This window comes from Prionailurus bengalensis, chromosome C1 (genome assembly GCF_016509475.1).
Source record: "Prionailurus bengalensis isolate Pbe53 chromosome C1, Fcat_Pben_1.1_paternal_pri, whole genome shotgun sequence".
Taxonomy (NCBI): domain Eukaryota; kingdom Metazoa; phylum Chordata; class Mammalia; order Carnivora; family Felidae; genus Prionailurus; species Prionailurus bengalensis.
In genome coordinates this window covers 128029141-128173319 of record NC_057345.1, presented here as the reverse complement: position 1 = coordinate 128173319, position 144179 = coordinate 128029141, and the positions used below count along the sequence as shown (strand labels likewise).

General features: G+C 38.0%; 1 protein-coding gene across 3 annotated transcripts; it reads left to right on the top strand.

The window, feature by feature from the left end:
* Nucleotides 1-78586: 78586 nt before the first annotated feature.
* Nucleotides 78587-143137, top strand: DARS1 (aspartyl-tRNA synthetase 1). 3 transcript variants are annotated; one of them, XM_043573324.1, is made up of 17 exons: nt 78780-78887; nt 79107-79321; nt 81227-81284; nt 84282-84374; nt 94928-95030; nt 121381-121483; nt 124471-124551; nt 125528-125587; nt 127081-127192; nt 128052-128186; nt 130930-131077; nt 134378-134524; nt 136267-136309; nt 137625-137705; nt 139042-139153; nt 139355-139426; nt 142469-143137. In XM_043573324.1, the coding sequence occupies exons 2-17, from the start codon at nt 79265-79267 to the stop codon at nt 142558-142560; spliced, it is 1497 nt and encodes a 498-aa protein (XP_043429259.1). In that variant the 5' UTR covers nt 78780-78887; nt 79107-79264; the 3' UTR covers nt 142561-143137. The 3 variants fall into 3 exon arrangements, with proteins under 3 accessions (XP_043429258.1, XP_043429257.1, XP_043429259.1); XM_043573323.1 differs by lacking the exon at nt 79107-79321 and having other exon boundaries at nt 78587-78887; XM_043573322.1 differs by lacking the exon at nt 79107-79321 and having other exon boundaries at nt 78656-78958.
* The last annotated feature ends 1042 nt before the right edge of the window (nt 143138-144179 follow it).

Below are 144179 nucleotides of genomic sequence, written 5' to 3'. Positions count from 1 at the left end.
GGCTTAGGAAAGGATGTGTTTCAAGCAGGGTGCCACTGGGAAGGTTGTCCCCCTAAAAGAACTGCTGTTTAGAGTCTCTCTATTCTTCATTTTTACTCCCCTAGGCACCATGATTGGTGCTTCAGGGATACAAAGACTAGTAGGGATCCTGCCTGCACTCAATGAATGTATAATCTGGTTGGGAGGCACAGATTTGTACACCAGCACCTATGTACAATAGCTAAACCCACCTGACTGTGAGAACTCTCACAGTGGAAACTGCAGGTTACTAGATAGGGGTGCATGATTCAGATCAGATACCAGAGGGGATCAGAAATTTGAGAGATCGGAAAGGGTTGGACATCAGGAGAAGCATCTACTGGAGCAATAGGACTTAAACACAGATATTAGGCATGCAAATAATTTTCCTGAGCTTTCCACCATGTGCACTGGAATACACCAACGAGCTCAATTTCCCTTAGCACTGAAGCCCTGCTCCAAGCCTTTGAACTGACACACCCTGTCAAAATATGTGGAAATTGGGTACCCTAGGTCCAGACCTCCCATGGAGAATCTGAAGGAAAGAGAGAAGTACTCACATGTTGGTTGCCACCACCTCCCTCCCTCCCAGGCAACTAGGAGCCTTTGCCCATATTTCTCAGTTCATTTCCTTTTCAAGATGTTTTTACCCTCTATGTTTGTTTTAATCAGAACTTATCCACATTTGAGGGTGCAGGGACATCAATGAAGAAATAGAGTCTCACCCTCCCAGGATGGCCTCCTTCTAGTTCCTGGGTGACTGGGATGTGCACATCATCTCTATTCTGGATGGCTATGTTTGGGACAGGAATTAGCTTATTTTGCCTATTTAAATTAATAAGCTGAAAGAGCTCTGATTTCTTTCATGGCCATCGTGTGGTTGAATGGTAGATCTATGCCTTTGCCTGATGCAGAGGCTCATGGGAAACACTATGGATTCTTGCTGAACTCTGATGGAAAGACACGTGCCACAAACCATTCAAATTTTAGATTGTACCTGTCACTCACAATACCTTTCTGTTGCCTCAGAGTGGTAAGAAACTCACCTAACATCTGTCCTTTCAAAGATCCTAAACAAGGCTTGTTCATTTTGTAACCTTAAAGAGGTGGCAGAAACTGCATTATAGCAAGCAATGAAAATATTGGTACAAAGTGCCCTGGGGTAAGCATTAGAGATTACTGAAAATAACTTTAGGAATATCATAGGGAATAAAATAGCTAAGAAAAGTATTTAACATTGGTGTAGTTTGAGCTTAAAGGGCCAACTGCAGGAATATTTAAAATTGGCAACCTTGAAGACAAAGAGCAACAGAAAAGACAAAAATAAACTTAAACAAATTTAGACTATAGACTAATGTATAGACTATAGACAATTTTAGACTATAGGGACTTATTTCCTGACTAACATCAAGAACTGATTGTCCTCTGCCACAAGTGGACAAATAGCGCCCACTTTGCTTAGCACCACCTTTTCTAATTGGTGTCCTCAGGCTGACATCTATTTTTTTTTAATTTTTTTTCAATGTTTATTCATTTTTGAGAGACAGAGTATGAGCGGAGAAGGGGCAGAGAGAGGGAGACACAGAATCTGAAGCAGGCTCCAGGCTCTGAGCTGTCAGCACAGAGCCCCACGCAGGGCTCAAACTCATGAACTGCGAGATCATGACCTGAGCCGAGGTCAGATGCTCAACGGACTGAGCCACCCAGGCACCCCTCAGGCTGACATCTATTAATGACTGGAGCTGCTTACAAGTTTTTAGTAAAGAACAAGGAAGAATTTTGCTTTGGCAACCCAAGGAGAGACTTTCACACTAGGTCAGGCTATGTCAGAGTGGAAGGAAAAGGGGGGTTTCTTAGAGAAGGAGAAATCTCTGGTTGAAAGAAGACAGACACCACCAGCCTTGAAGCTCAGGGCTTGGCCACAAATGCTGCTTGCTCAGGCAGAGCTAGGAGGCAGAATTGGAACAGAAGAGCTTTTTGGATGAGATGGGAGTTCAGCCAGTGGGGCTTCTGCAGGAGGCTCTGGCCTGGAAGTAGACCAAGGACACGGTCTGAATGGAGAAAATCATTTCAGAGCTAGAGAGAAGGGCTTACTGCTCCAGAGTGTTTGTCATGCATACATTCACTTAGCAACTCAACTTTGTGGTGTTATTTAACATTTATAGTCAGTTATTTAACATTTATAGTCAGTATCTCCCCACCTATATGATCATATTCTTGAGGGCAAGTTTTTTATGTTAAGCACTTAATCACCAGGGCAACCTATGAGATAAGTGCTATTACTGGCTCTATTTTGCATAGGAGGAAAGTGAGGTGGAGAGAGAGATGAGTAAGCAACTAATCCAGATGACACAGAGAGTGGATCCATACATTTTTATTGAATAAAAGAGTAAATCAATGAGAAGCAATGTGTACATTTTCTAAATATCCTTTCAACTTTCTTTCTCAAGCACGTTTAAGATGCCATTTGGAATTCATATTGGAAGTATGGAAGCAAACTATTTGAAGGACGCAACTCAAAGCGAGTGCATTAAGATAGCAAAACAGTCAAAGGGTAATCTTTAATTAGTTTATTTGACTGTAAAATGCAAACCAGTGAAGCTTGTTGTCTAAAGCAGGAGGTAAGAGACAATGCAGAGTCAAGGACAACAATTGCAGCAGTTATTTCTCTCTCTGGAAATCACAATTGTTTTTGTATCTGCCAACCAACTGGAACTCCTCAAATGATTTATTGAAAGCCCACAAAGTCCTGGCAGAGCATACAAGAGCCTGCAGAAGACATGGGCTGTCTTTTTCAGGGCCTTACATTTGAAAAAGGGTTTACCATGAGAATTCAAGGGAAAACTGACCTGGCAAGAGTGACAGGACAAGCAGTAGAGCATGCTTTCACACACCCTACCAGTTTCACCAGGGAGCACAGTCCCTTGCCACTCTGTACAACAAGGAGGAAACAGGGACACCAAAAAGTCTTTATGCACTGAAAGGTTACTATTGCTTTTAACAATATTTATAATTAAGGGTGCATCAGTGTTGACATGGTCACTCAGTCAACAAGCATTTGGGAGAACCCACTATGCACTGGGCTCAATGCTAGTTATAGGCTTGCCATCATAGAGAGTTGCCCCTAGGGTCCAGGCAACTCAAGAGACCTCTTTCCTCTTCAGAAACCAACAAGCTCAAGTTGCATGTTGACTCAAGTAAGCATCAGTTAGAGGGCAGGCAGAGCTAACAAGTCATCTGACCAGTTCTTATCCAATCAGCAGGTTGCCTTCTTGCTTACCTTCTATCACCAAGGCAACAGGGGTAAGCCTGGAACTATCTGCCAAAGCCCTTCCCACCTCCCCTCCCCCCCCCCAACCAGCCCCTCTGGCCCTTGGGTGACATATCCCTCATATCACCCCTTGACTGCCTTGCTTCCCCCACAACTCTACCCACAGCTGTCCATGGTGTTGACGCTCACACTGATCAAGGCTGCCTTTGAAGTTTCATTTTTAGTAGGTTTCTTATGTCTGCTGCATCACTGGGGAGTGGGTGCAGACATCTTACCTTAAGAATGAAGACCTGCAAAAAAGTTGCTATGAAGTGGGCTGGCTGTGGTGAAAGGAAAAATGGGGTTAGTATTTACCGAAACTGGTCAGGCTGAAGTGGAAATCCCCACAGAGAAAGATGCAAAACACTCTACTGTTTCTAGTAGGGATGGAGAGATTTGTGGAACCAAAGTGGGAGTGGGGGCGGGAATGGGGCACAAAGTCAGTCATATGGCAAGAGAAGATGGGCAGGGGGCTATTTCTTTATAGATGAAAGATGAAAGTCTTCAAACATGCAGAATGGTAGAGAAAATAATCTAAATAGTGCCCAGATTAAACAAATGTTAACATTATGCCTTTTTGGTTCAACGGCTTTGTTTTAAGAAGTAAGATGTTGTTTCTAATAACATCTAATTGAAACACAGATCTAATTGAAGCCTCCTTTGTAATCCTTCTGATTGTATCTTCCCTCCCTCCCCAAAATGCAGATAATTTTCAAAGAGAATGAGAGCTACTGAGTCATCATATTGGGATTGTTTTTTTACATCATTTCATTGATATTTGCTTCATATTAAATATAAGAAAGCTTGGTTAAACAACTACCAGTTTGTTAAAAATGTGTGTAAAACAAAGCAAATTCTATTTCTTATATACCTCACTGTGCTCAAATAAATCAGACCTGGTTCACATGACATTTCTTAAGAAAGCTCCTTATTGTATAGCCTGAAAGAAATGGAGACTTAGCATATCTGCTCCTAAATATCCCCCATTAAGCCCTGGGAAAGAGTCTGTCCCTCTGGGCCCCATTTCTGAAATTCACCTCTTCCAACATACATTTTTCACGTGTAGCCTATATCATTTCTGTAGCTAGCTAGCACATCTTCCTAAGAACATTTCTCCATGTGTGTAATATAAATCAACAGGGAATGGTCTCAGCACTTTATATATATTAACTCAGTTAATCTTCACAACAACTCAATGAGTTAGATACAGGTATTATCCCCATCTCACAGATGAGAAAACTTATATGCAAAATGTACTGGTCTCTGTATACTTCTGTGAAGGAATAATGTAGCTGCCATGAACTCTTGAGTGCAGAGGGTAAATCAGAGCTACTCAGCAGCAGCCAGACACACACCACAAACAGATACAGTGAGAGTGGGAAAGATGGTGCCCCTTCAGCCACAGAGTAGCCCATATCCAATTTTATGTTATTGAACTATGTAATTCCCAGGTCTTTAATAGCCTAAGGCTCCAATCCATCGAGTCATTTGTGCCAATGCCTATGTATTATAGCTACTCCCTTGACTTTTTTCAAATACAGAATTTTCATTTCTTCATAAAAAACTCACTAGAAGATGAATGTCTCATTGGACCCAAGTCGCCCATTTTGCACATAGGAATATGTTAGCCATCCATCTTCTTGAGCCTAAGGAAGGTCTGGGACTCCAGAGAGGGTAAATCAGAGGGACTCCGCAGCAGCAAGACAGACACCACAGACAAACAAATGCAATGGGAGTGGGAAAGATGGTTCCCCTTCAGCCACAGAGGCTTTCTACCCTCTTTCTTTCACTATACCTCTGACCATTCTTCCTTTTCCCCCTTCCTGGCCAAATACAACATCTTCAAGGCCCAGAGTAATCCTATATCTCCAGTGAAGCCCTCCTAGACAACTACAGCCCACACTGTTTCCTCATCATGTTGGCCTTTAATATGGTGTAATTGCTTTATCTCTCTCTCTACCTACCTATCTATCTATCTATCTGTCTCTGACTGCCCAATGAACTTCCAAATGGCATAAATAGTACCGTATATGTATGTATATTTAATGGCAACCACTACAAAACTCATTGGGGTGCTATTTCTTGTTTTAAGGACATGGGGAGAGTGTGGAGGAGACTGGATGGAGACAGGGAGGTTATCATCATAGGGATTCTACCCAGTCCCTAGGAGATAGATGGTATTGCTTGGACATTGTACAACTACACAGACATCTTCCAAGGGGCACCTGAGTGGCTCAGTTAGTTAAGCATCCGGCTTTGGCTCAGGTCATGATCTCACAGTCTGTGGGTTCGAGCCCCACATCGCATGAGACTATATGCTCAGAGCCTGGAGCCTGCTTCAGATTCTGTGTCTCCCTGTCTCTCTGCCCTTCTCCTGCTCGCACTCTGTCTCTCTGTCTGTCTCTCTCTCAAAAATAAATAAACATTTAAAAAAAATTTTTTAAAAAGAAGGAAATCCTCCAGCCATAGAAGGGGCAATATTCTCTCCTTCTACTGCAAGCAAAAAATAATATGGACATCTAAGGGATCTTCAAATGTCTTACCTTGGTTTCTAGGAGGCACAACTGGATTATTAGACTGTATCTTATAAGAGGAATTAAATACAACATAAATGTAGCAGAGTGAGGAGGTTAAGAACATGGACTCTACAACCAGATTGCTTTGGATCAAATCCTAGCTCTACTATTTACTAACTTGAGTGAGCTACTTCACCTCTCTATGCCCCTGTTTCTTAATCTGGAAAACCACCGTAATAATAATAGCACCTATCCCATAAGGCTTTATGAGTTTTATATGTGCTGATAGTCATAAAGCACTTAGAACAGTGCCTTGTACAAAGCGGCATTATACACGTTTGCTGCCACTTTTCATGTCTCTACTCTCTTCTAACATTTTATTTTCTACTAAAATAAAGCTTCCATTCAGACTGTTTATCTTATTATAGCTTTACATACCATGGATTGGGCCTAACAGATCTCCTCACTATATATAAAAATTTTTTGCAAAAGCAATCAGAAGAAATGCCTTTCAGCCTGGCATAATGGAAGAAGTGTAGCAGACCCAAGTTCAAGCACCAGTGCTACTCCATGGCATTTCTGAATCTTAATATATTTATGTGTATAGTAAATTTAATAATACTTTCCTCATATTGTTATAAAAATTAGAAATAATGCTGGATATAATAATCAGCTGGCAAACAGTAGGCACAAAATTAATGATAGCAACTTTCATCATTGTCAGTATCATGAATTGGATTTCCCTCATGTTTCATAGAGTAATTTTACATACTGTTAAAACTTGTTTTTAAAAGATAGTTATATTCTTGAGGCTTATAAATTTTGTACAAAAGTTCACAGCTTCTATTATGAAAGCTAACACATATGAAAGCTCTGTAATTCTAATACTTCCTACCAGTTAAAAGAGATGCTAGAGGAAACTAAAAAATAAATTTTAACCACTTTTTTGAGGCATTATTGACATATAAAAAGTTGTATATACTTAATGTATACAACTTGATGAGTTGAGGAATAAGTATACACATGTGAAACCATCACCACAATCTATGCCATAAACATAATCATTACCTCCCAACATTTCCTCCTATCCCCTCCAGAAATAATATTTGCAAACTGTTTGTATATTTTTTAAGTTTACTTATTTATTTTGAGAGAGACAGAGAGATTATGAGTTGGGGAGGGGCAGAAAGAGTGGGAGAGACAGAATCCCAAGCAGGCTCTGCACTGTCAGCACAGAGTCTGATGGTGGGCTTGAACTTACAAACTGTGTGATCATGGCCTGAGCCAAAATCAAGAGTCATACGCTTAACCAACTGAGCCACCTAGGCACCTCACAACCTGTTTATATTTTTAACAAATCCCTAGGTTTCATTACACTATGCATTGAAATGTGTATTTAAAGGTACTTTCAAAAAAGAAAGGCTTGGGGTGCTAGGTGGCTCAGTTGGTTAAGCATCCAACTTTAGCTCAGGTCATGATCTCACAGTTTGTGCATTGGTCTCTGTGCTGACAGCTCGGAGCCTGGAGCCTGCTTCAGATTCTGTGTCTCCCTCTCTCTCTCTGTCCCTCCCCTGCTTGAGCTCTGTCTCCCTCTGTCTCTGAAAAATAAATAAATGTTAAAAAATTTTTTTAAAAAAAGAAAGGCTTGGCTTCAGTAGTACTGAAAAAAATGGTATCATACTATAGGCAGTGGCAGGCATCACTATTTTAAAAGGGAAACCAAGTGCCAAAAGAACATTGTGAGAGCTCGTTCCAGATGTAAGTTGCCTATAGAAAATGTTGTGGTGAAAAAGTAATTACTCAAACTCCTTTTGAAATTGCAAGGGATTTGTCCCTTTGAAATCATTTTCAGAATTTAAGAAGAACGTTTTAGAAGAAAAGTAATGAGGGGCGCCTGGGTGGCTCAGTCAGTTGAGCGTCCGACTTCGCTCAGGTCACGATCTCACGGTCCGTGAGTTCGAGCCCCGCGTCGGGCCCTGGGCTGATGGCTCAGAGCCTGGAGCCTGCTTCGGATTCTGTGTCTCCCTCTCTCTCTGGCCCTCCCCCCATTCATGCTCTGTCTCTCTCTGTCTCAAAAATAAATAAATGTTAAAAAGAAGAAAAGTAATGACTAGCCTTACCCTTATTCAGAAGGCTGAGTAGAACCATGGCACATTAGAGCTATGGGAAATTATCCCAAAGGTAATTTCAGGGTACTTGCTCCACTCTCCAGATTAGGAACTCAAGCCCAGAGAGGTGATAAAAGTAGCTCAGGATTAGTTGTTCATCACCTTTCCCACGACCAGTCATCTCCCTGGGCCAGAGTTTTTACATTTGCACTAACCTCACAAACTATGCATTTCTTGACTGTAAACTTAGATAAATGTGAGAACTGATATACATGCACCTAAAGGGAGAGAATTTACACCTCTGTGTGTATGTGAGGTTAGTAAGAAAAAAATAAAAGGGTGGCATGATTGGGGAATATTCTCTTAATATAATTTTGTTTTATCAATGACTTTGACTATTTCATCCACTTAAAAAATTGTTATCTAAAAATTATCTAGTCAAAACCACATTTTTTGATGAGGCCTAAAAGGCTTTGACCACTCTCACCAGAAGGCACACACTGAGTATTCGCCTTAGGTCAGGTGGGTTACAGGAAGAACACCCAGAGCAGCGTTTTTAGTCAAACTGATCTACATGGTTATAATGTATGTTTATGGAAAGCCCCATTATTCACAGCGACTCAAATAGAGCAAAACCTTCACAGATGCTGGGGTACAAATTCTGTCCTCAAGCAGACCTACACCATCCGCCTTTACACAATTGGGCGCTCTGCCTCCCCGAGGAAACTAACCAAAACCCCACATGGGCAGTTCAAAAATGGCTTTGAACAGGTGCTTCCACAGTTGCTTTTCAATTCCATTTTCTTGGACTTTGTAAAGGGCTACCAGATACAACAATTAGAGACAGAATGCAAATACAAAACCAGATTGTTTTCCCCACCGTCCTGGTGTGACTTCACTGGCTATTCCATCCTATATAAGGAAGCCACCTTTCTCCTTGGATTATTTGGGGAGGGGAGTTGTTGAAGTTAAAATCCTTTCATAGGATGGAGAAAGTGACTTGCTAAAATTCTTGTTATATTCCTGCTCACAGAGCATCCTGAGTCTTCTGGGAATAGGCAAGGGAAATGGAGATCATCTCTCCCAGGCATTCCAGCTTCCTTGGTGTATTTTCCTCATGATTATTTTCTAAGTATGTAATGTGAGTTATTCTGAAATCTTAATTCCCTACTCTTTTTCGTCCTATTAATTAACTTTATTGTTATTTCAGTGCTCATTAGCACTTATACTAGACAACATAAGAAAGGAAATGAAACTCATCTGTAATGAGACAATACCAAGAAAACATTTGCTTCAGTCAGTACTGGAAGAAAAAGAAACATAGAATTAAGTGACTTTAGAGATCATCACTTTGTAGTGAGTAAAATGTCTCCAGATGTGACATGGGCTACAAGGAAGAAAGAAACCTGACTTTGTTTAAGAGTCAAGATATATGATTATATAATAAGTCTATGGATAAACAGTTCAAAGGTTGTTGCAGTGGCTCAGCAGTGTGGCCAAGGGCCTAGCCTCTTTCCGTCTCTAGGCACCCCCATCTTCAGACTATTGGTTTTTCATCCTCATACCTGTTTACAAATGGAAGAAAGATGGCTGTCACAATTCCAGTTATCTCTTCCCCACACAACCACTTTCAAGGAAGGAAGCAGAAGGCAAAGAAGAGGTATTCTTCCCATGTCTCTGACACTTTATCTAGGAAAATAACTCTTCTCACAAACCCTCCAGCAGACTACCCCTTTGGTTACATGAGCCAGGCCTAGCTTCCAGGGAGGCTGCCCAAAGTCCTGTTTCATTTTTCAGGCTCTAGTCTATCCTGAGAAGTAGGCAGAAAAGGAGGGTTGAACTAGAGGGCTAGCCAACGAATAGCACCTGCCACAAGCAAGAACTGTCTTAGTTGTCAAATAAGACAACTGAGGCCAAGAGAACTTAGGAAGCTTACATTTAACATTTGTTGGGCACCCAGTATATACTGGACCCACATACTAGCTGGTGAAAAAGCCAAAGCTAAAAGCCGGGGTCAGCTTGACCTGCAACACTATGCATGTGTATCAGATTGCCCTGTAGTCTGGTCAGTAACAGAAGAGAGCATGGTGCACACTGGGGAGAGAAGCAAACAAGCTTTCTGTTAGAAATTACCAAAAAAAAAAAAAAAAAAAAAACAAAAAAAAACCTATTATTTGATTCTTCTTAAATAATATAGACAAAAACACTTTTCTACTAGATATTAGCATTGGTAAATAAGATGCATCAGGGAAGAAATTTTGAAACTGGCTACTGGTAATATATGGGGATCTATGATCCCTGAATATCAATCACCACTGTCAAAAGTGATGCATCCTTGAGATTTGAGGTGGGGGGGGGGGGGTTGGATATAAATTTCTTCTGTATAGGGTAGCCATAAGGAATTGAGAATCTACCATCTAAAAGACTAAAAAATAAAAATATAAAAACACTCCACTATTTTAAACCTTTTTTTTATCATCCCCGATTTCATGAATGAAGAAGCTGAAGCTAAACAAGTTTCAATGACTTGTATTAAGTCTCAAGGAGACTCAGTGTCATAGTGCAGATCAGTGATCAATAAAATTTTTGTATGATATTAGGCAGCAGAGCTTAAGGCATACATCTAAGTAGAGTATATAATTTATTTTTCTGAAGCGTGTCAGCTCTGTCTAATACCCCAGACAGCTCAAGCAAAGGCAGGGACATTAACTTGAATCACCTTTGAAATTCATCCCAAAGTTGAGACTATTTCCCAAATGACCTAGATAACTGTAGCTCTGGTCCTATCCACTATGGTCCTACAGATAACTTTGCATGGAGACTTCTTTTTTTTTTTTAACTTTTTTTTTCCCAACGTTTATTTATTTTTGGGACAGAGAGAGACAGAGCATGAACAGGGGAGGGGCAGAGAGAGAGGGAGACACAGAATTGGAAACAGGCTCCAGGCTCTGAGCCATCAGCCCAGAGCCCGACACGGGGCTCGAACTCACGGACCGTGAGATCGTGACCTGGCTGAAGTCGGACGCTTAACCGACTGCGCCACCCAGGCGCCCCTGCATGGAGACTTCTAATGACAACTGTAAATAGTTTAATTGGTAGCTGACATATGGAAATGAGAATTTCAAAATTATATTCTGGTCTGAATAGAAACAACTCCAAATTACCAACACAAGCTTTGCCCTAAATAAATGGTCACAATAAGCCTATCCATCAAGGGCACTGACACAGGTCCCATGGACAATGAGTGTCCTTACATATTCCAAGGAAGGGGTGGGGATAGTGTCATCAGGCTGCAGGGTTGGGAACTAAAGAGGACCAAGTCCAGGCCAGACCAGACTGGCACAGTGATATATGTATGGGTGGGTCTCTACCTCTGCTCAGACCTCAGGCAGTTCCCAAGATATCTTGGGACTACAAGCAACTATAGTAGCAAAGGCATTGAAGAATGAATGGCCTTCTATTCTATGGAAAGACAGGGCTTGAAAGGAAGGGGGATTTCACTGTTTTCACCCTGTTCCCTAAGACATTGTTCTGGTTTTAACTAACCTCACTCCTTTGGAGAAAGACGGAGACCTCTTTGTTATATGCAGGGGAAACCCACATTAGATTTAGCATGAAGGCCCATTTTTAGTAATTATGTCACCGTGTAATTCTGTGCATATGAACAAGCCTCAGAAAAATATGAATTTGTAACTATGTTCTTAACCTATTGTATACAAAATCTTTTGTTCCCAATTCAGATTATGTGTTCTAAAGAGATACGGAATGCTAGAGACAGAGGAGCTCTAGAGATTATCTACTTAGACCCTTTAGACTCTTAGTTCCTTTGACAGAACAGAAAAAGACATCCTGAAAGTTCTAATAAAGGAACCAAGCCACAAATGCAATCCAGAGCTCCTAACTCCCAGTACAAACTTCTTTGATTCTCTTATGGAAGAAATAAAGCTCTGCCTTCTCTTCTGTGGTTCTATTTCCAGTTACCTATCATGGGAGACATCTCCCTTCCTGGAATCCAGAATAGATCCTACTGTGAAGAAACAGTTTTAAATTTTGTGTTAATGTTTATTTATTTTTGAGAGAGAGACAGACAGACAGAGTTTGAGCAGGGGAGGAGCAGAGAGAGACAGACAGACAGACAGACAGAATCCAAAGCAGGTTTCAGGCTCTGAACTGTCAGCACAGAGCCCAACACAAGGCTCAAACCTACAAACCGTGAGATCATGACCTGAGCTGAAGTCAAACGTTTAACTGACTGAGCCACCCAGGCACCCCATAAAGAAACAGTTTTAAAATAGCAATTGGTAAAGGTGAAATCATACTATACTTTAGGTATGTTACAGTATTTTGTGGGCTTACTAGGAAACCTAATTATTACTATTTCTATGGAAAAAAATGTATTTAGCATTCTAAATAGTCTACTTGCTCATGCAATTTTGGAATAAAGACAGCTTATAAATAGCCTAAGATTGTGAACCCTATAGTCCAGTTCTTGGAAAGTCTTGCATCATCTCTATGGATTTATGGGCAGATTTTTCTCCCTGATAAAAAAAATTATCATAAAGGTTCAAGGAGAAAAGACTTTTTCACCCACTTCTCTCCCTGTCTGCTGAAGACACTGTCTTGTGATGCTTAGAACTGCAGCAACCACAGACACAAGGCAATGCAGAGGGGTAAATACTCCTGGATCTTTCACAACATCATCAAGCCACTAAAGCAATACTGGAACTAGAATTCATGTCATATAAATAATAAATGCCCTTTGGTTAAGACACTACCAGTTGAGATTTCTGTTCCTTGGAGCTGAAAGCATTTCTAACACGCACTCACTCAGGTTAGCACAAGAAAGGGGTTTATTACAAGGATTCACATGGCTAATGGGGACATCGAATCTCATAACACTTTAGTAACAGGGTCAGACCTCACAGAGAATGAACTGAACAGCAGTTCTAAATCAAAGGCAAGCATCTTCACTTGACATTTTAGAAATCTTCACTCAGGTGCTTGACTCTGTATCTTTTCTCTGCCTCATATCTTCTGTTTGCATACAAATACAGCTCACTTAGGGCATCTCAAGTCTCTCTTAATTTAATGATCTTTTAGCTACAGCTCCCCCTAGAAATTCTCAATATATCTCTGCTGAAATCCTTCAGGGAGAAAATACAATTGACCAAGCACAATTTTTCTGCCAGGCCACACCACAAGTCACTGGCCAGTTTACAGATTATCTTTGGCACAAGTATCCTACCTTGGTCCAATCAACTATGATCTGAGCAACAAGGTTACATGATATAAAACTGAGCCATAGAGAGCTTCCCTTTCAACAAGATTTCTGGGACAGTGGGTTGGTCAGGCACAGGGACACATAGGGTCTAGCACAGCAGCACTTGGGAGCAGAAAGGTGGAGATACCAATGCCCTGTGCTCTTATCCTTTATCTCTGTCCCTCTCCAGCCAAATTAGTCTGGTTCTAAGACTTTTTATCTGTTTGTTATTACTGTTTGTTATTCCTGTCTCATACAAATAAAAGACAAGTTGTCACCAAGTAAACATTGGTTGCTGCTACTGGAAAAGAAAAAAGGAAGAAGCAAAGGAAGGAAGGAAGGAAGGAAGGAAGGAAGGAAGGAAGGAAGAGAGAGAGAGAGAGAGAGAGAGGAGGAGGAGGGAAGAAGGGAGGGAGGAAGGAGAGTGGGAGGGAAGGAAGAATGGATGGAGGGAGAGAGGAAGGAAGGAAGAAAGAACAGGGCAAGGTCAAGAGGCTATTGTCTTTGACAGGCACAGACAGGTGTTGATGAGGCACAGACAGGTGTTGATGACAAAGACTTGGCACATTAGCAAGAGAGGGAGACAGAAAGCAAAGCCATGGAGGAGTGAGGTCCAAACCACCTCCCAACTTAGCCCAGAACCAATAGGAAACAGAGGCGGTTTCATGCAAGACAGAGGTTTTAATGGGTGACATAAACTAGACTAATCCAACAGGCTCCTGTGGTACAATCCTGCCCCAATAGAAAGCATTCCATGGACTCAGCCATACTATGGGTCCTACCATTCTTCCCACAGGCGTATCATCTCCTTTCCCTGATATCAACATTTATAATACATTTTTACTGCACATTTCATCAAACAGGTCTAAATTAATTCCATTCCAAAAAGGGAAAAAATACCCAACTTACCCCTGGGAATAAGACAGGCAAGGGTGGGAGGGGAACACCAGCCCAATGTATCTAAAAGCACAAAGTGAAACTACGAAAATGGGATTTTACTCCATGACTACCAGAGGTTTCTTGCAAGCATTTGCTTTGCAGAAAACCTTGGCTTTCATTCCTGTCTTGATTTTTTTAAGCTGGTCTTTGAACACTACTCAGTAGGTAGTTGGCCCTTTTGATGTTTGGCACTGGTATAAAAAGGATGAGTTATTTAATTTTCTGCAAAGGCAACCAAGCCTGTTCGGTATGTAAAGAGGCAAGCCGTTCAGGCATATGTGACTGTGCAGGAGTGAAAGCTTTTCTTCTTTGAAGGTTCAGAGTTAACATGTCAACTGATTCCAAGGAATTGTGCATCAGACCCTGAAATGTAGAAACTAAGCTAGGCAGCTTGGAGTGCTGGGGTAAAGCAATTATCAGTAAAATTAAGAGGAACTGAAGGACTGACTGCTCATCATGGAAAAACACTTTTTTTCTTTTTTGTCTCCAATTATCTAAGTTGGCTGTCTTCTTACCAAATAGAAGGTTGGCAATCCAAAGGAAAATCAAAAAGGAGCTTAAGTTGGCTATGCGCACAAAAGCAAGACAAATTAGAAATCTTGGCTTGATTATACAGACAGGTTAGAATACAGGGGGGAACCAGTGGGAAAGTTTCGTTTAGCCTGAATGGTCCAGATTGGTCACTTGTATGGAACTGAGTTGATAAGTTGTGATAGAAGTTTCTAATTTGTGTATAAACAAGGCCCAAGGGGGAGTGAACAACACTCAACAAATTTATCAAATGCCTATATGAGCAAGGCTGCATGCAAAGTGCCAGGAACACAGAAACAAAAAACATAAACATCTAACCAAACTATTCCATGAAATGAATCTAAAAATTATAAACTGATTATAAACTGAAAATAAATTAAAATAGATGTCCATAGAGTTTCTGGGTTTGGAAGATGATTAAGCACTTTGAGTTTCATGAACTTCGTAAAGCCCTAGCCTGCTTGAATCCAATCCAACCTCCTTAGCACAGAACTGAAGACCTTCTACAATTTGGCCTCAAATATTTTTCTGTTCTTATGCCCTACCAAACCTCTCCAACCTCATACCATATACTTTAGGGTCAACTCAACAGTTTTTCAAATGTACTGTAACTCCATGGTTTCAGTCAAGCTATCCCCTCAGCCTGGAATATCTTCCCTTCTTGTCCCCATTCTCCCTGCCACCACTCCTGCTGTACCACATATGACTGCTGAAGCCCATTTTTTTTACCCTGATTAAATGCTAAAACCTCCATAAAAAACAGCATTGATTCCACTTGGTCCAATTGCCGTGCATTCTTCTGGGCTCCTATTACATTTTGTTTATGCCTCTTATTTGGTGGACACTGTTTATACCTGGCATTATATTCATAAATCTATCTACAGCTCCTACTAGATGGTTGTTTTTCTGAAGGAAATCATGACCTTCTTCATTTCTATAGTCCTGCTAGATTTACATGGAGTAGGTATTCAACACATGTTCATTAATGCACAGGACTGAGTTGAAGGATAAACAAGATACATGAACATGTTCTCCTTAAATAAGCATAGCCAAGATGGAAAGTCTGAATAGTCTATAAAAATTTATTTATTCTTTTTTTAGTATCTTTTGTTGCTTTCTATATCAGCACATTGCTTTTTCCATGGGCTTCCCCTACAGACTTCTGTAATTCTTGATATTTCTCCTTTTTTAAATTTATTTTTGTTCTGAGTTATTCTTCCTCTGTGTCTCTATCTCTACCAGGAAGTCAGGCCACTTCAGGACCTATATACACTTGTGGGCCAGTATACACTAACAGAATTTTCTTATCAGAACATGCCCCTGCCCAGACATGTCAAGGAAATGTATATTTTGAAAGAGAATTCACAAGACCATCAGAGTAGATTTCTTCATTGCAGAGCATTTATGCCAGCTATACGAGAGGCATGTGAACAGACAAACCCCAAATAAGGAGCTTTCCATTTGAAACCAAAACTAATTAGATCCCTGCATTAATTTTGGCTAATTTCCCCAAAGAGTAAAAAGAGGAAAGTAAGGTCTAGGGAGAGGATTGTTTTATGTCAAAAACTACAAAAATTCAAGATAGAAGAAAGAGCAAGAAAAAAGGGCAACAGGGAAGGTGTCCCTTACATAAATCAAGTTGCTTCTAGCTTCATGGACTTTAGAGGCTTCAAGGAGAAAGATGGTCAACATTATTAATGACAGCTCAGAGACAGGATCATTCACTTAACCAATTGTTTGGTCAATATTTGTTGAGTAATCTACTATGTGGCAGGACTGTTCACAGGACGGAGCAGGACAGTCATGCTCTCTGCCTTCGAGGAGCGTCCAGTCTAGTGAGGAGGCCAGATCTTAAATAAACAATTGCACAATTAATAGTGAGAAGTGTTACTATGAAAAAGTATACAGTGCTAGGAGATTGTATCATGGCCACACATAACCTAATCGGTGGGGTCAAGGAAGGCTTCTCTATGCAAATGACATTTAAAGGCCCAGAAAGACAAGTGGATATTTGCCATGTAAAAAAGTAAAGAGACTTCATTTCAGGTGGAGAGATGTGAACATAGACACAATCAGGTCTGGAAGTCAAAATAGGACAGTAGACTTGAGGGACAAGAAAAATTGGGTGTGGATTTATGAATAGGTGGGGCCCCATCTCTGACTGCCCTCACTAGCCAGGCTTCCCTATGATGTGTTCTTATAGCACCCTGTCTCCAGAGTTCACGGTTATGTGTGTACACAGGACAGATTAATATCAATCTCTATTACCAAATGTAAGATCCACGAGGGTGGGAATAATTTTATGTATTCACTATTAAAAGCCCAGTGTCCACCACAGAACTTGGAACATCGTATGCACTTAATAAATACTTGCGAAATGAGTGAATGACCAAGAGTATAAATGATTGGTATAGGAGTAAAAACATGCCAAGGTGTTGGGTTTCAGTTCTGGTTCTAGCATTAACTTTCTATTGATCATGGATATTTCATTTAACCTCTTCGGGCCCCACTTTTCTCCATGATCCAAATTAAAATCAAAACCTCGAAACTCTTTTCCGATTCAAAATTCAAATATGTCCTATTCTCAAAGGTTTTGGTCTTTGTGCCTTTTCTAGTTTTCATGGTTTCCACTGAGTAGTGTATGTTTTTCCTATTGCTTATTATTTGCCTGCTCATGAAGCCCAGAACTCCAGTGCTGCCATTTAAAGTTAGAATTTACAAGCTTGTCAGATCCTGGTCAATGGAGGCAAATCTTGAAGATCTGGCCTTTCCTCTACCCAAAATTATGTGGATTATCAAAAGACAAACATCAAAGCTGATTACTTTACCAAGAGGTTCCCAGCCAAGCAGCCCTTTGATTTGCTTTTACTACTTACACACTAAGATAAAGCTGGTTAAAAAACAAAATTCAAAAAGCTCTTTTTTTTTAATGTTTTTATTTATTTTTGAAGGAGAGAGAGAGACAGAGCATGAGCAGGGGAGGAGCAGAGAGAAAGGGAGACACAGAATCCAAAGCAGGCTCCAGGCTCCGAGCTGTCAGCACAGAGCCCGATGCGGGGCTTGAATTCACAAACCTGAGATCATGACCTGAGTCGAAGTTGGACGCTCAACCGACTAAGCCACCCAGGAGCCCCCAAAAAGCTCTTTTCATTACATTTTTGGCTCTTCGAGTAAAACAGATTATCCAAAACTAATTAACCATCAGAGGGGTACAATCAATTCCACAGCCTGCACTGAAACACATACACACAGGATGGATTTCCAGCAAGGAACATTTTTTTTCCTGAAACACCTTAAAATTAACATAATTTTTATTTCAGTAGTTTATTAACAAGGGGCCTTTAAAATGCCCGTCTTAACAATGAATGTGTATAACATATTATTTATTTTTGTATCTGAAAAATATCCCAAGTAATAACCTAAAATATTCCTAGTAAGAAGAGTTAAAATAATTAATGTTTTCATTCTACCTATCACAACAAAAGAAGAAAATACATTAAGTGCCTAGTTTTTTGTACTAACCCAGTTCGTAATAATATCAAAAGTATAAATTTATAATATTTTAAATGCCCAATCAATCTACCATTCTTTGGGCTTATAAAGCTTTCTCAGCATCTAACAAAATTATTTTGAAAGTTGGTTTGGAGTCCTCTGAAAATGTGTTCCTTTTTCTCTGAGCGCTTGCACCAGTGAAACTCAAGACATAAATCTACAACAGTTTGCACGAAGAACATCTAACATACAACTGGGTACCTGAAGGAGTACAAGCATATTCTGGAGAGTCTGTCCAGAAAGCAGAGGGGAATATATCAGATCTGATCTTCAAACCTGCTTCTTAATTATTCTGCTTTAAGTACTTGCTCCTTATGCTAGTAAAGCCCATCTTATTTAACTCAGGGTGGTCATATTATGAATATAGAAAGTAATGGCTACTCTTGCCTTTTGCAAAGGCCAAAGACAAGCCTTGGGTGCATATTCTAATAATACAATATAAAATACAGTAAACGTGCTCAGGTGGGACTTTATCAAATCTGTGAGAAGTGATAACAAGCTAAAACTTAATAACAATGTACCAAAAAGGATGATGTCTTACAAAAAAAAAAAAAAGTGGCATCCATCCTAGCAGAATTCATCTGTTTAGTCCACAGGCAGATTTGTGAAAGCGTGAGCAATTCTCTTCTCACCAAGAAAACTGGCTTTGCTGTCCAATTGTTTTCTCATAGAAAAGGACTGTTTTTTTATCAAGATAGTTTATAGATATATTGATATTTCACATGTAACATATCTCTCTTTTGAACATTAATTACAGATATGCCTTTTTAAATTTTTCGTTGAGATCTAATTCACACACCGTACAATTCACTCCTTTAAAGCGTAAAATTCAATTGCTTTATAAGCATATTCAGGGTCATGCACGCCTATAAATGTAATCACATGATACGTGGCCTTTTGTGACCAGCTTCTTTTATATGTTTTTAAGGATCATTCACATTGCAGTAGGTATTAGTACTTCATTTCTTTTAATTGAATAATAACAATCCATTGTATGGATATACCACATTTTATATTTCCACTCATCAGTTGGTGGCATTTGGGTTGTTCTCACTTTGGGGATATTATGAATAATGCTGCTACAAACACCTGTGGTTCTTGTGAGGACCTATGTTCAATTTCTCTTGGATCTGTCTATAGCTAGAAGTGGAATTACTAGATTATATGGTAACTGTGTGTTTAAACCATTTGAGAAACTACCAGATTAATCACCAAAATAACTATGCCATTTTACATTCCCACCAGAAGTGCATAAAGGTTCCAACTTCTCTACATCTTTGTCAATACATGTTTTATCTGTCTTTTTGATTATAGCCATCCTAGTGAGTATGAAGGGGTATCTCATGGTCATTTTGATATGCATTTCTTTAATGACTAATTATGTTGAACATTTTTTCATGTGCTTACTGACCATTTGTATCTCCTATTTCAAGAAATCTCTACCTAGATCCTTTGCACATTTATTATTGCATTACCTTTTTATTATTGAGTTGTAACAGACATATATATTTTTAAAAGAACCTTAAATATGTAAAAACACAAACTAACAATTCAATAAATACATATGGATTACTTGCTATGTACAGTTTAGGGCAGGGCCCTAAGTGTGCAGAACGTAAGGGAAAGATGCATCAAGATGCTTACAATTACTAATGGAGTGAGAAACACCCACTAGTAGAAGAAAATCTTATCAGATTAGAAAATCAGAAAGGGGTTTATGGAAAAGTTAGGTGTTTGTAGTAAGTCTTTTAAAGCAGGGAGAGTTTTGGAAGACAGAGAGATAGAGAAGAATTTCAGGCAAACAGAACAGCACAAGAGAGGTCAGAGGGGCACTGATATTCAAGGCCTGATAGGGGAACAGCACATAGTTGTTGGACTAGAGAGTGGAATAAGTAAAATGGTGGATGATGAGGCTGGGAGAGGTTAGATGGGAATATATCTTGGAGACTTAAATAACAGGTTGAGGGGTCTGTGTTCAAATCCCTAAATAAGTGGTTCTCAACCAGAAGCAATGTTGGCTCCCAAGGGATTTTTGGCAATGTCTGGAGATGTTTTTGGTTGTTATAACTAGTGGCACTATTAGTGGGTAGAGGCCAGAGGTACTTACAAATGATAATAAGCACATTTAAAAAAATGTTCAACATAATCTGTCATTAGGGAAATGCAAATAAAAATGACCATGAGGTACAGGGCAGCTGGTGGCTCAGGTCATGATCTTGTGGTTTGTGAGATCTAGCCCCCAATCAGGCTCTGTGCTGACAGCTCAGAGCCTGGAGCCTGCTTTGAATTCTGTGTCTCCCCCTCTCTTTGCTTTTCCCCCACTCATGCTCACTCACTCTCTCTCTCTCTCTCTTACTCTCAAAAATAAATAAACATTAAAAAAAATAAAACAACCTTAAAATGGCTAAACATCTGTTTTCAGCCCGGGTCATTATCTCATGGTTTGTGGGTTCGGCCCTATCACCAGCTCTGTGCTGACAGCTCAGAGCCTGGAGACTGCTTCAGATTCTGTGTCTCCCTCTCTCTCTTCCCCTCCCCTGCTCACACACTGTCTGTCTCAAAAACAAATAAACATTAAAAAAAATATTTTTTAAATGACCATGAGGTATCACTTCATACACACTAGGATAACTATAATAATAATAATAATAAATAGATAAAACACGTATTGACAAAGATGTAGAAAAATTGGAACTTTCATACACTTCTGGTGATAAACATTCTGCAATGTACTCCAGCCCACTATGGCAAAGAATTACTGGTTCAAAATGTCAATAGTGCTGAGGTGAGCCCTATGATTATACCAACTTATCACTCTGAGAGAATTTTCATGCTGTAGCACAGGGGCTGACCCCAGGCTGAGTCTAGTGAGTCTCCAATCCCTACTGAGTTAAGGAGATGGAGCTGAAACTCTAGGGAGATAAAGATAGCTAGATTGCATAATACAGAATACGGAAAAGAAAAGAATTGCACAGAGAGAGAATTCGAGAGATGTGCAGCAGGTCCCCATTGAGAATTCAGCTGAGTACTAATAACAATACACATGTGGGAAGCTCCCCAAAGCTCCAGCCAGGGGAAAGAGCTACCTGAAAGGATAAGAGGGAACAATGACTAGTATTTACATAGGGTAGAGAAGAGGGTCTGTTACCACCAGCCAGATTGGAAAACCTCATGGTTCACATTATTCCCACCCAACAAGGTAAAATTCACAATGTCTGGCATCCAGTCAAAAATTACCACACATATAAAGAAGCAGGAAAATACAACCCATAATGAGAAGGGGAAAAAAATCAGTCAATTGAAAAACAGATGTTAGAATTAGCAAACAATGATATTAAAACAAATATTCGATATTGCAAAAAGTTAAGTAGAGTCATGAGATATATGTTAAAAAAATAAAACTTCTGGAGATGAAAACTACAATGTTTTAAAATGAAAATATAATGGATGGTATTAACAGCTGAGGAGACATAGCAGAAGAAAAGATTAGCTGGGGCGCCTGGGTGGCTCAGTTAGTTAAGCGGCCAACTTCAGCTTGGGTCATGATTGTGCTGTCCGTGAGTTTGAGGCCCACGTCGGGCTCTGTGCTGACAGCTCAGAGCCTGGAGCCTGCTTGGGATTCTATGTCTCCCTCTCTCTCTGCCCCTCCCCACTCATGCTCTTTCTCTCAAAAATAAATAAACATTTAAAAAAATTTAAAGAAGAAAAGATTAGTCAACTTGGGGTGCCTGGAGAACTCAGTCAGTTGAGTGACCAACTCCTGATTTTGGCTCAGGTCATGATCTCAGATTGTGGGATTAAGCCCCATGTCTGGCTCTGTGCTAAGCATGGAGCCTGCTTAGGATTCTCTCTCTCTCCCTCCGCCCTTCTCCCCCAATTCTTGCTCTCTCTCTCTCTCTCTCTCTTTTTCAAAAAAAAAAAATAGTCAACTTAAAGACAGCAATAGAAAGTATACAAAATAAAATGCAAATTGAGAAAGAATCTTAAAAGAAAAAAAAAGGGAAAGAAAACCAGTGAGCTCTGGGACAACTTCAAGCATAATATAAAAGTAATTGGAGTCCTTGAAATGGTTTACAGGGATAGACAAAATATTTGAAGAACTTACAGACAACATTTTCCCGAATTTGATGAAAAACTATAAAACCACAGATCCAAGACACAACAAACTTCAAGCACAAGAAAGAAGAGAACTATACCAAAACACATGATAATCAAATTGCTTGAATCCAGTGAGGAAGAGACAAATCCTTAAAAAAAAAAAATCAGACCAAAGAAGGCACATTACAGACAGAGGAACAAAGATAATGATGACAGCCAATTTTTCATTAAGAAACAGTGTAAGTGAGAAGACAGTGGAGCAACATCTTTAATGTACTGAAAGAAAAACTGTCAACCTAGCATTCTATACCCAAAGAAAATATCATTCTAAACAAAGGCAAAATAAATTTTTTTCCAAACATAAAAACACTGAAAAAAGTTCGTTACCAATTACCCATGAAGTGTTATAGTGTTATCTGAAAGTAAACTTAGATTAGTTTTAAATGTATAGTGCATGGATAGAAAAGGATATATCATGGGATGGGATGGGATGGAAAAAGATACCATGCTAAAAATAAATAAATAAATAAATAAATAAATAAATAAATAAATAAATAAACAAACAAACAAACATATGTATATATATGTATATGCCATGCTAATGGTATATCCACAAGAAACATGGAGTAGCTATGTTAATTTCAGACAAAGTCGACTTCAGAACAAGGAAGATTTTCAGGAATTTTCAGGAATAATGATAAATGGGTCAATTCTCCAAAAAGATATAATAATCCTTAACATGGATACACCTAACAACAAAGCATCTTATACATAACGCAAAAACTGGTAGAACTGCAAGAAGAAATAGACAAATATTATAGCTATAGACTTCAGCATCCATCTTTTAGTAACTGATAGATCCAACAAGCAGAAAAATCTGTAAGAATACAGTTGGATTAAACAATACCATCATTGACTGGATCTAATTAACATTTACAGAATATTACAACCAACAATAGCAGAATATACATTCTTCTCAATTTATATGTAATATTCACCAAAATAGACCATATTATGGGCCATAAAACACACCTTAACAAAAATTTTTAAATAGAAAACATATAAAGTATGTTCTCAGACCACAATGAAATTAAACAAGAAATCCTAAAATCCTGAAAAATCCTAAATATTTGCAGACTAAACAAGAAATTTTTGAAAAGACTAATCATGCCACATGTTTGTGATGTGCAGAACTGGAACATACAATGCTGATGGGAATGTAAAATAATACAACTATCTTTGAAAATAGTTTTTTTCTTAAAAAATTAGACATAGACCTATCCCATAATCCAGCCATTCTACTCCTACATATTTACCCAAGAGAAATGAAAGAATATATTTATATAAAGACTGATACATGAATATTCATAGCAGCTTTAGTTGTAATTGTCCAAAGCTGGAAATGAGTCAAATATCCTTCAACAGGTGTATGGATCAACAATTGCAGTATATTCATGCAATGGAATATTCCTCAGCAATAAAGAGGAATGAACTGTTGATGAATGCTACAATCTGGGAGAATCTCAAAATAACCTCTGGGTAAAAGAAGCCAGACAAGACCACATATTGTATGGTTACTTTATACAACATTCCAGAAAATGCAAATTAATCTATAGTGACAGAAAGCAAAAAAGTAGTTGCCTGGGGTATTGGAAGGAATAGGTTGGGGAGAGGCAATCATATCAGGAAACTTTGGGGAGTAATGAATACGAATATGTTCGTTATCTTGATTTGTGGCAGTGGTTACATGGGTGTACACATATGTCAAAATTTATTAAATTGTATACTTATATATGGGCAATTTACTGTATACCAATTACACCTCAAGAAAGCTATTTTTAGGGGCACCTGGGTGGCTCAGTCAGTTGAGTGTCTGACTTCGGTTCAGGTCATGATCTCACAGTTTGTGAGTTTGAGCCCCGCGTCGGGCCCTGTGCTGACAGCTCAGAGCCTGGAGCCTGCTTCACATTCTGTGTCTCCCTCTCTCTCTCTCTGCCCCTCCCCCATTCGCACTGTGTCTCTCTCTCTCAAAAATAAATAAACATTAAAAAAATTATAAAAAAGGGGCGCCTGGGTGGCGCAGTTGGTTAAGCGTCCGACTTCAGCCAGGTCACGATCTCGCGGTCCGTGAGTTTGAGCCCCGCGTCGGGCTCTGGGCTGATGGCTCAGAGCCTGGAGCCTGTTTCTGATTCTGTGTCTCCCTCTCTCTCTGCCCCTCCCCCATTCATGCTCTGTCTCTCTCTGTCCCAAAAATAAATAAATGTTGAAAAAAAAATTAAAAAAAAATTATAAAAAAAAAAGAAAGCTATTTTTAAAATGTATATAATGTGAGGCACCTGCGTGGCTCAATCAGTTAAGCATCTGACTTTGGCTCAGGTCATGATCTCACAGTTCGTGGGTTCGAGCCCTGCTCTGTGCTGACAGCTCAGAGCTTGGAGCTTGCTACACATTCTGTGTCTCCCTCTCTCTCTCTGCCCCTACCCCACTCACGCTCTGTCTCCCTCTCTCTCAAAAATAACATAAAAACATTTTAAAAAATTTTAATGTGTATAATGCAAAAATTCAGAAAAAAGTTGATTTATATAATGAATATTTCTTTTGCCCTGAACCAGATTAAGGCCCTTTCCAATCTAAGTGTCTTTTGCTGGTTAGTTCAGTTAGCTATCACAGACCACTGAAATTCTAAAAGCAGGAGTGATAAACTAACTTCATGCAGCTCATATCATTTTGTTTCATTCCATGAATTGTTCTTTCAGTAAATATGTGCTTGGTTGTAAAGGTAGCAAAGTGAGAGAATATGGAGAGAAAAAAAACCTCAAAATAAATGACAGTAGGTCAGAAACATTATCTTCTTTTTTTTTTTTTTTTTAATTTTTTTTTCAACGTTTATTTATTTTTGGGACAGAGAGAGACAGAGCATGAACGGGGGAGGGGCAGAGAGAGAGGGAGACACAGAATCAGAAACAGGCTCCAGGCTCCGAGCCATCAGCCCAGAGCCTGACGCGGGGCTCGAACTCACGGACCGCGAGATCGTGACCTGGCTGAAGTCGGACGCTTAACCGACTGCGCCACCCAGGTGCCCCAGAAACATTATCTTCTTATACAAAAGACATCACACTATATTTCTACAAGAAAGTATTTTATATCTACACTTTAACTGAGAAGCTCCTTGCAAATGTCTGCTCTTAAAGACAGAAATCACATTATTTATGAGTGCTTCATAGAGCATCTGGGACTTAAACATACTATTTAATGAAAATTTAGAATGCTCCAACCAAATCTTAATTTTGTTCCAAATTTCTGTTTGGTTATTTTGCAGTTGCTTAAAACAACTGTGGCCTTCTAGGACTCTAAAAAAAGCAAATGAGCAAATATTACTCATTCTCTTAGACACAATCTGAATATCATGAGGTTCACTTTGTGTTACTATATTTTAGATTCTAGGAATGTGGACCTTTATTTGTTTTCATGGCAGATTTAAGTACCCTTGCAGACTTTCCCTAGAGATTTGTTGATGACCTCTTTAGTTATGTGATTCTCAACCAACAGGTGGCTTATGCAATATTTAACTTGCTAGATATCATCAAGGCAATCATACCTTACATTGATTGCATTACATACATACAAGCCTATTCTACTGTACTGAGAAGGAAGAGAGGAAGATCAATATAATTTATAATTTTATAAATAGTAGATTAGGTGAAGATATTAAGTAAAGTAATGCTTCTAAACATTTCTAGTTTTACAGATAAGACAAATAGCTTTTCTCCAATGAACAAGCTTCTTCATTTCTCTCTTCCATAAGTTGGCTTTTCTTTCTTGGCACCTTTGATACAAGTGTCCATTGAGAGGTACAATTAGAGCATTGAAGACTCTGTCTAGGACTTTAAATACTTTTCACTCTGAACATGGATTTAATATATTGTCAGAACCTTTCATATGGACCTTAGCAGAGTGCACTCAGCATCATTATTTTTTATTTTCAGTGTATAGATTTTTTTTCCCCAACAAAATTTGTGAGTTAACTGAAGACAGAGACTGTATCTGCCTCTTTGAGTCTTGATATTAAACATATCTAACTTTGGGGCGCCTGGGTGGCTCAGTCGGTTAGGCGTCCGACTTCAGCTCAGGTCACGATCTCGTGGTCCGCGAGTTCGAGCCCCGCGTCAGGCTCTGGGCTGATGGCTCAGAGCCTGGAGCCTGCTTCCGATTCTGTGTCTCCCTCTCTCTCTGCCCCTCCCCCATTCATGCTGTGTTTCTCTCTGTCTCAGGAATAAATAAACGTTAAAAAAATAAAAAATAAAAATAAAATAAATAAATAAACATATCTAACTTTGGGGGCACCTAGGTGGCTCAGTCAGTTGAGCATCTGACTCTTGGTTTCAGCTCAGGTCATTATCTCATAGCTCATGGGTTTGAGCTCAGCGTCGGGCTCTGAGCCTGGAGCCTGTTTCAGATTCTATGTATGTCCCTCCTCTGCTCACACTCTCTGTCTCGCTCTCATAACAAATAAACATTTTTTAAATATCTAACTTTTAATACTGTTACTTTTTCTTCTTCAGAAGCTAAATATAAAAAGGGCAGTAGGATTTGAGCAGATTACATCACCTTCCATCAACATGTAGGAAACACTACTCTTTAAGCTTAGTACTATGGTAGACCTGCAGGAAGTACAAGGATATGTCAAGTAGGCACAGAAGTCAAAAGAGATCAGACTGAAGAGAACCCCCTCTGCAAGACCAAGAGAAGCATTAAAGGTCTTTAAGTAGGAGGAGGACACAATGAAAGACAGTTTTTTTTTTTTTCAACATTTTTTTTTTTTTTTATTTTTGGGACAGAGAGAGACAGAGCATGAACGGGGGAGGGGCAGAGAGAGAGGGAGACACAGAATCGGAAACAGGCTCCAGGCTCCGAGCCATCAGCCCAGAGCCTGACGCGGGGCTCGAACTCCCGGACCGCGAGATTGTGACCTGGCTGAAGTCGGATGCTCAACCGACTGCGCCACCCAGGCGCCCCTGAAAGACAGTTTTAAGAGGATTGGTCTGATGGAATTATACAGGATGGATAAATTCAGGGCAAACTAGAGACAAAAAGACTAAATAGAATAGTTAAGGATTAAAGTTGTTCAGCTGTGGACTTAAGGCAGAAAGGAATGGCTATGTAGCTCAGGGGAAAAGACAGACAACAATGAGTGGAAGGCTTGATAATGGCCACATCTATTAGATGAGTCCTAAATATTTTTCCCTATCATTTTTATCCTTTACTTATATATCTCCCTTCTTCCAAAATAAAATTTCAGGGAGTTTACAAAACTTCTCACAAGATAACATAAAATTTAAAATAAGTTGGTCACTAAATTAGAACAAAGGAATAATTATGGTTAGAAAATAAGATAAAACCAAGAGTAAGGTTGTTATACAAAATGCATGTTGTGAGAAGTACACAATCTGACACTTGAAATCATTGTGTAAATAAGATAAACACAAACTAACTTCTCAGGATAAGCCCAATAGTTTCTGATACCAAGAACAGACAGAAATTTCTAAGGTCTGCACACAGAATATTGTGCTCTTTGGTGAACAATAACTGTCCTCAATAATATTCTTAGAGTAAATACATCCTGTAATGTAGGCAGTTGGTATAATACCAAGGATGAGGGGGAGTGAAAATCAGTGAGCATACTAGAAATGAGGGGCTCCAGAGCAACACGATCTAGTTTTAGCTGGCCTGGCTTAATTTGGAATGGATTTTTTTTTTTAAATATCTAGATGTCATGTTCCTCAAGATGTGATCTATAAATCATCAATACAAACTAGGATACTTGATTTTTAAATGTAGATTCCTAGAACTCCCCTAAAATGTAATGAATCCAAATCTTTAAGTAAAGGGCTTCAGAAACTTAGGTTTCTTCTTTAAAAGTTTCCCAAGTAATTCTGATGCACACTGATGTTTGAGAAACTTTGACTAGAGTCAAGTTTTTCAGTCTATGGGTAGACTCATTACAGGGTGTGAAATGAATTCAGTGAGGCATGATGAGCATTTTAAGAAATGAAATACAAAATAGAATAGAATAAAATAGAATATATCTAGAACAGACTAGAATATATATCATCCAAGCTGCAAGATACAGAATTATTCTTTATTTATTTTTTTATTTTTTCTAATGTTTATTCATTTATTTTTGAGAGAGAGAGTCCACATGCACAAGTTGGGGAGCGGCAGAGAGAGAATCCCAAGCAGGCTCCATGCTGCCAGCACGGGGCCCAACGTGGGGCTCAAACCCACCAACCATGAGACCATGACCTGAGCTGAAATCAAGAGTCTGATGCTTAACCGACTGAGCCACCCAGGCACCCCTAGAGTATTCTTTAATTGTGAATACACATATATTATTATTATATGAAATACATATAATTTAACATAATAAATAAAACATGTTTTTGTGTGTGCACATATATATAAAACACAGTATGATATATATATGACCTCATACACATATAAATATATATCTTATCGTCACTATGTATTTTTCCCATGAAAACCACTAGCTCCAGGAATTCTTCAAACAACCTTCCCTTTAGATTGTTTCTCCAGTCAGTTCTCCTTAAGCTCTGAGCAGCAATGGTCTAAACTCATACCCGTAAGAATAGCAAAGTAGGCGTCAGGTATCCTAAATTGTCAGCCTTGCTGGGGCATAAGTGAGTAATATCAGTGAGAAGGTGAGAAGTTAGACAAGAACTGGAAACTAAACGGAATGCCAGAGATCTCAATGAACTCCATGAAAATGGACCCAAGAGTCCCCTCAAGACAATTCCACACACAGGTGGAATGAGCAGGTCTGGGTTTATCTCTATATCTGAACAGTTCTTCTGCCTGACCACTTTCTCTTTCTCTTCCTAAGTACAACCTTCCCTCCTACTCAGGAAAGATCTGATCTTTGTGAATCCATCTATCCCTGCCTTCTCCATTAAGAAGTACCCATATTTCGGGGCGCCTGGGTGGCTTGGTCGGTTAAGCGTCCGACTTCGGCTCAGGTCATGATCTCACGGTCCGTGAGTTCGAGCCCCGTGTCGAGCTGACAGCTCAGAGCCTGGAGCCTGTTTCAGATTCTGTGTCTCCCTCTCTCTCTGCCCCTCCTCTGTTCATGCTCTCTCTCTCTGTCTCAAAAATAAATAAACGTTAAAAAAAAGAAGTACCCATATTTCAAGGCCAAACTCAAGTTCCATCTTCTTGGTAAAAACTACCCAGACCATAGTCAAGGTTCCTTTCTCTGAATTTCTACATTTATTTATTCATTATCACAACTCATCTTTTATGACTTCATGTGTTCACTCAAATATTTGTTAAGCACCTATTATGTGTCAAGTTCTATAATGGTAGAAAATTGCTAAGGCTTTGAGTTCCCCACAGCACCCAGTCAAATGACTTGCATGGAATATGTACTCAACATACATTCTTGACTAATTGGCTATTGATATGCATTTTTGCCTCCTACTTAATGTTTTTTTTTTCTCTTTCTTTTTTCCACTGCGTAATAATAGATGCATAGAAAGAACATGAATGTTTGGAGCAAATTGAGTGGCAGGTAGCTGTGCTTATTTCCTCATACCTTTATATTACAAGGCTGCTCTTGTGTAGCTATGATCTCCTCAAATCATATTTAACCAAATTAAAAACATTTACCAAGAATGTATCTGAATACATTCCAAACACCACTTATCCTTAAAAAGCAAGTCAATTGAATTCATAATGAACTCTTTCATTTGTTTCAGTTTGATCCACCTGAGATGCTTAAATGAATACATAATATACTCACATCTCCCTAGGAATATCCTAAACCAAAAGCTAAGAATGACTTACTTTTCTTTGTTAAGCAAGCTGTAGGAGTGAAAATATTGCCTTTACGCATTTTAAGCAATCAAAATATCTTCATGGGATGAAAAAAATTTTACTGAATTTCTGTGGTTTAATATAATGTGAATTTCTGTGGTAAAATAGCTAGAAAGATCCATTAACCCTCTCAAAATAAAGCTTTTGAAATACACAATAATACATGTGAATTGCAGAAATTATGATAACACAGATAAGCACAAGTAAAAAAATTCTTTAACAAATCACCTGTAACCCTACCATCTACCAACCCACCTGTAATATATTCCTTTAGGGGCACCTGGCTGGCTCAGTCAGTAGAGCATGCGACTCTTGATCTTGGGGTTATAAGTTCAAGCCCCACATTGGGTGTAGAGATTACTTAAAAATAAAATGTTAAAAAAAAAACTAACATATCCTTCTAGGTCTGACTTATAAAGTCTTTAATTTATTAATCATTTATGTGAAATCTTTAGGTTTACTAGTCCTATGGATAATTATCTTTGTCATCCAGCCTTAGACATAGTGGTGAAAGAAAAGTATGCATCTTTCTTAATGCAGCTATTAAAATGAGGAAGAAACTGTTAATAAAAGGTAACTTTATCACCAGGACAAGATATGCTGTTATTGCCTTAATAACCAAATTACTCTGTGATGTTATTTTCACTCAAGAATGTTATATGCTTAATAAGAAGTGCCAGGATGGGATGTGCTCGGCATTTTCACACTCATTTACTGCAATACCTCAGAGAATTATAGAATGTTCGATTGAAATGTAATTTTCCAGCTAAGTAACAGCTCTGCAAAGAGTTAGGGAAACTCAAATCCTAGATTTTGTCGTAGAAATTTTAAAGTTTAATGTTATTATGACTATCTCACATGCCAAGGTAAACCCAACAGCGCTCAGTTACACCCACGAGAATAAAGTGAAACTACAATCACTCACTTTCGGCCGACTTACAACAAAAAACCCACAGACTTAAACTGCTACTTTAAAAGAGACATAACTAATGTCAGTATTGGAAAGATGAAAGCAATTTGATCCCTGCATATTAATGTCAATATGTCAGTGCATATCCTACTGTGATGACAATATAAATATGGGAGGTCAGGATATCTAGGCATGGCATTAAGATCTAGACCAAATTAAATTTGATTAAAGACCAAAGATACGGTAACTACTAATCTTAGCCACATTCTGTTAAGTTGAATTACGATGGTACCCATAATTTATATCCAGGTTCTCCAAGACATCCTGGCTAGTACTCTGGAATTTTTACCTAACAGTTCAAGGATTGAGATATTTTAAGATTCTAATCCTATAATAGTATATTTGCAGATAATTATATGCTGTGGGATGTATAATATGATTCCCTGATCTTTTGATAACACTGGAACTTGTTGAATGAGAGCCTGAGTGAAAGCAGTAATTCAAAATTTCCTTCCTTTGTGATTTTTTGGTCTAAATCTCAGCACTACTTTTTCATTGTTTAGGTCTTATTGTATTAAAAGGCAGGGCAAGCCTGATAAGAGCAAAGGAAAGGCTTAACACAGTTTGGAGAAGGCAGCATGGACTTCCTCTAGAATCAGCTCAGGGACCCACCCTAGGGGCCTGGAACCATGGGAATTTCCTACTGAAGGATGTACCAGTCTATAGCTTGATTTTTACCATAAGATTAATGGGATCTGGGGTATGGAACATTCTCCGACTCTGGGTGAAATCAAATACCACAAGTTAGAAATTCAGGTGAATTTCTTTTTTTTATGGATACTAGTATATTGTCAAGGAGACCCACAGGCTACATGAAGGGAGAAAAAAAAATGTTTCTCCTGCAACTCCCATGAACTGTGAAGAATTGAAATTATATGCTTGAAGACACAAGCAATGGCATAAAGCCTCAGAAGAAAAAAAACTTTAAAGCTACTTTTGAAAACCGATGAATATCACATATTATGCTCACAGGATACCCTATCCAAAAGGATTTACTTCTTTCAACCGTCCTGCAACTCACAGCTGTGACTGTCACATTCTTGAGGTGAAGCTATGCTCCATGTCCACTTAAGCCTGATCTGCCCATGAAAGCTGCCAACCACAAATATGCAGCCACTGGAGCATCCTGCCTTTCCATCACAACCATAAACACTTTGGATACTGCTTGATTTATTAAAATGGTAAGTGATTCTACTAGAGCAGTGATTCTCAACAGGGGCTGGTTTTACCTCCCAGGGGATATTCAGCAATGTCTGGAAACATTTGTGATGGTCACCGCTGGGGGGGGGGGGGGGGGATGAAGGGGGGTGTTGCTACTGGCATCCGGTGCGTAGAGGCCAAAGATGCTGCTAAACATCCTACAAGGCCTAGAAAAGCCCTCTAGAGCAAAATATTGTCTTGCCCAAAATGTCAATAGTACCTAGGTTCAGATTCTCTGAACTAGAGTTTTGTTTGTTTTTTCACAAGTGCTCTGTGCAACTGGGTGCAGATGTGGCTGTGTAAGGATGAGATAGAAATGTATTTTTTTTTGCTCCTTAATTTCCACCACTCCCTCCACCTCAATACCCTCTTCTCTAACTTAGTATAACTGGGCACCGTTCGCTTTCACCTAAATCTATGGCCTCTTACCACAAGACACAAAGGGTTACTTTTAGCACAAAACAAATGTTTCTCTCTTCCAGGAGCCAAATGGTCAGTGCTAACTTTTCAAGTGCCTTCAACTATTTTGATGAATTGAGGTTCTCTAGCTGGTGAAGAAAAACAGCATAGATAATGGTCTCTGCAGCTGTTGGGAGGTTTGTGTGTTGTGTATTTTTCTGTCTAGATTAGCTGCCCAGGCTACATTAATTCACGCACTTGACCAAGCAAAATGCCTCATTCTTAAAATAGGACAGTCAAAGAAACCAGATCAACCTGGAAGGAAACATAAAACCGTGGGAAAGAAGATAAGGCTGACTACCCAATCATCTCATTTTCAGAGGAATCAAAGTCTTGCAATGCCAAGGCCACCTGCTAGAGTCCAGGAAAAGAAACAATGGAAGAGGATAGAAATACTGATGAGGATGCAATGACAGACCAAACTAGAAATGAAGGTTGGGGAGCCAGGGGAGACCACATTCTTTTCCCATAACTCCCTCATAATCATCCCCCCCCAAAGAGAAGCATTGCCTGACTTCTTTTAACAGCACCAAAGGATAACACACATCCTCCCTCAGTTACACGTCACAGAGCTGACAGCCCAACTCTAATCAAAAGGAAGATAGCTCTATTTCCAGGAATGTTCAAGTCTGGAAGCAGAGTAGCATAATACGCCCTAATACGCCCTTATCTGCTATCACCCTTTGACACTGAGCACATGAGCACTCTAGGTACCTGTATTACAGAGAATATACTATGAGGAAAAAATCCAAGCCTTTACCAAAAACTATATACTCATATTTGGGGAGCGGACTTGAACTTATAATTAGGCAGAGTGACATAAAGGAGGATCCCTTGCTCAAAATGAATTTTCCACTGTCTATCAAAAGTCCACCATTAGACATTCATTCCTCTTTGCTGCTTATACTCCAGCTACATAAGAAGGTGTGGTTTTCTCCCACTTCAGGATTTCACTTCCTGCATTCATTCCCTTTATCATGCTATCTGTCACCCTCATCCCTGCTCTTGTCTTCTCTTTAAGATTAGGCTCAGATGTCATTTTTAGGGAACTTCCCTTTTGACTTCACCCTCACCCCTTTTCTATGCTTCTGTAATAGCCAGTTCATAGCAGCAGCAGCAGCATACTTAAGGCATTTTCACATCTATTCACATTTTCAGTGGATGTCAAATGTTTAGGGATGTCAAATAGTCACTTGAAGAATTTGCTAAAAAATATAGATTCCCATTGCTTTGTACAGAGAATTAAAGTCAGAGTGTGGAACAGGCTCAGGAGATTGCATTTGTAAGTAAAACCCTCCCTAGGGATTCTGATGCTGGTCTCCACCAACAATACTGGAAAACTTGGCCTTATCTGCACCCAGAACCCCTTGACACTCAAGGCTAGAAGCCATCTCTAATTCATCTTTATACCTCCCACCCCAATCCAGGACCAATCCATAGCATAGGGAAAGTTCACGTTTGAAAAAAGTTGTCCTGAAATATCTCTGGTTGAAAAAACAAACATCAAATAGTCTTAGTGTGGAGCAATTGAGAGTGTGAGACCAGAGGACAGGAGCGATAGAAAATCCCTGACACCAAATTTCCAGGTGCTTCACATTTTACCAAGAAACATTATGCAAGTCTCTCCCTCACTCCCAGTATCAACTCTCATTACTGAGCTTCCCTCTGCCCACCAGGCCCAGTATCAACTCTCATTACCAAGCTTCCCTCTGCCCACCATGCCTGGCATTACAATAGTCTACTACTTGTGGACTTTTATATCGTCTTTATACTACATCCCACACCCTTCTAGAATTGCAGTCAGAAAGAAGGTGTGCTTTCTGTTAAATGCCCTCCTGTACTTCCTCACCATTCTTAATCAGTAGGGTTCAGCCTGAGATAGGATGTTACAGAATTCAGTCTGAAAGAGGGCAAAAAGAGGGTCTCATAATATCATACCATTTTCAGGCAAATATGGAGAAGAGTCTGTATTTGTACAACTAATAATATCAGGAAAGGGATACAGATCCTGGTTTGTAAGGAAAAGTCATGTATGTGCTTTATTTGGTATAGATGTTAACCAGATTGGGAAAAAAAAAAAAGGAGTGTGTGTGCACATATGTGGGTGTGTGGTTAAAAATGAGCTTGCTGAGAATTTTCTAGTTTCCTATTAGAGCAAAGTGGATTTTATTCCTTGTTCTGGTGTCCATCATCCTGGTTCAGTGGGAGCTGAAAATATTCTTCATCCAACCCTCAGGGTCAAAGAGTTCTGTATTATTGGAATGTTATTTTGTTTTCAGGCTGTTTGATGTTAATGGCTTGATTACCCATATAGTGATGTAACAAGGAGTTACATTTTGGGAGGTCTCAGTAACATATGTCAATAAATACTAAGGAAAATCATTCCTTTATGTCTCTAGCGCACGCATGTGCATGCACACACGTGCGCGCGCGCACACACACACACACACACACACACACACTACAAACTCTAATTTACCCCTCTCCTCACCACAACCCCTTTCCAAACATTCTATCCAAAAAGCTTTCCATTTAAATATTTTTAATAGACATTTTATTTTGGAATGATCTTAGATTTACAGATAAGTTGCAAAGAAAGCACAGAGAGCTCTCATACACCCTTCATCAATTTCTCCTAATGTTAACATCTTACATAGCCTTGTTCCATTTGTCTAAACCAGAGGATGACAAATGGCAGCAGTTTACTGGTCAAATCCTGCCTGTTGCCTGTTTTTGTAGGGCCTGCAAGCAAATAAGAGTTTTCGTGTGATTTTTTTAAATTTTTTAAATTTATTTTTGAGACAGCGCAAGCAGGGGAGGGGCACAGAGAGAGGGACAGAGAAGATCTGAAGTGGGCTCTGCACTGACAGCAGCAAGCCGGTTGTGGGGTTGGAACTCACTAACTGGGAGATCATGATCTGAGACAAAGTGTGATGCTCAACTGACTGAACCACCCAGGCTCCTGAGTTTTTACATTTTTAAATAGTTGAAAAAATCTAAAGAAGAATATTTCATGACATGTGTAAAGAATATGAAATTAAACATTCAGTGTCCATAAATAAAATTTTATTGGAACACAGCCCATTCCTTTACATATTGTCTGTCGAGGCTTGGCCAGTATTACAGCACAGTTAAGTAGCTGCAGCAAAGACCATAGAGCCACAAAGCTTGAAGTCTTTACTTTCTGGTCTTTTACAGAAAAAGTTTGCAGACTACTTGTCTAAGCCAAGAAATTAGCATTGTAATATTACTATTAACTACACACTTTATATTACTAGTTTTTCCACTAATGTTTCACGATGCAATCCGGGATACCAAATTGCATTTAGCAAGCACTTTCATATGGTGAACATCAATTCACCCACCAGGTGCATGGTTCTACTTTGGAAAATATTCCTGCCTAACAAATGACTTTCTGCTGGCCACTTGAACAGGGTTTGTTTTTGTTGTCTATGTGTTTTACACAATAGCCAAACAATTTAATACATCTGGGCCAGGAAAGCTGTGAACTTGAAGATGGAGGAAGAGCTATATTTGTTCAAGCAGTCCACACGCTAGGCCAAAGCAGAGCACCAATTCAGGCCTTCAGAAGAAGGGACTTCCAGTGCTCCCCCTTGTACGGAGGGAGGCCTTCCCCGGGTCCCATGCGATCCCTGCCCCAGCTCCCTGTCCTTTGTTTCCTCCTCTCCCAGCCTGGCCTGTGAACCGCGCGGCTCTCCCTTTCACCAGGCTGCAGTGCCTTTCAATGGGCTCCGCAGGCATAGGCGGGCGGCGTCCGGTTGCCGGGCAACGGCCTGAAAGGCAGCACACGTTGCCGCCAGAGCCGAGACACATCCGCACCAGCCCGTCTGCGCCGCGAGCCTGTGGCCTGATTTCTTCCCCTCCATTGTTGTGGCTCACACAAAAGGCTACAACTCCAGTGTGGTCACGGGTCCTGCATTGAATTACGCGCCAGGCCATTCTCTGGGCCAGAGCCTTTGTGTGCTGGGTTGCTCCCCTCTCGGTGCCAGAACTCCGGGCCTGTCACACACTAGCTGAAGCGCTTCGCAAGCGTGGGCGAGTTGTGCCCCCCCCCCCTCCACCCCCCTGCCTCATCCACCCACCTACCGCCTTTGTTCCTTTCAGCTGCCGGCCAGGCCGTCGTTTGCCTTTTGGCTGGTATGAGATCACTCAGGCGGCGGTCTTGGGCATTCCTCCCCAATCGCTTCCTTCTCTCTCAAGTTAAGCGCCGAATATAAAATCCCAGGCCTATTCGGTCATCTTTTCTTATCTCTTTCTCAATCATCCCCCGCTCCCCCATCCCTCTCTCTCTCAAGTTTCTAAGGCTGCTGTTGCCATGGAACTCAAACAATTTAAGCGATGAAGGGAGCTTTTCTATGGTGTCTGCCGAACTCCCCAAACTTCAGAGACTGAAGTCAGCGCAGAGTCCTTGGGATTTCCCAGCGCTCCCCCTTCCTCCAGTCTGAAGAGAGTTACATTCAATTCACCACCCTTTATACCCTGACTCACTGTTCAGCAGTGCGTTCGGATTCGGGGAAATTCGGTGGTGAATTGAGAAGAGAAATGTTAAGTCACACTTAAGAGCAATTGCATGTGAAAGCTGGAAGGGGTCTCTCTCCAAAGGAAAAACAAACCAAGATATGAGTGTTTTTCCTGCTACAGTATAACCTAGACAAAGAGCGCTATTTTCTTTGATAAAAATTCTTACTTGCTCAGGGAGAAGTGCGTTAAGGTAACAGTAAGCTACCTGGCTTTTTTTTATACTGTTATCAGTGTGAAATGCCTGTTGTTCAGCAGGGTTCCCAAGTATGGGCTCCACCCACAGCACCATCAGCAGGCCAGGGGCAGAGGCACAGGCACTTGTCCCACAAGTCAGCACACTGGTTATGCCCAGGTCTGAATGCGGGTGTAACTTGCACGTGCAGCCTCCTGCCACTCTTTGTGTTTCTCACATTATTCCGGCTCTCTCTCCCCATAACAGGAGGCCATGAGGGGGATCCAAATATACAGTAATAACTTATGTTTATTACAGAACTCATATTACGGGGGTGGAAGGGAGAGAGCAAAAGCCTGTATGCCTTGAATCTATTTTAACTTTTTCATTTGGCTAATGTCAAACTCCATTTACCTCAAATCAATCAAGCAGGGGATGATGTGCAAATATTTGTCAACTGATGTGGCACAAGCACTGAGCCATCAGAACAGACCGCCTAGCAATGAGCATGCACCCTGCATGGGTACCCTGCATGGGTGTGAACCAACTGAGCACTACTGCTGACACCCACTGGGCTCACAGCTCTGTGCTAGGCAGAGTGGAGAGCTTAGAGACTTCCAAAATGCAAAGCACTGTCTTTTCCTCAAGGTATTTATTACTTGGTTTTTAATAGAGTGAAGCTAGCATACATCAAATGATACCAAATGACAGATGAGAATAAGATAAAATTATTCATAGATTGGAATTTTTCTCAATAATAGTAATAGCTAAACTTTCACAACAACTATATGAAAATATTGGTACTATTATTATCCCCACTTTACATATGTGGAAACAAAGAATCATTAGGGACTTCTTCCAGCTTTTGTATATATAAGACAGGCAGAAAAAGAAGAAGACACTTATTAATTGCCTGCAGTGTTTCAGGGATGGTTACAGGCAAGATAGGTCATGCATACTATCTTGATGACTACACTTTAGAAACATGGATTTAGTAGCTGTATGAGCAGGACAAACAGGAGAAAGAAAATGCTGCAATCAAGGACATTGACTAGGAGAAAGTTTGGAAGGGTCTACACCAAAGACTGTAGAAAGGAAATTGAGGGGTTGGTAGTAAACCAGCTTCAGTTAACTGGCAAATTCAGGGACGCAAATACAGGATACATATATTATCAAGGAAAAGAGAATAGGGATGTCAGGAGTATGGGGGATCTCTGGAAGAAGGGGCCCCAAGCTTCAACCACAGGCTAGAGGTGGCACTTGTGTAACAGGGCCTTCAAGACAAGCAGATGAAGAAAGGAAAAAGTGATGTAAGACACACTTGGGAAAGAACCTCAGCCACTGATTTACGGGGGGGATATGAGACAAAGGAGTAAAAAGTGATGGAGGTTTCAAATTTGCAGAAGTTGGTTACAATAAATAGCTCTCAAGTGGGCTCCAGGAGTTAACTCAGCAACCCAAAGTGCCTAACTCACCCCAAAGTAGTTTACTGCCAGAAAATCTGAACCAATAAATAAATATTAAATTATTTTACATTATGTAAAACAGTGCTGGGCACATCATAGAGGCTAATTGAATATTCATTGATAGACTGACTGCTTAAATAAATTGAGAACCAAGATATGTGTAACTCTTAAACTTTTCCTCAAATCAATGTGTTTTGAAATTTCTGCACTTCTGACTGTCTGGAGGCACCCACAGCATAGAGGTGCAATAGCAAGGACCAGGAGACTTGGGTTCTGCCCCTAGCTTGGATGTGACACCTTAAAGATCATTTAGATCCTCTGCATTTAGGTGTCTTTGCCTGGAAAATGCTGAGATAGACCAATACTTAGACCAAATAATCTAAAGTACGAAAATCCAAATTTCACAAATATATATCCACCTAAAGAATTTGAGGCAAAATAAATAAAGCATTTTGTACTGAGCAGAACTTGACCATTTTCTCCAAAGACAATAGAAATGCATCTCACTAAAATAGTAAAGGAGATAATCATGGCATTTCTAGACTCTTTTCCTATAAGAATGCTGGCAATTTTCACAAGTTCAAAGGGACTTTCCCATCAGTTTTGATTCTCATGATTTCACACTCATGGAAATTTCCTCAGAGAAGCAGTTTCTTTGGCAACTTCATGCTCACGATCATCTTAGTATCAATAGGAGCTACACAGACATGTCAGCAGGGGAATAGGCCTCTTCTGGGCAGTGGGAAAAAGGAGCTGTCTCCTTTTATTACCAAAAATAAATACAGAAGACAAAAGATTTTTACTATACTTGTCACATACAGTGAAGTAAGTTGAAGATGAAACTAAAATCTCCACCATAAAACAAAAGGCTTTGTGTGTTTCAAAGGCATTTTATGTTGCATAACATGGAATTAGCTCTAGCTCCAGCCCTTTGAGCTTCATGTATACTGTATATAATAAATACATTGTCTAAAATTAAAGTATATTGAACTCTTTCTTAGACTTACTCTCCCGAGAAAAATAGAACACTTTAAAAAAACTTAAAAGAAAACATTTGGAGAGAGCTTGTCTATAAACAGTGAAGTGCCTTACACAGTAAACAGTTTCAGCAAGTTGCACCAGTGGTCAAACTCACCATGCTTTGTATTTGCTGTATTTCTAAAATCTAGACTTAGCTTTGATTCATTACTGTATGCTTAGTCCCATGTTCTTTAGAGTATGTTCCATGGATCAGCGGCAACAGCATGACCTGGGAGTAAGGAAGAAGTGCAGAATCGTGAATCCCACTCAGACCTACTGAGCCAGAATCTACATTTTATGCACTCAGGTGTTTTTATGCACATTACTATTGGAGAAGCACTGCTCTAGTCTATAGTTTCCATCCAGTAGACATAATGTTTACAAGTGGTTTGAATATTTTGAAAGGCAGTTTTCTTTCCTGGGTGGGGGGGAAATTATTGGCTGTAGAAATTATTGGCTAACTCTGTCAAAAAAAAAAAAAATAGAACTAGACCCTAACTAGTGACAGAGAATAATAAATTATAGCATACTATCATAAGTATTAGAAAATGCCAGTGGAGAGCAACTATCAATGAGGGTAATTTGGGGGCTCCCCAACCACATTCTCTTGACACAGCCTTCCTGTGACCAAACGCACACTTTTGAAAGATGACTGAGGTTAAGAGTGCAATCTGGCCGCAGAAAGGAGAAAAGCTCACTGACCCATGCTGGCCTCTGACCTTGACCTCATTAGCTAATCAAATGAGCTAACCAGCCATGGACATCAGAGAGCATTATATGTTGATTAAGTCAAAGCATAAGAAAAACCAGCAAAAAATCAGTTATTGAGATGTTTCTACCTTGATTACCCATATTTCTTAACATAATATGGGGAGCACATATACAAATTCTCTTCCATCTTCTAGTATCTTTTCCCCATGGTATTGCTGATCACAGACTTAAGGACAACAAAGGTTCTTCTCTTTCATAGGTCTCTAGTCTTTCCCTTCAAAGCGCTTAAGACAAATTATAATTATAAATTTATTTTCATGTTTATTCCTTTATAATTTCAACCACTAAATTCCAAGGGCAGAGATCTTCTTCCTTTGGTTCACCCAATATTTAGCAGAATCCCTGGCGCTTACTAGGAGGTTCAAGAAACATTTGTTGAGTGACTAAGTAAATGAAGAGTGAATGTGGATCATCTCCCTAAAACCAAACCTACTTATACTACCTTGTAACATTCAATACATACTGAACATTCTATTATGCTAAGGGTTAGACATACAAATTTTCCCTGAATGGGAGTGCTTGAGTGGCTCAGTTGGTTAAACATCTGACTCCTGATTTCAGCTCAGGTCATGACCTCAGGGTTCATGAGATCTAGCCCCTTGTCAGGCTCCACGCTGTTAGAGAGCCTGAGTCTGTCTATCTGTTTGTCTGTCTGTCTGTCTCTCTCAAAAATAAATAAATAAACTTCAAAATTTCCCTGACTGCTAGAACCTGATATTCCAGTGGAAAAGACAGATTTATAATAACATTAATGGCTAATATTTCTTTCAGTGTTCCAAGCATGTTACACATATTAACACATTGATCCCAACAAATCAATCTAGGAATCAATCAACAAAATCCATCTAGGAGGTAGATGTTACGATTATCTCCATTCTGCAGATGTGAAAACTGAGGCTCAGAGAGGTTAAGTAACTTGCCCAAATTCATACATCTAAATCAAGGTGCACCTGTAAGTGAACACAGGCAGTCTCGCTCTTAGTCACGTTCTTTTATTTTATTTTATTTTATTTTATTTTATTTTATTTTATTTTATTTTTTAAATGTTTGTTTATTTTTGAGAGAGAGAGAGAGAGAGAGAGAGAGAGAGAGAGCAGAGGAGGGGCAGAGAGACAGGGAGACACAGAATCCGAAGCAGGCTCCAGGCTCCGAGCCGAGCCATCAGCAAAGAGCCTGACACAGGGCTCAAACTCACAAACCAGAGATCATGACCTGAGCTGAAGTCAGACACTCAACCAACTGAGCCACCCACGTGCCCCTGGTCACATCCTTTAAAAAATATATTTATCTATTTTTGATAAAGAGAGAGAGAGAGCTAGGGGAGAGGGCAAAGACAGGGAATCCCAAGTGGGGCTTGAACCCAGCAACCATGAGATCATGACCTGAGCTGAAACCAAGAATCAGACACTCAACCGACTGAGCCACCCAGGTACCCCTTAGCCAGATTCCTTTTTTTTTTTAATGTTTGTTTGTTTGTTTGTTTGTTTGTTTAGAGAGAGAGAGAGAGAAGAAGTGCAAGCAGAGGAAGGGGAAGAGAGAGAGAGAGGATCCCAAGCAGGCCCTGCACTGTCAGCACAGAGCCTGACATGAGGCTTGATCTCACAAACCATGAGATCATGACCGGAGCTGAAATCAGGAGTTGGATGCTCAACTGAGTCACCTAGGCACACTATGGCCACATTCTTAATAAGCCATTTGGAAACCTGTCTTTTATTAAGCCATGAGAAGTGATCAGAGAGTAATATACAGAATTCAAGGAAGCAGAGAAAGGCCAGTTAGTTCCAAACCCAGCCTATGCTCTTCAGACAAGCTCTTTTGTGCTTTTCTGGTTTCCTTTGCTGCCTGGTGAAGGATTCCCTGGGAAGGTCTGTGTGGCGAGTGCAGGGTGCAGCCTAGTGTTCCTGAGGGGTTAGACTCAGCCAAGTCAGGCTCATCTTCCCTCAGCTTGCTCCTTTCTACCTTGGTAGCAGCAGAAATCCCAGTCCAATAAAAACACATATTAACCTACACTGTGAACTTGATGAAGGAATCAAGCCGTGGCTTCAGTGGTGTAATGAAGTTAAAGGAAGTTTGAATGGGAGATCAATGACATCCAAATTCAGAACTTATAGCAAAACAGGATAGTCATTCACTCACTCAGGGACAATACATTTAACTGTTTTCCCTCTTGCTCACCTCTCTGTCTTAATTCTCCCTTTCTCTGCACTCTGGGGAGGGACCTATTTTCTCCAGTCTTGACATGCATTAGGGTCTTTCAAGTGGAATCACTTCCTTTAATTCCCGATAGGTTTTGAGTGTGACCTCAGGTTCCTCTTCATGTGTTTCAAGCTGACATACCATCACAACTCACATTTCCCTCCCAGGGCTTCACAAATTACTCTGATGTACAGATTACATAAAAATATAACTCTCAGTTCCTCGAAGTAGTTTAACAGAATTTGAGACTTAGGGGAAATTTTGCACTTTGGCGCAATTTTTAAATAAGTTGATTAGATCAGTTATGTTCTTAAAGGGAAAATGCCATTTGATTCAAGTCTCCTGTGAGGCAGCTATCTATTAATTAGCTCCTTTGTCACTGACTCAATAAATCAGGGACCTTTCTCTAAGGGATAAGTCATAAAAAGTAAAATTAAGAAAACTTCTACTACATTAAAAGTTACCTGGTATAGTCTTGGTACAGTTTGCCTTTTTCTACTTCTTCCTTCCGCTTTCGGATAACTATACCTTTCCATGTTTTCTTTTGTTTGTCTTTTCTTATTACTTTTATACTTAGAAGGTACCTGAGGTTTTTTTTATTCAAAAGAAAATCTTTTCTAATAGCAATTCCACTTACTCCATGGGGTTTGGTTGCATTCCCTCTTCCCTTTTTTCATACCAGTCCCTCCAAAATTCTTTCCTTTCTCTATTTCTCCCTATTTGTATGCTTTTCCCACCACCAAAATGTGTCTTGTTACTCCCCCTCCTGTTTACCTGAATAGTACAAAACCAATGGTATGTGGTGAGAGTATTTTTCTATGTGCCATTATATCTATCTCCATTCATTCCTCTCTATGGATGTGTTGTCACAGAATTTGGTCATTCTCCTTGGAGAACACAACCATTGACTTCCAACTCAATATTAACAATCTCCATGATCCCATTGTTTTCAAAATAGAGCATATCTAGGGCCTGGGTGGCTCCATCGGTTAACCATTCGAATTCGGCTCAGGTCATGATCTCGAGGTTCATGAGGTCCAGCCCTGCATCAGCTCAGTGCTGACAGCTCAGAGCCTGGACTACTTCAGATTTTGTGTCTCCCTCTCTCCCTGTCTCTCCCCTGCTCATGCTCTCTCTGTCTCTCAATAATAAACATTAAAAAATATTTTAAAAAATAAATAAATACGGGCACCTGGGCGGCTTAGTCGGTTAACTGTTCGACTTCCGCTCAGATCGTGATCTCGCGGTTCACAAGTTTGAGCCCCACATCCGGCTCTGTGCTAACAGTTTAGAGCCTGGAGCCTGCTTCGGATTCCGTGTCTCCCTGTCTCTCTGCTCCTCCCCCACTCACGCTCTGTCTCTCCCTCAAGACAATAAACATTTTAAATAAATAAATAAATAAATAAATAAATAAATAAATAAATGTGTCGCATTTCCATCTGTAGAGGTATGAAATGGAACTGATGGCCAGAGTGAAGGCCAGATACTGGTGGGTGCACTTACTACTTAGCACCCTCCCTGAAGTGGCCTGGATGAAAGGAGCCAATTAAGTTAGAGCACACTGAGTGGGAATGGGCTGGGGACACAATGGTAGTAAATGTTCTTATTAGAGACCATTCTGTCCCTTTCATTTTCTCTGCATGGCCTATCAGCAGAACCTGAGAGCTTTAAACTTGACATGAATAACTAACAATTTAACTGTGATTTTCCAACCATGTCTACTGTCTGTGTACCTGAAATATTATTGTTCTGCTCCTCATTTCAGACAAGCATTACTTTCAATGTGCCACTGCCTGAGGCACAAAAATTGAATATGAAAACTCCATGAAATTTGGTAAAAATATAAGTGTAGCCATACATTGTTTCATTATTAAACTTATGCAGATGGTATGGTTTAAATACTTTTAATACTTGTGTGATGTCTTCCTATATTTAACTTTTAACTAATGCTTGCTAATAAGAATAATCCTGTATCAACTATACTTCAATAAAAATAAAAAATAATAAAAAAAGTAAATAAAATCTATTAAATTAAAAAAAGAAGAATCCAAAAACTACCTTAAGTTTTCATTACCTTCCTAACCAACAGAGCTTCACCATGTTTCAACTCTTCAGCCCACTGAAGGCATAAACAAGAATATCTAGCAATTTTACTTCCATTGTGAAATACAAATATCATTTACATCCACAGAAAGTATGGATGGAAATAAGTACAGTTGAGTCGTTGGACTGGGGTGGTACAGCACTAATACATCAAGTTTTCTGCTGGTAGTATTTCTAAATCTATTATCTTATTGAAACAAAATATAATTGATAATTTCCTATGCATGCTGTAACAATAGAAATCTGGTTGGAAGTCTGTTTCTTCCAAAGGTCTTCTGCACTGTCATTGTTCAAAACAAGGTCTCTTTCAACAAAATGCCCACATCCGACGAGTGATGTTGAAATGCTAAGTGATTTGTAATTCCTAATAATAACTTGTATTTTGTCAATCTCTTTCTGCCCTTTAGTATCCTTCAAAGCTTTAATGATCCACATAATTAAGTTATAAAGAATGAGAACTTTCTAGAAATATAATATCCAATACCAGAAATAGAGATTTTGGTTAAAATCAAAGCAATGTAGTTTAAAGACAAAAGGCTAAAATTGAAATTGGGGGAGCCTGGGCCTGAAACAAGAAGTGCCTCTGATAAAAAAGTGAGTTGAAGATGTGTGAGAGGACAGAGAACCACACCCCAGAGGCCAAGGTCAAGATTAATTCACTTTCTAACCAAGACAGATGAGAATCATTGCACAGAAGCTCACGGAGATGAGGGCCATGCATCAAGCCCTGATGCCTATGGATCTCAAATGCTACGAATGGTCACTGAAAACTCATCAATTCCGTTTCAAAGGGGGCAGTCTTAATGAATAAAGTGCAGGGCTCATGCAATCACATAGTTCAGACTTGGGGGACTTACTGGCCAAAGAGTAAACGGTGTCAGATTCCTGCTACGAAAAGAACTACAAGGGAAAAGAAAAAATAGAACTGGGTTTCATCATCATTAAAGCGTGTTGCTATTTTGTCATCTGAAAAGAAATAACAGCACAACTCCCCAGCTGCTACATTTGGATGATGCCCTACTGACCTCAGGGAAAAGAGTTGTTGGATTGAAAGGTGTGGCAAGTTTCAGACTGGATTCATTGCTGTTATATTTTAGAAAAGGTGAAAAACGTGAAGATATGAGGTAAGTGTGAGCATGCATGTATGCATGTGCACACATCCAACCTCACTATATACTGAAGATTCTTAATGATAGACAAAGCAATTAGCCATGCTGTTCTAGGTGGTCAGAGGACAAAGGAAGAGCTCACCCTTTCCCCATCCCACCCCTCTTACAAGCACGCGGTGGGGGTGGGGGGGTTGGGGGGGTGGCGCTGGGAGCGGGGATTGTCTTATAGCTATTATAATGCAGGAGGCACTTTAGAGGTTGATTAGCCTGGTCAAGTCCATTCGAGCATAGCATTTTAGTAGAGCACATTTGTTAGAATGTCTAGGCTGATGCCTCAATGTTTGCTCTGTAGACAATTTAGGACACTTAACAGAGATCAGAATCTCTCAATATTGCATGTTATCCACAGATCAAAATATTTGGCCACATAACAGCTCTAGCTCCGTCTAGCAGTTTCCACAACAGCTCAGCTCTGACCCGTTATCTGTAATGCCAAGAACTCATATTATCTTGAAAGTGTAAAGAAATGGCCAAAATTCAGATTAGACAGAGACTGCCCTCTTTCTACCCCTTAGAGACTCTTATTGTGTCTTTCTTATATTCTTTTAATCACACTTTTTTGAAGTTACACCACTCCATAGCTTTACTGCACTTTCGAGATATAAGGGAGATTTTCCTACACACCTTCGCCAAATGTGGGGAGTCCATACAGGGAGTAAGCAACAATTTACAAAGTACCAACTCAGTTTTGTTTGGTTCATGCTTTCGTTGACAATCTGTATTTAAGCCATGCCAAGTTACCTTAGACTCAAAGCCCAATCTGAATTATTGTTTTGCTTTGGTAATGACAGTACTACTCATTCACATTGTCTTCCAAAATGACTTATACATTGGACTACCTAAGAATTACTAAGAGTCAGGACACCAAAATTCCAGTCCTGTCTGTTGCCCAACCCTCTGGCATCCCAACATGGTTAGTGCCTTTTCCATACTAGATATTCTTTCCTCTCCTCGGTAAGGAGACATTAAAAAGAAATGAAAAACTACAGAGAGATAGAGGGAAGCCCAACTGCATGTGGCTGAAGGACCTTGGAAAAGAAAACTCTATGAAGCAGAATGCCAGTAAAGAGCTTGCATGGTGTTTGGAATACCAACTGAACAGGGTCCTAGAGAAGAGCGTTTTTAAAATAACATTTTTGTATTTATGCACTCATCATGTGATAATTAAAGTTAATAGGGAAAAGACCAGTGAAAGGCAAATATGCCATATATTCCACATACTCCAATATGCCCACTCTAACTTGTTTGTCCTATATTTTATACACAGGAATTTAGGACAATATAACTCCTTCCTTTAAAAACAAGCAGTTTTCCCTTCTGGCCACCACACCATAACACAATTGTAACCCTGGCGTGCGGGATGGGCCCCATGGAGCCTGCAGCCTCCCCTTCCTCACCACTCTGGGAGCTTCCTCCACGCACTGTGTGCTCTAGGAGTTTGCTTTGACTTTGCCTGTTTATAGAACCCAGGGAGGAAGAAACAAAGCAATTGTGAAGCTTGTTAAGAGGCAGTTCATATGATATTAAAGGTGACCTTGCCACTTCCAGTTCTATTTATTCCACTTCCTTCCAAACCGGAGTAAATCCTTCCTTTCAGGGCAAGAGCACCGCTCTGTGGATGCAGTCTGTGGGAACGGAGAAAAGTTCAAGCCCTCAGAGGTTATTCATTACCCAAGTCTGGAAATATAGTATTTCCCATTTGCTCACATGTTAGCTCGGTAAATCACTGTTGCTTGACAGAGGGACCGAAGCTTTGTCTGGTGAAAAGCAGTTTTTGTTTTTGTTTACTGATAAAAATAATCCATTCCAGTGAGGTTTAATTTTGTCACGCTAGGGAGCTTTATGAGAAAACAAGTAACTCCCCTCACCAAAATTATAAATGTATACATACACATATACATGGATTCATAAGACATATATAGAATCCATACTATGTGGATTAGCATATATATATATATATTTTTTTTTTTTTTAAAGGAAGAATTTCCTTTGTGAACTTGGCCATTGCACAATCTACAAATACTAATCACCCAAGCACCTAACCCTTTTAGAGAGGTAACTACAGTTTACAGTCTAGTGTCAGCTGGCCATGGTGGTGTTTGTGTTGTAGTTTGTTGCATTCTTCAGGAAGTAAAGGCATTTCCTGAAGGCCCACAAAAGCTAGCAGGTGTATTGCTAAGTATAATAGGACATGTAGGTTATACCAGGTGGGGATAGAAAATGCCTTAGCAAGACTTAAGCTTCACTATTTTGAATAGTTCAGCTGCTCAGCTTATTAACTTCCTTACTGATAGCATCAAGGCATTTGCACCATCAACATGAAGGGCATTTATGCTGCCTATTGAATCTGGGAATGTATAAATCAATGTGCATCATTAAAACTCTTTCAAAGTCCGTTCTTCCCCATTGAAAACATTTCATTTGTATTTTGCCCCTCAATTATCTGCTAATCTCTTCTCTTCATTTTGTTGACAAATGTTCTGTTTTTAAGACCTACTGATTAAAACACATGTTATTGGGATGGTCAAAGAACTGATAACTGATCAGAAGTGCTTACTTTCCTTTGCAAAAGTCTTCATCAGTTTTCCCTCCTTGTTAAAATTCTAACCTATTGCTCTTCCCATAATTGGGTAGGGGAGGAGGTAAGGATGGGGGACAATTGTAGTTTTGGTTCATCATCCGGGCCTCCCCCCTCAGACCACTCCTCCTCAGTCCTGGTCTTCACTGTTCTCATCACCATGGCTCAGATGGAAGGTTTCAGGCCCCGTACCATACAAAATGGAGGCACCAAAGAGCAACTTCAGCACTAGTCAAGTTCATCCTATGTCTATGGAGAACATTAGAATTTGGCTTCAAGTGCATTTTTGTAGCATTTACTCACTCATTCCCTCATTCAACAACCATACCCAACATGCTTCATAACTATGAGGGGATATAAATCTGAGCAAGATTGGCCCTTATCTTCAGTTAGTTCAAAATCTAATAGAGAAAATAAAGTATATATATTCAGATCATTCTAATATAGTACAGAGGGTGAAAAGGGCCATAGAAGATAACCAAATTGCTCTGATGGTACGAGAATAAACCCTTCTGTCTAGCTGATGTAGGGGAATATCTTTATCGCATCACGTAGGGGGCTTACAAAACTGGGTCTTGAAGATGTGAGACCTCAGAGATTAAAAAAGGCATTCAGACACAGAGAAAGGCATGAGCAATGGCAAGGAGGCAGAAAAAATGTAGAGGACCAATTCAGGGCACATAAAGCACTTGGTCTTATTTGGAGGAATACAGAATATCTGAAGAGGGGATAATGAAGAGAAGGGGATTGATCTTGGGTAGAAGGGACTGACTTACCTAAAACAGTCAGGAAGATTTTTTTTATAGACCACGGTTTCTAGGTTTCCAGGTGAGTGCACCACTACTGTTCCTTTCCTAGCCTAATACATTTTATATTTATTAACCTATTGTTGGGCCTATTGCTTTACTGATTTTTCCCAATAATCAACAAAGCACTGAAGAATATTTTCATACATGAGTATTTGCACATATATATACTATTTCCTTAGAATATATTCCTAGAATTGATAACTGTAGAATATGGGTTGTCCTCCAGCTGTGGCAAACAAGGCAGAACCAAGAGCACTCTACAGGCAGGAGGAGGAGGCCCCAACATTTGGTAGTCATCTAAAATCTATGTCAATTTGAGGGGCACCTGGTGGCTCAATTGGTTAAGCATCTGACTCTTGATTTCAACTCAGGTCATGATCTCGTGGTTTGTGAGTTTGATCCCCACATCAGGCTCCCTGCTATCAATGCAGAGCCCTTTGGGATTCTCTCTCCCTCTCTCTCTGCCCCTCCTGCACACAAGCACTCTCTCTCCCTTTCAAAATAAATAGACAAACGTTAAAAAATAATAAAAAATAAATAAAATCATTGTCAATTTGATCAGCCAAAAACAGCCATTGTATTGCTATTCTAATTTTCATTTCTTTGATTATACTAATAAGGTTAGACATTTTTATTAAATATTAGTGGCCATATAGCCAACATATAAAATCCTTTAAATTGGATTTTGTTAGTAAGAAGTGAACTAAAGAAAATGCATCAGATTCATTTTCATCTGCTTCCTGAGATGAGATTGTAAAACTATTGATCTTGAAACTACATTGCCAGGAAAATAAGGGAGGGTGGCCTGATTTTCCCATTGATTGCATCCACCCTCATCTTCTGTCTTCGTTTGACTGGGAACAGCTGGCCTTTGAAAATTGGCCGTGCAGTAATGCATTGCACCAGCAGCCCAGTTCTACGCCTTATCTTAGGCTCTTTGAACCCTGACCTCCTTTTCTTCCAGCTCTTTGAAGCCTCATTAAAATTTATTCTTCTCTGAAGGCATGTATCATATTTTGCTTCAAATAGGTACTTATCTTTCCCTTCTACTAGGTTATAAGTTTCCTTGAGAGCCAGTTATTTTGTCATATTCATGTTATCTCCCACAATGCCTAAAATGCTGCCTCCAGTGTTTTTTAATGGAAATAAATGTAACAGTTTAAAAAGTATTTATTTCCTTTTCTTGAAAACAATTATCTTTTTGTTGTCCTTGGGATCTCTTATTCTTGGGAAAAGTCCCCCACATGAAAAGAAGATTTCAAAAAAAGTAACTGAATTAAAGAGCACAATGAATTAAATAATGCCATTAATACATAAGTAATATCCAAAGAGGATATTTTCTCATTTCTATAAACTCTCCCTTCATGGGCCAGCTATCACTGAATCATTAAATTATTTTGTATTCCAGTGGATGTAAATAAGTGCACAGTTTTTAAGATCCTTAGCTTTTAATTCACAAATAAATTCAAGTATTTTTTCTATACATTTAAGAAATGTTTACTTAAAATTCCAGATTGAAGTGGTTTCTAAACATAATTCTTGTTTTATTTCTCCACTGAAAATCTTCACTTCTGTTGAGCACAGGGTTTGTGAAATGGAACCTTAATAGCATACTTAGCAGAGGAATAGTTGCCAGCTGACTAGCTATTGATTTAATGTTCTATCAATTCCATGGTTCAATCACACCTACCATGGTAAATCAGTTGGAGCATCCTCAATGAACCAATAAATGAGCAATTTCCCCCACCAAAGGAATATGTTTCCTGTATGGCAAAGGCATACATAACTTATCGCAAACAATGTGAGGCTCTAGTACAGCATTGATTTACCTTGGATCATCTAGCCTTCGGTTTTCAGTAATGGTTTATTCTTCTAATTGGCACTCACCACACACCAGCTTTTTGTTTAAATGTTTGGGTATGTGATCTATCTCTGCTTGAGGTCAGGGACCATTTCTTAGATACTTTGTCATTTTTTACCACATGTATTGAGTGGTCAATAAATATTTGTCAAATAAGAATCATATGTTAACACAGAACAAGGTCAGAATTTGCTATATGCCTGTGGTTCTCAATCATGGATGCCCATTTGAATTATCCGGGGATCTTTTTCAAAAATTGTCAGGCCCAATCCCAGAGCTACAGATTTATTTGGGTCTAAGGTAGGGTCTGAGCATGCTACCCAGACTTTATGTTTAAAAGGCTTCACAGATAATTCTAATGGGCAGCTAGGGCTAAGAATCACTGCTATGAGCCATTGTGATATAAGAAGACAAGGCAGGCAGATCAACGAACAGCCTAAGTAGCACCATTTTACTTTCTCTTAGAGCAGTGCTTCCCAAAGCATGATCTCCAGATCAGCAGAATTGGCATCATCTAGCAAGTTGTTAGAAATGCAAATTCTTGGCCCCTCCCAAACCTAGAGAATCAGAAAGTCTGTGAGTGAGATCCAGCCCTTCAGATGAACCTGATGCCTGTTGAAGTTTGGGAACTACCACAATAAAGAAATACGTTGAACTAAAAAAGACAATGCTGTGAATGTCTTAAAGAAAATTATTTCAAGTATATTCAACTCAAAACATATTTCAGTTTATGCTTCATGAAACAACTCTCTGGTCCATAGTTTTTCTTACTACTATCCTTTGGGCACCTAAAAAGTAAATTTCAGCATATATAAAAAGTACTGTTAATACCAGACACTGGAGATAAGTGCAATTGGCATTCCCTGCACAGACACACTGGGCTTGGAGGAGGGAGTGACTGCATCTTATGAGCTCCTGTCCCATTGATTGCTCTATGCTTTGTGGTGGCCCTTAATGCTTGGGCAAGAGGTCTGTTACTCAATTTCGGTTTCCACTCATTGTAAAATCAAAGGCAGCAGGAACTCCAAACCACGGGCCCAACTTTCTAACCAGGTTTGCAGAACTTCTGAAGAAGCCATGGTCAGAAATAGGTGTTCCTTTTCTCCCTGACATGAGGCTGTGAATGTAGAATGTGAACACCCTCATCCTGTCTTCCAAAATGTGTTTCCTCAAGTGCTCCGCAGTGGATCTGACTCAGCCTTGGAGGGTGAGGGGCAAGAGAGGTAGTGGCAGTTGGTGGTGGCAAGGGGGAAGTGACAAAGGGAAACTCGGGGGCTGGTGGCAACAGCAGAAGTGGTGACTGACAGCACATGATGTGGTGAGGGATGATGCTGTGACTGTCACATCCCACGGTGACAGCCACACCTTTATCCCCGGATCCAGCAAAGGAATGGGTAGATTGGGCCTGTTGGTTTAAAAATGGATAAAGCCAGTGGTAATTCATACCTGTGAGCAGATTTCTCCAAGAATAATCTCTGTGCTACCTGCATTGAAATCACCAGGGGTACTTGCTAAAGCTGCATGCAGCTTCCTGGACCCCACCTCAAACCTACTGAGTCAGCATTTCTGAGAGTAGGAGGTCCAAAAATCTGCACTTAAACAAATCCCTCAGGTCCTTAAGATCTAATTTTCACAAAACTGCCCAAACATTGGTTTGAATTTTTTTTAATTTTTTAAAGTTTTTTTACTTATTTTGAGAGAGAGTGAATGAGCACAGAAGGGGAAGAGAGAGAGAGGGAGAGAGAGAATCCCAAGCAGGCTCTGTGCCATTAGTGCAGAGCCCCACCAGGGCTTGATCTCATAACCCTTGAGATCATGACCTGAGCCAAAATCAAGAGTCAGGTAATTAACTGACTAAGCCACTTAGGCACCCCTGATTTGAAGTTTGAAGTCAGTTAATGTTCAACATTGACTCTATGTAAGGAGCTTCAGGAGATACAGAAATATGTCTTAAGGTATGGTCCCTCACATAGAGGAATTAACCTTGGTAATAGCAGTAGCAGTACCAGTACCAGTGATAGATAAACAAAGACATACTAAATTGTAAAAGGGTTGAATGAAGCAGGAAAAGTGGCAAGGAAGGTGTGTGAGGGTTCAAATGAGAAAGCTCAAAACTCAGGGTTCAGGAAAGGCATTGGGAATGAGGTGGCATTTCAGATTTTTTTAAATAACTGTTTCCTCCTAAAACAGGACTACATTTATAACAGTAGCCTCCGTTACTTGCAGACATGTGAGGTCATTCCTGGGGGAACAGGCAAAAGCAGGATTCTAGGTAGGAGCAGCAGCATATGCAGTGTTGTATACTGATCAGTATTTCTGCCTCCTCTAGAATTTGCTCTTGGGAAGAATCCTGAAGGGCCCTGGAGTTAGGATGTTGGGTTGTGTTTCAAGCTAGCTAATGCTAACTTACGTCGTGTCCAGTGATTTTTTTTTTCTAATTTTGGCTGGTTTCATAACATAAAGAAAACTGAAGTATCAAACAATTAGACAAATAATGATAAAACATAATGCTGCTTTAAGGGAAAGAGTATAGATGTCTGCAGTTCACTTTGAAATGCATCCAAAAAATAAGGTAGAAGGATCAAAGGATGGTTAGACAGATAGATATGTGATAAACAAGTTTAATGAAATGGTAACAGTAGAATCTAGGTAATGGTGTTCCCTGCGAATATTCTTTGCTGTGTATTTGAAATTTTTGCTAATAAAATTGGGGGTGGAGGGGTCTGCTTCCATAGGTCATGTGACCTTGAGCAAATCTGTACCTGTCTGGGCTTCACTTCGCTCAGCTATCAAGGGCATCAAACTAGCCAATCGCCACGTTCCCTTCTGATTCCCAAATTCTCTCATTCCCTCGTCCTTTCTGACAGGGAACCCAAGGGTTACTACAGAGACGGTCACCTAACCTACCATGCCTTAGCTCAGCTAATAAAGGTGGTTAATCTTCCTTTAGTGTGGCAGGGATGACCTAACTCAAACCCAGACAGAGTTACACTGCTGTCTGTGGTTCTAGAGCAGGTGCCACACAAGTCAGACCTTGAAATTTGTTTTGAAACTGACCACCTGTTACTGTGATTGTGTGACTGTTTTCCTGGCTTATGGGATTTTACTTCAGCTGTTGTTCTCAGGCGAGAGTTTATTTCCTCTAGGAATCACTCAGTCCACTTGCCCTAAACTTAGCATTTGTGTGTAGGGATCTTCCGGAGACTGATTCAACCATGCAGTGCGGAATAGTCCGCCAAAAGATCTGAAGTCACCCACAGACTTCAGTGACAGATTTTTAAGAAGAAGTTGAGAATCCTCTTTCAAGTGTTTTGTTACAGATAATCATCTCTTTGAATTTTGCTTCAGGGAGAAGGAGCTGAAAGGATCAGATTTACAGTTGCTCCTGAGTGGGTTTTTCTCCTGGAAACAGACAGCATTGTGCTGAGTCAGCACTTCTCTGGCATTGGTTGCTTTGCTGAAAACTCTTGTGCCTGTAAAATTTCACTGCAAGTTAAAACTTGTCAGACAAGGATTCAGTTTTTCTCTGATAGTTTGAAGAGAACGATACAACTGTGGAACTAGAATGGACTTTAGTGATTAACTAGTAAAGCCCTTCATTTTAGAACTGAGGCAAGAGAAGCTCAGTGACAGTTTTATAAAGAGACTTGCTCAAGGTCATAAACCTTGTTAAGGACTGAGCTAGAAATCTACTTATATTGCAGACTGTACTTATATAAAAGGAAACAAAAAGAAGCTTAATAAGCTGTGCTTATAAATATTAGGTTCATTTTCTTAAAAAAAAAAAAAAAAAGCCATGATGTTTTAGTTTCCTATTGCTGCCTAACAAACCGCCACAAGACTGAGTGGCTTCAGAGAACAATGTATTATTATTTGTCATGATTCTGTGAGAGAGAATAATATTTGGCTCTCATGCAGGTGTAATCAGATGGTGGCTGGGGCTGAACCTCTAAGAGGGCCTCTTTATTCACATGTCTGGTACCTGAGGTGGGCTGGCAAAGTTGGGGGCTGGTCAAAGGTCTCTTTCTATGTGGACAAGATGGACTTCTTACAACATGGTGGTTCCAGGGAGTCAGATCTGTTACATGGCAGCTGCCTTTCCCTGAAACAAGCATTTCAGTGCACATTGCAAGGATTCTTATGCCCCAACTTCTGTTTGATTCTACTGCCTACACAGAATAAGCCTAGATACATGGGAGGAGAACTATAAAAGGGCATGAATATCAGGGGGCAGGGCTCATTAGGGATCATCTTTGGAGACTACCTATTACACATAATATCACCACCACTCTTTTTTTTTTTTTTTTTGAGAGAGAGAGAGAGAGCAGGGGAGGGGCAGAGAGGGGAGGGGACAGAGGATTCGAAGCGAGCTCCACATGAACAGCAGTGAGCCCAATGTGGGGCTTGAACCCACAAACCATGAGATCATGACCTGAGTTGAAGTTGGACACTCAATCAGCTGAGCCACCCAGGTGCCCCACCACTACCCTCTTTTTTTTTTTTTTTAACTTTTACTTATTTATTTCGAGAGAGACAGACACAGAGAGAGAGAGAGAGAGAGAGAGAGAGAGAGAGAGAGAATGCATCTCTGGGGAGGGGCAAAGAAGGGGAGCAAGAACCCCAAGCAGGCTCCATGCTCAAAGCATGGAGCCTACCGCAGGGCTCAATCTTACAAACCATGAGATCATGACTTGAGCTGAAATCAAGAGTTGGACACTTAACCAACCGAGCCACCCAGGTGCCCCACCATTCTTTGAGATAATATGTTTTAACATTTTTCAAACAGAGCATGAAGTCATTTTAAAACCTATGGCTTATGTTAAGGCACGACTAGAGGTGACATGAGATGGCTGGAGGGGCATGGAGTTTGGAACTAGAAAAGCCTGAATTCAACTCCAAGCACTATCACTTACGAACTGAGACTTCACGCAAGTGATTTAATTACTTTGAGTGTAAGTTTCAACACGTATATTATTAAGATAATATTTACTTCAAACTAGTATTGGTAAAAATTAGATACATAATGGGTGTTAAGCTCTTCACACATAATAGTTGTCAATACATTTCAGTTCCTCTTATCCTCAACCATCTCTAGAATTCAGAAATCTAGCCAGGTCTTCACTGAACGCATTTTTGAGTATATCTGATGGACCCTGTTCTGTGCTAGGAGATGGGGATTCAAACATTAATAAGACATGTTCCCTTCCTTCAAGGAGCTAATGCTCTGTTGAGGGAGAAAAAAGTATAAGCAGTCATGCAACCTAGTGAGTGAGGTACTATAATGAAGGCAGACTAGATGTTCGATTGGGAGCACAAAGTAGGGAATGGTCCACTCTACAAGAGTTCACAGGGAAGACTTCATATAGAAGAGAACATTGAGAAGTACCATGAACAACATGCTTGCCATACACAAGAAATGGGGAAAGAAAAATCAGTGGAGCAGCAGTAGCACTTGCAAAGGCACCTAAGCACAAAACCTCAGAGTAGGGAAAGCAGTTCAGCAGCACTGAAGAAAGGAAAGGTGGGAAATGAAGTCAGGTAGAAGCTTAATCAAAGGGGCCTAAGCAAGAGATGATGAAGGTCTGAGGTAGAGCTGTGGTAGAGATGAAGAGGAAGACAGGGACTAGAGAGAAATCTAAGGAGTAAAATGAAAGGAGTGATTGGCTATGCAGAGTGAGGAAGGAAGGAATCCAGAGACAATGCCTAGATTTCTAGCCAGTATGATGCAGTGAATGGTATAGTTATTAGCTTATAGAGTGTATCCAGGAGGAAGAATGGGTGGCTTAGTAATGAATTTGGTTTTGGATATACTTAAGATATCTGCAGGACATTCAGAAGAGAACTGTTCCACATACAGTTGAATTTATGAGTCTCGAGTTTGTGGGAGTTGGTTGAGCAGGAGAGACTTGGGAGTTATATGACAGTTTGGAGAAGTCCTTTTAAAAGTTAATCTTTTCCAGGCTAGCCAGGTAAATAAATGATGTCTGAGGTTGTAATGATTGCTTTAACAACTGTAGCTTTTAGCTTTAAAGACTTTATTTTTCTAAAATTTTCTTCTTAACTAGAAGATGTAAGCAAAGGAAATTAAGTACAACAGTTGGTAAAGGACTACAGGAGTACACCAAACAGGTAAAGTATCTTTTTAAAAAAATGCTTGTTTATTTATTTATTTCATGGGGGGGGGCGGAGGAGAGAGAGACAGAGAGAGAGAGAGAGAGAGAGAGAGAGAGAGAGAGAAAGAGAGGGAGAGAGAGGGAGAGAATCCCAAGCAAGCTCTGAGCTGACAGCATGGGCTTTATCTCATAATCCATAAGAGTAATAAATAGAGTCAGAGTCTAATAAAAGTTATGGAATTATTGGGACTTTGGTTTAACTCTTTTCAGTAAAGTTCAGTATCATTTGTGCTTATTCTTCTCAAGACCCTGTAAGAGAAGTATATCAGCAACAAGGGGCTATGAGTTCTAATTCTCATTTGTCTATTCTCTAGCATAATTAGTTCTCAAACTTTTAGGAGCTTCATAATCTCCTACAAAGCTTATTTCTTTTTTAAATCCAGATTTCAGAGCCCTACCTTCACTGATTCTCATTCCCATAGGTCTGAAATAGGCCTAGGTATCCCAGGTGACTCTGATAAAACTATATGACCATAAGCAAATGGAATCATTTCTTAGGGCTCAGTTTCCTCATCTGTGAAATGGGAATGACACCTGCCTTGCCTACTTCCCAGGGCTTTTTTTTTTAAAGTCTAGAAGCATAGTGATATATGTGAAAGGGCTCTAAACACTATGGGTTCTCCACACAGGTAAGATGTTGATATTGTCTAGGGCAATGCATCAGAAACATCTAAAGGCCTTGTTAAGACACAGGTTGCTGGACTTAACAATTTAAGGTAATCTTTAAGTTTATGAATCAGTTTGTGAGTATGTCTGGGGTGGGGCCCAAGAATTTGCCTTTCTACCAAGTTCCCTGTAGGAATTTCCCTGTGGGAACTGGTGTGAAGACTAGGCTTTGTGAACTTTCTTTCTGGGACTCAAAAGTATTGATCTTAGGCCAATTGACTGATAGCTGTTGAGTTGGTTCAGAGGATTCCTGATCTTACCATATAATTCTCTGGGCACAGCTCTTCACTGTTCATGATCCCCAAAATCTCATTCCTGATCCAATAAATATTTTCTAAGCACCTCAATGTGCCAGTGCCTTGGGCACTGAAAATAAAACTCTCCACAAAACATACCCAAAAAGGAATTAATAAAATGATTCCAGATAACAAGTGCCATTAAAAAGTATGAAACAGAGCAATGGGATAGACAGTGGCTGGGTTGTGGGTGGTTCTTCATACAGAGTGGTCTCTATATGAAGTAATGAAATAAAGGAGTTAGCTGTACTGAGGGGATAAGAGCACTCCAGGCAGAGGGAACAGGGAATGCAAAAGCTTGGAGGCTGGGATTAGCAAATGAGCATAGAGTGGTGTGAGATCAGACTGGACTAGTGGTCAGGGTCAGTGAATATAGGATCCTGTAGGCATTGGTGGTTGTAAATTATGAGTCAGGTCTGTAGTAGGGTATAGACCAGCCCTTCCCTAATTTTAATGTGTATGCAAATCACCAGGAATCCCCTTAAATGCAGACTCTGACTCGGTGGTCATAGGAAAGGGACAGGCAGTCTGAATTTCTACTAAGCTAGATGCTGCTGGGAATCAGAGCACACCTTGAGTAGCAAAAGCATAAAAGAAAATAGGTTCTGTCATCCCTCAATCAGGGAAAAGTGCCATCTTCCCTGAAGGGTGGATAAAAGCTAAAGAGAATGGTGGAAGATGGGGAACTAGGGAAAAATCATGATGTTGGGGAATTCCAGACACTAAAAATTATTATTCAGGAGGAACTATGGTCCTCCTTCTAGGATACAGATACAGAGACTAAAACATTGTCACCAAAATAAAGAATCTGAATTAAAAAAAAGAATTCTCTTGGTAGTTTATTTAGAAGCAGCTGGACTAGATTTCCAGAGTGAGTCTGTTCTCACGGTTTAGTGCTGCTGCTTCCTCCTGGTCCCACCAGCTCTGCTTTCCCTCTGCTTGCAAAAGTAGTGACTGTTGGAGCGCCTGGATGGCTCAGTCGGTTAAGCAGCCCATCTCAAAGTTCATGGGTTCCAGCCCTGCATTGGGCTCTGCACTGAGAGATTAAGATTTAAGATTCTCTCTCTCCTTCTGCCCCTGTCCTGCTCTCTCTCTTTCACTCTCAAAATAAATAAACTTAAAAAAAAAAAAAAAGGAAATAAATTAAAAAAAAAAAAAAAGTAGTGACTGTTTCCACAACCTCTTTAACCTCCTATGGCTCCCTGTGGCTAGTGCCCACAGCCAGAGCTCAAAGCTGCCTGCCCCTCCCTCTCTTACATATTCACTCCAGCCCCGCTAACAAAAGTTGTTGGCCCTTCTCCCTCCATTCCCCAGGTAAAGGCCTGGGGCTTGGCTGGAAAAAGAAGAGAAATGGAGGACTAACAACCAGCAGGCAGACCAGGGAGAAGTCTTTGGCTCTGCAGCACTGCCTGGAGCACAAACTTGCAAATACTGCCAGGGCACCTGGGTGGTTCAGTCAGTTAAGTGTCTGACTCTTGACTTCGGCTCAGGTCATGATCTCGCGGTTAGTAAGTTGGAATCCCCCCAACCCTTGCTGACAGTGTGGAGCCTGCTTGGGATTCTTTCCCTCTCTGCCTCTCTCTCTCTCCCTCTCTCTTTCTCTCTCTCTCTCTGAATTCCTCTCTCTGGCCCTCCCCTTCTCTCTGCCCCTCCCCCTCGAGCACTCTTTCCCTCTCAAAATAAATAAACTTTAAGAAAGAAAGAAAGAAAGAAAGAAAGAAAGAAAGAAAGAAAGAGAAAGAAAGTAAGGAAATACAGCCAGAATCTGCCTCCCCTCTTCCCTGCCCCTCCTCTCTCTGGGGGTGGAAGCGGGAATGGAGTAGTTTTATGTTATAGACCATATGGCTTTCTCCTTTAAGGAAAAATCTTCCTAGAATGCATCCAGAAACACTGTAGTAAAAAAAAAACAAAAAACAAAACCTTAAAACCTTAAAAAACCTTGCATAAACTTCTATACCTCATGCTAGATCCCTTGTTTGTTATCATAAGCACGTGTTTCCCCCAAATTTCCTGTTTTTTAGATGATCTGTGAATTGGAAATTTTGTCTGTGGAAGGAAAGCCACATTATTGAAGCTGTAAACAATAGAATGACTATGGCTTTAATCCTTTGAATAAGACTTTGTTTCCCATTGACCGAAAACTTCCTAAAGGAAGGAAAGCTAGGAACATTCAGGAAGGATTTGTATTTTATTTTACAGCAGCTTTGTGAAGGGGTAAAATCATTTGGAAACCTTAGATTCCCTTTCCTGGTTGATGGACATCAGAACACACAGCCGGCTGGGCTCTGGCTGCAGACGGTGGCTCCCCGCCCACCAAAGACTTCCTGACCCCAGTGCCAGCTTTGTTTTCTTATTGTCACAATGACACCAACAGACGTTCATCCTGTGCCAGAGTTTCGTATATTCCTGAGACAGGCTAGGAACAGGTGCACCCATCATTTATCTCAATGTATTTATATGGGTCAAAATATTTCCCTAATACAGTCCATATTCCTTATATTGTATACTCCATAATTCACAGATTATGTGTCCATTAAAGAGATATAAGAATAACAACTGCAAACTTAGTCATCATCCATTGAACTTTTAAATTATTTTAAAACCCCTCCCCCAAAACTGTATTTTCATTTATTTGGTATACCAACAATCATTTTCTTTAGAAATAAAGTAGAATTAATTAGCCAAATCATCCTTACAATTTGGGAGAAAGGATCTGTGGAAGAGAGAAGCTGGCCTTAAATTCCAAAATGCTGATGTGGCTATTCCTGCCCTGTGCAAATTCTGTGCCAGAGGCATAAATTATGGAGCCCAGTGCACAGGCTGTTAGGCCCCACTGCAGAAGCCAAAAGGGCCTCTTGGACACCTGCCCCTTCAGAGATTCTGAGTGATATCATTCTCATTTATTAATCTCCACTGAATGAATACCACATGCACCCCTTATGGCCATCAGCCCTTAGGGCTCTGCCTCAGGTATGTGTCTGGGGACATAATTTAGATATTCGTCATCCTGAGAATTATATTTCAAGCAGCAAATCCTAACTATAGGTTTGCTCCATAAATGACTTCCCAGAGACAGAAGGTACAGCTGAAGTTAGGCTCTGGTCTTTGTGAGGTGTAATTAGAGAAGGCAACACCTCTTCATCCACAGAGTCCTGTCTTTATGGCATTACCTGTGCCAGTGGGAACAGCCAGCCTCCTACTCTGTTAAAGACACACTGGGGAAAAGAGACTGGGCCTTGGCTGAAAGACAGGATCCATTTCCAGTGTTTTCCAAAGTTATGCCTGCTTTGTCTTAAGTCAGGGAAGGCCTCCAAGTTACTTTCAGTAGAAGATTTAAAAGGCTCTTTCTATATTAGAGTTTTCAGTCTTTTGTCCAAACATGGACCATTTTGAGAGCCTGTTGGTAATTATAAATCATCTCCCCCCCCCAAAATGCACATACATGTAGACACACAAAATATTGCATACCATTTCAAGGAGGTCATGGACTCCTGGAGACCAGTAAACCTCAGATTAAGAACATGCAATCAAGGGGCACCTGGGGGGCTCAGTCGGTTAAGCATGCAACTTCTGCTCAGATCATGATCTCGTGGTTTGTGGTTTGAGCCCCACGTCAGGTTCTGTGCTGACAGCTCACAGCCTGGAACCTGCTTCGGATTCTGTATCTCCCTCTCTCTACCCCTCCCGTACACGTGCTCTGCCTCTTTCAAAAATAAATAAATGTTAAAAAAAATTGTTTTAACATGCTATCAAGACTTAGATACCTTTTAAAATTAGAGAAGTCAGTTTTATACTACACAATTCCAAAGCATCTAGGGGATGAAAGTAAAAGGGAAGGGCCTAAAAGATCGTACTTTTCTAAAATAGATTGTGGCAGTTGCCTTTTTCCTGAGCAACCATTATATAGTAGAGTCTGAAACACCAGCTTACACTCTAAGGCTAAATGGTATCCCATGGTTATACACATGTACAATATATACTGTCTATGTACTCATAGGTACCCTGATGGTTGCTTGGTTTGTATGGGGCCAAGAGCTCTGCCCATAAGACTTATTCCTCACAACAGCCACACAAGGTAAATATCACTAACCTGTTCTACAGTTAAGGTCATTGAGGCTGAAAGAAGAAAGCAATTTTCCCAAAATCACATAGTGATTCAGCAGCAAAAATGGGGCTCTGACCCCAAAACTGTCTGTCTCCAAAGCCCCTGCTCTGAATACAGCATGACAATGCAGACCTACTGAATACTGGAATTAGCTTTTTTTACTTCCCTCAGAGTTCCTGAGGCAGTTACCAGGAAGAATAGGAGGCAAAAGGGCTTCAAGACTACTTGAAGCAAAATCACACACCTTTGCATTGAAACGGCTGCCTAGGAGAGACTGGAAGGCAGCAGTCCAGTTGGAAAGTGGCCCTGGGAGCCTGTCTTAGGGCCGCAACTGCCTAACAAGCACAGAGGCCTCCCTCCACTGTTAAGTCTAACTAGCATGGCTTTGGCTGTCTCTGGCCCCTGTTATTAGAAGCGGCGGTCATTCCTTCCTTCAGTCTGACAGGTGCCGAGAGGCTCTGTGCAGCACTCCAGCCTGGCTCTTGTGGTCTGGAGAATGAGTAAAGAGCTCTGGCCCAGAGCAGCACTGTTTCTCTGCTCTCTCCTCCAGGTTGCTGCCTGCTTGTCACTCTGCTGCCCTCTGTGGAGGAGGCCCAGTGGGGATGAGGAACTTGGGGAAACCATGCAGGCACTCGATCCTGCCCTGAACTGTGAACATAAAAACAGTCAAGGGTTTACACTTTTCTAACGTTAAGCTTTTCTAAATATAAGTGGCAGCACAGGACACAGCCTAGAATCTAGTATACATGAATGAAGCAATCAAAACCTTAAAGGACTTTTTTTTTAATGTATGTTTGTTTGTTTGTTTGTTTATTTTTATTTTATTTTTTATTTTTTATTATTTTTTTTTTTTGAGAGAGAGAGAGCATGAGTGGGGGAGAGCAGAGAGAGAGGGAGAGTAAAGGACTTTCTTAACCAACATTAAGAGGATCAGGTAACATAAGTCAAAGAAACTCCACTTACTTCAGGCACTTTAGGATTAACCTGATGAACATGAGACATTTTTTTATGGGAGGCAGTACATCGCAGTGGCTAAGCACGTGGCTCTGGAACCTGATACTTGAGTTCTGATGGTGACTCCACTTGCTGTTGGACTTTGTACAGGATAAGTTACTTCACCTCTCTGTGCCTTGGTTTTCTTATCTGTAAAATGGAGATAAGAGCTCAAAAAATTGTTCCAAAGATTAGATATATTAATAAAGATATTATAGCTAAAACAGTGCCTGGCACATCATAAGCATTCAAAAAGTGTTCATTAGTATTATCATTTGGCCATTTCACTGAAGCATGGGCTATTTTGTCCACAAAACTAAAAGGAGATGGTGAAGACCCAGAAAATAAGTTATATTTCCTTGCAGAAGTCTGAGGGTGGTGACGTAAGCTAGTAAACTTGGCACAAGGCCTCAAAAAGATCAGTGGAGTCCCAGTGGTCCAGTAAGGTACTGTTGCATTACAAAGAACCTCAAAATGTAGTGGCTTAAAACAAAAGCGATTTATTATATTCCATGTTTCTATGGGTTGATCAGGCAGTTCTAGTTTATAGAGTATTGGCTAGGGTCCTGAGTTGGCTGGAACAACCAAAATGGCCTGATTCACATCCCAGCTGGAAGTTCAGCTGGAGTTGTTGGCCAAGGTCTTTGATTTTCCTTGATGAGATCTGTTCACATGGCTTCTAGGACTCCCTCCCACTATGGCAGCTGGTTCTAAGAAAGAACATTCCAAGACATTAAGGCAGAAGGTACAGATTTCTTAAGGCCCAGCCTTGGATTTTAGACAGCATCGTTTCTGATCCATCCTATTGATCAAAATAGGTCATTGACCAGTCTAGATTCAAAGGAATGACAATAAACTCTATTCTTGATGAGGGAGCACACTGCAAAAGAACATATGGGATGGGAGATATTGTTGTAGCCATCTTTAGAAACATGATCTACCACAGCTCAAAGAATGGTAAGAAATTAGATTTTCTTAACTGTTTGTATTGAGTGACTCAATGAGGAAGACCAATCTGAGTTTGGATCACTAAAGTTACTAAAATGAAGAAATAAATGGAATTAAATGTTTTGATTCAGCATAACTTGTTTATATATGATTTATATAGGGTTATTCTTCACAATACGGAAAACAGTTCCTTTGGCTCAAAGTCATATTCAGAAGCATAAATGAGAATAGATAAAGGACATTATGTTGGAGAAAATAATTTTCAGTAAAGAGCATTTCTAAAAGTAAAAGCTTTTTCTTAAAGAAATGATAGATGGTAAAACCACATACTCCCCAAATAGTGACAATGGTAAACTTATCATGAAAAACTAAAAGGTATTATGTTAAAGTGAGCAAAGCAGAAGATAACGAAGAGCATCTGAACGATAAATAGGAAAAGTCAAAGAAGAGGCCCACAGAGTCTTGTGGCTCATATACATCTCCTGGCTCATATACAGTTCTTTTAAAAGTGTGATATACTTTACACTTTGTGTTTTCCATTTCAATTTATTGGGGGATGTAGGTCTACAAGTCTTCATAGAATTTCTGGATATGGCTATAGTCATGTATGGAATTACAAAGTAAGACTAGAGATAATCTAACTAAATGAATTATTATTTACCCTGACTCTACAGTTCCCCACAATTGTGTAAAGGCTGGTCTTTGAGATAAGTTAGAGATGGATAATGTTAAAAAGGCAATAGCAGAAAAACTTTGGTAGATTTTTCAATGTTGGAGAGAAGAGAAATAAGTAATAAGAAACGACACCAAGATTTGGGATGTGGATGATAAATAAATGGCTGTGTTTCCTGGAGTGATTAAGAAGCTAAGCAGAAGGGAAAATTAACTGTGCACTGCAGGGGAAAACAAGTTTGTGACTAAAAGAATATTTTTAAAGCAAAGTAGCAACTAGCCGGTAGTTTTCTGAACATACTGATATCCCTGGCTTACTTCTATTTGGGAGAGGGGCCCCACTCATTCTCCTTTTATGAGACTATAACTTTTTATTATTCATTTTACTGTTTGTCATATATTGAGTTGTTTCTACCCAGTGTGTTTACAACTCACATAAAATACTGAAGACAATGAAATATACAGAAACAAGGCTGGGAAATGCAACTCACCCAGTGAAAATGTCATTAGTATCTAGTAGCAGCTGCACACTGTAAAACAATTGGAATCGCCTCAGATAGAAGGCACGTGAAAAACAAGGGAAATGAGTATACAGATGCCTCAATGGAAAACTTTCTTTTTTTTTTTTTTTTAATAGAAGGTGGTTCTGAATGGGCCAGTGGAGAAAGAGGGTAAGTTGTCTAAATGAGAAACTAGACAATCAATCAAGAAAGGGATGCAGGGAAGAAAAAGGTGAAGTTCTCGTGGGAACAGGATATAAAATTGATGACAGTGGAGCCTTCATAGAAAATGAAGAGCCACAAAACAATGTGCACTATGTATTATTTGCATAAACTCCAAAGAACTTGGCACCTTCTACATTTTCCACATCACAATCATAAACCAGGAAGTAAGGGGGGAAAAGGGTTTTAAGCAGCCAAATTAGGGATTGGAGTATTCAACCTTATTCAAGAGAGTCCCCAGGTCTTCACTCTACAAATAATTCTAATACACTTGGCTACTATCTCTTTTTCTAAACCCAATCATTTAAAATGAGATTCAGAGGGGTGCCTGGGTGGCACAGTCGGTTAAGCATCCGACTTCAGCCAGGTCACGATCTCGCGGTCCATGAGTTCGAGCCCCGTGTCAGGCTCTGGGCTGATGGCTCAGCGCCTGGAGCCTGTTTCCGATTCTGTGTCTCCCTCTCTCTCTGCCCTCCCCCGTTCATGCTCTGTCTCTCTCTGTCCCAAAAATAAATAAACGTTGAAAAAATAAATAAATAAAATAAAATGAGATTCAGATTCAACATTTACATGTTATCTATAACAGTCATAGTTCACTTTTGTTGAGTGTTAACTATGCACCGAGCACTGTTCTAAATTCCATACGGATGGACTCATTTATCACCAGAGAAAACTACAGATAAGGACTAGGATTATCCTCATTTTACAGAAGAGGAGATTGGAACATAAAAAGGTTTTTAAAAGAACCCCAAATCACACAGCTGGTAAGTGGTACAGTTGGGATATGAACCCAAGCTAGTCAACATCTCTTTGCCTCAATATCCCCATATGTAAAAAGGTTGTAATATTGTCTCTCTGAAAATATCAGTGTAACAATTTAGTGGGTTACAGAGGCAAGGGGAAAATGGCAGAGTAGGAAGTACTGAGCTTACCACCTTCCATGGACACACTAAGGATGCAACTAAATATACAGCAACTTTCTGAAAATGACCTGAAGACTAGAATAACAGCTCTTCCACATCTAAAAATATAAAGAGTAAGCCACATCCAGAAGGGCAGGAGAGAGAGAGAGAGATGCAGTCTTGTCAGGCACCAAACCCTGGTGTGACCCACAGCAAAAGCAGTATCACAGGCACAGAGGTCCTCTCTGAGGAGCAAGGGGTTCAAGCCCCACACTGGGCAACCCCTGCCACAGGGATCTGGACTAGGAAGATGAGCCTCCACAACATCTGGCTTTGAAAATCAGTGGGGCTTAACTTTGGAAAAACTGGAGGGCAAGAAAAAACCAAGACATGAAGGTCCCACACACAATCTCATTTGCTCTGAGATCCAGAACAGATGCAGCAGTTTGTAAAGCACCTGGGCTATGTGTGATTTATTGATTACTTTTCTGGTATGTATAGAGAGGCAGGGATCTGTAAGAACTTTGTCCAGGAAGAGAAGTGCTGGTGGGCACCATTTCTCTTCCCCTCCTTTACCTTAGCTGTCCCAACAGTGGCAGGTGCCAATCAATTCTGACACTCTCCATCTACTTTGCCGCACCACTCAACTTACCAATGTTGCCCTGCAGACCTGCCCCACCCAACCCACATGCTCCAGCAGGCACCACCTCTCCAAAGTGGCTACCACCCTGCCACACCCAACAGGCAGCCTTGGCCAGGACCAGTGCTCCTCCAAAATGACTTCTGCTCAGGGGAAAGGAGGAAGGCCACCCCCACCCACCAGCACATCTACAACAGTCATAGCCCAGTCACAGTACACACAGCCCACACAGGGAACACCTGTGGAATGCAAGGTTCTGGTGACCAGGGAAAATTGTGCTTCTGAGCCCTGTAAGACACCATCTATATAAGGCTACTACCTACAAGACAAGGACATAACTGACCATCCTATCACATAGAAACAAACACAGAGTCAGACAAAATGAGGAGACAGTGCTAAATGAAAGAACAAGACAAAACCTCAGAAAAAGAACTAAATGAGGGGTACCTGGCTGGCTTAGTCGGAAGAGCACATAACTCTTGATCCTGAGGTTATGAGTTTGGGCCCCACATGGGATATAGAAATTACTCAGAATAAAAATTACTCATAAAAAAAACACTTCAAAAAAAAGAACTAAATGAAACAGAAATAAGCAATCTACCTGATATAAAGGTCAAAGTAATGATCATAAGGATGCTCAACAAAGTTGGGAGAAGAGTAGATGAATTCAACAAGAACTTCAACAAAGATATACAAAATATAAAAAAGAACCAATCAGATCTAAAAACTACAACAACTGAAATGAAAAATACATTAGAGGGAATCAACAGCAGATGAGAAGATGGAGAAGAACTGATCAGCAATCTAGAAGATGAGGTAGTGAAAATCACTCATGCTGAACAGAAAAAAAGAATTTTAAAAATGAGGGTCAGTTAAGGGAACTCTGGGGAAAATATCAAGCATACTAACATTCATATTATAGGGGTCCCATAAAGAGAAGAGAGAGAAAGAGAAAGAAAACTTACGTGAAGAAATAAAAGCTGAAAACTTGCTTAAACTGAGGAAGAAAACAACAAGATCCAGGAAGCACGCAAATTCCCAGACAAGATGAACTCAAAGAGGCCACATCAAGGCACATAATAACTAAAATGTTAAAAATTAGAGGGGCACCTGGGTGGCTCAGTTGGTTAAGTATCCAACTCTTGATTTAGGCTCAGATCATCCCATGGTTCATGAGCTCGAGCCCCAGGGGAGGCTCCCCACTGACAGTGCAGAGACTTCTCTGCTCCATGTGTGCTCTCTCTCCCAAAATAAATAAATTGTTTTAAATTAAAGATAAAGATAGAATTTTAAAAGCAGCAAGAGAGAAGCAACTAGTTACATATAGGAAAAAATCCATAAAGCTATCAGCTAATTTTTCAGCAGAAACTTTGCAGGCCAGAAGGGAGTGGCATGATATATTCTAAATGCTGAAAGGAAAAAAACCAACAACCAAGAATACTCTACCTGACAAAGTTATTATTCAGAATTGAAGGAGAGACAAAGAATTTCCAAAAGAGTTCATCACCACTAGACTGGCCTTACAAGAAATGTTAAAGGGACTTATTTAAGTGGAAAAGAAAAAAATCATAAACTAGAAGTAAAAAAATTATGAAAGACAAATTTCATTGGTAAATTTACAAACATATAGTAAAGATAATAGAGCAATCATTCATACAGCTATTATGAAGTTTAAAAGACAAAAGTAGTAAAAACCAACTACATCTAAAATAATTAGCTAAAGGATACACAAAATGAAATGATGTAAAATATGACATCAAAAACATAAACATGGAAGGAGGGAGTAAAATTGTAGTGCTTTTAGAATGTGTTTGAACTTGGGGCACCTGGGTGGCTCAGTCAGTTAAGTGTCCGACTTCAGCTCAGGTCACGATCTCACGGTCTGTGAGTTCAAGCCCCGCGTCGGGCTCTGGGCTGATGGCTCAGAGCCTGGAGCCTGCTTCCGATTCTGTGTCTCCCTCTTTCTCTGCCCCTCCCCCGTTCATGCTCTGTCTCTGTCTCAAAAATAAATAAACGTTAAAAAAAAATCAAAAAAAGAATGTGTTTGAACTTAAGCAACAATCAACTTAAAATAGACTCCAATATATGTAGGGTGATATATGTGAACCACATGGTAACCACAAATCAAAAATCTATAACAGATACACAAAAAATAAAGAAAAAGTACTCCAAGCACAACACTAAAGAAATTCATTAAATGACCAGGGAAGAGAGCAAGAGAAGAAGAAAGGAACAGAGAAGAACTACAAAACAACTAGACATTTGACAAAATGGCTTTAAGTATACACCTAACAATAACTTTAATTGGACTAAAAGGGACTAAATAGTCCAATCAAAAGACAAGGGTGACTAAATAAATAAAGAACAAGACCCATCTATATGCTGCCTATAAGAGACCTACTTTAGACCTCAAGTCACAGACCAAAAGTGAAGAAATGGAAATAGATATCCCATATAAACATTAGTGAAGAAAAAACTGGGAAAGCAATACTTAAATCACATAAAATATACCTTAAACTTTTTTTTTTTTTAAGAGAGAGAGAGCACACATGTGAGTGAGAGAGAAGAGCAGAGGGAGGGAGAGAAAGAAAGAGAGAATCTTAAGCAGGCTCTATGCATAATGTGGAGCCTGATGCTGGGCTCGATCCTGTGACCCTGGGATCATGACCTGAGCCAAAATCAATAGGCAGTCAACCAACTGAGCCACCCAGGCATCCCCAGACAAAACAGACTTTAAAACAAGACTATAACAAGAAACAAGTGTATCACATAATAAAGGGATCAATCCAACATTTGTGAATATTTATGCACCCAACAAAAGGCATCTAAATATAAAGTAATATTGACAGACTTAAAGGAAGAAATTGACAGCAATACAGTAATAGTAGGAGACTTTTGTTTTTCTTTTCTATTCTAATGTATTTTTTATTCAAATTTTTATTTAAATTCTAGTTAGTTAACATATGGTGTTGTTTTCAGGATTAAGAGATTAATCACTTACATATAACACCCAGTGCTCATCACATGTGCCCTCCTTAATACCCAACACCCTTTTAGCCCATTCCCCACCCACTTCCCTCCATCAACCCTCAGTTTGTTCTCTATTGTAAAGAGTCTCTTATGTTTTGTTTCCCTATCTCTCTCTTTTTCCCTGCTCCCATATGTTCATCTGTTTTCTTAAATTCCACATATAAGTGAAATCACATGGTATTTGTCTTTCTCTTTTTTCACTTAGCATAATGTATTACATTAAAATGTACATAAAATATATGTACATATATGTATATAAAATGTATATTGGTGGCGCGCCTGGGTGGCTCAGTCGGTTGAGCGTCCAACTTCAGCTCAGGTCACGATCTCGCGGTCCGTGAGTTCGAGCCCCGCGTCGGGCTCTGGGCTGATGGCTCGGAGCCTGGAGCCGGCTTCTGATTCTGTGTCTCCCTCTCTCTCTTCCCCTCCCCCGTTCATGCTCTGTCTCTCTCTGTCTCAAAAATAAATAAACGTAAAAAAAAAAAAATTTTTTTTTAATAAAATAAAATGTATATTGGGGGGGCACTTGTGTGGCTCAGTCAGTTAAGCATCCAACTTTGGCTCAGGTCATGATCTCAAGGTTCATGGGTTCAAGCCCCACAGCTCAGAGCCTGGAGCCTGCTTGGGATTCTGTGTCTCCTCTCTGTCCCTCCCCCACTCATGCTCTCTCAAAAATAAATGCTAAAAAAATAATAAAATAAAATAAAATGCATATTGGAATATACAATAGAATATTATATGTATATATGTATATATATGCATGCCACATCTGCCTTATCCATTCATCAGTCAATGGACATTTGGGCTCTTTCCATAATTCCATAGTTTGGCTATTGTTGATAATTCTGCTATAAACGTCAGGGTGCACATACCCCTTTGATTCTGTATTTTTTTATCCTTTGGGTAAATACCTCGTAATGTGATGCTGAATTGTAGGGTAGTTTGATTTTTAACTTTTTGAGGAACCTCCATACTATTTTCCAGAGTAGCTGCACCAGTTTGCATTCCCACCAACAGTGCCAGAGGGCTCCCCTTTCTCCGCATCCTTGCCAACAGCTGTTGTTTACTGTGTTATTAATTTTAGCCATTCTGACAGGTGTGAGGTGGTATCTCATTGTGGTTTTGATTTGTATTTCCTTGATGATGAGTGATGTTGAGCATCTTTTCATGTGTCTGTTAGCTATCTGGATGTTTTATTTGGAAAAATGTCTATTCATGTCTTCTGCCCATTTCTTAAATCCATTATTTGCTTTTGGGTGTTGAGTTTAATAAGTTCTTCATTAATTTTGGATACTATCCCTTTATCTGATATGGCATTTGCAAATATCTTCTCTGATTCCATTGGTTGCCTTTTAGTTTTGTTGATTGTTTCCTTCCCTATGCAGAAGGTTTTACCTTGATGAAGTCCCAATAGTTCATTTTTGCTTTTGTTTCCCTTGCCCCCAAGACATGTCTAGTAAGAAGTTGCTATGGCCAAGGTCAAAGAGGTTGCTGTTCTCCTCTATGATTCTGATGGTTTTCTGTCTCACACTGAGGTCTTTCATACATTTTGAATTTATTTTTGTGTATAATAGTAGGAAGCTTTAATACCCCACTTATATTAATGGATACATCATCCAAACAGAAAATTGACATGGAAATATTGGCTTTAAAGGACACATTAGACCAGATGGACTTAACAGATATATATGGAACATTTCATCCCAAAGCAGCAAAAGACACATTCTTTTCTTTAAAAGAATTTTTTTTTTTTTTTAGTGTTTATTCATTATTTGAGACAGAGAAAGACAGAGCACGAGGAGGGTAGGGGCAGAAAGAGTGAGACACAGAATCCAAATCAGGCTCCAGGCTCTGAGCTGTCAGCACAGAGTCCAACATGGGGCTTGAACCCACGGACCATGAGATCATGACCTGACCCAAAGTCAGATACATAACTGACTGAGCCACCCAGGTGCCCCAAGACACATTCTTTTCTTAAACATTTTTTTTAATGTTTATTTATATTTAAGAGGGAGAGAGATTCAGAGAGAGGGAGACACAGAATCTGAAGCAGGCTCCAGGCTCTGAGCTGTCAGCACAGAGCCCCACGCAGGGCTCAAAGTTATGGACTGCAAGATCATGACCTGAACTAAAGTCAGACACTTAACTGACTGAGCCACACAGGTGCCCCCACATTCTTTTCAAATGCACATGTAACAATCTCCAGGATAGGTCACATGTTAGGCCACTAAATAAGTCTCAGTCAATTTAAGAAGACTGAAATCATATCAAACATCCTTTCCAACCATGGAAAGGTATGAAAGGTATGATATTAGATAGAAATAAGTTACAAGAAAAAAGCTAGAAAAAAAAAACCCACAAACATGGAGAATACACAAACATGGAGAATAAACACCATACTACTAAACCACCATGGGTCGATAAAGAAATTAAAGAGAAAATTAAAAAATACTTTGAGACAAATGAAAATAGAAACAACATAGTCCAAAATCTCTGGGATACAGCAAAAGCAATTCGAAGAAGGAAGTTTATATCAATTCAGGCCCACCTCAAGAACCAAGAAAAATCTCAAATAAACAATCTAACCTTACAACTAAAGGAACTAGAAAGGTAAGAATAAGCCAAGCCCAAAGTTAGTAAAAGAAAGGAAATAATAAAGATGATAGTGCAAACAAATAAAACAAACAAAACAATAGAAAAGATGAATGAAACTAAGAGCTGTTCTTTGGAAAGATAAACAAAATTGATAAACCTTTAGCCAGACTCTCAAGAAATAAAAGGGAGAATTCAAAGAAATCAAAGAAATCAGATGAAAAATAAGTTACAACACCACAGAAATAAAATTATAAGAGACTACTAGAAAATTATGCCAACAAATTGGACAACTGAAAAGAAATAAATTCCTAGAAACACACAATCTTCCAAGACTGAATTATAAAGAAATAAATCTGAACAGACTGATTCCTAGTAATGAAATTGAATCAATACAAAAACTCCCAACAAAGAGAAGTCCGGAACTAGATGGCTTAACAAGTGAATTCTACCAAATATTTTAAAAGTTAATACCTATTCTCAAACTATTCCAAAAAACAGAAGAGGAAAGAATACTTCCAAATTCATTCTATGAGGTCAGCATTACTTGACACCAAAACCAAACATAGACACCACAAAACAAGAAAATTACAGGCCAAATCCCTGATGAACATAGATGCAAAAATCTTCAACAAATATTGGCAAACCTAATTCAATAATACAATATAGTCTTTAATTAAAAGACTATATACTATAATCAAGTAGGATTTTCTCTAAGGACACAAGGATGGTTCAACATCCACCAATCAATGTGATACACCACATCAAAAAAAATTAAGGATAAAAATCATATGATCATCTCAGTAGTTACAGAAAAAGCATTTGACAAAAATTGAACATCTATTCATGATAAAACTTTTAATAAATTGAGCATAGAGGGAATACACCTCAACATAATAAAGGTCGTTTATGACAAACTCACAGCTAACATCATACTCAATGGTGAAAAACTAAACACTTTCTTCCAAGATCGGAAACAAGATTGGGCACCTGAGTGGCTCAGTCAGTTAAGTGTCCGATTCTTGATTTCGACTCAGGTCATGATCAGGTCATCATCAGGTCATCATCAGGTCATGATCAGGTTTGTGAGATCGAGCCCTGTGGCGGGCTCTGTGCTGACAGTGTGGATCCTGCTTGGGACTCTCTCACTCCCTCTCTCTCTCTCTCTCTGCCCCTCTCCCACTCACACACACACTCTCTCTCTCTCTCAAAATAAACATTAAAAAAAAAAAAAAGAAACAAGAAAAGGATGCCCACGGTCACCACTTTTATTCAATCACACAACAAAAAGCAATCAGCCACAGCAATCCCACAACAAAAAGAAATAGAAGGCATCCAATTTGGTAAAAAAGAAGTAAAACTTTCATTCTGCAGATGCCATACTATATATAGAAAACCCTAAAGATTCCACCAAAGAACTATTAGAACTGATAAATGGACTCAGTAAAGTTGCAGGATACAAAATTAACATATAGAAACATATTGTGCTTCTATACAGCAATCACAAACTAGCAGAAAGAGAAATTAAGAAAAAATCCCATTTATAATTATATCAAAAAAATAAAATACCTAGAAATAAATTTAACCAAGTAGGTGAAAGACCTGTACTTTGAAAACTATAAGATAAAACAAATTGGAGATAACACAAATAAATTGAAAGCTGCTCACAGACTGGAATAAGTGATATTGTTAAAATATCCATACTATCCAAAGCAACCTACAGATTCAGTGCAATCCCTATCAATATACCAATAGCACTTTTCACAGAACTAAAATGAACTAAAATGAACTACAGAACTAAAATGAACAACAGAACTAAAATGAACAGAACTAAAACTAAAACTAAAATTTGTATAGTACCACAAAATCTTCAGCCAAATAGCTGAAGCAATCTGAGAAAAACAAAGCTGGAGGTTTCACATTCCTAGATTTCAAACTATAATACAAAGCTATAGTAATCAAAGAGTATGGCACTCGCACAAAAACAGACACATATATCAATGGAACAGAACAGAGATCCCAGAAATAAACCCACACTTATATGGCCAATTAATCTACAACAAAGGAGGCAACAATATTCAATGGGGAAAAGACAATCTCTTTAATAAATGGTGCTGGGAAAACTGGAAAGCTACAGGAAAAAGAATGGAACTAGACTGCTGTCTTATACCATAGGCAAAAATAAACTCAAAATGGATCAAAGACCTACATGTGGGACCTGAAACCACAGAAATCCTAAAAAAAAAAACCATAGGCGGGGCGCCTGGGTGGCTCAATTGGTTAAGTGTCCAACTCTTGATTTCAGTTCAGGTCATGATCTCACAGTTCATGAGTTTGAGCCCCACATCAGGATCTGCACTGACAGCATAGAGCCTGCCTGGGATTCTGTCTCCCTTTATCTCTGTCCCTCCCCCACCTCAAAAAAACACATTTTTTTAAAAAGAAAGAAAACATAGGCAGTAATCTCTTTGACATCAGCCTTAACATTTTCTAGATATTTCTCCTCAGACAAGGGAAACAAAAGCAAAAATAAACTATTGGGACTACACCAAAATAAAAAGCTTTAAAACAGCAAAGGAAAGCATCAACAAAATAAAAAGGCAGCCTACTGAATAGGAGAAGATATTTGCAAATGACATATTTGATAATGGGTTAATGTCCAAAATAAAAAATTTATATAACCCAACACCCCCCAAAAATCTGATTAAAACAGCAGAGGACCTGAACAGACATTTTCCCAAAGACATACAAGTGACCAACAGACATACGAAAAGATGTTCAACATCACTAATCATCAGGGAAATGCAAATCAAAACTACAGAGAGGCATCATCTTAACACCTCACCTGTCAAAATGGCTAGTATTGAAAAGACAAGAAATAACAAGTGTTATCAAGGATGTAGAAAAAAGGGAACCCCCATGCACTGGAAAAAAAGGGAATGTAAGTTGGTGGAAAACTATGGAAAACAGTATGGAGGTTCCTCAAAAAATAAAAAATAGAACTACTCTATGATCCAGTAAATCCACTTTTAGATATTGACACAAAGAAAATGAAAACCCTAATTTAAAAATATACATGTACCTCTATGTTCATTGCAGCATTATTTACCACAGCCAAGACATGGAAGCAACCTAAGTATCCATTGATAAATGAGTGGATAAAGATGTGGTATACATGCGATAGAATATTACTCAGCCATAAAAAAGAATAAAATTTTGCCATCTAGGACATACATGGACCTAGAAGGCATTATACTAAGTGAAATAAGTAAAGATAGAGGAAGACAAATACAAAATATGATTTTACTTACACATAAAATCTAAAAAAAGAAAGCAACAGAACAACGGAGTCATAAATACAGAAAACAAAGTAGTGGTTGCCAGAGGGAAGGGGATGAGGGAATGAGTGAAATAGGTAAAGAGGATTAAAAGATACAAATTTCAGTTATAAACTAAGTCATGGGGATATAAAGTACAGCATAACAAATATAATCAATAATATTGTGGGGCACCTGGGAGGCTCAAGTGGTTGAGCGTGGGACTCTTGATTTCCCTTCAGGTAATGATCTCACAGTTCATGGGAAAGAGCCCTGTATCAGGCTCTACGCTGCAGAGCCTGCTTAGAATTCTCTCTCTCCCTCTGCCTCTCTGCCCACACTCTTGTGGTCTCTCTCTCTCTCTCTCTCTCTCTCAAAATAAATAAATAAATGTAAATATATATATATATAGAGAGAGAGTAATAAAATTATATGGTGATAGATGGTAAGTACAGTTAATGTGGTGAGCATTTCAAAATGTATATAGATTGAATCACTATATTGTACACTTCAAATTAATATAATATTGTTTCATCTATACCTCAAATTAAAAAAAATTAAGAATTAAGTAAGTATATGTAAAACACTGACAACAGTGCTTGGCACACAGTAAGCACCATATAAAGATTTGTTATAATCACTTTTACAGTACTTTCATTTCTTCACTGTCACTCACTCATTCTGATCCCATCACTTTACCATAAACAATGTTTACTAAGAATATCAATGGCCTCTGTGTTGCTAAATCCAACATATGTTTTAGTCATCATCTTACTTGAGGTCTATGCAGCAGTTGATAATCAATGTTAACACTCTCTTCTTATCACATTCTCTTTCCTAGTCCAAGACTTCAATTACCACCTACCCACCAGGGTCTTACCCACCTTTATCTGTAGCCTAAACCTCTCTTCTATGCTCCAGGCCCCACAGGCCAGTGGTTACCTGGACATCTCCCCTCGGATGTCTCAAAAGCATCTCATATGCACTGTCTCCAAACTTGAGCCATGATCTTTCTCTCCCTACCCACTTGTCTTTGAATATTCCATTTTTTCAAGCCCCTCTTCACCTGGCTGACCCCTACACTTACTTTAGATTTTAGTTAAGCATCACTTCCTCAGGGAACCCTGAGATGAATGCCCTCAAAGAAACTTCCATAGCACCTCTCTACTTCACACCTACAATTAGAAGGTAAGCTTCACAAGGGCAGGGATCATGTCTGTCTTCTCACTACCATAGTCCAGGACCTGAATGAGGTAGCCTCCAGGGCATTTTCATTTGCATTGGGGTCTACTGCATTCTTTAACAAGTATTAACTGTGCCCTTGGTGCCAGGCTAAGGCACTACTAAAATAGTTAAAATTTGACAGTGCAAAGCTGTCTAGCAGGGGAGACAATATTTAATCTATCCCCCCAAATTACTTTGAATTGCGATAAAAGGCTCATTGATCACTTTTTTTTTTTTTTTTTTTTTTAAGCCTAAGGTGATTTGTCCCTTTAACAACCAACACTATGCACATCCTGTAATAACGCTATGGGTCCGGGTAACCGATGCAATTGTGTGGGATTTCTACCACTGTGTTTACACTTTACTTATCACTTGGGTACTGGTACCCCATCCTACCTTAGCAAGCCAACTGCTTTTAACCCAGCACTCCTGTGTCCCCAGTACATAGAGAGGAGTTTGCGAAGAGGTCTCCCTTAACCCCAGGCGGCCACAAAGCCTCTGAGGAGTGTGAAGGCGGGACAGTCCGGGGGAGGAAAAGCCGAGGCCTGTGCTTGGGTGGGTTTTTTAGTGAATAGTCTGCAGCTAAAGCCGGGAGGGGTAAATAAGGCTGAAAAAGAGAACCTAGCACAAGCTGCAGTTTAGACAAGAGTGAACAAAGACCGAGCGCCGCAGCACACCTTCCGGAGCCCCGGCGCTCGTAGCTGAACAGAGCCAGTCCCGCGAGACTACAACGAATTCCCATGGACTCCCTCAAACTCCAGGTAAACACCCGCAGGGGTGGGGCAAGAGGAGGGCGGCGGCGCGGGTCGCTCGCCTTACAGCGCTAAGGAATCTCAGTTCTCGCGATCTTTCCGGAGCCGACCCACCACGGGGAGTCCGAGTGCCTTGCTGTGGCTTGAGTGTCGCGAGGGCGGAGACTGTATGGGAGGGAGAAGCCCTTTTGGCCTGCCCTACGGAAGCCTGCGAGGGAGGGTGGTGACCGCTGCCCCGTCCAATTGTCCCGATGCCCAGCGCCAGCGCAAGCCGCAGGAGTCAGGAGAAGCCGCGGGAGATCATGGACGCGGCGGAAGTGGGTGTTCTCCTTCCCCGGGACTGGGACGACAGACCCCTGGGCCACATCGCGCTGAGGGAGGGAGTAGGGTGAGCGGGGCCCTGCTTCCAGCTCCCTGTCCGCACTTTGCTTGCGGGCCGCAGGCCTGGTGTCCGGGCGCCCAGAGCGCTCTCTGGGCTTCCAGGGCCCTTGCGCGAGCATCGTGGCTAGACCTACTTCGGATCTCATTTTTCACAGGGGCGCTTGGAGGCCTATTGTAACAGAAGCGTGTCCCAGGGTGGGGTGGACGTGGAGCAACAACTGTCCCGGAAGTGGGAGCGGCTGGGGTCACACGTGCCTGGGTTAGGCACGTCCTTCACGTAATCTGCCCCTACACCTCGCCTTGTAAAATTGTAATGTCCACTTGTAGTCGATTTCTCTTCTCAGCTCTCATGTTCCTAATGTTTTTACAGGTAATGACAGTACTTAGTAAAGCGATCTGTCGATGTGTTTAATGACCATTTACCGTGTGACAGCTTTAAAGAACGCTTGCCATTTTTATTTTCTCCCTTCTAGTGACCCAGTGAGGTAGGTAGGGAAGTTTGCAGAGCAAGCGTTTGAGATGAAGTGATTCAAAATCATGTGGGTAGTTCCTAATACCTAGTGGTCCTTCAGTGCTTTTCAAAAATGAAATTTTGAAGACATCCTACAACTTATGTGCATTGTAGGATAACTGGGCCTTAATCCCTACCCAGCTCCTAATTTTTCTCTTGAGTAATTATGAATTTGTGATAAGCTACGTAAGGAATAGGTCATCTTAACAACATTAGATGGAATAAAAGTTATCTAAATATGAACAGTACTGATAAATGACCCTTTACTCACACCATGTAATCTACAAATGCTGGCCTCATGCTATCTTGTGTGACTGTATTTCTCTATTAGGGCTGGGTTATCTTTGTCTTTAGGTGTATTTTTTTTTTTTATTAAAAAAAAAACAACTTGTTCAGTATGCACCTTAACATGTCTGGTTTATTTTGGTATAAACACAAACTGCAATATCCATCAGATCTACAGGAGAGGATTCCACCAAGTAGCTATAGACTGACAGAAACTAATTGTTTTATATATGTTTTAAATTACCTTGTAAAACCTAGGGAAATTATTTTTGCTTATTTTTGATCTGATTAATTATATAAACTGTGCTCCCTTGCAGATTGCATAGGTCTAGATATAAGGTAGGCATTGTGGTGCTATTATGTCATTTTATAGCTAGAAGGATCTTAAGGTACCATTTTATTTTTATTATTATTATTTTTTTGAGTTAAAAGGGATTTTTAGTACAAGACTGCTCAGGACTTTTGCTATGCAAATGTTCATTTTTGTTCTCCAAGAAGAGGGTATGATAAACAGTTTTCCTCAAATTAAAAAAAAAAAAATAAAAATAAGGTACCATTTTAGAAGTAAAGGGAGATTAAAGTAAAAGACCACTTGTCTATTCTGTAAATATAGTTTGTTGTTAACAGTCTGTACCCTATATCGCCTGTTTCCTGTTGCTAACTTTAAAATGTAACTAGAAATTAGATATTGGCCATTTCCAACTGCTTACAACCCTGTGTACTGAGGGTAGTTTTTAAATTTTTTTTTTAAACGTTTATTTATTTTTGAGACAGAGTATGAACAGGGGAGGGGCAGAGAGAGAGGGAGACACAGAATCCGAAACAGGCTCCAGGCTCTGAGCGGTCAGCACAGAGCCCGACGCGAGGCTCGAACTCACGGACTGTGAGATCATGACCTGAGCCGAAGTCGGACGCTTAACCAACTGAGCCACCCAGGCGCCCCTGAGGGTAGTTTGTAGAAACAGGAAGCTGGTGAATTTTTTTGCTATTTTACAAAGTTGTAGTAGCTTATGTCCAACATTTCCCATTTTTAAAAACTGAGGACATCTGGTGCTCAGAAAGGTTACTCCAAAATGTTGGTTCTCTTTGAACATCTCTTCCTGTAATAGGAAGTTAATAAAACTGTACTTCATCCTACTCCCTTCACAGAGGAAATTTATATCCCTGCTTTGAAGTCATTTAATCTTTTTGAAGAAGGTAGTTAAGATGTGTTATACATGTATGTAAATTTTATCCGAGAAAGCTGTTGCGTATGGTATATCCATCCAGGAGTGGTGATCTTCAAAAATTAACCAGAAACTTTATATATATAGGAAAATGATAGATTTCCACACTTTAAAACTACTGACTCTCTAATTAATAAAATGGTTCTGAAAGTTAAAATGAATTCATTTTTATATTCTGTTATTTGTATTTATGTGTATACTATGCTATTAACGTTTAAATAAAAAGTCATAATCCAAAAACATTTCTTTGTAGGATTATGCTAAAGAAAGATATGGAGTATCTTCAATGATACAGTCACAAGAAAAACCAGGTTAGTAGCTATATGATAATAAAGCCTTTTTTTTTCTTTGTAATTCCAGGAAAGCACTTCATAAAGTTGTAAGTAAGTTTGGCATAATAACTCTGAAGGCATAACTCTGAAAAGGTTAAGTGAATAAATAACCCAACCAGACACCATAACCCTGCAGAAACATTGTCAATTTGAGGCTACGAATCTAGGAAGGGAAGAAAATATGTTAAAGGAGTATACTTTAAATGGTAAATTATGTTAAAACGATAAGGTAAAAGATTTAACTGAGATTAAGTTCTGGCTTACGAGATAAAACAAGAATGGGTAATATTAACTGCCTTCATTAAATACAACTTTTTTACATGTTTCATGAAACCACCTCCTTTTCCCCCTTGCATTATTATATTTCTTTGAAATTGACTTGTCACATTCTGTTTCTCTCAGACCTGTAGGTTTTCTATTTATAAGCATTTGCCTTCCTTTGTTTGCATTTTTGTATATTTGTATGCATGTAATTTCAGATTTATCTTACTCTTAACTATTTAACAGTCTCTTTTCTTTTGGTAGACACCCTCAAATTATTTTTTAAGTACTTCTGATTTAGAAGCCTGCCTTTAAATTTAATTTTTGGAAATAATAAATCTCCAGATCAGTTTTAATGTTATTTTGGATTTGATTAATTGTACCATCATAAAAATCACTTTACTTCCCAACTTTGTTGACAAAGTATGCATTAAAAGACCTAAATAGTTTGCTAAAAATAAACCATTTCCGAAAGAAAAAAAAAAAAGAAAGAAACAATAGAATAAAAGAATTTAGTATAAAATGAGATGTAAGCAATATAGTATAGGAGATGACATTCTCTTGCCCGGACAAGCAGGAGAGGTGATTTGAGACTTTTTTTCAGCTCAGGTATCTTCCTAAACTGGACTTCCTTGAGCTGTAACAACGAATCTCACTGGTGTTTCAATCTCTTACATGAGCCCCAGTCACCTGTTGCCGTAATTACTGTTCCCATTTGGCTGGCAAATTCGGACTGCTGTCTTCCACTTAAAATTTCTTCTCACAGGAGGGAAAAATAAACTATATGTCACCTGGTTACATTACTATAACAGGAGAATACTGCCTTTGGTTTTATCTCTGCTAAAATCCTAATACCTAGTTCAACACCAAGTTTCCTTCTGATCTGTTTCCATTTCTCCAAATTCCTTCATTCTAATGCTAGTGACTTAGAAGTGTGGAAGAGGCAGTAGATTTTCAAACTGAAACCCTCCTGCCCCTGATCATTGTCTCAACCAGTCTTACTGGTGAGAGTGTGGCATGTCCTTCAAGGATGTGTGGATATGTTGAAGGTTGGGAAGCCCTATGCTACTTAATTGGAATGCCACACGAAACAAGGGATGTTGCTCTTTGTTTTCAAAAGTACTATTAGAATTACCCTAATCATGCTGTTTATTTAGAACTTTATTCTTTTAGATTTATGTTACTCTGTTTCATTTGGTTTTGAGTTTTGACTGCCTAGTTAATAAGTCATTTTGTTTTATCAATCTTGGCATTTTCAGAATTGTCTTTTAAAATTTTATGCTGCTTTGTCTTTTCTCTCTCACACTTTATTTTGCCTGAGTTTACACAGCAGTTTTGGAAGTTGGCTTAATTCATAAGGTCTGTCAGCAATGTTTTGCAGAAATTTTCTTGTGCTACCTCATGGCTTAAAAATTCGTCATTCTTTCTCGTTGTTTCTGGCAATGAGAACCATGGTATACTCCTGTCAATTGAATTATCTCTAAGCTGCATCTTTGCTTCAAGAGACAAGTTATAAATACATTTAGCAAAGTAGGTAAAATAGATTTATAATTTGATTTCAATATAATATCCTCCCAAAGGTATTTTTAGTAATTTAGTAATTAGGTTTTGCTGCATGTGATATTGACAAATTTGGTTACACTTAGGCAATAAAACTCTTGGGAATAGAGATCTTATATTACTCTGTTGTTATGTCATGTCTATTACTGTGTTTTTAATTAATACTTAAATTTTTCTTTAATATTCAAATTACTGCATATTTAGAATAAAACGATTTCTGGATCATGATTGCCTTATATCACTATCTTGACATAATAGTTGTTTTGTCACATTTTTCCTGTTTGGGAGACTCTGGATGGGTGTAGTGTTTTGTTATTAACATTGGAGGACTCACAGCCTAAAAGGGAATTTATTGGCTCACATAACTATAGGAAACAAAGTATGAGATAGCATACAGCATGATTGGATCTAGAGGCTCAAGCAGCATCTGCAGGGCTTTCTGTCTACACTTCTTTGGCTCTGCTTCCTTTAGGTTACTGGCCTCATTCTCTTGTCCATACATCTCAGGTACTGGGAAAGGTGGTGGCTGCAGCCCAGGCCTACACTATCTCAGCTCAGCAACCTTGGGAAAGAGAGCTTCATTCCCATGTTGTCTATAGTAAGTCCCACAGAAGGACTTTATTTATTTTGAGTTACATGCCCTCCCTGGATCATTCTCCATGTCCTGGTACTATGACTATCCAGGCCTGGCAGAAAGTCCTCCCCTGTGCATAGTTGACTTGTATACCATGGCAGGCAAAGGAAAATAACATGTCCACCTAGGCAAAGGCAGGTAAAGACAAGCTGTATTTTTTTAACCATTGAAGTATTCAAGAGATTTGCGTTTTGAAACTCTCTTTGACTCCAGTGTAGACTGAATTAGGGGATCAGGGGAATACCAGTTTAAGGCTGTTGCTATAGTTTAGACAAAAGAAATGGTACTTTGGTTTGAGATGGTGGCAATGAAGATGAATGAGAATTGGATAGATTTTAGAGATGTACTTAGTACAGTTCATAAAACTTGAAGCAAATTGCATATGGACAGTGATAAGAAGATGCTATCAGAGATTGGAAATTATTTAAGATAATACCAAGTACTTATGCTAGCTGCCAAACCAAAATAATTATGACTTTGTAAATTCTGAATTACAAAATTGTTTCACTTATCTGCTGCAGATCGAGTTTTGGTTCGGGTTAGCGACTTGACAGTACACAGAGCTGATGAAGTTGTTTGGGTGCGTGCAAGGGTTCATACAAGTAGAGCTAAAGGTAAGATTGATTTAATGATTATGGTCCTTTTGGTAAGGATTCTAAGTTTTTTGTTTTGCAAATTCCTCACAGACCAAAGTAAATCTTTCAAAACATCTATTTTCCTTCTTAAATCACTGTGAAATATTAGTCCATGGTTAATTAGTTTTAGGTTCTTATAAGACATCCTTAAAAAAAATTTGACCTGGGGCACCTGGGTGGCTCAGTCGGTTAAGCATCCGACTTCGGCTCAGGTCATGATCTCGCAGTCCGTGAGTTCGAGCCCCGCGTCAGGCTCTGTGCCGACAGCTCAGAGCCTGGAGCCTGTTTCAGATTCTGTGTCTCCCTCTCTCTCTGACCCTCCCCCGTTCATGCTGTCTCTCCCTGTCTCAAAAATAAATAAACGTTAAAAAAAAAAAAATTAAAAAAAATTTTTTTGACCTTAAAAATTCAGATTAAATCTAAGACTTTAAGGTACTTTTCTAGCATCTCTCAAAAGTTTGCTTTTTTTTTTTTAATTTTTATTTATTTTTGAGAAAGAGAGAGAGAGTGTGTGAGCAGGCAGAGAGACAGGGAGACACACAATCCAAAGCAGGCTCTGGGCTCTGAGCTGTCAGCACAGAGCCTAACGCAGGGCTCAAGCTCATGAACCCCAAGATCATGACCTGAGCTGAAGTCGGATGCTTAACCTACTGAGCCACCCAGGCACCCTAAAAGTTTAGTTTTAAGTGAAGAGTGTGGTTGAGAAGCTTTTCATTTGTTAATATTCTTATATTTTAATATTTAGATGGCAAGATAGGTGATAGAGAAATAAGGCTAAGATCAGGTTATCCAATACAGTGGCCACTGGCTACATGTAACCAAATTAAAATTTAATAGTTCAAGTCACTAGCTGTATTATGAGTGCTTAATAGCCACAATGGCTAGCGGCTCCCAAAGTACAGCACAAATACAGAATATTTTTATCATTGTAGGAAGTTCTATTGGATGGTACTAAGAATTTAGCAATAATAACAAAGAAAGATTAAGGTAGTTTAGACAGGCCTGTTCCTTATAGAAAATTGTCCTAGCCTAGTGTTCAGAATTGTATAAAAGTATTAATGACACTTAACATTAGTTTATAATTTTATACTTTTCATACACTTTTTCACATTTGATCATCCCTACAAATTTTTGAAGTAGGCAGAACAGGCTTTGGTATTCTACCTTATAAATGAGAACACTGAGGCTTCAAATGAGAAAGCTACTCACCCAAGTTCTCATAGTAATTGGTAGAATATGAACAGAATGTGGTAGTTTTCTAAGACACTTAGTCTCCCTGGCGGAGCTGATTACTTCTATAATATTTAATACATGCTGTGTTACGTCATTTCTTACAGTGCTTTTCAGTGTTTATTATAGAATTAATGTGGGCCCATTATTTTTAAAATTCTGACATTTTAGATTTATATCTCACTCTCAGTATCACTACTACTAAAAGTTTGTTCTTCCAGCATACTCCCCCCAAACAGCTGAATACCATTAGACTTGAGAGGAATATTGGTGGAGTTTTAATTTTTTTTTAAATGTTGATTTGCCTTTCTGAAAGTTCCGGCCATTTATTCTACCAAAAGATAATCACATTGTTTTGTATTCCTTCATTTAGTTGTCTTTTTCACATTAGACTGGGAGCCTTTGTTCTGTCCAACTGGCCACTGTGTCTCTTAAACATAGTTATTTAGCAAATTAAAAGAATGCATACTACATGTAGGTCTGAACCAAGAATACTTCCCTTCGCACCCATCCCCCAAATGGAACAATATGTGTATCAATAAGGATAAATGTAATGAATTGAAACACAGCAGATATTTTTAAATCCATAAATTTATAATAACGCTAAGGCAGGCAAACAAAACCTAGTTGGTCACTGGTGAAACAAACTCATTATTTTGAAAACTGATTAAAGTATCGTTTCTGTATGAATTCTATATCCCTGGCTAACCAAATGGTAGATAGAGGAAAGATGCTGGAGAAGTATTGCAGTGAATAAAATGAAAAAAAAAGCGTGTTAGAGCTTCATCATTTTGTCCCTAGTAGATTATCCAGGCATTCATCACCAGTGATTGCTAATGATACAAGAGAGAGACAATCAGAAATATTTTATGTCTCTTCATGAAAGAACCCAACACCACCCAATGCTACTGTCTTGCCCAAAAAATTATACCTGAATCTCAATGTAGCCTTTACAGCTAACTACCAATTTATAGGAAAAACATAGGACAAATGACTATGTTAAGTGACAATGAGGATGCAGTCAGCAAAATCTAGATTATAGGAAACTACTAGGCAAAAATGATGTGATCTCTTCAACAAATAAATAGAAAAGGGAGGGAGAAACATACGATTTTTTTTTTAAGTTTATTTATTTTTGACAGAGACAGGGTGCGAGCATGAGCTGGGGGAGGGACAGAGAGAGAAGGAGACACAGAATCCTAAGCAGGCTCCAGGCTCCATGCTGTCAGCACAGAGCCCGACACAGGGCTCGAACCCACAAACCGTGAGATCATGACCTGGGCCGAAGTCGTATGCCCAACCGAGTGAGCCACCCAGGCGCCCCAAGGAGAAACATATGATTAAAATAGACTTAAGAATTTTATCTCTCGGAGCACCTGAGTGGCTCAGTTGAGTAGGCATCCGACTTTGGCTCAGGTCATGATCTCACAGTTCGTGGGATCTCTGTTGATAGCTCAGAGCCTAGACCCTGCTTCGGATTCTGTGTCTCCCTCTCTCTCTCTACTCTCCCTGCTCATGCTCTGTCTCTTTCCATCTCTAAAAAATAAATAAATGTTTAAAAAAAAATTTTTTTATCTCTCAACCAGTCACATCCAAAGGTGAATGAATGAATGAGTAAATGAAAATGGAAGATACTTGAGACTTGGAAATTTGAACATTGGCTGGATGTTTGACGTTAAATAACTTTTTTTTTAGTTGGAATAATAGTACTATGGTAATATTATTTTTAAAAAGATCTTATCTCGGGGGGCCTGGGTGGCGCAGTCAGTTAAGAGTCCGACTTCAGCCAGGTCACGATCTCGCGGTCCATGAGTTCGAGCCCCGCGTCAGGCTCTGGGCTGATGGCTCAGAGCCTGGAGCCTGTTTCCGATTCTGTGTCTCCCTCTCTCTCTGCCCCTCCCCCGTTCATGCTCTGTCTCTCTCTGTCCCAAAAATAAATAAACGTTGAAAAAAAAAATTAAAAAAAAAAAAAAAGATCTTATCTCTTAGGAATAATGTACTTAAGAACTTTGTACAGATGAAATAACAGCAAAATAGTTTGCTTCACAGTATACTGTACAAGAGTCAAGGGATATGTGGATTGGAATAAAACTAAAACAAGAATGGCCCTGAGTTGTTAATTATTGAAGTACATGGAGATTGTAGGTAGACATTGGTATCATTTACAAATTATGATCTTTTGTCCTTCTCTTTGAAATGTTTATCTCATTTCTTCTTTCTCTTTGTAATGATTAGTAGATTCTCCGGTACTACGGGGATTTCCTCAATGAAGAATTTTTCAGACAGCAGAGATTTAACTCCTGATGAGTTATTTCATGCCTTTGGGTGTTCTACATAAAATGTCATTAGAAAACAATGCCAAAGTTTAAAGACTAGATTAAAAGAAATTTTCATCTAGTCCAAATTTTCTGTTACCAGGAATACATATTAAATTTTATTAGGCCTTTTTTGATCTTTTTTTTCCCTCAAAATATAATTGTGTTGAGTGTATTTATGTGGAGGTTCATATAATATTCTCTCTGCTTTTGTATTTGTTTGAAATTTTCCATATAATAAAAAATTAAAATGCAGCTGATCCTCTTTATTCATGGATTGTGTATTTGCAAATTCTGCTTGCTAAAATGTATTTGTAACCCCCAAAATCAATACCTGCAGCACTTTCACTGTCATTCACAGACATGTCAGACATACTCATGTGCAGAGAGGCAAAAAACTTGAGTCACCCAACGCACATGTTCCCAGCTGAGGTCAAACAGTGAAGCTCTGCCTTCTTGTATCATCTCTCTTCACAATCTATTTAAGGCCATGTTCTTCACAGTTGTGTGCTTTTTGTTGGTGATATGGCTATTTACAGTGGCCACCAAGCATAGTGCTGAAGTGTTTTCCAGTGTTCCTAAGTGCAAGAAGGCTTGTGCCTTACTGAGAAAATATAAGTGTTAGAGAAGCTTCATTCAAGCATGAGTTATAGTGCTGTTGGCCGTTAAGTTCAATATTAATGAATCAACAGTGTATATTAAGTAGTGTGTCTTTAAACAGAAACACACACAAGGTTATGTATTGATGGACTGATGAAAATATTGTGACCAGAGTCTCACGGGAACCTAACCTTATATTTCCCCTAGGAGCAGTGGTGGTTCAATATTTGCAAATTCATTGTTCCTGGTGACTTTATAGAACATAACTGCCACAATTAACAAGAATCAGTTCTTTGTAATTGTAATGATTTACAGTAGTGGATTTCTTAATGTTGAACCATTTTTGGATTCTTGGAATAAATGGAATTTGGCAAAGGTGTGGGTAGTATTCTTTCAATATAGTACTAGGTTAATTTTCATGGGTTTTTTTTTCCCTTGGAATTTTACATTAATCTAGTTTTCATAATTTGTTATTAGAAAACCCTATTATTTTGTTTTTAAGTATATGTATATATATATATGGGGGTGTGTGTGTGCCTGTGTTTAAATTAGAAATTACCTAAATAATACATACATATTTTCACATGAATTTTTCAGAGAATACAGCAATAATATTCCCTTTTGTCTTCTCTATATGCTATCCTCTGCCCCAGCCTTTTCTATTAATTCTTATTGTTCATTGTCTTTCTAAAAATCTTTTTTAATGCACATATGTACACATACATATATACAGGTTTTTTTTTTTATGTGTGACTTTTAACTTGTCTTATTTTACACAGAAGACATATTTTACATGTTATTTTGCAACATTTTTGTTTTCAGTTAACAGTGTTTCTTGAAGATCTTCCCTTGATACTAGTTACGGATCTACATAAGGCAGTATTTATCCATTATAGGTATCTGGAAGTGAAATTGCTGGGTTGAAGGGTATATTTATGCATACTTAAATTTTCTTATACCAGATTACACCCAAAAAAGCTGTGCTCAGTTATACTCCCCATGAGTGTGTGACAGTACCACTTTCTCTATATTGTTGCCAGTAGTGATTGTCAGTTTTTCATTTCTGCCAAAGTAGATTATCTAAAGAAACAAAATCTTATGTTTTGAATTTGCAAAACCCTGATTGCCTCTACTCCCTTCTTCCTTTTATAGGAAAAATTGTCAGTAAATATGATTTTTACTTGGAAGCATTCAAGTGCTGTAACTCCAGGAGTAGTAACACATTAAAACTGGACTTGGAGAAACAACGCACGCTGGCAGTTTCAAGTAGAGCAAAGCTCTGTAAAACCACAAATAAGGAAATGGAAGTGTCAAAATCATAGTGTCAGAAGTATGACAACTAGAATCCTGTTATGCAAAAAAACAACAAAACAAAAACGGTTAACAACAAATATCCTTAAATTTAAGGATAGTGTTTCATACATTTTAAAAAGTTAAATCAGATTTCTTATAGTAGGTTTATCACATCCCTAAAATCAAGTGGTTTATATAGGAGCAAGGAGAAATTTTTAACTCTTAATGATATGATAAAAATTTGTTTCTTTTGATTGTGAAAGCTTATGAGCTTAAGCCTACATCTTGAAAGAGTAACTGAAGTATCTGTGGCTCCTTTCAAATTTTAAATATACTACATTTAAGTCATTTAGCACAAAATAATTCTCTTTCAATACTTTTCTTCCTAAAAACTTGCTTATACTTCCAAAATAGCTAGTTTATTTTGGTAATTATGTAGTTTAGAACCTCAGCTTCTCTTCATACAAGAATATTTCAGAGGAAATAGCAAATGGAAAGTACTTTAAAACATTTAGGTTTTTGCTGTTTTATTCAGTAACAGATCAACATAAATGATGAAGGAAAATAATTACTGTTGGGTATTAGTTAATTATCTAAATAATGAGTTCAGGAGCTTGGCAAGCTAAAAGACAGTAGGAAGAGATGAAAACAAAAGATTGCTTTACACCTAGTTCTTCCACAGTAGCACATTTTATTGGGTGGCTCAGTCGGTTAAACATCTGACTTCAGCTTACGTCATGATCTCACAGTTAGTGAGTTCAAGTCCTGAGTCGGCCTGTGTGCTGATAGCATGGAGCTTAGAGCCTGCTTCAAACTCTGTCTCTGTGCCCCTCCCCCCACTCACCCTCTGTCGGTCTGTCTCTCTCAAAAATAAAACATTTAAAAATTTTTTTAATTTAAAAAAAAAAGCACACTCTATTACTGAGCCATCACTGTAATGGAGATGAGAGTAAGCCTTTTTGTCCTGACTGTGACCATGTTTATTGTTCAGCTTAGAACTAAAAAATGCAACTGGTGCTATAAAGGATATCAAACTTTACATTTGTGTAAACTTAAGAAATAAACTGCCTCTTCTAAAAACTTAATCAAATTGCAACACAAATTCTTAACTGTTACGGAGCTAAATTTAAGGTATCTATAAGTAGTGCATTCATTTAGCTATTTTGAACATAGTCTTTATTTTCCTTTCTATAAACTGTTTCTTGGTTGAAGGGTTCCAAGAAGAAAGATGAATAATATTTAGCAGTTGATTAACCTGTCCTATAAAGTTCCAATGCTAACTTAGAACTTTCTGCTGAAGTGAGAAGTCACATACTTGCTTCTTAGAATAAAAAGTAATATATGGGTATAGTAAAAATTAAAATTCCAAAAGTACAGAAAGATGTAAAAGAAAAATTAGAATTCACAATTCTAGCTTCTCCATCTCATTACAATCTCTTCCCCCAGAAATGTCCACTGTTTTTTCTTGTATACCCTTCCAGGGAAAAAATGCATTTATAAGCATAGGTGTATTCTTTTTTTTCTTCATTACATAAAAGGGATGTCAGTTCACATGCTGCTCCTGTTGTCACTCACCAGTGTCTATAAGATAGTGCCTTGCAAAACGTGGAGCAAAGCATGCCATGTAGTGTGTCACCAATCAGAGCTAAAGAAGGAACAATTTTGTTTACTCACTGGCGAGAACTTGTTCTCAAAAGTACTTGGTGGAAGTAGTCTGAGCAGACAGGTCTACTTACCAGATAGCCAGTATTTTTTGAGTCTTAATTTTTTTCAGTGGATAATCAAGGTTCTAGTATTTGAAGGTGCTTAGAAAACTGAAAACCTGGAAACCATAGATAGCATTAGAGTTGCATGTAGATCATTCCACTAGTAAAGACTGCCTAAATATGAAGCGAGTGATAATAGAGTTTCAGTGCTTTTATAGAAATAATACTGCTATGAACATCTTTGTCACTACAAGCCTTTACATACCCAATTTTCTTATCATATATTCTAAGAAATAAATTTCTTGAAGCAAAGAGATGTTTTTAAGCCTTTTAATGCCCACTGCCAGATGGTTCTCCAAAAGCATGTGCAAGTTTACCTTGCCATGAGCAAATTATGAAGGAAAGGTTTTCATTTAAATCTCTGAAGCATTAGATATTACATATTTTTAAATCTCTCCTACTTTGAGAGGTAAATTATGTGTCATCATTGTTTGCTTCCACTTGCATTACCTTCATTTCATTTTTTCCTCACGTTTACTAAGGTTTTTCTCTTTTTCTTTCAAATGATTTGTTCTAGTTTATTGCCCATTTTCTTGTTGGAATTTCAATGTCCTTTACTCATAAATCTTTATGATCTTTAGTAATGATGTTAATTCATATAGGCTATAAGTCAGCAAATAATTTTTCCCAGTGTTTCAATTTTTGTGTATAGATATTCTATAATTTTTAAACTTAGAAAAGTTTCCCCTCCCCCTTTGTACAGTTTGATACTCAATTTCATTTTTTACTCCGTGTTTATTCATTTGTTTTTATTTCCTCAATGCCATCTGGAATTAAAATTTCTCTAATACGGTATATTTTGGGTTTGTTCTGCTTCATTGATCTGGCTGTTTTTGTGCTGGTACATTTTTACTTGTAGGTTTGTATAATATGTTCATGGTGCGGGTCTTACTACTTCACGTCCCCTTTCTATCTGTTTCCTTTTTAAGTAAGAAGTTTAATTTTTAGAAATACATACAATAAACACATTAAACATTAAAAGAAGACAGTGAGCAATCTTCACTCCACTCATAATCATTCATTTCTTGATTTGTTTTCCCTAGCAATCATGTCAAATCTCAGGGAGTGCATTTGCTTCTATACTTAGCCTGCTAAAACTCCCAGGTTCTACGAAGTATTTGTATTAAAGATTTCCTTTCATCCTTTACCTTTCTTTTTACCTACCTCTCTCATTTTTTCTCATTGGAAAAGTAGTACATGCTTATTGTAGAAAGTTCAGGAAAAAAATATAAAGAACAGCATAATTTCTTACAATTTCACATCTGTTAGTAGCCCCATTCTGGTGTGTTTTCTGTATTCAATCAATTTCATATTTTGGTGTTTTCTTCCCTACACAGTCGATTTTAATATACTTCTTAGACAAACAAAATTGGGATTATACTTTTTATGGTTTTATAACTTTCTTTACATGATAGTCTATCATGATTGTCTGTCAAGTAATTTTTTTGTGTTCCCAGTACCTGGCATGGTTGTTACACATTATAATCCAGATTCAAAATAGGAAATGGTAATCAATCCTCAAGGAGCCAGTGGCAGTGGTGCTGTAATAATAACTAACATTAATTACATTTATTCATACTTAACATTAATTGGTTGTGTCACAACTCTAAACATATTACTTATGTAATCCTCAATATTACAGGAGAATACTTGAGAAAACCCCGTGAGTACTATATTATTTTCTCCATTTTGCAGATGAAAAACAGGCATAAAGTAATTTAATAATTTTCCCACAGGCCCCTTCACAGGAAGTGATAGGATACCATCCTAGGTCTTTTGATTTGCAAGCTTTTACACTTTACCAGCCCTTACACTAAGTGTTACCCCCTAGTGCTGACCCTGAGACATTTTCATGTGCTAACTCTTTGTAAGTCCTGTAGAGCTCTATTCTCTCTCAAGGTCCTTTGTGTAGCATTGGAGTTCATTGCAGCTTGGCTTTGTAGTGCAGCTAGGACTGTGCTGCCTGTCTGCACCATGAGAGCAGCTAAAAAACTTATTAAATCACATTCCCTTCCATTTCACACTATACTCTGTTCAGAATTTCACATTCTGTTCCAATAGTTCCTGGATAATGTCATTTTGGTCCATCTGCAGATTTCTCTATGGTAACAATCTTTATCCATTCAGCATCTTAAAATCCTCTTGAATGTGTTTAGTATGTGTAACTTTCTTCTTAAGGTTTTACTTTATGACTGGATCATACTCCAAAAGAAAGGGAGAATGAGGGTCTATTTAGTGGTAAAACATGTCAGTCATATTACTCGGAAGTCCATAGATTATGTCTATGTTTGCACTTTGTTTGCAACCTGTCTAGTTCTGTTTTGTTTTGTTTTAGACTCATGATTGTTATCTGATACGCATTTCAAAATACAGTATGTTGAATGTTGAAAGTAATAACTATAAACCTGCTTTTCTTTTTTTTTTTTTTTTTGCAAGGATCATTCTTAGTTTAAAAACTGAATTCTTCTGATGTTTTTATAAAACAACCTGATGAGAAAAGTGATCTTGAAAAGACTTGTTCTATGAGGAAGTAATTTCCCAAAACTTGATCAAAGAATCTGCTTTGGAGGAAAGAGATGTCACCAGGATAAATAGTCGTTGAATCTATTATGAGTAATGTTTTTCAAAAAGTTAAGAATAAGGAAAGGCTGTTTCTTATGAAAGGAGGGGGGATCACAAGCCCAGAATAGGTGAAAATAAAACTGGTTATAGAGCATAAAGAGAATGATCTTTTATAGACAAAGTAAGTTACTTGCTGTGAAGAAATGTGGACATATTTATAAAGGATGAAGGATAAGGAAGATGATAAAGGAAAATAGAACATGGAAGAAACTAGCTTGTCATCCTAAATGCTTGGAAGGAAGTAAAATGGACCACCCCCACAGAGTGCTTGTGTTCTCTTTACTAAACACTTGATTAGCACTTCTGTGGCTGCATCGTTGAAGATCCTATAGAGGTTAGCAGAGTGCCTTTGCCTGTAGAATACACTCATTGAATGAATGTTGAGTGATCTGAAGTTACTTCAAATTTGTTTAATCAGTGCCATGATAAAGTAATTTTCTAATTATACAATTTTTTTGAAATTGGTGATTTGCCTACATTCTTATAACAAACACGTTAAAGCATTTTTGTTACTCTAGTGGGAACTTGGGTTTCTTTAAAGCTTGTCAACAGTATGAGTATTTTGGCTGTGGAAGCCGGATATGTGTGTTTGTGTCTAATGTGTGTTGTAAATTTTGGCTCAATTTTAAAGTAAAACATTTTTCTTCTTTGTAAAACCTGAAGTAGCATGTCCTTAATACACTTGTGTTCTTTCTCTCTTATTCAGGGAAGCAATGTTTCTTAGTCCTACGTCAGCAGCAGTTTAACGTCCAGGCGCTCGTGGCGGTGGGAGACCATGCAAGCAAGCAGATGGTTAAATTTGCTGCCAAGTAAGTAAGCAATTATATCCTGTTGTCAGAATAAACAATGGTGGGAACCAAGACTCCCAGGGGTTTGGACCATTTTCATACATTAACATCAATGCTTCGTTTGTTTAAAAATGTAGTTATTTAAATTGTCAGTTCAGTATTGCTGAATACATTAAACTTACAAAAGAGAAAATATGGAGCACAGGCTTGAAATTCATTTGGAACTGCTGAAGCAGCACTCTCTACAGACAAGTCACATTTACTTTCAAGTGGAGTAACAAAAAGCCTGGCAGCCTCAACATAGCAAAGCAACTTTATTTTGTTGTGTTTGTTGAGCTTCTTTTCCTCCCTCCCTCCCCCAGTTTGAGATTTGCATATTAAGCAACAAGTTTCCTAACTGAAAAATAAAAGCATATAAAATAAAAGAATGTAGTTTTGCAAATGATTCCCCCAAAGGAAGTAATTCAAATGTCATAACATGTTACAACTTTTAATTTTGACACCAAAACGGTTAAAAAAAAAAAAAAAGTAAAATCAACCCACACCCCGCCAACTCCCAACCCCCCAGCTCTTGCTGTCTGGCTCAGAGTTCCTGTAGAAATGCATTGTTTTGTTCAGTTTGCAAGAAGCAGGATATAGAGATAGTGTAGGGGTTGTACATGCTATAGTTCTAAAGTAATAATAGCTGGTAATGTGGCTCATTTTGTTTGTATGTTTTGATCAATCAGAATTTTATTTGCATGATAATGATTAAAGAAGACTTGGAAAATGGGCAGTATTTTCAGTGACAGAGTATAGGCACAAATGTTATATTTTTCTATTGATTTTTTATCTCTGTTCTTTAGATGTAAACTTTCAAAGATGAGTGAATATAGATAGAATTATCCATAATTTTAGAACTAGAAAGAAACTAAAAAACAATCTAATTTAACATCCTAATTTATGCTTGGGCCCTCCCTGACTCCTCTGGCATAGTGTTTTACATGTACTGGATGTTCAGTAACTGGTGTCGGTTTAGCGATTTATTTACCAAATTTAATTTTATTATATCAGCAATATCTGCAGTCTGCTTTAAAAACTCCAGTGCTGTTAATTACATCAATTCACTGAGGAACTCAGTAGTATTTATAGTACTGGTACAGTAGCCCCACCTCACCCTGTCTCCCAGTCCTGCTCCCTAGAGACTTCCATCTCTTTTATCTGTATCTTTTGGTGATTAGGTTTGCTGATTTCATCTCATAGACTGTAAGAGTGTATGCTTGTGGGGTACATATTCAGCTAGCTTTTTAAGGTCAGACTGTATCCTATGAAGTGGGACATAAGTAAGCTTAGTCCCTAGAAATGAATTTTACACAGAGAATCTTCTCTGAATAGAGACCCTGCAAACCGTAGACATATATGCTAAATTATATTTAATACACTGGAAAATACTGGGAAAAAGTCAACTTAAAATCAACAGATAACCTTGATGGCTTTTGTCTTTTACATATTAAATTGGTTTCTGAAAACTAATAAATGGAGCTGACAGTTTTATATAGAATATGTGTTTCCACTAAATTGCATTAATAACCTTAGTGTTACATTCCTGAAGAAAATATTCTAGTCTGAAAATCTTTTGAAAATCCCATTTACCCTTAGTAGTCACTAAGAGACGTTATAATGACAAAAGGACAATGGATTCATTTGATGTCTTTAGAAGTAAACACATTCAAATAGTCCATGAATAGTTATTTCTTATTATTTTGGATCTTTTCAAACTTCTGGGACTTGATGAACAGCAGTTAACCATATCAGAGGTCAACCAAAGCCTAATAGCTAGCAGAGCTACTATGTCCTCATATAAATTAAAGAAAGACTTTCATTTAAATGATATAGTGTAAGGATGATCTTTTTTTTAGACAAGGCAAGAATTTAGATAATGTAGTCTGGATTTCATAATCCTAAAGTGGAACTCAGTCAAGATCTAGATGTAATTCAGCTTAACAGTTCAGTTGTGACTTGGATTTTTTTTTTTTAAGCAAAGCACGGTATCTATTTTTACTTTCCTGCCCCCTAAAAAATAGGCTTTATATAATTAGTAATGTGTGGGAAAAAATGATTTCATAATAGAGCTATTGCAAATTATAAAGCCTTTGGCTGGTTATAGGCAAGTAAATGGAGCCAATTTTATACAATAGGCTTAACATGTGGTACTTTGGTTATAATTATTTAGCTTTTGGCACTACTCTTATGTTAAGGTGTCTAGCCTGAGTAATTAAGAGTAAATGTGTTAATAACTTTTGCTACCTCGTGAAAGAGGAAAATTCTCATGACTAAGACTCTGTGTGGTAAAAAATGATGAGTTGTTTTTTTTTTTTATTGAAGTATAGTTGACATACAATGTTACATTAGTTTCAGGTGTACAACATGGTGACTCAACATCTCTATACAGAACGCTATGCTGACAGTATCATTGACTATATTCCTTACACTGTGGCTTTCATCTCCGTCCCTTAGTCATTCCATAACTGGAAGCCTGTATCTCCTTCTGCCCTTCACCATTTTTTACCCATCCTCCCATCTCTCCACCCACTCTGACAGCTACCAGTTTGTTCTCTATGTCTATGGGTCTTTTTCTGCTTCTTTTGTTCATTTATTTGTTCATTTGGGTTTTTTTTTTTTAGATTCCACATAGAAGTACAATCATGGTATTTGTCTTTCCCTGACTTTTTTCACTTAGCATAATACTCCTCTAGGTCCATCCATGTAAAAATGATAAGTTTTTAATTTGTGTGGTTGATCGATCATTTTTTTTAGGAACATGATTTCATGTCCCTGATAGGTCAGTCAGCTTTTTTTATGTGACTATAGATTGTACTTCTCAGTACAGAAATTCTGATCTTTCTTAGTTATAGAAGTCTAAGACAGCATGTCATTTCTAATTTTTTTTAATGTTTATTTTTGAGAGCAAGAGAGACAGAATGTGAGTCAGGGAGGGGCAGAGAGAGAGGGAGACCCAGAATCCGAAGCAAGTTTCAGGCTTCAAGCTGTCAGCACAGAACCCGACACTGGGCTCAAACCCACGGACCATGAGATTATGACCTGATTCGAAGTCGGATGCTCAACCGACTGAGCCACCCTGGGCACCCCTAAGTCACGTGTCATTTCTGACAGACAGCCAGTATGATCTTCAATCAAAAGTGCTAATTTTTAAAGAAGAAAATCACAAACAGAAAAATTTTACTTTGAAAATTACCTGCTCTTTACATGAATAATAAATCAAGTGAAGTTGTAATATGAATTCTAAAGAACTTTCAGAACTTTTTTAGGAAATAGATGTGTTGGTTTTGTTCTTCATCCTTCAAAATCCTTTTCCTAAAAATTATGTGTACTTGCTAGGCTTATACAAACTATTTCATTTAAAATGAGTATTCAAAAAAAATAAAATGAGTATGTAGGGGCACCTGGGTAGCTCAGTTGGTTAAGTGTCCAACTTTGTCTCAGGTCATGATCTCACAGCTCATGAGTTTGAGCTCCTTGTCGGGCTCTGCACTGACAATGTGGAGCCTGCTTGGGATTCTCTCTTTCTCTCTCTCTTTCTGCCCGTCCCCCATTCGTGCTCTCTCTGTCTCTCTCAAAATAAGTAAATAGGGGCGCCTGGGTGGCTCGGTCGGTTAAGCGTCCGGTTTCAGCTCAGGTCATGATCTCGCGGTCTGTGAGTTCGAGCCCCGCATTGGACTCTGTGCTGACAGCTCAGAGCCTGGAGCCTATTTCAGATTCTGTGTCTCCCTCTCTCTGACCCTCCCCCGTTCATGCTCTGTCTCTCTCTGTCTCAAAAATAAATAAATGTCAAAAAAAAAAAAAAATTGGGGGCGCCTGGGTGGCGCAGTCGGTTAAGCGTCCGACTTCAGCCAGGTCACGATCTCGCGGTCCGGGAGTTCGAGCCCCGCGTCAGGCTCTGGGCTGATGGCTCGGAGCCTGGAGCCTGTTTCCGATTCTGTGTCTCCCTCTCTCTCTGCCCTTCCCCCGTTCATGCTCTGTCTCTCTCTGTCCCAAAAATAAATAAAAAACGTTGGGAAAAAAAAAAAGAATTGGCAATAGACTTTTAAAAAAAAAGAAAAAAATAAGTAAATAAACTTTTTTTAAAAATACAAATAAGTGAAATAAGTATTCATTGGCTCCATTGTGAGAGCAAAGATTAAGGTAGCTCTCATGCACTTATCTTTGAGATCTTTGGTGAGCTGGCACTTCTGTAAAACAAGAATCTATAGTGTGATTTTTATTAAATAACAATAAAAAGAAATTACTCTATTTGACATTAACATAAGATAATTTTTATAACTTGCTGTGGTCTAATTATACTCACATATTATTGTTATACCATTCTCCAAAAACCTTAAGGTCCCGAGGACTTTCTGTCCAAAATTTTACTAAAATTTTTTTGGGAGGATGGAGCACCTGAGTGACTTAGTTGGTTAAGCGTCTGATTCTTGGTTTCAGCTCAGGTCACGATCTCACAGTTTGTGAGTTCGAGCCCCACATTGGGCTCTGTGCTGACAGTGCAGAGCTTCCTTGGGATTCTCTCTCTCTCTCTCTCTCTCTCTCTCTCTCTCTGCCCCTCCCCTGTTTTTGTCTCTCTCTCAAAATAAATAACTAAACTTCAAAAAATAAAATTGTTTTGAGAGGAAAGTCTTCTTTTTGTCTCTCTGAATGAATTTTCCAAGGCATTTGGCCTTTTTTTTTTTTTTTTTTTTTGGCATCTTTTTAGTGTTCTTCTTTGTAATTTCTGCCACATGTTAGTTGGGTTGGAACAAAAGTCCAATAATTTATTAAATTAGTTTTTTTATTAAAAAAATTTTTTTAATGTTTCATTTTTTTTAAGAGAGAGAAGAGACAGAGTACGAGCTGGGGAGGGGCAGAGAGAGAGGGAGACAGAGAATCCAAAGCAGCCTCCAGGCTCTGAGCTGTCAGCACAGAGCCCAACACGAGCTCGAACTCGTGAACCACGAGATCATGACCTGAGCTGAAGTTGGACGCTTAACGGACTGAGCCATCCAGGTGCCCCTAAACTAGTTTTTATTGAGACATACAAATTCTTTTTGCTCTTTCCTGAAATCTATACTTGCCAGAGGTTTATTTTCCAGTGGTATTTTTATCCAAAATATTAAATGGCTTCCTGTTTCCAACCATATGCTATGTTAATTCTGCCTGTTGATTCCCTCACTACAGTGTTACTTCCCACTACTTCCCCATATACACTCTTCATATTGGGCAGATTCTCTGTATCTGCGATGGCCTCTCTTTCTCATATTTTAAAGTTTCACTTTTATTCATTAAATCCTCTGTCTTTGTCACTTAGCTTAAGCCCATGTCCTTCATGGTCCTCATTGATTGGTTTTTCTTTTCTTTAAGGTCCATAGATATGCTCTCAGAAGGCTGGAAGATTTTTTTATTTTTTTTAACTTCAGTTTTTTTATTTTTGATGATTATCTTAAAGTTATATAAGGGTATTTTTCCATATCATTTTAAAGGCTAACTTATAGCATAACTGCTGTGTGAATTCAGAACTTTTCATGTAGCATTTACTGTCATATTTACAGTTGTGTTCATGCCAGCTGAAGCCAGATGATATCCGTGTTCTTTACTAATGATGATTTCACTGTAGTTTTGAATAGCTACATATGCTGAGAACAAGTTGGATTACTAGGTGGTACTTGATAGTTAAGAGGCATCCTGAACTTTTCTGTTGTGGACTTGGGGTGCCTGGGTGACTCAGTTGGTTAAGCGTCCAATTTCTGCTCAGGTCATGATCTCATGGTTCGTGAGTTCGAGACCCACATCAGGCTCTGTGCTGACAGCTCAGAGCCTGGAGTCTGCTTCGGATTTTGTGTGTGTCTCTCTCTCTGCCCCTCCCCCTGCTCACGCTCTGTCTCTCAAAAATAAATTTAAAAACTTTCTTAAAATTAAAAAAAAAAAAAGCCTATGCCATTCAAGCAGATTTATGGAATCCTATTTTTGTCTATATAGGAGCAGCAGATCACTAACAGTATAATAGTTCCCATTGCAAGGAAAAATGTTTCTATTTCCAGTTCTGGTAATTACCATACTAGATACCTGTTTGATTCAGATTTCAATTAACAATGCTGCATTATTAACTTTCACATGAATAAGATAGTTTCATAAAATTATCAACTGATACTTTATTTAAATTGTCATTCTTGGATTCCTGTTTGCAAATTTTTGGTTAATTATGGGGTCTAATTGTCCAGAACCAACCTCAAACTTACCATTTTATGTAATGGTGAGCAGACATTTTTGACATTACTGATAATAAAGTAAAAGTATAGAAACAGATTAAATATAGAACTGGATCTGAGACTATAGCTCTACACAGTAAACCAAATGTCAGTAATTTAGTTTTAGCAGACTTTAATATTGTTATCTGAATTTTGTTATTTTTAGTATTTGTTTTCATTTTGTTTCAAAGTTCATTTTGATTTAAAGTTAAGGGCTGTATCTCATAGCTGCAAAGGTGACTTCCCTGGTCACTGAGGCAGTACATCCATGTTGCGATTACCTATAAGTTGTATATCTTTCTTAACATCTACTTAACATTTTTCATTTGTACCATTCTTTCAAAGACTGTAATTTGGTACCCCCCCCCCCACAAATAAATAAAAATAAAGTTAAGGTCTATACACAGTGGAAAACAGTGTGGAAGTTCATCAGAAAGTTAAAAATAGAACTACCCTAGGATTCGGCAATCACATTAGTAGGTATTTACCCAAAGAATACAAAATACTAATTCAAAGGATATATGTACTCCAATGTTTATAGCAGCATTATCTACAATAGCCAAGATATGGAAGCAGCCCAATTGTCCATCAATTAATGAGTGGATAGAGAAGATGTGGTATGCGTGTGTGTGTATTGTATGTGTGTGTATACACACACACACACACATATTATACAGACAATGGAATATTACTCAGCCATTAAAAAAAGAATGAAATCTCACCATTTGCAATGACATGGATGGAACTAGAGGGAAATAAGTCAGAGAAAGACAGATACCATACAATTTCACTCATATGTGGAATTTAAGAAACAAAATAAATAAGCAAAGGAGAAGGGGGAGCAAACCAAGAAACAAACTTTTTTTTTTTTTTTAAAGTAGGCCCAGTGCCCAACAGGGAGCTTGAACTCACAACCCTGAGATCAAGAGTTCCTGTACCGACTAAGCCAGCCAGGTGCCCCACAAGAAACAGACTCTTAACTATAGAAAACTGATAGTTACCCAAGGGGATGTGGGTGGGGGGTGTGTTAAGTAGATGATGGGGATTAAGGAGTGTACTTGTGATGAGCACTGAATGATGTAGGGAAGTGTTGAATTACTATATTGTACACCTGAAACTAATATTACACTGTATGTTAACTACCTGGAATTTAAACTAAACTTAAAATAGTTAAGGGCTATAAGCATATAGCATTCATACTACTTTTATATTTGAAGTTTTTTAAGTAATATGATAAAAGTGATTAAAGTGAGTCCCTGACATCGTTTATACCATGAAAGAGAGCCCACGTAGTAGTTTGAGAACCATTGGTCTGTGCCATATTGAGTAGTGGCTTAATTTTTTACCATGTATATTTTGAACTTATTCTTGGGGTTTTGGTGAAGACAAATGTGTTAACAAAGTAAATAATTTAAACCATTAACTTTTACAAAGCACCTATGGGCAGCTGGGTGTAATAGAGAGCCAGAGAGTGTAGAAACTTGGCTCCCCACTAACTAGCCACATGATTTCATAAATTGTTTTCTGTATGCTAGTCTTACTCCATTCTTTACAGCTCAGACCCTTCTTTAATAAACATCTTTATTTCCATTTGCCTGGGAAATATAAAAGTCTGAGACTGAGTGATAGTACTAATTCATTAAAATTGAAGTTACTCGACATATAAACCAAGTTGTACCTACCCCAGAATTGGAATACACATTTTTATTATCAAAAGGTAGTTCGTTATTTTTAAAACTACCTAGATAATTTATGCTTTGGGGGTGCTATTTTGAGTTAACTGGTAAATATATGGTTTCTCATGTTTGGGAATTTTGAATTCTTTGCCTCAACGAATTGTATATTTAATTTACATCATTGATGCACTTTATGTTGGTGCATTACTTAAAGAACTAGTGTGTAGCTACTTAAAAGGCCCTTTTTTTTTTTAACTAATCTTTTATTACACCTTTCCCAAGATTTAAAAATTATTAATTTGAATATGGGTAGTTATGTAGATCTTGTGGGGCACACTTCTCATTGAGTAATGTATTAGTAAGATTCAACAAATTATTTCTGACAACCAGAAAGCTAACAAATTTGTTGCCAGTTTTGCTATAAGCCTTTCATATTCAGATTTTTAGGTTTGTTGATATAAGAATATGTAAATATGCAAAAAGAAAAGTTTAAAATAGTGGGTTTTTTCACCATTATTGATTTTGGAGGAAGAGGAGAAGGGAGTAATAGGAATAAGATGGGAATAGTTTTGAAAGATGAGCTGATAACTATCTAAAATTATAATTGTGATCATCACCTAGCGCTCACCAACTCCCAGGTTTATCCCTATTACTATTAAGTAACAATCAGCATATATTAAGATATAGGAATTCTTAACATATTTTAAGCCTTTAATATGACAGGCTGATTTGATAAAAGCACTTTTTTTTTTCAAGTTTATTTATTTTGAGAGAGAGCACAAGCAGAGGAGGAGCAGAGAGAAGGAGAAAGAGAGAGAACCCCAAGCAGCCTCGCTGCTGTCAGCAGCAGAGCCTCATGCAGGGCTGGAACTCAAGAACCACGAGATCATGACCTGAGCCGAAATCAAGAGTTGGATGCTTAGCCTACTAAGCCAACCAGGCGCCCTAGTAAAAGCACTTTGAGGGTGTTAAATATGTGGTCCCTAAAATAATGTGAAATAAAAGGTAAAAACCACTGTTCATACAAAGGTTATGCTGTTAACATTCCATCATTATCTTGGATATATTGAATAGATTGTGTGAGTAATGATGAGAAGTATACTCTTCAGTTACCTCTGTTAACTGGTAGCGTATATTTCTTAGATGAAAGGCCATGGAAGGAAGTCGCCACGCCCCCCCCCCGACCCTAATACACACTCCTAGACTTTCATTGCACGTGAAGTATTATTTTTAATATTTAAGAAACAATCTGTAATTAAAATTCAGTATAGTGACTGTCCTTTCTTTAGCTTGCCAAGCTTTTCGGTGGCAATCGTGAATTTTTATCCTCATTGGAATGCAATACATCAGTCTGATGTACAGGGAAATAACAGCAATATTAATAGTATTCCTTATAACATAACAATAGCAGCAGTAATAATTAACTATTACTATCTTCTGAGCTGCAAAATGCCATACTTGCACTTCGTCTCTTGATCCTCACAGCAGCACTATGAGGTATAGACACTTTTTCTTTATGTCTGTTCATTTTTACAGTTGAGGAAATTGAAATTTAAAGTACCAGGTGTTTTGGCTAAGGTCTCTTGACTCTAGGGCTCACGCTCCCCCTATGTCTTCATGCTTCTCGGAGATAACCTAATGATACCAGTCTAAAGCTTAGAATAGCTCACTTAGAATACAACCTTAATACACTTAGAATACAACCTTAGTGTCACTGAAATGTGTTGAAGACTGGGAAATGCTTTGTTTCAAAGTATTGCTTTTTCCTCAACAGTATCTTCTCTATTTTTTTTTTTTAAGCTTATTTATTTTGAGAGAGAGAGTGTGTGTGGGAGAGGGGCAGAGAGACAGTGGGAGAGAAAGAATCCCAAGCTGACTCTGTACTGTCAGTGCAGAGCCTGATGTGGGGCTCGAACTCACAAACTGTGAGATCATGACCTGAGCTGAAGTCAGATGCTTAACTGACTGAGCCACCCACGTGCCCCTTAACAGTCTTTTCTAGAGTATGCAGTTTATTCTGGTATATTCTCAAGGAGTGGATACCTGTTAGGGTCCCTGGGTGGCTCATTTGGTTAAGCATTTGGCTCAGGTCATGATCTCACAATTGGGGAGTTCAAGCCCCACATCGGAATCTGCGCTGACAGTGCAGAGCCTGCTTGGTATTCTTTCTCCCTCTTTGTCTGCCCCTCCCCCACCCTCTCTTTCTCTCTCACGTAAACTTAAAAAAAATTTTTTTAATAAAAAATAAAAGAATAGATAACTATTTTGTTTCTTGAGGGTGACAGTGACTTTTAGTCACCTGAGTTATTGAAAACCAAAACTTTTAGTCACCTGAGTTATTGAAAACCAAAACTGGTGAAAAATAGTAATTTTGGTTTTAAAAGTATAACTGAGTAATAAAAAAGTATTTTTATGTTGAGTCATAAGTTAATGTTAAAAATAGTTCAAAGGAACAATTAAATTTTTTTCTAGTCATCATTAATACTAATGAACTTGTCTCTTCTGCCATAAAGCAGTAGCTGCCTTCCTAAGGAGTCACCCCATTGTTAAAAAGCATGCTATAAAAACAGTGCAGGGGAGGGTGGTAGTTAGAAACTAAAGAGTTTAATGTTTGCAAAGAATTATTTTTCTTGAATAATTTCAATATGAAAATATTTGATAGCTATAATTATAAACATGAAATCTAAAATCCACTAGGCATATTTAATAACTGCATCTACTTTTGCTTAATCGTTTGTCTTTTTTATCATCAGCACTGCCACACAGTGCATCTTACACATTCTTAGCATCTTACTCTCACTGTGAGAAGTAAAACAGTCACTCAAAGCAACTGTGTGGTGAATGCAACTGATGTGGAAAATAAAACCGTAAATTCTGAATTTTTTTTAATTTTTTTTATGTTTATTTCTGAGACAGAGACAGAGCGTGAGTGGGGGAGGGGCAGAGAGAGAGGGAGACACAGAACCAGAAGCAGGCTCCAGGCTCTGTGTTGTCTGCACAGAGCCCAACGCGGGGCTCAAACTCACAAACTGTGAGATCATGACCTGAGCCGAAGTCGGTCGCTCAACCGACTGAGCCACCCAGGCGCCCTGATAAATTCTGAATTTAAAATAAGAATTTATCCTTTACTGAGATTCTGAACACAGGAAGGAAATGGAAAAGTTTGGCTGGATAACTGATGCTGTTCCTTGACACACTGGGCTCTTTATTACACAGTTGTACGAACAAAAATCCTCTTGTAAAATTGCTCTGTTGTCAGCAGGTAGGAGATATTGGGACATTTGCATGTGGTTGTCCTTCAGGGTTAACTTTTTATAAAGATAGTGCTAATATTCAGTTCTGCTGTTCTGCTAATATAACAGATACTTTCCTAAAAATCACCATGCTTTGCAAAATTATGCAATAAAAACCTCAAGGTTTTGCGGAAAATGGGTTAATAGCATAAAGGTCAAAAACTTCATCAGTGACATAAAAAAAAGAACCTAATTTTTTTTAAATGTAGGTAGAATAGCTTGATACATGTCAAATAGTTGAGAAGTACATAAATAATACTATAATAAGTGTCACATTGTATTTTTTAATTGAAGTATAGTGGACACACAGATGTTGCATTAGTTTCAGGTATGCAGCATAGAAATTGGATACCTCTATGCTATGCTCACCACAGTGTAGCTATTGTCTGTCACCATGCAATGCTGTCACAATACCGTTGACTTTATTCCCTGTGCTCTTTCATCCTTGTGACTTATTCATTCTGTAACTGGAAGCCTGTACCTCCCATTCTCCTTCACTTATTTTACCCATCCCTCCACCCTCTCCCCTCTGGCAGCCATCAGTGTGTTCTCTGTATTTATAGGTCTGATTTACTGTTTGTTCATTTGTTTTGGTTTTTAGATTTTGCATAGAAGAGAAGTCATACAGTATTTGATTTCTCTGACTTGTTATCAGCACTTTGTCTTACAAAAAATATACTGTTCTTTGTGGAAATGGGTGTCAGAGAGTTGCAGTTTATAAATCATTTTGAAGTGGTAGAAGGAAGGCTGTCTGAAACCTGAAGGCACATTATACCACCAAACGTGGCTTATAACATAGATGTTTGAGGTGTATGTGTTTTGAGTTCACCTGAGTACAGTTGTCCATACTGACCTTGTGTTTTCACTCATGAAATCTGACATAGGCAAGCACAGACTTCTCATTATGCTCACATTGATACCTAATATATGAGTTGTGTTGGGATTAATTCACATTTCAAAACAAGTATTATAGCTAACATGATGGTACTCTTTAAAGTTTGAGATAACTATGTTTGCCCAGTGAGTGGGTAAAAACATGGGTCTTATCTGTTTAATGGCTGCTGATGTGTGGGGTGAGGAAAAGAAAGAAGTGGAAAATTACTTCAGAGTTTCCAGTTTGAAACACTATGTGGAAATGACACCATCAATCTGGACTAAATTCCCAGGATGGGCTGGGACTAAACACGACCCACTCTCTGGAGCTGTGATGCACTCACCTTCTCTGAGAGCACCTTGCCAGATAGAGTAGATACTGAACGGGGGTGGGGTTCTGTTTGCCATGAAGAAAAGGAGAGTGGGTTTGGATAGGCAGCTGGCAGTATCACCTAAGTTTGTCTTTGTTAAGTAAATTGGAGAGAAGTTCCAGCCTTTTGAGTTCATGAAGAGTCCAAAGACTGAAGGTTGTTTTACTCAAAGCCATTTTGTTTTTCTGGCTGACGGTATCCTGTCCCTCCCATTTTAAGTCAACTCATTCTAAATGTTTTTAGGTGTCCGTTTGGAATACGTTGGCCTTAAAATTCCTTTTCTTCCACTAGTTTATCATTGCTTTATTTCAAAAGCTCACTTCTGTGGCTGCCGCTTGGATTTTGCCCCTTAGAACTTAATTTTAAACTCCAGTGGCCATTCTCTCTAACCATAATTTTCATCTTTTTACCTGTCCCATGTCTCTTAATCTTCTGTTGGACCTCATCAAGACTTCTGATCTTTTTACCAGTCTCCCTGTTTTCTCCTTCTTCTTCTGTCCTCTTCTGATCTCATGCAAGCCATTTCCATTCCCAGAACTGCCCTCACTGCATCCTTATCCACTGTTCCCCCTTCTCTTTGTTTCTTTTGACCTGCCCCCCATAGATTGCTGATCCCATAATCTAACACAAAGGTTAAGGAGTAGATTGTGTATTTGTGGCACAACAGTTGATTTTTATTCCTCAGCTGGACCTAGTGGAATGTATTCTACTTTATAATGAAAATAGAAGTTTGTAGGCTGCCTATTTTCCTTGTTTTGTTGAACTCTTCAGTATCTTATTCCTCTTTATCCCTTGGTTTCTAAGTATAATGAAAAAAGAAAAATTTGGAGAACACTAGGAGTTCCGTTGCTTAATATATTGTCAGCCTTGTATTATGCTTAAAAACAGCACATGGACAGCAACAAATAAATTCTGGTGGACTCTTACGTAAATAAAGCAAAAATCCTTTCTTTACTAATGCATTCACTTTAGAAAGGTAGCAGCTTAGTGAGTCAGCCAACCACCCATTCTGCTAGAATCTTTGGTTTGGAAAATAGCATGCTTAGAAATACGGCCATAAGATAAAAGCCATTTCTAATCCTTGGTTAATTTTCATACTGTCTTAGATCAGATCTTATATGTGAAATGCTTGCAATTATCTTTCGTACTAGAGGAGTGCCTAAGGACTGTTTATTTATTCTCAAGGTGTTTCCATTTTGAATAGTGTGCTACCCTGAGAGACTGGACATTTAAAACATGTGAACTCCTATACAACAAAGTGGCAGAAATAATGGTATTTATATGTTAATTCCATGAGGCCCTACATTTAACTCTATTCCCTCTGGCCATATACCAGGTGGAAAAAAGCAAGGAGTCCACTATTAAAAATATCAAATCAGATAGTTCCAGCTGGGGTTTCCCAGTCATTTAAAAGGCAAAATATGAGGTCACTTTTAATATCTTAAGTAGGTAACTATCTTAGCATTTACTTTAGATATTAAATCTGAAGTGCTTATCTTTCCCTTACTAACTAGATTATACCACTAGCAGTTTTTAGCTTTTGAATATATTCCTTAAGAGCAACATTGGCACTTAATATGAGGTCAGTTGCTTTCCCCACTTATCTTTTCTTAGGAATATCCAATTCATCAATATACTAATCTGAAAAGTTGACTCACTAATTGGATTTAAGTGCCACAGGACTCCTCAGCACATTATTTTAATCAATTTGTTGGAAGGATCAATTTTCTCATGGTTGAATGCATATAAAAATGAAGCAACTAAATGAGCTACATAGGAAGGTTGGCACATCTTATTCCCTAGAGATCTTTAAGAAGAGGTTCTTAATTGTGTATCCAAAATGGTTTGTGTTCCTTAAATGAATTTGTCTGGAGCAGGAAGATGGGATACCTATCCAGGCCTGTGTTTGTGGATCTCCATCTTAGGTTGACATTACTCTTCTAACCTTAGTATTAGTAGCTGGTGTTTAAGTTGAAGCAAGAAGTCATCCCTTTTTTTCTTAAAAGATTATATTTTATTTAGTACCATCTTAAAGTAATGAACAGAGTAGTCTTGTATTAGTTATGGTTGAGTTTTGTAAAGACAAAATGTTTGTAAAGGTTGCCCTAGAGGCCTTTTTGTATTGACTGCTATTAAGTACTACAGTGAATGTAAAACATTGTTTAAAGTTTCAAGCTGAAGTTATAGTAACTACTGTAAAGGGCTATGGTTATTTTGAATGGCAGGGTTAAAGTTAAAAATTGAATTTTGGTATTTGTGCTTCTATAAAACCCCTCTTCCCACCCAGCCTAGAGATATTTGGATTCTGAAAAAAAGGCTTTTTCAGACTGCTAGTTGTACATATAGGTGTTTTATTTTCTTTTTCTTCATATTAGTCATTGTGGTTAAGTGATTTATTCGTAGCTGGTGAGTCACAAGTGTGTTTTTCATTCTGTGAGTCACCTCACTGCATACAAGTTTGTGCATTTTCTTTCCTTTCTAGATCTTTCATCTAAAAATAGGTATTTTATTTAGTTGGTAAGTTGAAATTTCAGTTTGTTACATTAGCTTTTGTAACTGTAAAATATCAAATAATGTTCAGAGGAAATCTCACTGGTTTAGAAAACTTATTTAGTACCTCCTCTGGTCCAGGCACCCTACTGGGCTTGGGTATACAATGGCACATTATCACATAAGGAACTTAATTTGGGGAGATGGCAAAAATAGATTAACAACTGCATACAGAGACATGCTATAGGTGCTGTGATGGAAGTTTGTGAATATATCATGTATAGTTGAGGCCCAGAGAGAGGTGGGCATGTGAGTACTCCTTGAGTATCATATAGATAAGTTGGTGGAGGTAGGCTAGGTCATTACACAGCTGTAGATTGCAACTCTATGTTTGTTTATTTTTGAAGAGAGAGAGAGAGAGAGAGAGAGAGCGCGCATATGTGGGGTAGGGGCAGAGGAAGAGGGAGAGAGAGAGAATCTTAAGCAGGCTCCACACCCAGAACGGAGTCCAACATGGGGCTCAGTTTCACAACCGTGAGATTATGACCTGAGCCGAAACCAAGAGTTGGATGCTTAACCAACTGAGCCACCCAGGCGCCCCTGATTGCAACTCTTTGAAAAACTGCATATAGATGGTTTATACTTCTTTGTTAGATTGAGATATTTATCTATTGAAGGAGAAACAGAACTTTTACATTTGTTTTTGTCTAGTTCAACATTTGTTTTGAAAACTTTAATGAAGTGCTTTAAAATTAAAGTAGGTCTAAAATCAAAAATTCTCAGTTTATAGGATTAATTTCTAAGTTAAATATAATTTTAAGTAATAACATCATATTGTTTTATACAAAGATTCTGATGAACCTCTATTGAGGCTGGCAATAATAGCAGGACATTAAGATGCATCAGTGTTACAAGTGGATAGTACAATTCTTGGGCAATATGAAAACTATTTGTGAAGGGCCTGTTATTTCCAGTTGACTTCACATAAACTATAAAGGAATCTGGCAGCTCGTGAGCTTCTACAAATGAGAATGTATTATTTCAGAGTGAGCTGATGATGTATTCGGAGTATTTAGAATTTGGTGTAATTCATTGAGTCTGTAACAGAACAGAATACTCTAGTGCAGTAATCAGTACATGATCTTACTGTTGTGTGATCTTAGGCTACTTACTTGACCTCTGACAGAGTCTAATAAGTTTTCTCAACTATAAAACGGTGGTAATGCCTATCTTGTAGGCCTTTGGGAAGTTTAAGTGAAGTGGTATATGTGTAAAGCACTTCACACAGGAACTGGAACATAAAAGGAAATTGGTCAGTGATGTGGGAATAATAATACTTTAGGTGTTTATATATATATAAATCAGTTTTGTTTGAGCTGTAAAAATGAAACTCTTACTTCTTCAGCATTAAAAAAAATACAGAGGAAAGTGAACAAAACTACCATAGAAGGACAACACAAAATTTATGAAGCATTGCATATTTTTTGCAAAGGAGAAAAAATTTGGAGGTGTATAGACCAAGTAGTAAACCATGATTATAAGAAGAAGAGGTTGGGTATATGATGGGAAAGTTAAACTTAATTTTAATGATTATTTAACATTAGAATTTGTAACAATAAATAAGTATATTCTTTTATAATAAAAAAGTTTTTGAAACAATGTATAAAAAAGCGTTTCAAAAATAACTTTAAAACATAAGAGCAAACCCTGCCATTTCCCATCCTTCACTGGTGAGGGGCAGTTGGTGAGTGTGAATTGGAGGTGATTCTTCTTTGTTCTTCCAAGACAACTTGCTGGAGTCAGCACCTCACACTGGGACCCAGCAACAAGAGGTACACAAAGTACTTCTTTCCCAGATCTATTTCTCTGTGGTTGAAATGCACAATGGTGATCTGTTTAACTAAAGTCATGTGCTGTTAAATACTTTTTCACCTGTGGACTGTACAGAAATGAAACTTTCACTGATGGACAGTAAATCACCTACCCAACAGCCTTTCTCAATGTTTATGATTCTTGTTTTCTTATCTCAGTGGTCTTCACAGTATGATTTGCTCAAGATTATCCATTGAAAGAAAGAAAATAATTAAGCTGCTATTTATTTCCCTTCCTTCCTTATCTAAAAAGTAAGAAAGAGTTTGAGTTTTTCTAATAGTTCATTTATAGATAAACCCTGGGCCTGTCACTTGGATAGCATCTCAGAAGGTCACATGTCGCATATAGTATGTGAGGTCCCTGAAGCAAGACTGCAGGATTCCAATAACAAAAAGGAGCTAACACTGGTACCCTAACTCTGGTTCACTTTGGCGTATTGTAACCAATTGCAGTTTATTGTGCTTCATTTTGGTTTGGGGCATTATATTTACTTATTTATATGTATTAAAATGATAGACTGACTCCCAGAAAAAGGACAGGTGGCTTAAAAAACATTCAACCAAGGAGACCACAGATTGAGGATAAAATTTAAACATAAGCACAAATGAGAAAATGTTAACACTAACACATGTATACTCTTAGAGTGAGATCCTTGTATCAGCTGCATTCTGCAGTTTGTTTTTTTTTTTAATGATAATCTAATCATATTGGGCAAGATGTCCGTGCTCCAAAATTGGGAATTATTGGGAAGACTGTGTAAAGTATGGATCTGCATTCACTGTAGCTAATTATGAGGCGTACCCTGAATTTACGTTTGTATAAGTATAATAACCTACATTTAGGATTACATGTATATAATTTTAAGATAGATAAAATATATACATATTGGGGTATGTACCCTTAGATTTTTTTTATTGATAGAGGACATCAAATTACCAAAAATGTTTGGAGACAGCCACTTAACCAATAGTTGATATATTAATTATATCTGTCTGTATTAATCCTGTATGTAAGGTTAATCTCTATCTGTATTAACCCCATAGTTGATATATTACTCTCTCCTTTTTGAAACATGTTATTCCTTGCATCTCTAATGCCGCTCTCTTTTATTTACTTATTATTATTATTATTTTGTCTCCTTACTTCCCCCATCTAGAGTTCTATCATGATCTTTGGCATTTCTGACAGGTAGTAAACAATAGGTATAAATGAGATTGCCCCCCGCAAAAAAAAAAAAAAAAAAACTTATGTGACAAAACCAAGAAGTAATTCCAGATAAGTTGTTTTAAGATTGTTGTAGGCAGTGCTGTTTTTGAGATGTGTTTATGGTCCCTACAACCTTTCCCTGAACAGTCACTTTGAAGAAGAATTCAGTATTCACTTGAATGGGAGCACTTGGGTGGCTCAGTCAGTTAAGCGTCCGACTTTGGCTCAGGTCATGGTCTCACGGTTTGTGGATTTGAGCCCTGCGTCCGGCTCTGTGCTGACAGCTCAGAGCCTGGAGCCTGCTTCAAATTCTGTGTCTCCCTCTCTGTCTGTCCCTCCCCCACTTGCACTCTGTCTCTCTCTCAAAAATTAACATTTAAAAACAAATTTTAATATTCACTTGAATGGATAAATTCTGCTGTGTTTGATATTAAATCAACCCTAATATTTCATAGTCAAATTTTGTATATCTTCCTTTAAATTTCTTTTTTTTTAAGTTTATTTATTTATTTTGAGAGAATGAGAGCACAAGTAGGGGAGGGGCAGAGAGAGAAGGAGAGAGAGAATCCCAAGCAGGCTCCATGCCACCAGTGAGGAGCCCAACACAGGGCTTGATCTCAACAAACCACGAGATCATGACCTGAGCCAAAATCAAGAGTCAGATGCTCAATCAACCAAACTATCCAGGTGCCCCTTAAATCCCTTTACAATGCATACTACACAGTGGAGATTTGCAGTGTGTATGTGATAAATACAAATAAACTTTCACTTACTTCAGAGCCCTTTTTTAGGATCAGATGAGAGCTTTGAACTCAAGCATTTTTTTTTTTAAGTTTATTTATTTTTGACAGAGACAGACTGTAAGCATGAGCTGGGGAGGGGCAGAGAGAGAGGGAGACACAGAATCTGAATTCTATGAGGCTCCAGGCTCCAAGCTGTCAGCACAGAGCCTGACGCGGGGCTTGAACTCACAAACTGTGAGATTGTGACCTGGGCCAAAGTCGGACGCTTAACTCACTGAGCCACCCAAGCGCCCCTCAAGCATATTTTTTAATTTTATAAGTTTTTAAACTTCAGATTGTATTATTAGTCAGCTGTTGGAAAAAAAACTCCTATGTAACAAACCACCTTAAACTTTGTAGCATGATATCACTACCCAAAACCATCTACAGATTTTGTGCAATCCCTGTCAAAATCTCAATGACATTGTTTGCAGAAATAGAAAAATTCATCTTAAAATTCATGTGGAATCTCAGAGGGCCCTGAATAGCCAAAACAGTTTTGAAAAGGAACAAATTTGGAGGACTTACATTTCCTGATTTTAAAACTTATTACAAAACTATAGTAATCAAACGTATGTAGTACTAACATAAGGCTAGACACATAACCCAATGGTATAGAAGAGAGACCCCATAAATCAGCCGTGGTATATATGGCCCATTGATTTTCATCAAGTATACCAAGACTTCTTAATGGGAAAGAGACCATCTTTTCAACAAATGGTGCTGAGAAAACTGGATATCCATATGCCAAACTGGATATATACTGTACACCAGAAATAAAAATAATTCAAAATGGATCAACTGTCTAAATACAAGAGCTGAAACTAGAAAACTCTTAGAAGAAAACATAGGCCAAAAATCTGTATGACATTGGATTTAGCAGTGATTTCTTAGGTATAACACCAAAAGCAGAGGTAACAAAAAAGCTAGATTAATTGGACATCATCAGAATTAAAACATTTTGTGCATCCAAGGGCACTATCAAGAGAGTGAAAAGATAACCCACAGAATGGGAAAAAATATTTGTAAATCATATATCTAATAAAGAATTAATATCCAGAATATATAAAAACTCCAATAACTTATAACAACAGCTCAGTTCCAAAATGGACAAAAGACTTGAATAGACATTTCTCTAAAGAAGATATACATATGGCCAATAAGCACATGAAAAGATGCCCAGTATCACTAGTCATCAGGGAAATGCAAACCAAAACCACAATGATATCACTTCATACCCATTGAGAAGACTGTTACCAAAAAAAAAAAAGAAAAGAAAAAGAAAAATAATGAGTGTTGGTGAGGATGTAGAGAAATTGGAACCCTCATGCATTGCTGGTGGAAGTGTAAAATGGCACTGCTGCTGTGGAAACTATGGTGGTTCCTCAAAAATTTAAACATAAAATTATCATATGATCCAGCAATTCCACTTCTAGACAGATACCCAAAAGAATTGAAAGCAAGGCCTTAAACAGATACTTGTATGCTATTATTCTTAACAGCATTATTCACAATAACCCAAATGGAAAACAACCTAAATGTCCATCAGCACAGGAATGTATGAATAAAATGTTTTATGTACATATAATGAAATTTTATTCAGCCTTAAAAAAGAATGAAGTTCTGATACAAGCTATAACATAGATGAACCTTGAAAACACTGTGCTGGGTGGAATAAGTCAGACGCAAAAGGACAGATATCATGGTTCCACATACCTGAGGTACCTAGAGTAGTTAAGTGCATACAGACAGAAAGTAGAATAGAGGTTACCAGTAGCTATGCTTGGGGGGAGGGGTGGAGTAAATGGGGAGTTAATTATTTAAATGAGTACAGAGTTATATGATAATAAAAAGTTCTAGAAATGGATAGTGGTGGTGGTGCCACTGAATTAAACACCTAACAGTGGTTACAATGGTAAGTTTTATGTACTGTATACTTTACCAACAGTAAAAATTTTTTTAGGGGCACCTGGGTGGCTCAGTCAGTTGAGTGTCCAACTCTGACTCAGGTCATGATCTCCTGGTTCACAAGTTCAAGCCCCGCTTGGGGCTCTCTGCTGTCAGCGCAGAGCCGTCTTTGGATCCTCTGCACCCCCTCCGGCCCCTCCCCCACTTGCATGCTCTCACTCTCTCCCTGTCTCTCAAAATAAACATTAAAAAAAAAAACTTTTTTAAAAACTTGGCAGCATACAACAATAAACCTTGATTTCTTGCTCTTATATTTGAGCTAAAGCTCAGCTCATCTAGGCTTGTTTTGAAGCTGTGGTTTGTGTCCTGGTCTGCTCCTTGTGTTTCTCAGTTTCCTTTTAGGAATGATCTTTAGGGATGATCTTATGGAGAAAAGCAGGAATGCTAAAGGGCAAGTTCAGCCACACAAGTGTATTTCAAACCTTTACCGGCATCATATCTACTGACATATAAACCAACTCATATGGCCAAACCCAAAGCCACAAGACAAAGAAGTACTTTCTGTATACTTTGAAGCCATGGCAAAGGTGTGGATGAATACTTATCATAGGGGAGCAAAGACTTGAGAGTAAGAATTCAGTGCACTACAGAGATAAGCTAAGAACTTTAAAAATGTTTTGGCAACATTGAAGACTAAGGCATTACTCATTAGTACATTATTTTAGACTATGAAGCTTACCTCCTTCAAGTACTGAAACTGTTCTAACAATTTTTTAACAGAATCTTTGAAGTCCTTTTTTTTTTTTTTTTTTTAACATTTATTTATTTTTGGGACAGAGAGAGACAGAGCATGAACGGGGGAGGGGCAGAGAGAGAGGGAGACACAGAATCGGAAACAGGCTCCAGGCTCTGAGCCATCAGCCCAGAGCCCGACGCGGGGCTCGAACTCACAGACCTCGAGATCGTGACCTGGCTGAAGTCAGGCACTCAACCGACTGCGCCACCCAGGCGCCCCTGAAGTCCTCTTTACACATTCTTCCTTTTTAAGGTTTGGGGGGGGAGGGGCAGAGAGAGAGGGAGAGAGAACCCCAGGGAGAGAGAATCTGTCAGCACAGAGCCCAACATGGGGCTCAATCTCATGAACTGTGAGATCATCACCTGAGCTGAAATCAAGAGTCGGACGCTTAACTGACTGAGCTACCCAGGCACCCCCAGTTTTGAGTTTTTTTTTAATGACAGGGCCATTACTATGAGCATCTATTTTAGTTTGTTGCTTTTTAGATAATATAGTTATGAAAATTGATAACAATTCAAGATTGATAACAACTACAGATAATAAAAGTGCCCCTGAGGTTATTGGTGAGGCCCTAAGTAGTAAACTATATGGCAGTCGTGGTAGAAAGATGGGATTTTATTCCTTCAGATACCTGAGTACTGTTTGTTTTTCTCCGAAGTTGCATGTTTTATAATTGAGTTATTCATACATTGTATCATTTGTTTAAAAAAAAACTTGAGGGGCGCCTGGGTGGCTCAGTCGGTTAAGCGTCCGACTTCGGCTCAGGTCATGATCTCACGGTCCGTAAGTTCAAACCCCGCGTCGGGCTCTGTGCTGACCGCTCAGAGCCTGGAGCCTGTTTCAGATTCTGTGTCTCCCTCTCTCTCTGACCCTCTCCCATTCATGCTCTGTCTCAAAAATAAATAAATGTTTAAAAAAAAAGTTTAGGGGCGCCTGGGTGGCGCAGTCGGTTAAGCGTCCGACTTCAGCCAGGTCACGATCTCGCGGTCCGTGAGTTCGAGCCCCGCGTCAGGCTCTGGGCTGATGGCTCAGAGCCTGGAGCCTGTTTCCGATTCTGTGTCTCCCTCTCTCTCTGCCCCTCCCCCGTTCATGCTCTGTCTCTCTCTGTCCCAGAAATAAATAAACGTTGAAAAAAAAAAAAAGTTTAAAAAAATAAATAAATAAAAACTTGATAGCCAATCAAAATATTTTTATAAAATACTTGATATAAAGAATGATGCTCTTTAAAATTTTATTTTATAAAAACAATTTAAGTTAGAAGTAAACTATTAGGGGTGCCTGGGTGGCTCAGTCGGTTGAGCGTCTGACTTTGGCTCAGGTCATGATCTCACGGTTTGTGAGTTTGAGCCCCGCGTTGGGCTCTGTGCGGACAGCTTGGAGCCTGCTTCAGATTCTGTCTCTGTCTCTCTGCCCCTCCCCTACTCGCTCTCTGTCTCTCTCTCAAATATAAAAAATAAAACATTAAAAAAAAATTTTTTTTTAAAAAGAAGTAAACTATTAAATTGATTGTTAGCAGTTTCTAGTGGATAACATGAACAGGATAGCCTTATTAGGGTATTTTTAATATCAAGGCTATAACTAATTTAACTTATTTGTAGAGTGACTATTTATAAGCAGGGTCAGAAGGGTGGTTGGAAAATGGAAGAGGTACAGAACACAGCACAGTAGTAATGTGCGTTGGGAGGTGGTGATAATAATAAAAATAGCTGACTTAGCTCTTCGAAAGATGTGTTTAATTTACTTCATCCATTTCTTCTACAGTCAAATAGTTCCCAGGAGTTCCTCTGCTTTCCACCATGGATTTTTTTTCCTGCCATATCCTCTAAAAACCCAAGGCTTTTAGTTGTCTGTTAGACATACTCCTCTTTCAAAATAAGATACAGTGGTATATTAGTTTCAGAATGTAAAGCTGAAACCTTAATAGGGTCTCTATATGACAGCAAACTATACTGTATATACTATAAAGTATTAAGCCATCTTAACATACAATATCAGTTAAAATCATATAAATTAGACTTTTTCTAAAAGTAGAATATCATCCTTCTAGCAGTAGCTTATTCAAAGATTCCTATCCCTCTTCCATTGACTCTAGTTATACACATACATACACGTAAAACCCTCTATAACCCTTTATTAATGCGGACTAGAAAGTTCTGGTCTGATTGTTTTCTACAAATTTGACTCTTTGTTTTGTTTTAATGTATTTTACACTGAATTCATTCGTGTCTACAAATAAATAAGGTTAGATGGATATAGATATGGATGTAGCTGTAGTAGGGCTAAATTATCCAAGGTTTTAAAAAATCATGGAATGGTGTTACTAGTATCAAAAGAGTAATAATAAAGAGTATTTAAAGAGTATCTGTTAACAGCGTATAGCTGCTAGGTATAATAAGAAGATAATACTGAGATTGGAAAGCCAAAAAAAAATTATAAGCATCCTCTGTATCTGGTTAATTCTACCTTCTTTCTGATTGGTTCAGTAGACTAATTTGTGATAGAAGTTTATCTTTGGCCCTAGTTTAAGAATTAAGTTAGGTTTTCAGAAGTCCTTTTTGTGAGTTGTTTGGTACTAGAAATGATGCTTAAAATGGTGGTTATTTTTTTCTCTAGCTCTTCAAGTATTTTATCATATAATATTGCTGAATTAAATAAAGTACTAAAGGTATACTTAGACTTAGTTACAAGTCTCAGGTCCTGGATAGAAGAAGCCATCTGGTACTTTTGAGGGAGAAAGAACATTTTGTTTTCTTTAATTGGACCGTTAGGTAGGGCAGAGTGTCTGATCACACCCCAGCTTTTTTTCTGAAAGGATATTAGCTTAGTGCTCAATCTTGAGAGTAGTTTAACTTGAGTAAGCTTGAAGATTTTCTGACTAAGGAGTCAAGGGGATGACCCAAAAGGGGCAGGATCATAACAGGAATGTGGCAGAGTGGAGCTCTAGTTGGGGCCGGACAGGTTACTCAATGAAGCACAATGTGATCAGTAACGAAAAGCCTTCCTCATGGAGACGTGTGAGATAAGCAACAGAATTCTCACGAAGGCTGTATCAAGTTTACTCATGCAAACAGAAGTGACTGGTAGGTGGAAATCACACTGAAGGAAGATTCAGTGACCCTAGATTGCCAGTGTTAGAAAACCCTTTAACAGTATGCCACAGTAAATTCTGAGTTTCTTCAATGCACAAGATTTTAGCTAGTAATTAGGTACTAGTTCTAGTGCAGGAGACTTAAGAGAGTGCAATAAATATCTATGCTGTTGGTTTGTTTTTTTTAAAGTTGGTATCAGACACAATAGGATTCTAAGCAGTATGGTAAAGTGAAAAAAGGAAAATTTTTCTTCCTTTCTTCACCACTTTGCTCCTATTATCCTCATTTTGATCCTTTCCAACCCTGAGCAAACGTTCATTGAAACGGATTGTGGTGTTCTCGTGGGTAAAATAAGGATTGTTGGATTTCTGGAATCTTGTCAGATGGCACTACAACTACTAAGGACACAATTCCTTAGAATAAATAGAGTTTTCCTGTGAAAGTTAAATCTTGTCTTTTTTTTTTTTTCTTTCTCTTTTTTTTTTCTTTTGTTTTGTTTAGATTCTTGTCATTTGTTCTGCAGGATTCTAGGTTGGAACTTGAGCCATGAAAGGTTAATATAAAAGGTAACTGGGGCTTATGACATAGCAGATAAACAGTTGAGTCCAGAACAGATTTTCCTGATACATGTTTGCCCTTTGTATTATGCCAGCTGTGTCAGGAACTCCACTCTCTCCCAGTTATCTTGCATTTTTCTTCCTTCCTTCTCTTTTCACCTTACTTCAGCAGCTCCAGTTACCCCCCCCCCCCCCCCCCCCCCCCCCCCCCCCCCCCCCCCCCCCCCCCCCCCCCCCCGCCAAGAGTTTTAATTGGTAGTTTTACATTGATAGTTTTGGCCAGTTGAGCCGCCATGATGTTCTCCACATCACTCTCCAAGAACTGAAAGTTAAATCTTAATCCTTTTCCACAAATGTATTATGATACATTCTGTCAGCACAATAATATACACAAAAGTAAAACTGATACATTTTGTACAGGAACCACCATTTGGGATTATACCCTTTCTCCCTTTGTTATGTACTAGAGATCAAAAAATAATCAATTGGTGAGTTCAATAATCTACCTCATCTATTTTATATTTCAGAATTTGAGTGTCTTATGTTCAGAATTCAAGTTTGTTATAAAATTAAACTGCATAGGAGACCCATTTAATGTATATTGAGCTTCATATAGACATCCTTAAATGGGATTGCACAATGCTATAGGCTGTCTGCCATAATTCCAATGACAGTGTGTACTCAGAAACTATAGGCAATGAGGGCTTAATTGCTGCAACCTAACTTCTTTTTATTACCTTGAAATACTTTCAGTTTACCTTCTTTTATTATTTAATTCCATTACATACCAATAATTGCATTAATTGAAGCCCATGCCTCTCCTTATAGGAAATGCTGATGTTTGTAAATTTCAACTATAGGAAGGGAAATGTTCTTTAATGAATAATTGAAAGACTTTTTTCTACTTTTCACAATTCAGTGCTAGTCCTGTTGCCATTTATGTTCAGCGTATTTTACGAATGGTAACTAAATTATGGCATCTAGAAAATCATCTCTTCAAGGAATCTCACAAGGTGTGCTACATAATAACTTACTGTAAGTAGGTTAAATAGACTGACTTTATCTCAAGTGGCTTACTGTATTAAAGAAGAGTTTAATATATTCAGCTTTACTGTTGAAACACCAAATGAATTCTGACACCTCTGATGAGATGATTAAAGTTGAAAATTTTTTCTTTTGACAGCATCAACAAAGAGAGTATCGTAGACGTAGAAGGTGTTGTGAGAAAAGTGAATCAAAAAATTGGAAGCTGTACACAGCAAGATGTAGAGTTACATGTTCAAAAGGTAACTTTTTTCAAAATATAAAATTGTGTACAGAAATAGATTTAAATGGTTCTTACAATCATGTCAAATCTATATGTTCTTAATTAGAGTTGATGTGTAAAATACTGAGTTTTATAAATTGATTACTGAATCAGTTAGCTTTTATTATATGACAAACCACATCCCAGTATTTAGGGACTTAAAAGTATTTATTTGCTCATGATTCTGTACGTCTGGCAGTTAGGGTCATCGATCTGAGATGGCCCATCTGCTCTGCATGACAACAACGGGGCCTACTGATATTTCTGGGACATCTCTTCCTGTGGCCTTTTTTCATCCAGCAGACTAGCCCAGTCTTCTTGGCATGGTGCCAGAAGGGTTCCCAGCAGCAAGAGAGGAAAGCCCTAGTGTGTAAGCACTTTTCAAGCCTCTCCTTGTATCACATTTGCTAAGTATGTCATTGGTCAAAGCAAGTTACATGAAAAAACTTAGATTTAAGGGACGGAGAAGTAGATGCCACCTCTTGATGGGAAGAAAGGCAAGATCTTTGAAAAAAGGTATGTAATCAGGAGCCTGAGGAATTATTGGAGCCATTTTTGCAATCTGCCACAGTCACATGGGGAAAAATATTAAAAAATATAAAATATATAAAACATGTCTGAAAAGCTATTATGCATTTACTTTACTGTGAACTTCCTTCTGATAATAACTTCTAATGGTTGATTAATTACGCTCTTAATGATTATATTTCCTTATTGTCATCATATTTCTGATAATATACAGTGTAGAGAAATCAAAAGAGGCAAAACTGTGTTGGTTTTACATTCTAGCAATAACTTCTTTCATACAAGATTTACCCCACGTTCATTTTGTTCTTGGACAAAAAAACTAGAAGTGTTCATTACCATTGACTTCTAAAATACTGTAAGTGAACTCAAAAATATTTAGTGCTTTTGAAATAACCTTGCAGTTTTGAACCTGCAGTTCTCAGGTCCAGGCCTAGTTTGTATCTACAATATGCATCATTAAATTTTTCTTAAGGAGTAGATCCTTCCCATCCTCACCCCTGTATGTGTATTTGTATGTGTGTGAGCATGTGTAAGAGAGCAGTCAGGGAGACTGACAGATGCAGAAAGACTCATACATGCACACTAATTTGGGAGTACTAGGTTGTTTTTAACTGGAGTCGTCATGGGAACACTTCAAGACTTAAAAAATCTTATATTTATTACTGACTTGTCAGATTACTATGTTCTCTTTGTGTAAGCTTCATTTCATACTAAGCCCACCAAGAAGTAGGTAACCTAGTAAAAGCAAACCAACCTAAGGGTATGCTGACCAAGTAAAACAACCTCCTATCTTCCAAGTAACACTTCTTTTTCAATATTTTAATTAAAAATTTTTAGTGAATACAGCAAGTAAATGTACTTCCAAAATATTCTAGTTACCTGGGGTTCCTGGGTGGCTCAGCTGGTTAAGCTTCTGACTCTTGATTTCAGCTCAGGTCATGATCTGAGGGATCATGGGATTTGTGGGATTGAACGCTGCATCAGGCTCTGTGCTGACAGCACACAGCCTGCTTGGGATTCTCTCTCTCCCTCTCTCTGTCCCTCTCCTACTTGTGTGTATGCATGCACTCACTCTCTCAAAATATAAACTTAAAAAACTAAAATACTCTAATATTTAGCATTCAATACTTAATAAATGTTAATGAGAAATATAAAGCCTAAAAAGCTTACAAATTTTGTTTTAATGGAAATAATTATAAAGTATCTCACAAAGTATAAAGTATCATATCCTAAAAAGGATCTTATAAGAAGCACTGATTCTTTCCTATCATTTATGTATTTATTCAGCCAGCAGTTAGTGAGTACATACTTTCTTCCAGCACTGTGAAGTTATGGGGATCAGAGTACTTACAACCTGATGAAGTGAATTTCTACTAGTTATAAAAGTAGAAGGAGTAGCTGTTCCATTCTCCAGCTTTGCATGGGAAATCACGTTTCTGTTAACTCATCAAAGGGAAACACTATAACTTGAGTATAGAGGTGGTGACAAATCTATTTTACTATAAAGAGGACTGCAGTATCCTTCTGACACTTTTTCTTGAAGAGTCTGAGCTGAGTGCTAAATGCGATCTACTGACTGGAAGAATATGATTTCCTTCCCTGAATTAACTAAATAAGGTCTCTTTCCCTTTTGTGCTTTAACAGGTTTTCCAGGCTTAATTGGGAGTAACTAATAGGGTAACATGTTTTTAAGAGTAGCCAAAAAAAACCCTAGCTCATTCTTTATGACCTAACTGCTTTTTAGTGCTAAAATGTACAATTAATGTGAATGAATTTAACAAATAAAAAGGAATTTTAACACCATAAAAGAATACCTTCTGTGGTGGCTTCCAATCCAGAAGAGCAGCAAGAAATGAGATATAAAGTAAGGAAGGGATATTTGGGAAAAGAATGAGAAAAGGGAGGAGATGTACAGGCAGGGTTGGGTTGACTTTGGTCCTAGTGGTAGAAATGCCAAATGCTATTAACAGTGATAACACATTTGTTTAATGGCTCCCACAAAAGAGCAGAATGTTTTCATATTCATTACTCCATTTGATTCTCATTGCAGACCTTATTTTACAGAGTAGGATATTGAAGCTCTTGAGGTTAAATGATTTGCCTAACAACAGCTTTTATGTGACAAAGCAAAGCCTTAAGTTGAGGCCCCTTGACTCCAGTTAGTACTTATTTGTCATATTGGTAGGCATATTAGTGTTTACAAAGTGTTAATATATGTGTTATCTCATTGTTCCAACAACATAGGGATGTTAACAAGAAATATTATTCCCATTTTATAGGTGAAAAAACATGTACATCTTTGTTTGATTTTTAGCAAGTAGTTTCAGTTAAGATGTATGCAAACATACCTTCATATTTAAGTCAACTGCAGATTTTTTTAAAGCAAAGATAACAGGTTTTGTGTGCTTCATGATATTTTTGGTAATCTCTCACTTTCAGATTTATGTGATCAGTTTGGCTGAACCCCGCCTGCCCTTGCAGCTGGATGATGCTGTTCGGCCTGAGGTGGAAGGAGAAGAGGTTAAAACTATATTTTTGAAATACTGTGCTTCCTCTGTATTTAGTTTACAAAACATTGAAAACTTGATGTCCTACTTTTGTGTGAAGATATCTGTGATTTGATTTGAGCTTCATTTTTTATCTAAATTTACTTTTACATCAACAATTCTCAAACTTCTTAATCTCAAGATCCCTTTACACTCCTAAAAATAATTGCCCCCACAAACTTTTATATTCGTAGGTATATCTGTCAATATTTTGCAGTATTAGAAGTTAAAACAGGAAATTTTTCAGTATTAATTCTTTAAAAATAACAGTAATATCATGTATTTATGTATAATTTATGAATGACAAATAACTTTTTTGAAAAATATTTTCAAAAACAAAAAATAATTTTGTGGCAAGAGTGACATGTCTTACGTGTCTACACATCTTTATAATGTCTGACTTAATAGGCAACAATTAAATTCTCTTACCTGCCTCTGCAGTTATTCTGTTGTGAAAGCACACATCATGAAACTTTGGAAAAACTCAGTACAGAGTGAAAATGTGTCATTGTGAAAAATAGGTTTGATTTCATGGACTCCTGAAAGTGTCTTTGGGACATTTAGTGGTGCCCAGAACGTACTTTGAGACCCACTACTCCATCAGTTTTATCTGTTCCTTCAGTCTTTAACTAGCAGGTAATATCCAGGAATCAATAAAGGCACAGGTGGTTAGTTCTTCTCATGTCCCAGTAATGAGGCAAGGCTTTGAGGCGATGCGAGATGTAAAGAAAGCATTGACCTCTGTTCATTCACATTTCTCTTCTTTCCATGTCTCTTTTAACAATAGCTTCTCTCTGGCCCTGCTTCTTGTTTCTCAGAATTCTGATTTGGGGGTATAATATTAACACACATAAGCACACCTATTCTCACTTAAAAGTAAGCATGGCTTCTTAAAGTGTTTTTGTGTTATTAAAAAAATTAGTAAAATCTGTTTTTTCATCTTTTTTTAGGAAGGAAGAGCTACTGTTAACCAGGATACAAGATTAGACAACAGAGTTATTGATCTCAGGGTATGCCTCATTTATTTATTAAGTGACATGATTGTGCCAAAATCAAGGTGGACAGGGATACCATACATGTCTCAAGTTTATAGAACTCATTGCCTATACATATGACAATACAGAAAGCAATGTACCTTACTGACTGACTGACCCTTCCCCTAAAAAGAATTGCAGGCACAAGGACCGTGGAGCTGTAATTCATGGGATATTGACTTGCATCATTTTAAAATGACAAAGGAACATGAAGCCAATAAATGGGTTTGCTCCCAAGTGATACCTGTTTTTGACAAGTTAGTAAGTAAGAACATAACCATTAATATCACTACAAAATTGTGCAAGAAATTATATGCACATTTTAGAATGACCAGGTAGAGATTAGTAATTAATGCCTCAATCCTTTGAATTTGATCTGAGCACAGAATTAATAAAAGAAGTAGTTGGCCCTTGTGGTTTATTTAGTAATCTCATAGGTCTTCTGTTTCCCTTTCTGGTTTGGTTGCAAGTGAAAGAGTTCAATGGTTTCATTATTGTAGTAAAACCAGTGTCATCTTTCTGTATGTTTTGACCACATCTTTCTCCTTAAATATTCTACCTAAAGCTTAAATTCTTTGTCACCTTAAGAGTTCTTTCCAACTTTTCTGCAATCATATGGGTCTACCTTTATTGTACACTCTTAACGTTTCCCCTGAGTATTTGCTTTTTTGTCCCACTTCCTTTTTTATTTTCATCTGTAGTCTCTATAGAAGAGGCTATAACAATAATCAAAAGTCCTTGATACTGCCTAGAAACCTCAGGTTTTTCATAATTTTGGCCACAGTAGTTAGGCATCATACTCTATTTGTCCATGCTGTGTATTCCCACAAGTTTTTGGTTGTGCCTATAGAATTTGGCCCCAGTAGTATTTTTCTTGGGTATCTTTTTTTTTTTTTTTTTTTTTTTTTTTTTTCATTTAAATTCACTGCTACTGTTGTAAAGTAAGGATTTGCACATTAAATGTAGATGGCTTTTCTTAAAAAGTGGGAAGTAAATCTGGCAATACTGTGGCATGGCAACATTACCTAGCACCCCAGACGGGGCATTATGTCCTCTACTATGCCCTGTACCACTCAGGAAGTGTCATTCATTTATTCCATTTATGTTATTTGTCTGGCCCTTGTAAGCATTCACATTTTTAACCCCTACTTTGACTTCACATTTTGGAAAGTATTGTGTACTTGAAATCTTTTGAGCGTCTTAGTTTATGTCTAAACTACTCTCTAATCTCTTATAGACTCTCAGCAAAGTCGAGTTGGAGACATTGGAGATTTTAAAAGGCAAAATTGCCATTCTCCTGTAATATGAAAAATATATCCTTATACTAATTGTCATCTGACCTAACTTTTCTCTCATACAATGAAGTGTTTCCTCTGTGAACTTTCCAGGCAGGTGGCCTGATTCGAAAATAAATCCATCTCAGTTAATGTGTGGAATTGATTTCATTAGATTTTATTATTGTCTTTTAGACATCAACTAGTCAGGCAGTCTTCCGTCTCCAGTCTGGTATCTGCCAGCTTTTCCGAGAAACTTTAATTAACAAGGGTTTTGTGGAGATCCAAACTCCTAAAATTATCTCAGGTATGCTTTAAGAGATTTCTCTTAATTTTTAAAAATAAATTTGCTCTCCCCAAGCTGTTTAATATTAATTTTTTTCAATTTGAGAATCCCGACTATCCCTTAAGGTTTATTGCCATGAGACTTTTTATTTTGAAGACTGCTATATAGCAGCAGTCACATATCACTGACACCAATAATACAACATCTCCTTTCAGAAGTCATTATGTGGTAGTGATTATAAAATTAGGCAGTAGCACATGAAACAAGATTGTTGTTACATATGTTGCATTAGAAACTACTTTCATTATGTAGGTTTCTTTCTAAATTGGTATTGCAATTTTGTTTTGTATAAACTGCATTGTAATACTACTAAATACTACAAGTTAGAAAATCTCATTAATTCTCATTCTTATATGAGAACTTTATTTTAATCATTTAACTCTTTTTAAGTTGCTTAAATAACACTAAAAAGTGTATTACAAATGGCATTTAGTTATAAATCAAGAATTGAACATTGTATTCTTGATAGAATACAATCATTAAGATAGAATCATTAAGAATATCTTCTCCTTTTTTAAAAAATATTTTGGCCTTCTACAGTAGCTTTAATAGATTTGAAATTGATGCAGAAAGGGAGTGTATATATCTGAAAAAGCAAAATGAAGGGATAGCCAAAGAAGTAAATCTGATCTAAATATGAACTGTTTAGAATCAGGTATAAGACTTACATAGACTATGGTTTCTCTGCAATTTTTGATTTTCCAGGTTTTTTTTTTTTTAAGTGAAATACTTAAACCAAAAGTATGTAAACTGTTTTTACTAGAACTTTGCATTGATAAGTTCACAGTTATTTATAATAACAAAAATGTTTACATTTCAGCTGCCAGTGAAGGAGGAGCCAATGTATTTACTGTGTCCTATTTTAAAAATAATGCATACCTGGCCCAGTCCCCACAGCTGTACAAGCAAATGTGTATTTGTGCTGATTTTGAGAAGGTTTTCTGTATTGGACCGGGTAAGGTGTTGGTGGTTATGGTTTTCTCAAAATTTATTAATTGTACTGTAGTTATGGTTTTAGGAACACATTTTACATACAGATATTTTATTGTTGTTTTTTAATGTTTATTTTATTTTTGAGAGAGCATGCAAGCGGGGGATGGGGAGGGAGGGGGAAAGAAGATCTGAAGCAGGCTTTGCACAGATGGCCGTGAGCCCGATGCAGGGCTCAAACCCACAAACCATCAGCTCATGACCTGAGCCGAAGTTGTACACTCAACTGACTAAGCCACTCAGGTGCCTCTAGGTACAGACATTTTGAAAGCTTAAATCCTTTTATATGTTGGCTATGTAAACACTAGACTTTAAAAACTTGGGGCATCTGGGTGACTTAGTGGGTTAAGCATCTGACTCTTGATTATGGCTCAGGTCATGATCTCATAGTTCCTGAGTTTGAGTCCCCAGGTTGGGCTTCACAGCCAGCCAGAACTTGCTGGGGATTCTTTGTCTCTGTCTCTTGTCTCATGTCTCTCCCCCATGCTTGCTGGTGAGCTCTCTCACACTCACTCTCTCTATCTTGTTCTCTCTCGAAAGAAATAAACTTTAAAACAATTTTTTTTTTGGAGGGGGGAGCCACTAGACTTTTAGGGAAAAAAGACAATGTGCTTAGGTAGAAATTCCCCCCCCCCCCAAAATTGTATGCTCAATAGTTCTTTAAGTAGTTGAACATCGCTTATGTGAATAGATGCATAACCATTTGATATCCCTACAGAAGTTTGCTGAAGAAAATGTTTGCCTAGGGAAGATCTCATTTTGAAAATGCATGCTTTGATAATATATGCCCCCTGAAATATACCTGAGTATATTATTTATTATTATTTAGGTGTAATTAGCTCCTGTTTGGACTCTCAACTCTCCATGAACACTAAAGAACAAGTAGTTGCAATCTTTCAAAAAATGTAATTTGTTGTCCTTGATAGCCCCTTACTACTGTTGTAAGCTTACAAATGTACCTCTGTACACTCTGCTACCAATTTTATTTCAGAGCTGTTCTATTTTAGTATTATTGTTTGTACTGTTCTTAGCATTGAGAATGTGCTATAAAGTCCATTAGAATTTATTAACAAGAAATATCTGATATTTACTTGGTTATGTTGACATGGCTTTTAAGAAATATTGGCTTAAAGTTAAGCATGGACACATAATCATGTGGCAGATTATTTAATAAAGTGGGTTATAAGCAAAAACCAGCTTTGCTTCATTCTATAAAACTTACCAAGTTATTTTATATATATGTTTTTGGTAGCTAAATAAAAATTAAATACCTGCTGTTAGAAACTGGCAAGAGCATTAATTGTGTTAATTTTCTGGATTTATTAACTAATTTTTTTAATGTATGCTGCATACATAGCCTTGTGCTAGATAACATGTACATAAAAAAAAAAAATCAACCAGCACTTCTCAAATGTTAATGTGCACATGAATCACTTGAAGATCTTGTTAAAATACAGATTCTGACCATTAGGTCTAGAGGGAGGCTTGAGATTCTGCAGTTCTCATAAGGTCCCAGGTACTGCTGATGCTGCTGATTTGCAGACCATGTTTTGAGTGACAAGGGAATAAACATTGTCCCTGCTCCCCAGACAGAATAAGACATGCATACATATTGCAGTCTCAGGAAATAATCAACTGATTTTCACAGTGAATAATCAGATTGTGCTGTGTACAATCAGCAGATTGGTGTTAATTATGTAGTATAGATAGTGTAAAAAGAGGGAGAAGATGGAATTTGCTAGAGTTACCAGAAAAGAGAATGCAAACTGAAGTGGGCTTTAAGGACAGACTACATTTTCTAGTTAGCAGAAGCAGAATGAGTAAAGAGCATGGGAGAAAATAAAAAATAAGACTAGTTAGTGTTAAGAAGAAATGGAAAATATAGGGTAAGATTAAATTATAAAAACGTAAAGGTTTTAGATTTTTTGTCATTCAGTCACCATTTGGGAACCATTGATGATCAGTAGTTAATTAGTTAATTACTGAGCAAGGATGTGTTATAGGAATATTAATCGTGTAGAAAAGATGGAGCAGAGCTAGAGTCAGGAAGACTGGGAAAGGACAGTACAGTGTGGACAGTAAGAGCTGGACTGAGGTAATGGCTAGAATATATATAATGTTATTTCATTTTTACAAATTTCATTTAGCTTGAGTCAAGTTTTAATAAAATTGAGAAGAACTCACTGTTGGACCTATTTTTAATTACTGAAAAGGCTCTTCAGGATCTTGCACTCCCTCGGGATTCTCCTGAGCCTCATTTATTAATTTACATTTGTTACAGCTTTTACTACATGATTTTAAGAGTTGATAATGAACTTGCTGTCCAAGAGAATGCTGAAACAGATGGCTTATCAAAAGTTTTTCCAAAACCCTATAATGATAATGAAAATAATACCATTTGAGTACTAGTAAATAAAATTTTAGGGGCGCCTGGGTGGCGCAGCCGGTTAAGTGTCCAACTTCAGCCAGGTCACGATCTCGCGGTCCGTGAGTTCGAGCCCCGCGTCGGGCTCTGGGCTGATGGCTCAGAGCCTGGAGCCTGTTTCCAATTCTGTGTCTCCCTCTCTCTCTGCCCCTCCCCCGTTCATGCTCTGCCTCTCCCTGTCCCAAAAATAAATAAACGTTGGAAAAAAAAAAAAATTTTATGTTTAAGTCCCCAAATTTCCAAAATTTCCATTTACTGTCTGTTTCTTTTATTAATGTTACAGTATTCAGAGCTGAAGACTCAAATACCCACAGACATCTAACTGAATTTGTTGGTTTGGACATTGAAATGGCTTTTAATTACCATTACCATGAAGTTGTGGAAGAAATTGCTGACACCTTAGTACAAATATTCAAAGGACTCCAAGAAAGGTAAAAACATATTTTATATCCCTATGTGGACTTAATGTCTAATCAGTTTGAGTTCTTCAAAATAAAGCAATTTATGAATTGAAAGTGTAAAGCTATATATATAAACATAAATATATATGGAGGAGAGTACTTGCCACTTAGATGATCAGTAGTTAATTAGTGAAAAAATGTATACTTCAAACTAGTACTTCTAGATCCAAGTCAGCTTGGACTTCAGCTAGTTAACCTCATTTTGGTGGGGAAGTTTACCAGATTGTGAACCAACCTAACTATATTTTTCCCTTTATGTTACATCCTGAATGTCTGAAAGAAATGCAGCCTATATTACCTTTATAACAGTTTATTATCAAACTGGTAGTGGTAATAATAATAATGTGCTGATAAGAATCTTATAGAAAGTTAATAGACATGTTCAGGGTGTTCAAAAAATTGAATTATGTAAAATGTTCACATTAGGTATACCCTCTAAAGTGGCAAATAGTTTCTCCCTTAAAGGTCATTGAAAGTTGTTTACTTGTGATGATGTTTAACACAGAGAAAATAGGAAAAGAAAATGGAAAATAAGTTTAGTAAGATCAAGAGTCTTTTTTTTCCTTTCTCCATATTTGAAACAGTACTTAAATATTAGGCTAGAGTAGACTTATCTAATGCTTTGATAACTGACAAAGGACTGTATTTGAAGTTTTTATTTGAAGAGTACTGATTTAACTGTTAATTGTTGATGTATTTGGATATGCTTCATTGATACTTAAAAGGGATTCAGAAAGTACTGTGAATCTTATTTACTCCATGGCAAGTCTAAATTATTGATCTTACAAAAATCTTGTAGCATAAGCACCAATATTTTCCAGGTGTTCTCTGCATTGCATTGTTACTTTGATGACTACGTAATTGTAGGCAGCCTTTTTTTTTTTAACCTTAGTTGTCTGAAACATTTCGGTACAGTTTATTTAAAGCAATTTTCATTCAGATAATCTATGGGACAACTAATGTTTCCTTATAAAATAAAATACCATTTGAAACTACAGTGAAGGAACAGAGCTTTTCTCATTTTCTTTTCACATTTATAACTCAAGAAAGTTTCTGACATCTGTTTATTTTGGGTTTTGATATCTTCTCTCTTTAATACTGGAATATAAAATTTCCACTTTGGTTTTTGTAATAACAGATCAAGCATGAATTGGGCCCTTGGGTTTAATCAAATCTTTGTTTACAAATTAGAGACTCAGACACCATCATCACTAGACTTTTTCAAGTAGACTTAAGGTGGCAACCTAGAAAGAAAAGCCTTTTTATATTCTTTAAGTCATTTAGTAATTTTAAGTTTCTGTGTCAGTTTTAAGTTGGATTACCTAGCTTGTGTCATGTCCCTCTCATGTTTATCCTTAGTACTTATTTCTCATAGAAGAATAATATACAAATGTATTTTAAAATATTGGTAGTTATATTTTTGTATTACCATTAATAGAAACGAATGGGGATTAATATCCAAGGCAAAGAAAGGCAATTTAAAAATCAATTTTGGGGGGGCACCTGGGTAGCTCAGTTGGTTAAGCATCGGACGGCTCAGGTCATGATCTTACAGTTCATGAGTTCAAGCCCCACATCAGGCTCTGTCCTGACAGCTCAGAGCTTGGAGCCTACTTCAGATTCTGTGTTTCCACCTCTCTCTGCTCCTTCTCCACTTGTGCTCTCTCTCTCTCAAAAATAAAATTTTTTTTTAAAAATTAAAGATCAATTATTGGGATCTTCTTAACCCTTCTTATTACATCACGATTTGAATAAATCGGGTGTACAGGTGGCTTCAGTCAGTTAAGCATCCGACTTTGGCTCAGGTCATGATCGCAGTTCACAAGTTCGAACCCCACATCGGGCTCTGTGCTGACAGTTCCGAGCCCACCTTGGATTCTGTGTCTCCCTGTCTCTCTGCCTCTCCCCAGCTTGTACTCTCTTTCTCTCTCAAAAGTAAATAAAACATTAAAAAAAAAAAAAAAGATTTGAATAAATCAATGGCTAAGCTTTATTGCTCCCATGAAAGTCTTTAAGACTAATCAGGAGATGATAATGTTTTAATTTCTACTGCTTTCATGGAATATAAACATACTTTTCAATCCTATTCATTACATAAAATTTCAAGACACATACAAAATAGAAAGATTGGCCTAATGAACCCCATGTACTCATCACCCAGTTTCAACTATTGTTAACCCATGGCCAGTTTTGTTTACCCATTTCTCCCACCCCCTATTATTTTGAAGCAAATCCCAGCTGTCATTTCATCCATAAATAGCAAAGATATGCTTTTTAAATCTTACTAAAATAGGATCTTCCACAATTAATTGCAGTAAATATTTGTCTTGTGCCTATTGTTTAAAGGCTAGACCTATACTGTAGTGGTTATTAAAATGGGAAGTTGGCACTTACAAACTTACAGTATAATGGGGATGGGGGAAGATAAGTATTCATTAATTTGGTCTGCCTTGATGATAACAAGTGTTAAAGGATTAAAAAGCTCCTTTTAATGCCTCATAAAATGGGTATTTTATATTACTAACAGTGTTAACTGGTGTAAGTTATGGTTTTTAATCCTTTAATACCACTGGGGTGGCAAAACAAGATGAGACTGAGAAAGGTGTTAAATATTTTGAGTATTTAAATTTTGTCTTTAACGTAAAGAATTTGTTGATAACACTGTTTCCTGGTGCATACACTGATTCAAAGAATGATTTTGTATGACATAGGTACTTAACACCTACCAGGTGTTTTTTTCTTAGCTGTTGCCACTACTACAGAAGAGCCTAGAAGTCCCCAAGGCAATTTTTGTATTGAGGCTGATGTTACACAAAACAACATTACTCTAAAAGCATTTTCTTTTGAGTTACCTCTGAATTTAAAAATTTGTTATCAGTAGAACACATAGAACTAAGAGTATGTGCAGTAGACTCTTGGGTCTACATCAGCCGGCCATTAGGGAATGGGCTCCCCAGACAGCTAGAAGCGTCTGTGGGGCTGAGTGGTTCACCTGAAGAAGGCACTTGGCTGACCATGGAGCTGCTACTGCTACCACCACTGAACCTACTCAGATTGCCCTTTCCTCATTGTTGCACATATAATGACTCCTGTGAAATGTTAAAAATGTTTCTTTGTTTTAAAAAATATATAAAGTCTGTAGAAGAATAGAACTATATGCTCCTTATTTCATCAGTATCAGTAAAATTTTTATGTGTTGCCACAGTGACCTCTTGTGGAGAAAACACTTCATATATTTTTTTTATTAACTCTGCATCATTGTACAAATAGGTTTCAAACTGAAATTCGGACAGTGAATAAACAATTCCCATGTGAGCCATTCAAATTTTTGGAGCCAACTTTAAGACTGGAGTATTGTGAAGCATTGGCTATGCTTAGGGAAGCTGGAATCGAAATGGGAGATGAAGAAGATCTGAGGTTTGACTTTGTGATTTTTTTTAATTTTTTAGTAAATTAGATTTAAGATATGAAAGAATGAGTATATTAATGAATGATGATCTTTCTTTCACCCAGGTAATAAACCTCAGTTTTATTAACTTTGGTATAGAGCATGATCCTGGTTTGTTTAATGTGTGATCTGAAATAAAATGTTGTTTGATGTGGTTTGCCTGAGCTTCGATAGTTTTGTTTATAAAGACCATTTTTTTGTCCCCACCTACCCCATATTTGTAACACTTTAAAGATAGTGACTACTGCCTATGATTTTGTCATCTAATATGTTAGTTCTCTAAGTCATTGTGTTAGAGAAGGTAGACAGCAGTCTAAATCCATCACCACACAGGATTAGCGCATAAAATTACGATCTCCAAACTTATAAAAATATCTGTTCTTTATTTGGTATATGGTATTATGCTATCTAAATTCACATCATATGTCTTACAATTTTGAAGCAAATTATGTGGTTTAATAAAGCAGTTACTATCTACGGTACTTATATTTTGTTCAAAAGTTCTTAAGTTAGGGGCGCCTGGGTGGCGCAGTCGGTTGGGCGTCCGACTTCAGCCAGGTCACAATCTCGTGGTCTGTGAGTTCGAGCCCCGCGTCAGGCTCTGGGCTGATGGCTCAGAGCCTGGAGCCTGTTTCTGATTCTGTGTCTCCCTCTCTCTCTGCCCCTCCCCCGTTCATGCTCTGTCTCTCTCTGTCCCAAAAATAAATAAACGTTGAAAAAAAAATTTTTTTTAAAAAAAAAAAGTTCTTAAGTTAAAATATTTAACCCCTCACAATAATTTGTATGGATGTAGGAGTGCAAGGGGTGGTTGTTGTCTTTTTTAGGGCTTTTTTTAAGCGTATTTTGCTCAAAACTCTTTATTTTTGTTTATTTAACAGTAATATGCACTTATGGATTTAAGCATCTCCTTCGTTGCTAGATTGCATTTTAAAGCAAACTATAAATTCTGTAATTATTTTAAGCTGAGCAATATTTTCTTGATTATTTTGGCAATTGTTCTTACATAGGATAGAAGCTAAAGTAACAGCCTCTTAGGTATAGAAATTTAATAGGTTTATATAACACTATTAAATTTTAAAGACTTGGAAATACTGATTTTTGTTTTATAAACCTTTGATAAAGAGTAACTTAGGGGCACCTGGGCAGCTCATTCAGTTAAGCATCTGACCTTGATTTCAGCTTAGGTCATGATCTCACGGTTGTGAGATCAAGCCCCACGTCACTCTGCACTGAGCATGTAGCCTGCTTGGGATTCGCTCTCTCCTCTCTCTGCCCCTTCCCTGCTTCCCTGCTCTCTCCCTGCCCCTTCTCTCTCTCAAAACAAACAAACTTAAAGAGTAACAAAAAAGAGATCATTTTAAAGTAGAACTACTTAATGGCAAGAATGTAGCCTATGTTGCTATAGCGAACTTTTATTATGTATAATTGTGGGAAATTATTCATCCATGTTATTTCTGAATCTGTGAATTACTAAATCTGTTTATCATTTTATTTAAATATTTTTGAGTAGCACCTACTAAATGTTAAGTCACTGTAACTGCCTTTTTAAAAAAGAGCAGGATAGACAATTATGTATTTTGTCCACATTTTTTATCCTTTGAGAACCTCAAATAGAAGAGGTGCCTTATTAACTTAAAACTATTTAAAGTTGCTATTTGATCTTCAAATATCTAATTTCATGGAGTTTTTTTGGTTTTGTTTTTTTCTTCAGTACACCAAATGAAAAACTGTTGGGTCGTTTGGTGAAGGAAAAGGTAGGACTACATGCTGGATTTCTTTTTCTAAATCTGGTACTAAAGAACAGTTGCAGGGGGGACAGTCTTCCAGAATGTTAAGATTCCAGAATAAATTAAAAAACCAAGGAGGCTGATAGATTTTTTTTAATTCTTGGAGAAATAAAAAATATTCAGACAAGCTTTGCTGAGTAAGTTTGATTAGCTCATTATTTGATTTTTGTACTAAGTTGTACTGAGGTATCCCTAAAAGTAGTATCTGTATCAGACTGTCAGGTTAGTCAGAAAGGACCTCAAGATGATTTGAAATTATTTAGAAACAATCTTTTCTGAGTACCCTCACCGATTAATGGGACTTGAAGGGGAATGAGTTTTCTTTTCTGCCTCTGCTGCTTTCCTATCTCATTTTTTAAAACTCGAAAGAAGATAAAAGCTGAATTTAGTGTGATCTTCCAAGAAATACAAAGAATTGTGTGTGAATGAAGACAGACCTTGAGCTCCTCCTGCTGGTTGTACTCAAGACTGACTGGGGAGCTCACTTCTTTCTGAAACTGCAGTATTGAGTTTACACCTTTAAAGTGCTGTTTCAGCAGAGCTGGTTCCGGTTTGTCAGCTCTATTGACTTTCCCTCTGTGCTTGAGTTGTAGCAAAATGGTTAGCATCAAAACCGTTGAAATGTGATTGTTTTTCATTAAATCTGGATCATATAATAATTATTCTTTCTAACAAAAATGTCATAACTTCATGTTAATGTTACTGATTTATTTCAATTATAGTTTTTATTTGAAGAAAACTACCAGATTTCTTTTAGATATCTGTACAAAATTTTAAATTATTGGGAAAATAATCGAGGTTTTTTAAAGATGAATATTGTAAAAGATGCCAGTTTTTCCTAGTATAATTTATAGATTTAATATAGTTTTTGTAAAACCCAAAGAGATTTAGAATAATTTAACAAAAGTTAAATTGTATCTGAAATTAGATTAACAAAGGAAAGGAATGAAAATCACTTTATTGCAGCATAATTTTTAATGGGGAAGAAATTACAAAGAGATTACATATCCAAAAAAAAAAAAGAAAGAAAGAAAACAATATTTGAACTATTATTGAATAATAAAAGCTTCCAAAAACTAATTATTAGAGGAGTTTATAACATGATGACAAAATACCTTAGGATACAGATGTTCCTTGAAAGAAGAATATTTATTGTATATACAGTGTAATTATATAATTTTGAAGACAAAACTTATTTTTAAAAAGACAATTACCAAAACGTTAGCCTTCTTTTTACTTTGGTTAAAAATTTTTTTAATTTATTTTAATCATTTTTTTATAGTATGATACAGATTTTTATATTCTTGATAAATATCCATTGGCTGTCAGACCTTTCTATACCATGCCTGACCCAAGAAATCCCGTAAGTAATTTTATTTTAAATAATGGGGGGGGGGGGGGAAGCTTTATTGTGACTTTGTTAAATTGTACAATGGGAATAATGGTTTTCATCAGTAATTTGCAATTTTGATGGGCCACTATATATATTACTACTAGTTTCTGCCAATTCAGGTCAGAGTGATATTATGAAATTTGAATATTCCAGAAAATTAGTCCCAAAGCCTACATTAAAAATCATTTTCGGGGCGCCTGGGTGGCGCAGTCGGTTAAGCGTCCGACTTCAGCCAGGTCATGATCTCGCGGTCCGTGAGTTCGAGCCCCGCGTCAGGCTCTGGGCTGATGGCTCAGAGCCTGGAGCCTGTTTCCGATTCTGTGTCTCCCTCTCTCTCTCTGCCCCTCCCCCATTCATGCTCTGTCTCTCTCTGTCCCAAAAATAAATAAATGTTGAAAAAAAAAAAAAAAACTTTAAAAAAAAAATCATTTTCATGGTTCATTTTTTGAAGATTTATGAGAAAGAAATGCCATATAAATAATAAATAGTATCATTAGATTTGCAGACTATAGTGCATATTATTATCATTGACTTTGAACTAAAAAAACAACATTTTGTCCTGGGAGTTCATTTAATTTGTATTGTCTTTTGACCTTTTACTGTTTTTCCCTTACAGTGCTTCCCAAACTTCATTGTGCATCAGAATCACTTGGGGGGCTTTTTAAAACACAGATGACTGGGCCCCATCGCCAGACTTTCTGATTAGTTAGTCTTGAAGGAGCTTAATAATTTGTATTTCTAACAAGTTCTAGGTAATACTGAGGCTCCTGATCCAGGAATCATACTTTGAGAACCATTGGTTTACTGGAAGACAGGGAAAGTAAGTTAAAACATGATAAGAGAATAGGTTAAGCTATGGTAAACTGATGTTCAATTTACTTTTGTTAAAATTTTTAAAAATCTAAATTAAAAAGACTACACCTGTTGATAATTTGAAGTTCCAAAAATGTCTCAAAATTATATCATACTTAAAAACATTTCAGATGATAAAGTGAAATGAGAATCGGCACTACTTCTTACCAGTTAGATATGGTGCTCTGATTTGCTATTGGAACGTGTTAGAGGAGGGGACTATAAAATCTGATAGAGGGAAGGAAGAAGTTATTATTCAGCTCTCACTAGTTTAATCTTGTTTTGGAGAAACAAATTGTGTTCATTGGAGCAGATTGCATCATTAATTGTAGGGGGAAATGGCCTTGCTCTTTGAACAACAGAGATTTTTTTTTTTCTCTCATATGAGTAATGGAAATAGAATGATAGCCACTAGAAGAGTGGTGTTTTCTCGTGTGTTTGCTTTGCCCTGCAGAAGCAGTCCAACTCTTACGATATGTTCATGAGGGGAGAAGAAATACTGTCAGGAGCTCAGAGAATACATGATCCTCAGCTGCTAACAGAGAGAGCCTTACATCATGGAATTGGTAAACAACTTAAATATATTTGGGAGAGTAATGTATATTGTGAAAAAAGCACATTTTAAACCTTTTAAAGACTTCTCAGAAACATAGTTATTTGTTTTAATCTTTACTGAACAATAATTATTGCTTAGTACTTTTTTTTGAGTTACTAAATAAAATGATAAATTATGTTGGGCTTTTGAGTTTGTTTGTTTTTTTTCCTAGATTTGGAGAAAATTAAGGCATACATTGATTCCTTCCGCTTTGGAGCCCCTCCTCATGCTGGTGGAGGCATTGGTAATATTATTTTAATATTATGAGAATATAGTTCCAATCCAGATTTCATTTGGCAAAGTGTTCATTCATTTCTAACTAAATTTCTTCAACATGAGACTTCAAAAAGTAAATTTTATATATTGTTATTGTTTACAAATAGGTCCATAAGTGCTAAGTATGGTACAAATTTGAATTATAACAAATTTTGCGAGTTATGACTAAATGAAAATGTGACTTCCAAGGAACAAAATGAACAGCTAATTTGTGTGTAAAATATTGTAATAAATTTCTAGCCATTTTTTTCTCTGAAGAGTTGAGAAGCAAAATGTCTTTTAAATTGAGTATCCTGTTTTCTGCATCCATGAGTTCATTCACAGTAGCCCAAATTGAAGCTCTCCCTCGAGTTAGCTTGGATTATTGCTAAATATTTTGTTGTAATGTAATGGTTCATTGGCTTTTAGGACCACTTCTAGAGTAAATGTAAGAGACCACTCTGATTTACAAAGGGTAAGGGGCACCTGGCTGGCTCAGTCACAGAAGCATGCAACTCTTGATTTCAGGGTTGTAAATTCAAGCCCAACGTTGGGTGTAGAAATTACTTTTAAAAAATAAAGAAATCTGGGCACTTGGGTGGCTCAGTCAGTTAAATGTCCGACTCTTCGGCTCAGATCATGATCTCACGGTTCTTGAGTTCCAGCCCCACATCAGGCTTTGTGCTGACAGTGCCCGAGCCTGCTCCCTCTCTCTGCCCCTCCTTCCCATGAGAACACATGCTCTCTGTCTCTCTCTCTCTCTCAAAATGAATAAATAAACTTAAAAAAAAATAAATTTATAAAAAATAAACCTTTTAAGAGTAAATGAATAAGTAAAAATTTAGCTCAATTTTTAGGTGTCCCTATCAGAACTTTTCTTAAAATATTTATTTATTTTAAGAGAGAGATAGAATCCCAAGCAGGATCCACACTGTCAGCACAGAGACCGACCCAGGGCTCTAGCTCATGTATTGTGAGATCATGAGCTCAAATCAAGAGTCAGATCTCAACCAACTGAGCCACCGAGGCACCCCCTAGATGTCCCTATCAGAGACTCTTAAAAGAATTCTGAATGTATAGTTTCCTTGAAATTTTTGTTTGATGTTTGTTTGGGTGGGAGGGTTGGTGAATGAATAATATAGTACTGTAAAATTTTTCAAATTAAAAGGGTATAGAAGAGTATGTATTCATCTCCCTGTAAGAAACTACTGATGCTAGTTTTATTTTTACCTTTGCAAAAAGAATCTTTGCATATGCAAAAGTAGACACTTTTAAAAATACATTTTTACACAAATTGTAGCATACAGTATAAATCATCCAGTACCTTGCATTTGTCACTTACTGTATTTTCTCATTTGTTCCTTATCAGTACTTAGACATTTTCAGTATTTTTTTAACACTACATAGAATCAATCTATTGAAAGGGTACATCAAAATTTGATAGACATGTAGGTTGATAACAGCCTTTTGTTATTACAAACAGTGCTCCGCTGGATCCAGAATTTAGTTGTTTTTGTTTGTTTGTTTTAATGTTTATTTATCTTTGAGAGAGAGTGTGTGAGCAGGGTAGGGGCAGGGAAAGAGGGAGACACAGAATTTGAAGCAGGCTCCAGTCTCTGAGCTGTCAGCACAGAGCCCAACATGGGGCTCAGAGTCACAAAACCATGAGATCTTGACCTGAGCTCAAGTCAGATGCTTAACCAACTGAGCCACCCAGGCGCCCCTAGAATTTAAGTTCAAATGGGAAATGCACAACTATTTTCTCTCAGTATGCAGTAATGTGCATTTTGTTTAATTCACATATTTTTGTGACTGGTTGACAATGTAAATTTTAATCAAACTTGTGGACATTTGAATTGTTATCAAATACCACTCATTTTTTGGTAATTAATGATTAAAGGGAAGATGGGATATAGTCAGGTTTTTAGATTGGTATTAGATTAATACAAAGTTCGAATTTACAGCTGCAGATTTTTTGGTAAGGAATAGCAATAAAAATGTTAATTCTCAGGGGCGCCTGGTGGCTCAGTTGGTTAAGTGTCTGACTCTTTGATTTCAGCTCAAGTCATGATCTCATCAGGCTCTGCACTGGCAGCATAGAGCCTCCTTGGGATTCTCTCCTCTTTGCCCTCCTCCCACTCACTCATGTGCTCTCTTCCTCTTTCAAAAATAAGCAAACATTTTAAAAATGTCAATTCTCTTATTTATATTTCTGTTTTAGAAGTTAAATACATTCCTGGGGCACCTGGGTGGCTCAGTTGGAAGAGCCTGCGACTCTAGACCTTGGGGTCATGAGTTTGAGCCCCACATTGGGTGTGGAGATTACTTAAATAAAAACTTAAAAAAAAGAAGTTAAATACATTCCTTTAAAATTAAAAGTTATTGCTGTATAAAAATATTCTTTGCATTTTTTCTATAATGTCTTCTACAACTTTGGTGAAATAAATTACACACACAGAGTTTCATTTGCTAGTTCTTTTCGGTTTCTTAGGTGGTACTTGGTCTTAATTCTGACAGTGATACAGTATTTAAGTCACGTATCAAAATCAGTCTCTTCTGCACTCAGAACATTTACAATAATGTATCCTAGAGTCTTATACTAGGAACCACTACATTACACATCTATTGAATTACAGTAAATTTCTGGTGGTTCCATTAATAAACTTCCCTGAAGAAGTTTATGGCTCTCGTCTTATACTGATGGTCTAGACTACATAATTAAGATTCTGGTCCCATTTGAAAACATACAGGCTTATAAAATAACTTTTTTGTGTTTGCTTAAATCGTAAGTTTTGTATATTTACAAGATTTTTGTAGTTCACAGAATCCATACAACTTAAGGATATCTCATTTAGTCCTTCCCACATACAGCATCATTTCTATTTCTGTATCAGACCCAAAACAGTTCATTTTAAATAAACTCAAAATAATAGAAGTATTTTGTTAATCGACGATACTATGTTGGTAGTTTCAATAAGTAAGACCCTGAAAGGTTTTCAGAAAAGGAATTAATGATTACTTTTTTCCCTAGGATTGGAACGAGTCACTATGCTTTTTTTGGGATTGCACAATGTTCGCCAGACCTCAATGTTCCCCCGTGATCCCAAACGACTCACTCCTTAAAGAAAGCTGTGCTGTTTTTATTCTTTCCAGTAACCTGCTATTGATCAGGCTATTCCTTAAGCTACTACAATGGAGTATATGTTTTATCTAAAGTGCCACAGTTACTTTGGATTAATTCAATATAGGTTACTTTAAAAGAGAAGATTTTTATAACTTTGGACATGCTTCAGTAGGAAATGGTTGAACATTTTAATGAAAAATTCATATGGTTATGTTAAAAAATTCATATTGCATTACTACAATAAATGTTAACAATTTTAAACAGTTCAGATTGTGTAAGGGTTTTTTTTTCTTTTCTATTTTACAGTGGCTATATTAATGTCTTAAATTTTCAATATTTGGGCTTATTTTTTTAAATTCTGACATTGAAATAACAGTTTCAGGGAACTATCTGAGATTTTAATGAATGTATAATTGACATATTATGGAAAATTAAGCAGAAAGTATCAGTTCTTTAAAGTTGTTCCCAGAAATCATGTAAAGCAGGTGAAAATACTGGTTAGAAAATATTCAAAATAATGCTGTCTTAAATTGTTAAATTCTGAATTGAATTTCAATAAAATTTTAAAACTCGTTACATTTGTCTTTGTGTGATTTCATGGCAGTCTGATTTTGTAACTGGTTCTTGGCATTTGTAATTTGGGAAAAGAAAAAGTACACAACTGATTTATGTAAATACCTGAAAACAAATGAATGCTGATATATTCGCAACATGTATTCATATCAAAATACAAGTTCAGATGGATTATAGGAGGATAGCATTCTTAAAGCTGAAAGCTTGGGTTGCTTAATAGCCTATTTCATATAGATTAAAAAGTATTGCCGAATTTTCCATTTTTTTTTTTAAGTTTATTTATTTGTGAGAGAGAGAGCATGAACAGGGGAGGAGCAGAGGAAGAGAGAGAATCTCGCAAGCAGTCTCCACGCCATCAGCACAGAGCCTGACGCACAGCTTGGTGCCCACTTCAAGAGTCAGATGTTTAACTGACTGAGCCACCCAGACACCCCTCTATTTCATTTTTAACTGGTACTAATATTTAGTGAATGTCACTAAATTAATGCACTCTAATTTTTCCTACCAAAAATAAATTTTTGTGTAAGAATTATAATTAGAACACTTTCTCTCTATTAAATATGTTGGTGTTAATTCTACAGTGAACCACATTAATGGGCAGGAACAAAACAAATATTTTCCTACAGGAAGAGAAAAACCAATACAGAAAAAGAGGGAGGTCAGAAAGTTAGGACATTACTCCTGGAACATAAACATCTGCCTGTTACTGTTGAAAGTTCATTTATTTCACCACCTAGATTATAAGCCTCTGTGAAAGTACAGATTCAATTTTTATGTCTTTCCTTCATATTCTACTAGACTATCTTGAGTACAGTTGGCACTCCAAAAGTATTCAAGAAATTTAAGCCACACCAAGAACAAATGTACTACTAACCATCTTTTTGTATATTAATTCCCAGGCCCTAAACTAATAATGGCCTAAAGCTGTTCTCAAATTCATAGAATTATAGCTTCTTTCAAAGTAAACAGTCTGTAAAGTCCTAAAATGATATGATCTTTTTTATTTATTATGAAGTATTCCAAATATGCCAACCAGATTAGATAT

Coding starts and splice junctions, on each gene's coding strand:
- DARS1 (XM_043573322.1), top strand. CDS start 78,740: ATGGGAGGGAGAAGCCCTTTTGGCCTGCCCTACGGAAGCCTGCGAGGG. Junction 81,285..84,281: donor ACAGTCACAAGAAAAACCAG/GTTAGTAGCTAT, acceptor TATCTGCTGCAG/ATCGAGTTTTGGTTCGGGTT. Junction 95,031..121,380: donor ATGGTTAAATTTGCTGCCAA/GTAAGTAAGCAA, acceptor TTCTTTTGACAG/CATCAACAAAGAGAGTATCG.